At 32.9% G+C, this 105,786-nt stretch overlaps 2 protein-coding genes across 2 annotated transcripts; both read right to left on the bottom strand.

Annotated features, from left to right (window-relative positions):
• Positions 1 to 554: 554 nt before the first annotated feature.
• LOC129806149 (uncharacterized) lies at positions 555 to 86,723 on the bottom strand. Its single transcript, XM_055854529.1, has 4 exons — positions 86,282 to 86,723; positions 44,088 to 44,396; positions 29,869 to 29,956; positions 555 to 882 (listed from the first exon to the last, which is right to left on the bottom strand). The coding sequence occupies exons 1-4, from the start codon at positions 86,379 to 86,381 to the stop codon at positions 687 to 689; spliced, it is 693 nt and encodes a 230-aa protein (XP_055710504.1). The 5' UTR covers positions 86,382 to 86,723; the 3' UTR covers positions 555 to 686.
• Positions 86,724 to 90,360: 3,637 nt separating this feature from the next.
• On the bottom strand, positions 90,361 to 95,601 carry LOC129800889 (uncharacterized). Its single transcript, XM_055845659.1, has 2 exons — positions 92,724 to 95,601; positions 90,361 to 90,767 (listed from the first exon to the last, which is right to left on the bottom strand). Exons 1-2 carry the CDS (start codon positions 95,599 to 95,601, stop codon positions 90,361 to 90,363), a joined length of 3,285 nt encoding a protein of 1,094 aa, XP_055701634.1.
• Positions 95,602 to 105,786: the final 10,185 nt, after the last annotated feature.

Genomic DNA, 105,786 nt, shown 5'->3' with positions numbered 1-105,786 from the left:
TCTTCTTCTCCTTTTAAACATCACTCCAAATTCAATATAGCTCAATCGAATTTGGAGTGCGAAAGAATGAGATAGTCATATGCAGAACGTGTGAGAGAGAAAGGGATTCGTATTTCGACTTCATGAAATTTTCTTGATTGAAAAGGTGTGCCGGAGGCATAAGCAACAAATTTTGACAAGCTGAGATTGAAATTAATCACTTCTTGTAGACCAAATTTTCTGATGAATTGAAATTCAATAAATTGAAAAGGTATACGAGTACTATAAAATTTTTAAAATAATTAAAATTCCCTTACTATTGATTTTTAATACCCTGAAAGTTAACAGTGTTTGCTGGCCGGATAAAATTTCCCTTTTTTTTGATAAATTCAATTATTTCCACATTTTCTAACAAAACATTGTTCATGGGCGCAACTCTAACCGAAATTGAGATTTTTTAATAGGAAAATCTATTGAATATTTTTAGCCATGGTCAAAACATTGTATTATTTTTAAATTGTTTTTTCTAAGTTGGGGGAGCTTTCTATCAGTGTATCATATCAGTCAACATTTCACAAATTCTATAGTGATTCTATTTCAGGATTTTCTTTTTTGCAAATGTGCCACAAAGAAAAATGGAAAACCGTTTACTGCACATCTTGACCGAAGAGAAATCCAAGGACAAATATTGTGTCAGCATTGAAGATTTAGAGGAGCCTCTCGAGATCCTCACTCTCAGCATCACTGGTCCCTGTTTCCGTATCTGAGTATTCATCGCCACGATTCCGCCGACAGCAGGGATAGCGTCGATTTTCATCCTCCATATCGCTCCAATGCTCAAATTCCTCCTTGTGGTGTTCCAGGAGCATGAGAGAGGGAAAAAGGCTGTCACAGCCGCTGCACCTGCGGGAAGATACAATGAAAAGCTCGGTGTCAGTCAAAATAGTGTGGTTAGCCACAATCAATGGAAATGGAAATTGGTAGATAGTGGATGGTGTCACGTCTTTGGTAAGTCACTTGAGATCGGAAAAGACAGCACAGATGGTGCGAGAGGGCACGAAGAGACTTTCCAATCTAATTGTGAGGTATGCTTGTGCAGAAAAGCATCCTAGAGCTAGGAAAGGGTAGATGTACGCTTCGAGTGCCGTGGGCGATATAATTTTGTGGACGTGCTTGGGGATTTCCAGGAGGAGGAGGGGAGCGGGGGTACACCAAGATTGATGGTGAATGAAGTCACATGCACAAACTATCGCTCTCCCCCTGGGAGCAGTGTTGGGGGATGTTGACTCGTTCGGTGTATCTGTCAACATTACGAAACAGATCCATGGGAAAAACAAGTAAATTTAATTAAAGCCCTATCTACCTCAAAATTTGCAACTAGTTTATTTATATAAATCAACGTTCATTTTTCCATCCTTATTTTGGAACGTAACTTTGAGAAAAATCTTTCCCACCGTTGCATTTGGGGTGGATTTTAGAGTGCAATTTTCTACTGAATCTCAAGTGTCACAGACACTCTCCACAAATCCATTTTAAATGTGTAGTGCTACTGACGAATACTCATCCGTATGGCAAACTTATTAACGTAACTCCTCCATTGTACGAAATCAATAAAATGTCGAAATGCATTTTTTCCCTTTCTATCTGAAAATAGCGAGCAAGTATCCCATGCTTTGTGAAATGTTCGAATCTGTGACTTTTGGAATACTCAAAAGCACTTTCGCATCGTTTACCGTTTACCGGTTTAGGGGAATGTAGGCATGGTTCGCACAGAGTGAACCTAATACCCTAGACACACTTACGACTTAAACCAAGAGACGACTTAATGGAAAATTATGGAAATGCAGTTTAACCATTATTTCGGATATAATTACGCTAAGTGGTCTCTCGGCTAATCCTCAAGTCTATCGAGACCCTAATGCCGGCTTCAGACTGGAGGTTTAGCTCAGTTCCCGAAAGTCTCAAAAATCTAAATAACAAGCAATTTTATTGATTTTTCAAAATCTAGTAGAACTTTTGCCCTTAATATTTAATCCTAAACAACAATTTCCTAAAAAAATTACGCCTGATAAGGAATTAGAGGACTTAAGCTAGATGGCTAAGCCTTAGGTCTGAAGCTCGTATAACCTTCAAACGATGCGAGTTTTCTCTTTGTTTGCAAAGAGATGACTTACCAATTCTCATCTCGTCTCATGAGCTTAATAATTATCTATCTTATGGCTAAGAAATGACGAATTAGGTCTTTGCAAATAAAGAGAAAATTTGCGTTGTTTGAAGGTTCACTCTGTGCGAACCCTGCTAACATTCCCCTATAACCGATTCGAACGAATTTATTTCGTAACTTAGGAGTAAAGCCAGAGAATTTCGAGAAAAAAACCTCTTAGTTTATGACTAAATCATTACATGTTCCTAAACGATCAACATTGGTTCAGATTTATCAAGATCTTTCAATTGAGCCCTAATATGCCATATTTGGTACAAAATACGTGCTATAGAACCATTTTATTTTTTGATTTTGAAAAACCATACCGGTATTTCACCGATTTATTATCGATAGGAAATGATCCGATTGCATTTGAAGTTATAGTATACTGTTTAAATAAATCCAAATCTAGACGAAATCTGTTGATAGAAAATTAGTTGAATTAGAAAATAAAATTAAAATATAGGTTTTTTTTTGATAATTCGATTGACAATTTTTGAGCCTAGCCTCCATAGAATAATTAGGCCCAATTTTAAGTCATAAATTAAGGAATTCGTTTCATCTATTTTAGAAGTAAATCCTTTAAAATATGGTTTTCGACTAATACCGGTAAGCAAGTCTCATCTAGAACATAACTTCGTATTTCTTATCTAACAATTAACTTCAATACGACTCTGATATAGTCAGCTCCTAAAAATTTCAAACACCATTAAAAAACTTACAAAATTCCAGGTTAATTATCAAACTTTTAAACTACTTTTGTTAAATACGAATCTGAGACATATTTTAATGAGTGAAATATTAACTAGAACAATTAAGAACTTAAAACAATGCAAAAATAAAAGAATGCAAAAAAAATAAATGTTCGCTCTATTGGAGTCGCACTGTATTTCCATTTAATCCCTTAAGGGCGATTGGGTCACCAGTGACCTAAAAACGAAATTTTTCTTACAGTCATATAAAGTCGTGTTTTGCTCTTAACTAAAAAGTTAAAAAGTATGATTTTTTCACGATCTCCAATTTTTGAGCCTCTCGGCTCCTTAAAGGGTTAAAGAAATTCAGAATATTCATTAATAAGGTTCAAAAATTGTAATTTCAGTTTTGAATTTAAATTTATAAAATAAAATAAAAATAAACATTCCATTTTAGATCGGTAAAATTTCATGAAATCAAAATTCGCAGCCTTTCTTCTTCAAAATCCCACTCTTTTCTTGCCTAAAATTAGATTGAACTAAATTTAATTTGGATTGACGTTCGAAAGAAGAAGAAGAAGAGTACGAAAGAGTAGGAAAGATATATGCAGTGTTTTTCAGAGAGAAAAGGATGTCAATTTTGACTATGAAATTTTGCTGATCTAGAAGGACTGCCGTAGCTTTAAATACTTATATAACGTATAGTATACTTAGGTACTGTAAGTGTCTTATTGCATAAGTCTATTGGAGTAAAATATTTGCAATCGCTTTCTATTGGTTCCAAGATAATATTAATAAGGTATTTATCACTGGATGAATTTTAAAATCCTTTTCAAAATTTTGCATTAAGTTATAAAAGTACAGTAGCGGTTAATTTGAGTAGGTTAATGCAGCTCTTTCTTATGTCTGAATATTATCACTTTTTCTAATTTAAAATAATTCAGAAGATATCTTAAGAAAATTCACAATGTTGGTTTTTTTGACAAAGCTTAAAATATTGAAGGATTAAGATTTCTTAAAAAAAATAGTAATAAAATAGCAAAAAAATAATATTTTGTTGTTTTTTTTTATTGTTTGCTAATAGTAGGGTAAAGTGATATAATTTGGAATTAGTATTACAAGCTGGACAATTCGCTGGTACAAGTTGGACATGGCTTTTTTCTTGATAAATACAGTACAAAATTTGTTTTTAAGCACAAGGAACCAAATTATAAAACTAAAGCACTAAAAATATATAAATAAAAACTAAATACTAAATTTATGAAGACAAAAAGCCCTGTCCAAATTGTACCATTGTCCAATTTGTACCACTTTACCCTAAATATAAAACTTTTTAAAGTGATTTAAATTTTTTTTTCAAAGAGCAGGGAATTGTTCTGAGCTATTCGGAATAATTTCCTACTCTAGCCTGAGCTCTGCTCAAGGCGGAGCTTGGACAAACGTTATTCCTAAACTGTTATATCGTATGATGTGGGTGACTTTGCCCTCCAAGGATGACTTTTGACACTCCACTCTTCATATAAGCTTTTCTTTAATTCTGACACTTAAAAATGCCCTTTACCGGTCGGACATGGTAGATAGGATCGGTGAAGACTATCCTTAAGTGCTTAAATTAAAAAAAAGGTTTACGAACATCCAGCAGGGTGGCAAAGTCACAAAAAAAAGCTTTCTTTTGAATATAAAATAATTAAAATTTTAAATAATTATGACAAAATATTTTCTTTCATTGATTTATAAAAATATGGTAGTAAAATTCTGTAATAAGAACCTCTGTGCTTTAAGTTTTAAAAATATTTATTATGTAATTTAAATTAATTTCTGGTCTTCAAGTTTCAATCTAGGCTAAATTTTCTATCTCGGAAACTACTCACTTTTGCTTGAAATTGTCCCGAGGTAGGGAATTTTCAAACATTCACCCTCTGAGTTAACATAGTTGTTTCCCATCTTAAATCAATCCAATTTAAAGATTTGTTAATATAATATTTTATTAGCCTAAATCTCTCAATTGTGAACACTTAATCCCTGAAACTGCCCTATCCTCCACTATCTTTTACCTTTTGACCTCTAAGAAAGCAATACATGACGAAAAATTGTGAAAACAGCGCTATATTATTTTAAGGTACAGTGACGTGAGGAGAAAAAATACAATACAACTCAAAATGCTCAAAATCGACGGATTTATACGTAATACTCTGCCCGGAATCGACCAATCATACCACAAAGTGCACCACAATGGATGCTGGTATATCAAAAAGCATGAAAAGTTTAGCAGTGAGATGATATATATATATATATAATATCACAGAAATGGGAAATTTCGTTGAAGGAAAAAAAATGCATTTTTCATCATCAAAAGAACGAATGGAAAAGTTGGAATTTTCTCTTTGAGTGACTGTTTGATTCCTTAGAGTGACTTATTCAATGCAATATTACCAGAGAGTTCAGAATCACATTAGAAACGTAATTGATTTTCAGTCAGTTGTAGAAAGTTTTATGTTAACTAAATTTTTTGCAATTTTCCTTTATCCCATACTTACAAGAAGTTCGAGATATTCCTCATTGAAAGTAATTTTCGATTTAGTGAATTCCATAATATGCTATGAATTGTCTAGTAACGGAAGCATCGTATATTCTCCTCACAGTGTAGGATTTACGATCACTTTAAAAATACTCAACAAATTTATTGTAGTGCTGCTAAATAATTTATTACTTTTCTATCCGAAGTTATAGAAGTTATTGAAATATTACGGATTTGGTATTAAGTTTTGGAGAAGAGCAACTTTGGAAACTAAATATATTTATTTTATGAAAAGTAAGAAAGTTTAAATTTATCTCAGTAAATTTTCTTTTCTATTTTAGATATTTAATATTTGAAAATGTTTTGTTAAGTTTTTAGAATTAGATGGGTTTTATATTGAGTGTTGTCATTTAAAAAAAAATGTTTTTTTTGTAGTTCTACTGAACTAGTTAATTTAACTTCGTAACGAAATACTTTTAGTTTAAACTCTCTTTAAGAATTTTGTAACCAAATCAGTTTTAAATTTTCGAATATTCACAAGGGTAAATAGTGAGTGGTGAATGGCGGATTGCAGGAGATTAACTATTTTAATCGGCTGATCGGTGGCCAATGTAAACCGTAAGTCCAACTCTTGTTTAACCCCTTAAATTCCAGTATTTGACATTAGGATAGTATAACTTAAGGAAATTATCCTTAATTTATTATTAGTGACTTAAAAAAAATTCTTCGGCTATCGATAAATAGACTACGCTTCGATGATAAGAAATTTTTGCAAAAAAATAATAATTATTCAATTTTTTGCGGTTATCGGTTTCGTAAAGGAATAATTGGGTTAATAGTAGCTTTAGATCAAGTAAAAATTTAGTTATACCACTCCCATAGAAAAGTTACGAAAAAACTTGTATGCAACAAGCGATAACTGAGGGAGAGAAACTGTGAAATTTTTTGGTTTGTCCAATATAATTGAACAATTTTATCAGTCTAGTCGTTGACACTAACCGAAGTAACTTTTTAGCCGTTACACTTTCTAAACAACCTAATTTGTTTGTTAATTTGGTCACGGTATTCATACTTCCACCCAAACTCCTTATTTTTTATCCAAATTCCTGAATATACTTTGCATCTTGTCTACCATTTAATTTTATTTAAAGATTATTTTAGCATTATCCGGTACAATGATTCTTATACGATCAAAGCTGTACATAAACCTTAATTTATTAGCCTTAATTTATTGAAAATTAATAGTGTTAACTCAATAATAACTAATGCTTGAGCCATATAAAAAACTAAAAAAAAGTATATAGTCTACTTAAACTTGTAGTTTTACCTGAAAGAAAAGCTCGAAAAGTGTATTTCTTAATCGATGTTGTTAAGTTTGTATTAGTGTAAGTATGGATTGGTAGGAAATTCGAAAGGTTTTGGAATCCTGAATAATTCTGAACTGGGTTTTGAATTCAATTCTATATAATTTCGGACGAATTTTGAGAGCTTATTAAGGGACTCCGTGGGTCGAAAAAGACTAAAAAGCAGATTTTTATCTAATATTTTTTCAACATAATAAAAAAATTATTTAATTCAAGCTCTTATGGTGTCTACACACTAAAAGCAATTTTCGTCAAAAATTGCCTTTTTTAAAAAATTCTGACGTCTCTGCCTACAAGGATAGGGGAAGTTTTCTTTAAAAAAGCATGTTTTAAAGAAATTTTTTTCTATTTTGTAGAGGCCTTTACGGCTTTATCACACTTGCACTTTAAAATTTTAATGTGATTCACATTAATTGTCGCTTGTGAGAGTCCAAATATGTTATTTGTGTCTTTGAGTCACTTAATATTTGGGGTTTTTCTGTTTATTGAGGAAGAAGTGGACTTGGCCTGCAAAAATAAGTTTAAATTTACCTAAAGCATAAATATTTTTCACATTAAAAAATTAAAGACTTAAATTAAAAATTAAAATTTTCGCTTTAATGCTATAAATCAATTTATATCAAATTTTGCGGGTCAAGTCTACCTTTTTATCAACAAATAGATCAAATTTTGAATATAAAATGATTCAAACACACAAATTACACATTTGGACTCTCACCAGCGACAATTAATGTGAATCATATTAAAATTTTAATGTGCAAGTGTGATAACACAGTTAGACACATAAAATTACAACATTTAAAAATTTCACATTTTCATTTAAAAATCTTGAAAATTCAGCCTCTTTTGACTTGATTTTCGGAGATCTTTTCGAAAAAAGAACGTACTTATCGGTGGGCAAAATTTTTCGATCTAAAAACTACATATTTTCTGTTAGGAAATAAGATAAACTAGTCCTTGAATGAAAGATTTTTTGAAAGAGAGGAAATTTGAATTTTTGGAAGAATTTTATACAAAAGAATACGGTTTTTGAGATATTTTGCTCCACATTTTGCCTTGGAAAATAATTTGTGATAAAGTAAACATAAAATCCTTCATTTAAGGACTAATCTAACTCATTATAGCTAATAGTTAATATTTGCATTTTTAATATCAAATAACCCTACTCTGAAAATTCTTGTCCATCAAAAAGTAAGTTTTAAAAATATTTTTAAAAATCACATTTCAATGACTGAATCTGGAATTTTTCAAAATGAAAATTTCAGAAAATATATTTTAATAAATGAATTAATTTAGGTATTTTTTTTAAAATTATGTATAAGAAGAAATTTTGAGAAGATATTATATTTTTTAGTCTTCTTGGCTCACGTCGCCACTTAATCGATAAAGATTTTCAAATGGAAAAGAAATTTGTATAGTGCCATTCAATTTGTGGTCATAAATTTATTATATCTTGAAATGGATCGCTTTATACCTTTTAAAAGGAATAATGAGAAATTTCTTTTGGACTATCGTAGAAGAAGTTGACTACCCTTCTGGAATGACTGCCATCTCGCTGTTCGTAAGCTTTTTTTTAATTCTAACATTCTTGCACTTAAGAATGTTCTCTTTAAATGCTAGGAGAAACTGGGGCACCCCTAAGCACGGAGCAGCACCAAACACTAATTTTTATTTCTAAACTACTTGGATTATCTCGACCATTTCTTCAGTGGACAAGCATCCCTATAATGTCTATAAATTTCTATAAGTGTTGTCCTCTGAAGTCGAACATCTGATGTGTTTGGTGCTACCTCATGTTTGGTGGTGCCTCAGTTTCCCCTATAGAATTAAAGGCTATAGCTTACGAATAGCAGAGGAATATTTTACTTTTTTTTTTTACTTTATTTTGTAAGGAAATACATTTAACGAGCCGTTTTTTTAAAGGCAATTTTGTGATCATTCTCAAAAAAGCTGGGGCAAATAGTACCAGGCATGGAGCATTATCACATTTTGATTCACTTTATTACGAGCTTCCGTAAATTAAAAAAAAAAATCTAACTGACATATTTTGTTAGGAAATTTATTCCTCTACACCTTTTTAAAACACCGTTTTCTCTACCTGAACGAGAAAAGCGTTTTTCAAGCTACTTTAGAAAAAAAAGTACTCAAGAGACTGCAAATCGTTTGACCAGTAATGCAAAAAACAAGCGGCGACACATGACATTGACGTGTCTTTTCGCCGTGAAAGATTGTTTCGGTTTTTCTTACTTTTTGATCCATACCTTTTGTTACTTTTTACCCCAAATGGTCGTTTTTAATAAAAAGATTTTTGGAGAAAGGAATCTTTGTAAAATTGTAAAATAAATAGCAGCTTTTTATTCAAAGAATCCAAATCATTTAGGAAATATTCACTAGTGCATCAATTTTGAAAAATAAGTAATTATTAATACCGTCTGCATTGGAGATATTTTAAAAATAAGTCTAAAAATTTCGATATTTTTTTATTTTATAAATTCTTTTTTTCAAATTCTAAGAAGCTTATGACATTGAAGAAGGTCTATGGAGGCTATCCATAGAAAAAATTTTAAGTTGCTATCTTTTTTATCATGGAAGATATTGAATTTTGAAATTTTCGATTTGACACTTTTTGCCCCAGTCACTTTATTTATTTAGAAATTTGAAGTGTGTGATTTTTTTCATATTATTAGCAAAAGGAAAATAAAGCGGATTTATTCTTTTCTTGCAATTTTATTAAATGTTAAATATTTCAATTAGATCCCTCTTTGTACATAATAGGTTTTTTATTAGCATAGTTTAGTTTTTTAATGCAAATTTGTCATTTCCCAACAAAGCTAATCGTGTCTGGTAATTAATTACTGTTGATTTGTGAGTACAAATTCCGAGTTTAATTTTCTTATATCTTTTTTGAAATGGTTAACTTTTGCATATTTCAGTACACTAAGGACAACTAATTACATTACTGTTAATATTAAATTATGTTTATGTTGCAAGTCTTTTGAAAATAGTTAAAGGGTAAAACAATAGAAACTTGTATCTAAATATCCCAAGGACAGGACAACAACTGCTTCTAAAATAGTTTTTGACGATGAATTGAAATGCAAATTGTGTTGTGCATGTGCCCTAAAACCATTTCTCTTGCAAAATATTTTCAATAATAATTTTTTTGCTTCGGAACAACATCGTTTATATTTCATTTAATGTTTTTGCTTCCAGCAATTTTTTCTATAAACCAATCTTTAGAAGATTGAGTCTTTGAAAGTCACTTTGAGTTCTGAAAGTTTAGAGATTAATATATATATATATATATATATATATATATATAGAATGAATTTTCACCAAAACATATTCTGTTTGAGAAACTCGTAGATTTGTTTGAAATGCAAATGGGATTTACTAGAACGTAAACTTTTGTAGTAATCGTAAAGAAGAATCCAGTTGTACTTTAAAATTTCCAAAATCAAAAGAATTTCCATAAAAAATGCCTTCTATGACAAGTGTTATGTTTGGAGCTTTTTTTTATGTTGTTTTGCAAAATTGACATTTCCATCTTTTCACATCCAGTGATTTAATGTTGATGCTATATGAAGGAAACATTTTCTTTGCGAAAAGTAGAACATGGAATACAGTAATTTTTATTGTAAGCAAAGGAAGAAATTTCTCAATTGTTCGCGTGAAAGGAAATAAATTGCTCAATATTTCACATAACTAAAAATATGGAAGATATTTCATCAAGTACATCAGCAAATTTCTCATGGATGTTATTTTTAGATGTAACCCGAAATCCATTGGCATAGAAGAATGTGTGAAAATTATTTTTATCATTTCAATCAGAAATTCCGTGGGTTGGTACTTGGAACATTCTATTTTGAGAGATTTTGCCTAAAAAGTTCAATGCCTGGAGAGTGAATTAATAGGATGTAAATGAAGTTTTCTATCACAGGATGTTTTTCTTTAGACCGTCGTAAAATTAATATATAATATTAAAGAGCAAAAATTTAGTCAATTTCATTAAATTATTGTGCCAAAATGAAGAAAATTAATTAATTCATTTGGCGTAAACAATTTTCTAAGAAGCAATTGTGTTGTTGCTACTTTAGGTCCCTCTTACATTTCCCTAAAGCTCCACTTCGTTCAATGAAATTGTTTAGCGGAAGGAATTCGTGGAAAATTTTAATGTATGACACAGACTTACGACATGGCAATTCATATGTTGAGTCGCTTGTAGTAAATTTCTCCAAAAGAACTTCCCAATTTCTCTTAAGTGCTTTTAATCGAAGCGCTTCCAAAAGTTCATGGAAGTTGTACATTTAGAGTTTCCTCCTCGGTTAGGAGTTCCCTTGTGAAAATTCTTACGGTTTCTATATCCTACCCACTCCCTAGTGCTTCCAATTTTGATAAAATCATAACAATAGTGGGCGAGAATGGCCAGGGGAATAAAGGCATTATTGCATCTCTTTTGCAAATACAAAATAGAATAAAATTCTTGAAGATGCTGAAGAAACTGGGTGAGAAAAATTATGAGTTTTTTTTTTTGCTAGAAATAAACAAACTGTCTTTATTTGTTATCAGATTATGCAAAAGCTCAAAAATGTTTTATTCAACTCTTCCACGTAAACAAGAGGCCATAATATTCTAGAATCTATTTCACACTCTGTACTTTATTCTCCAACTACCAACTAGGGTTAGAGAAAATTGTTTGGTGTGGGTGGAATTTTTGAATATTTCAGAGAAAAATGGAATATTTTAAAATTTATTCCACTCTGTCTTATGTTGGTTGTTTTCCCATATTGTTGAGATGCAATGTGTAAATGGATCTTTTTTTCATTCAAGTGCTTTTTAAATTTTTCAAATATTCTAAAAGTTCAGGAAAATATGATTCCATTCAGCGCAAAAGCACTACTAAATACAACCATGAATTGTGTGGTTTCTGAGTGAAATTCAAAATGAGTAGAGCTTTTGTCTAGATTAACAGAATCCAAAATGCAAAATATGTAATGCACAAAAAAGATTTATAAGCACAAAGTGATGGAAAAGCGTCCCAGTTTTATGGAATACTCCTGACTCGAATGTTATACCAAGCAAGTATTTTTGCATTAATTCTGCTCGGAAAGTCCCACTCTAAACCTTCCCCGGAGACAACTATTCTCAACATATCTTCGGGTTGATTTTTGAAAAATTATGTCAGGCTGTTTATCCGTCTATATAATGTCTGCCCCGGTCGCAGCTAAAATCCCGAAAGCCAAAATCCCAAAAGCCAAAATCCCGAATGTTCAAAATCCTGAAAGGGGTGAAAACATTTGGGGGAAATGTTTAGAATAATTTTCCAAGACACAGAAGATTTCCCTTTGCCTCCAGAAAGCGCGGGTGCAATCGTGGAAGTAACTATGACACTATGACACTTCGGGATTTTGGCTTTCGGGATTTTGACCATGACCCGTTTGACTATCGGTCTGTATGTTATCACCTGTACAGTACAGGTCAATCGGTTAGAGATAACGATTTTGCATAATCAGGGAACCGCTCCCATAAGTAGGTCTCCGTATCGTTAACATGTTTTACTACTCGAACTCAAAAACAGAGCAGTTATATAATCCACTTTTTTTCAACTTGTGACATGGCTAAAGGCTAAACGGTAACAGATATCGACTTTCGGTCTTCGACAACACCCCACATAATGGTGTCTAAACAGTAGAAGCATTTTTCGTCAAAAATTGCCTTTTTAAAAAAAATTTGACATTTCTGTCTACAAGGATAGGGGAAATTTTCTTTAAAAAGGCGTTTTTTTTTAAAGAAATTGCTCCTAGTGTTTAGAGGCCAAAGTAAACATTATCTAGGACAGTCTTTTTCCTTCCCCTACCCCCTCCGAACCCTCCAAAACCAGTGGGTACTGAGAGAAATCCGAAAAAGTTAAAATAACATTCCGGAAATGTTAATTTTACCCTGCAGTATTGATCCAAAATCGGTGTAAATATTACCCTTTTTAGGTGTATTGGGGGTTAAAGTTACCCTTTTTCATGTTAATTTTACCCTTATAAAGGTGTAAAATTAACATTAAAAAATGTTGATATATTTTTGCACCTAAAAAGTGTTAAAGTTATGAGGAAAAAAATTTAATCGCACCCTCTTTTTTTTCTCAGTGGGTGAATAAGTCTGCCACTCACGGTACACTTTGAGTGCGATCAGCGCGATCTTGGAGACTGATCGCGCGATCAGTGTGATCTCATTGACTGATCGCGCGATCTGCCGATCTGCCACTCACGGTACACTCGCTGATCATATTTATTCACCCCTTGTCCAAAACCATGTCTTATTGTTTATTTCGAAAACGGCTCCTACGCCTTCTTTCCTTTTCGAATATATTTTAGAGGTAGTCAAAGCGCATATTTCGTCCTTGCACGCATATATGTTCGAAAACCATTTCGATATCGAATTTTCTCACATCAAAATTTAACCACTTTGGAGAGCCTATTTTTCAACCGATTTGCTTAAATTTTGATTTTTTGAAAGATCTTGAAATTTCGAACTTAACTACGTCGGACTTAATCAGTGATGAATCGGTATAGTATCCGTGGTATCCGTAATTGATCTATCTTTTACAAAAAAAAATTAAAGATATTTTTAATTTGTTCGAAAGCTTGTGACACGGCTAGAGGTCAAATGCTGAGAGATATCAACTCAGTCGATCATAGGACGATTAACATACTCCTCCTTTTCCATCTCAATTTATTTTTCAATTTATTGAAAAAAAGCCAAAAGACAAACGAGCAATAAAAAATTCAAAATGGGCACTAAAAAATTAAAAATGAGATTTAAAAAGTCCAATTATGGTCAATAAAATCTTAAATCTTTACAAAAATTTGTATATTTAATATTTAAAATTGTTCCAGATAGAATGTTAAGTCGATTTATTTTCCCTTTGCCAAAATTTGGAAGATAATATCACTGTTTCAATTTTTTTTGTTACTTCTCAATTTTAATTTTTTACTGTTCATTTATACAATGCCAAAAAAAAAACACAACAAATAGAATACTACTCTCTTACAAATTTTGCTCCATCCCCTCTCATTCTTTTCCTGTCCTTTTTTTTAATCCTTTAAGGACGAGAGGGTCAAAAATCGGAGGTCACAAAAAACACTTTTTCTGACTTTTTAGAGCAAAACACAACTTTACATGACCGTAGGAGAAATTTCATTTTTGGGTCACCGGTGACCCAAACGTCCTTAAAGGGTTAAAGATTGCACGAAAACACGTCGTTCAACTTTTTCATTTTTGGATATATTTTTGATTGTATATCTGTCCAGTCCAGATAAACATTTCGTTTATAAACACTTATAACAGAAAAATTCGCCATTTTGATTTTTTAGAGAGAAAGTTTAATCAATCCAGATGGCTTACTTCCATACCGATTTGGTTATATTTGGATGTTTTTGAAAGGTCTTGAAATTTTCAATCCGGCTGCATTAGTTTAACTGCTAGTGAATCGGTCAAATAACCGTAAATGATTTACCTTTCTCGAATTCACTTTTTTATTTTTCCATATGCTTGCCGCTAATGCTAAATATAATACGCATTTTGTAAGGGCCTTGACAGACCTAAGGATTAGCTGAAAGACGGCTTATTGTAATTATATTCGAAATAGTGGTTAAACTATATATTCATAATTTTCCACTAAGTCGTCTCTTGGCTTAAGTCGTAAGTGTGTCTAGGGCATAACAAATTTTCAATTTTAGAATACTTTTAAAATTTATGAATAAATTTAATTAGTAGTAAACCGGTATATACCCTTAAACCATGAGAGCTTTTGCTCGTAAGTAGGAGGATTCCGCAAAACTGGGACGTTTTGTCGTCTCTTCACACAATTGGTTAAGATTATTCGAGAACCATGCTGGAGTTTAAATAGCCTCATTTGTAGAATAGCACGAGAAATTGGTGAAGTTGTATTGATACAATTCAACTTGCTAAGTATCTTCTAAAACACCTTTAGAAGCTAACGAAAGTAATCCAGAATTGTTTTCGATTGTTTGCGATGGCAAAATTCTTTCTATGGGGTATTTTCAGGAGGATAGTTTATTTTTTGAGACTCACTTGCTAAATATTTTATTTATTTTTAAACAATTCAAGCTAACTAAGAACAATTAGTTTCTCGTATTACTAAAATTACACTGAGAAAAAAACGGGGGTACGATTAACTTTTTTCCGCATAACTTTAACACTTTTTATGTGTAAAAATATATCAACATTTTTTAATGTTAATTTTACACCTTTTTAAGGGTGAAAATAACATGAAAAAGGCTAACTTTAACCCCTAATACACCTAAAAAGCTTAATATTTACACCGATTTCGGATCACTACTACAGGGTAAGATTAACATTTCCGGAATGTTATTTTAACTTTTTCGGATTTCTCTCAGTGTATATATTTTTGGAAGTCACATGTCTGAAACGGCTACACAGCCCTCTTCTAAAAAAAAAATTCCGAGGCTTAATGTTTTTTTTTTAACTTTATTTTCAACTGGTCAGAATGAGTTTAAAATTAAGATATTTAATTTTGGAAAATAATTAATTTATCTTCAATTTAATTGACTTGAGTACCTACTTATGGTAAAAGAAAAATTACTCAAAATAAAGTTCTATAATTTAATTTTGAACATACAAAGGCATCTTAAAACAATTTTTACTCACTTGAAATTCAAAGGCGACGGAAGTTAAATTTCCATGGAAAATTTCCGAGAGACAGATAAGGGAAAGTTTTCCAATTCTCTCTGCAATTTCACAAAGTGTTCTTGTAGCAAACTTTTTCCTTACAATGTTCTCAAATAAGGTGTTAAAAATCAAGCGGAAAAATTCATATGAGAGGGTTTTCTGTTTTGTTCAATAGAAGAGAGTGAGCAATATTAATTAAAATAATTGCATGGCAAAATGGAAGCCAATATGACAAATGTGGCTTGGGGAGGTTTCTGGTGGAAAACACGGGCCACGCCATCCGGCGCTAATGTGGGTATAGATGGGAATTTGTGGCTTTTGTCGCATCACCAGGATGGGATTATTTTGTACTAGACTCCAGGAGAAAGTAATATGAGCTCCCAGGCACAATTGTGGCATACATTAATTTTGCGTTATATATATTGAGTGTCCCTCAACGAGGACCATTATTCATCTTGCTGGTGATTTAATTCGCAAGATTTCTCCCCAAAGATATATCTCTCGAATTAGAATCCCGATGAAACCCTACAAAACGTGTAACAATGAAACGTACGCTCATATGTGAATTCCTTCGATAGTAAGTTGATGATGGTGATGTCGGAGATGGGGCATTTTCTGGGTATTTGCGAATGGGGGACGGAAATAAGGTGAAGAGAAAACGACTTAAACGATGGGCTATCGTGCAAAGCTTTTGGCCATATCCTCCAGAAACTATCTCTATTATTAAACCATTATTTGCCGACAGAAATATCTTAGGTCGAGATGATAATGTCTCCGGACCCCTGCACTACATTCCTATATATGTATATTAGAACCATCTTTCTTTTTATCCCTCTCGAAAGGACTCTGTGCTGATATGGCTCAGGAGAGAAGAGATAATGGTAATTACGACGAGGGGAAAAGCGTCACTAGAATCCTTCGTTTTTTTTCCTAACTCCCACTCAGAATATTGTCCTTCTTAGAGATGAGATAGGCTTTGCAAATTACCACAGAGTATATTCCTCACAAAGGATAATGCTCTGAGAAAAGATCATCGGATGATTTAGACAGCATAATATAAGCCCTAATGAGAATACGCCAGTAAAAGAGGATATGATACTTCAAAGCAATATTTCCTCAGAGAATTTTGAAGTTCATAAGAATTTGATGAGTTACTTTTCAAATCTTATGATTTATTCACATTGACCTTTTTTTTATATCATGCAGTGAATTATTATTCTTTTTTTCCTGCAATACATATCAAATTTTTCTCACGTCGTCCTTTTTAATTGCCAATCAATATACGTGCCACATAAAAAAGAACAAAAATATGATCAGCTGAGAAATATAGCTGGAAGGTTCCAATAAAATTCTAATGGGATTTTCTGCAGAGATATTTCCCGCAATATTGTATCTGCATTGAAAACCTAGGTCGTCTTGCTAGGGGAACTCAAATGAAATATTTTTGATTATTTTTTTTTTAAAAATATTTTTATACAATAAAATCGCAGTTGTATGCAAGCATGACACAAGACACTACAAAGTGACTCCACAAATTAATATAGTGGCAGTGTTAAACTCAAAAATTGCCATAAAGAATATAATCGATTAAGTATAGTTGGTATTTCTTTGGTAGTTGATTAAATTTCACTTGGAACATCGCGTATATCAAGTCATTCAGTGATATTTAAATTTTGGGTATCTGTTCTGTAAAATATGTGAAAAGTTTCACTATCAATCATCCTATCTGTGGTATTTTAAGAGTCTTTTTTATAAAGTATAAGAAAATAGCAGAAATATTTAAATTGCAAAAAAAAAAGAATGATAAAGCATCCCAGCGCGGAATGTATAAAGTCGAAACTTTAGTGTTTGCCCAAATTAATAAAGTAGTTTACCAACAGATTTTAATAGTCTGACTCTATAAATTCTCATAAATTTGAAGCTTTTCATGGTGATTTAATAGTTTAATATTTTGAAAAAAAAATTCAAAGCTAAAAAATTAATTAAATTAATAAAACTACGATTATGGCAAATTGGGCAGTACTTTGGTAAAAATGATTACTAAAATGGGTGGCAAAGTATCGCAAATTTTGCTAAATGCTCGAATTATCTCGACTAGCTGCTATAATGCTTCAAATTTTTTTTTCTCATTATTTTGCATTTACCGATTTACAACTGATTTAAACCTATTTAAACAAATCTATTGAACACATTGAATCACTCAGAAATTTGAGCAAAATTTATAAACAGTACTTTCCGGTTCATAACTCCGGTTCGGAATTCCAGACCGAAATTCCAGAACAGAAATTCCAAGACCTTTCCAACGAGCCTAAATGTGATCTAATTCAGTTGAAAAATGCGCTGTCTAAAGCATTTTTAACTCTTGATCCTGAAAAACTGTTTTTAGGAATGTTTAACTAAGCAACTTCCAAAACATAACCAAAAATGAAAACAAAACGCACGGATGTGTTTTCGAGTAATCGTTAAAACATGAAAACGTTACAGAGAATTGTGTGAGGTTTGAAATTTTCTAGGGTAATTTTGTTAAAGTCGAACAGCGTTGAAAGTCGGACGCACCAAAAATCGAACATTGACAAGCGTCCTTAGCACACAAATATATAAGAAATTGGTGTGCCTTTTTAACCGTCTGATTTTCTAAATTTTACCCCTGATATATCTTTTAAAAGTTTAAAGTTATTTTTAAATAAAATTTAATATATCGTTACATGAACATATATATGGGAAAGCACGGTACCTTCGGATGACTCAAGCTTCGAACAACCAATTTTTTTAATATGTTTTGTAAAGAATTTAACCCATTATAATATTATATTTTAATTTTTGGTAGATTACTTACGACAATTAGCATAGGAAGGTCAAGGACATGTACTCCCTCCGGATGTGTCAAGGGGTGCAATCCTTTCTGGACAGGAAAACACAAACTTCTTTGCCAAAGCTTTCGACGCTTCAACGCGTCTTCCTCAGTAGTGGTCAAATCACAGACAAATCACCAGAGACAAATCACAGATTTGACCACTGAGGAAGACGCGTTGAAGCGTCGAAAGCTTTGCCAAAGAATTTTGTGTTTTCCTGTCCTGAAAGGATTGTACTCCCTGACGCATCCGGAGGGAGGGAGTTCATCTCCTTGACCTTCTTATTATATTTTAATAGTTAGTCAAATGTCTCAAATTTTCTGAAAAGGGTGGGGTAAATCCATTAAGAACATATGTAGGAAAAAATTGAATTGTCCAAAGCTTGAGTCCTCCGAAGGTAGCACACTTTCTCCTATTCGATAACTTAGAAATTTTTACAACACTCACAGAGAAACCAGAAAAGTTAAAATAATATTCCGCAAATGTTAATTTTATCTTACGGTATTGATCCAAAATCGGTGTAAATATTACATTTTTTTAGGCAAATTTTGGGTTAAAGGTACCCTTTTTCATATTAATTTTACCCTCAAAAAGATGTAAAGTTAACATGAAACAATATTGATTTATATTTACACCTAAAAATGTTGTGGTTAAATATGACAAAAATAAGTTAATCAGACTTCTTTTTTTTTCTCAGTGAAGTAATAAAGCTAGATGCTAGGGGTTACATATCTCTGGAAGTGGAACTATTTTAAGTTTCGAATTAGTATGGCAGAGTATGGAAACCGTTAATATTAAAATCTGTATATTAGCTCTTACAGTCAAGTGTGCTAATCCGGGCGCTCCGCTATCTGGATAATTTATGACTAATCCACTTAGAATAATATATTTATTTTTATTTCCGTAATATATAGTCACTACAGTAACATAATATAACTATTCAAGTTTGAGAAAAAGCAAAAATAATATTTTTATCCATTAAATAAGTGAGTGAAATCGAATCATGTCAGTCTTGTGCCAGCTGAATTCTTCACCAAAAATTTTCTAGCAGTGATATTTTCGCTAATGCCAGCTGGTTGATTGAAAACATTTATTATTTTTTCCTTGTGAAAAAAGTATTTTAAATCCAAAGGTTTAATTAAAAGTGAATTAGCGAAAAGGCGACCCAGTTAGTGTATACTGACTTATTCCAGTATTATCATTATTTTATAAAATTTCTTTAATATTTTTGATAATTTTTTTATATTATGTTTCTGAATGAAAGAGTGAATAATTCTATGGATTTAGAAGAAGTAAAAAAGAATTTCATCAGTCCAAAAATAAGCGTTTAAGTAGCACTCTTCGGAAAACGATCTTATTCTATTACTCAAAAAAAAAATCGTATCAAGCTCATATACTTCCTCTACTTTTAGAAAAGGCTATACTTATTAAGGCTGTGAAAAATTGCTTCTTTTATACTTGATTCTTAAATTCTTTATTTTAGATTTGTAAATAATTTCCTTGTCCAATAATTGGAGAAAAATGAAGAAAAATGGACCATCAATAGTGAAATATTATTGTACTCATGACTCAATTTCCTTCCATTTCCTCTGATCAATTATTCAATAACTCATACGTTGAGATGAGAATTTATGGCTGAAAGAGCTTTTAAAAATTATTTATTCAATAGTTCTTCCTCTTTCCACACCCAATTTCATATAAAATACCATGATAAATCTCTTTTTGCCCTCCGATTGAAGATTTTTTTCTCCATATTACGCCTTCATGCCTGCTCCAATTTCCGCATGACTATGAATTTTTCGAAGTGAAATATATTACAATTTATTGTTATATTAAAATACCGAAATAGGTGTATTATTGCACGATTCAAAAGCTATACGTGCCTAATCTCACCGAGAAGCTTTTTAGTGATGCACAATTTCCGTTTGTGGACTCAAATCAATCCCTGACATGCCAATTATTATTAATACAAGAATATGATTGATGAGCTTTGCGTGGTTTAAAATGATCATGCAGGATGTAGCATAAGCAGAATTTAACGCTTCATTTATTTCTTTCGGGATTCATAATATTTTACTGAACGCGAAAATACTAGGTAGAATGTATTAACCGCTTTTCGCCATTTTAGTGCCACTCACCGCCATGCTTCAAATAATCAAAAATTCTGATTGTTGTGAATTTCTCTAACAATTTTACTGATAATATCTTTATACCAATATGATTGATTTTTTAATTAATCCAACGCGATGGCCAGTGTAAATGTGTATATTTTAGCGAAAATGATAGATAGGGGTGTATCTATGAATATCCACCCATTGAATATATATCAATATGATTGTTGTGCTGAGATTATTGCAGATGAATATTATCGTCTGACTATGACATAAATCACAGGGGAATAGCCTTTAATTTAATTAAAGTGCATCACATTGTAAAGTTATTCCCGCCTCTGACTATTGTTTCTCAGTACTTGAGAGTAATTCATTTTACCGTCACTTGTTGTGGTCATAAATGTGAGAATTTGATTTATTAATTTCAAATGTTAACGTCACTATTTCCTCTGGCTTCTTTTCGCATTTTTTGGTGACTGGAAGGGTTTGCAATTTTGCGCTTTGTTAAACCCAGACACAATTGATAGGAAAAAAACATAATATACTTGAAACTTTTGCAAGGTCTCGTGGTGGGGGATTGTGAAAATATACCAAGAATTTATATGGGCGAGTTTAAGTTATATATTTAACAGCAATGACGAAAAAGGCTGTAAATTCTAGTATGTGAATTTCAAAATATGGCACTTGTGAAAATGTAAGTGCATAATGTAATTTTGAATAAAATATATAAATCAAGGATACAAGGTGAAATTTTATTTAAACTTTCAATTGAAAGTGATTTAGAGTAAGTGTGCCAAATTCCGGCCAGCTTGCAATTCCGGCCACCTTTTTTGTTCCTCGAATTTCCATGAATTTTTAGTTTTTGTATACTCTAGAGATTATACAATGCAAAAGAATAGCAAAAAATGTAGCTTCGACAAACGAGATGACGTGGAAAAGGCATTGGAAGAATTCCTGAAGGGCAAGGAACTATGAGAATGAAGGTGGACGAAATAGGGCGCCAATGCTATATATACATTTTTATTCATTTTAAAATGTATTAAGAATAATTTTAAAGTAAATAAAGACGATAAACTTTCTACAAGGTTCTAAGCAACACTCCTTAAGTAGAAGGAATGAAAAAAATCAATTTCTATTAAAGATATTACATTTCAAACTTGAGACTTTGGCGCTTGCATGCAACTATGCCGAAATTTGGCACACTTATCCTATGTGACTTTTTTCTCATCAAGTTTTATTAAGTCGATTATCCAAATTATTATTTATTTTTTATTATTAAGTAAGATTTTTAAGTTTAATCGGCTCTGAATCGGTAATGAAGGAGTTCATAGCTGATAACTAATTTCCTTACGCATTCTAAGATTCTTTATCCAATGTTTTGAGTGATTTATAAATCGGTTCAAATCGGTTGTGGACCGGTAATTAAACAGTTATTAGAAGATAGGTAATTTTTGTCCGAATATCAATTATATTACTTTTAAAACTATTTTTGGAAATCTTTTGAGTGATTTATAATTCAATTTACATTTCATTTTTAAATATTTACATAAAAATAATAAAAAATAGATGTTATTGCAAATTTGCACTATGTACCTCGCAGACCTCGGATCGTCACGAATTTAATCAGGTGTCTCACAGAAAATTGATTTTATAAATTAAATCTGAGTTAATGCAGTGAATTATTATGAGATTTAAAAGGTATTTAAAAAAAAAATTACCAAAAAACAAAATAAAAAAATAAAAATTCATTTTATTTCGAACAACGATACGATATTAACCTGACCATACGAGGAACACTGAGGATCGCTGGTGCTCTTCCCTTACTTGCTCACTATTTTTAGAGAGAAAGGGAAAAAATGCATTTTGATATTTTATTGATTTCGTTTTGATCCTCAACAATGAGTGATAATCGCAATATAGAAGAGTGTTCACAGTAGATACACATGGAGCAGGGAGGGGCCCCATAGCCTGGAGAGTACCCACAACCCGACGTATACCCACAGCCGGGAGGGTACTAACAGCTTGATGGGTACTAACAGCTTGGAGAGTACCAACAGTCTGGAGGGTACTCACAACCTAGAGGATATATGCCACTGGGACACCCACAACAATCGTGGTATACCAAGCAAGGATGACACCTACAAAGATATCATCAGCCGGGGCACCAGTCGCATTGCGTGCCTCATTAGTGGTGAAATGAAATAAGTTATGATGGGCAGAGCACAGGTCTAGGTAACTATGTTGTTGGTCAGTTTACAGTCGCGCCTCTTCCTGGTTAGCCTACAGTCGCCCCTGCTCCTGGCCAGCCAGCAGCGGCCCCTGCTCTTGGCCAACCTGCAGACACTCCTACTCCTGATCGGTCTACAGCCGCCCATTCTCCTGGCCAGCCTGAAGCCCCCCTGGCCACCCAGTATTCGTTCCTGCTCGTGGCAAGCTTGTGACTGTACTCGTACACTGTACACACACCCAGCCGCTTTCAAAAAGGCTCCATCATACGCTGAGCTTGCACCAAGTTTCCAAGAGTCTTCAATTGAGGCTAAATTAAACACTAGAGATGACAAATAGGGAAAGTGTGCCAAATTTCGGTCACTTTGAGTGTAATTTCGGCCATGCAAATAAATTAATTAAAATTATATATGTAATCTTCGAATAGTCAATGAATTCATTTTGTTTTTAAATATTCATTCATTTTACTATGTATTAACACAAATATCGTTAAATTTTAGGTATAATTTGAATTTAAATTGCGTTGTAAAAACTCAGTGTGGAAAGAGTCTTACAAAAAATGTGACACCCTACCGTATATTAATTGACGTGTATTAGTGAAATTCTTGCCTTTTTAAAGGGTTGGCGAAGCGTCTCAGACTTTGCGAGGTGCTCGAACTCGTGACTTATGGCCTGTATATACTAGAGAAATTTATGTCCATATCGAAGAATTTTTCCTACACAAGCGTAGGAATTTGCTTCAATATGGACATAATTTTTTCTAGTGTATAGAGGCCATTAGACGCTACCTCAAAAGTATTTTCGAAAATTTACCATTTATTGGTTAACAATCGGTTTGCGAATTCCCAAACTTAATAATAGCAATAAGCTTTGGGTCATTGATTTTCTCAAGAGCCCTCCTAAAATGATTTTATTGCTAGTTCTATTGACAATTTATGTTATGGGCGTGACTTATTTTTAAGAGATAGTGTTCTCTGAGTTCAGCCCAGAATTTGTTTATGAAATTCGCTTGTCCATGAGATGCCTATTCTTCTTTTATTTTAAATTTAATTTTAATTATAAATAATTTTTGTAGACAATACTACTGACTGATAATGTAAAGATATTTTAACATCTGGATTTGTCATGATGACTAAAATATTCCTTTGAAGATCAAATACATTAAATATAATATTTAAAAGTTTTAGTAAATATATAATTGCTCTTTCTTTGAGTTCGAGCAGTAAAATAAGAAATTCTTCTAAAATTTACTTGCGCCGTTATATATTCATAAGTGCGATATGAGGGATTAGCTCAATGTTTTTTGAAGCATTGCGTGTGTTTTTCTCACTTTTGGGGAGGTATATTTCATGCAAAAGTCTCGTTTCAATGCTATCCCCTGTACAATTTTTTTAGGAGGTGGTACACACGAACATGAGGACGCCAAAGCTGTATGAACCTAAAAATAGGGATGGATATGCCATTTCATGGATCTATAAATGTCAGTAAGGTGAATTGAATTTATTCATGTAGAAAATTGACTTCAATATTGTCTCAATCAAAAGTTTTGGTATTCTCGGAGACATGTGGCAAGAAATAAAATTGTCAACCGTACAAATTTAAATCTTCTTATTTCGCATTGATGCTTAAATGTCTTATCTCAAACAAAAAAAAATAGCACAGAATTTGAAATGCCTGTAATTATCATGAGAGCAAATCCATGACACACAAGAAGAGATCTAATTATGGAAGACTTTGCATGTCTCGTCTAAAATTTGTGTTTGCGCAATAAATTATGATTTCTGACGATGGGTTGAAATGGTAGCATAAAGTTATATGACATAAAAGTGAGCTCCAGGTGAGAAATGGAAGAGATATGAGATGTACACCTAAAGTTCCCATCTAGATTCTAATAATATTTTCATTTCTGTTTTTCCACGTCTTTGCCATGTCTTACAGTAAAATAAGACGTAGCCTCGACGGTCGTTAGTCCTCTAACAAGAACATTGGGATACGCGAGGAAAATGTGCTTTGCATAAAAAAGGGTATAACAATTTCTACCACTATGAATATTGATTTTTTTTCTTACAGACTATATACATAGGTAATGGAGTACAACAGTGTGGCATCTAATGGGATTTTTGTCCTAGGATTTTTGGCCTTTTTGCAAACACACCCCAATTTTGTGTATAGCCCCAAAAGCTGCCACATCATGTCAGGCACAGAGAGGGTTGAAGTAGTCCCAACTGGAAATTTCATCTCTCACGAGTGAAATTTCTTACAGTTGATTGTAAAATAAAATCAACGTTTAATGGTATCTTGTCTCAGGCATTTACACACTCAGGGTGACATCAGAGTTGAAAGCACTCTCCTAAAGCGACAGTCTTAACATGAAAAGATAGTTCTGGCAAAAAGACAACTTCTGCAAAAGCATCTTTTCAGCTTTAATGCTAACATGTTCTTTACAATTGTTTGTTTTAATACAATATTTAACTATCTTTCTCCAAGTTATACACCAACTATACAATTATAACTTTAATGGAGTATAATGTAATTTGGAACAACTCCTAAGGTTTCAAGGATTTTTGGGGTTTGTCTGCATTAAATGCTCAAATTTACACTAAAATAGAAAGATTAATTAAACCAAGGAACTTTCACTGATACACATAATAGAGTAAAAGTTGTGTAATTATACTTTTAAGGCTTTTCTTTCATTGCCTAAAAATTTTATAACTGACGCATTAAAATTGAATTGCTTAATTCTATCTAAAAATGAAAAAGTTCTCTCGAGTGTTGTATTTTACAATTAGTAGACAAACATCATGTTATAGACATTAATTATGCTTAGATCAATTATTGTCGTAACAGTCACATAAATCAGCAATGTTTGAATAAATTGTGGGTTTCCCTAATAGGACTTAGAATTTCTCATTTAAAGGATGCGTGTAAATTACGACAATCGCTGATCCAAGTGACGATGTATAACCTAAACCAGCTAATAAACTTAACCTCCCTAATAGACTACACTTTAAAATTTAAAACAATTTACATAAATTGTCACTAATAAGTGTTTAAAACCATATTTGTTAAATTTAATTTATAAAAGTAAAATTATAAGTTTTACAGTGCTATCACACTAGAATTTTTCACGTTTTAATTTTAAATTCAATTGAGCCAATTGAGCATTATAAGATTTCTAGAATTTACTTGAAAATTCTCACAGCCAGAATACATTTTGCAAGAAATATGGTCAATTTTAAATAATGCCGCGAGATTTTTGATTGTGAGTTACTCTGGAAAATGTGTGATAGTACTTAAAATGTCTTATAAGTCACTTATCTGTTATGAAGAAGGATCACAAAAGCCAGAAAAAAGATTTGTAGGCAAAGGGCTATTACAGCGACTCTGATATAGGGTAAAGTGGTACAAGTTGGACAGTGGTATAAGTTGGACAATGGTACAATTTGGACAGGGCTTTTCGTCTTGATAAATTTAGAACTTCATTTTTATTTGTATATTTTTAATGCTTTAGTTTTATAATTTGGTTTCTTGTGCTTAGAAACAAATTTTGTACTGTATTTATCAAGAAAAAACCATGTCCAACTTGTACCGGCGAATTGTCCAACTTGTAACACTAATTCCAAATTATACACTTTACCCTAGTCTTATTGAAAATCTGTATGAAGTCGTCCCAACTCCCAATTGAGATTTCTTAGCACAACAATTTCCTTCGAATGGCCTTGGAGGAACTTAATAAATTACTTCGGATACTTAAGCTTCACTTCATGCAAGTTTATCACTAAAACACTGTACTTATCTAATTTTTTGGCCACAAATAATATTAATTACGAGTAAAAAAATTTAATAAGATTAATTTTCTTCAAAAGGCTACTTATTTAACTGCAATAAAATTGAAATTATTGAGCAATTTTAACACTTTAATTTGCTGAATTCATATTTATTTGAGCAACCACATTTATGCTATTTTAACATATTTAAACAGGATTTTCTGGATCAAGTATTAGTTTTTATTAATAAATAAGTGAAGATCTATTAATTCAATTGGTTTTTAGTTCAAAATAATGCATGGGAACAATTTATCGGAAAATTAAATTGTATTTACAAATTGAAAAAATGCTAGTGTGATAGCACGGTTATAATTTGTTTACTGATGAGAAGCCAAAATTGACCAACAAAAATTATAGTTAAAATAAAATAAAATTATCATAAATATCGTTGCTTATGTCGCTAGCACACCTTTTTGATCAAGAAAATTTCATGAAATCGAAATTCACACCCTTTTCTTTCTCAAATTTGTTTACATAGGTCTGTTCTACTCTTTCACACTCTTCTTCTTCTTCTTTGGAACATCACACCAAATTTAATCTAGTTTTATCTAATTTTGAGTGGGAATAATGAGATGGACATATGGAAAACGTTTTGAGAGAGAAAAAGACGTGAATTTTTACGAAATTTTCCTGATCGTAAAATTTGTGCCGGAGCCATTAGGTTTCAAACAGATTTAACCCTTTAAGGACGATTGGGACACCGGTGACCCAAAAATTAAATTTTTCCTACGGTCATCTAAAATTGTGTATTGCTCTAAGAAGTCAGAAAATGTGATTTTTTCTGACCCCTGATTTTTGACCCTCTCGTCCTTAAAGGGTTAAAATGATCTTCAAGATATTTAGTCTAAAAATTTTTGGTCGTAAAGGATCAGCTCTAACTGTCATACTGATAGTTTAGGATCAGTATCAGAGGTTATTTGCATAATTTGCATAAAATATTTGCTAATTAAAATTTCACACACTTGCTCATTAATAAAATTTTAATGGAATTCGCATTAACTGTCACTAATGGAGTGTTCAAATATGGGTATTGCACCATTAATTCATTTAATTATTTAGAATTTATTTATTTTCGCACTATTCGCTTTTCTTTTATGAAAGATAAACTTGACGGCATTTAGTAAAGCAGCCCAGCTTCAGTTCTAGTAAAATCAAAAATATTAATGAATGACTTGAAAAAGGTTACACTGAGAAAAAAAAGAGGGTGCGATTAACATTTTTTCCACATAACATTAACACTTTTTAGGAGTAAAAATATATCAACATTTTTTAATGTTAATTTTACACCTTTTTAAGGGTAAAATGGGTAAAATTAACATGAAAAAAGGATAACTTTAACCCCTAATACACCTAAAAAGGGTATTATTTACACCGATTTCGGATCAATACTGCAGGGTAAAATTAACATTTCCGAAGTTATATTAACTTTTTCGGATTTCTCTCAGTGAGAATCGAATAGAACTGTATTAAAACTGTATTTTGGTTAAAAATTAATTATTTAGAGAAACTAGTTCATATGTTGAACTTGATTTTTTATTTAATGTATATAATATCTGACGTGATTCTAAGAGATTTATTGGAATTAATGGCTAAAAGTACAATGACCTTTTTCAGAAAATTGATTCAGAAGAAAGTATTTAGAAAAAGTTTAACCTTGTATCCTGAATCTACTTTTAGAGGAAACAGGGGCATAACCGAATGGGGTAGCACCGAATACTGATTTTTATTTCTAAACTACTTGGATTATAACGTGTTAGGTGGCAGCACCTAACCAATTCGGGTTTATCCCAGATTTTGCCAAATACCCTTCCGATGTAGCTTCATTTCCTTTCTTCTTGGATTGTTCCACATGTTAGCCTCGTGCATTATCTCGGTTTTAGTTTTAAGTTAATTAAACTAAAATGAATTAGTATCAGTATAACTCTAACTTCTAATTATCGTGTGGTATCACTCGGGCGACTCGGGCCATTTGGCAAGAAGGCCAGGATAAGACATTATACTAAACACTCCTATTCCTCATCAGGTAAGAATCACAACATTACGATTTCTTTCAGTGGACAAGTATCTCTATAGTATCTATAAATTCAAACAGATCCCGTCCTCTGCAGTCGAATATCTAATTTAAAAATTGCAGTATTCGGTGCTACCCCATGTTCGATGGTCCCCTAGTTTCCTCTATATGTATTGTCTGTGGAATAATTTTAATCAATTGGAAAATTGAGATCCCATAAACGGTTTATAAGTAATGAATTGAAGTCTTCTAAATTATGGTTCAAGAAACAGTTTAAATTATTCCTAAAATATGTCCGAAAGTGAAATATTATTATTTGGAAATACTTGCGAAATAAGCATTAAAACGTAGTCGATTAAAATCAAAACTCACTAAATAAGTCGAATCTTGACATTAAATTGTATGAGAAATAAATCTCCTAGAGTTTTTAACCTTTATTACTTAGAACAATTCGAAATGACGATTCTTCTATCAGAGGTTTATGAAGGTGAATTATCCACCTGGACTATCCTTGAAATATATTTACATCTAAAAAGAATTTGCTTGTGCAATTTTGGAAAATAAATAAGAAAATGATGGTTTTAATGGAAAAGAAATAAAGAGACTAGGGAAAAGTGAAAATAGGTCTAGAGATAATACCGCTTCATATACTGATAGTAAATCAATCACCTGCTCATAAAAGTTAAAGAAAAAAATGCAATATTCAAAAGTTGAAAGCATTCGGAAACTGATCAGGATCACCCTCTCCTAATGCTCTGCCTATGAGTCTGATATATATGAACTGTATTTTACTGTTTTTTTCAAATGCTGATTAAAAAAATATTTGTTTAGCTTCTGAGTACGTTTATTTAATGTTACCTATGTATTCAATTATTATAAAGTTTACGAAGTCTCCAAATTTTACGTGAATACTCTGCTTAGATTGTCCGGCAAAAATTAAAGCTCCCGTGTTAACGATCATAGTGTCGGTTTGTAGTGATACACCGAATATTACTTAGCTCTGAAACCGTTTAGAATAAGTAAGTTCATATAAAATTATTGGAGATTAGAAATTCGGAAATTTCTCTTTAATACAGTTTAGTAAAATCATTTGCAGAACTCTAATTACCACCCCAATGAAATTTATGATAGGCTCGTTACGAAGTGCTTACCCCCATTGAAACTGCTCCACACTTCCCTATGTGGATGTGTCTTTTCATATTCGGAATATTATGTAAACTAATTGTTTATTGCTTTAACATCAGCTCTTCTGTCCAGGCATATCTTAAATCTATGGGAATTTTATGTCTGGATATTGAGTGACTTTCGTGGAACACTATAAATTTTCTAGACAACCAAAAATGCCTAGAATGGGGGAAAGGGAAAAATGCAAGTCAGCTTACCCAAAGTGTCTCTTTTTCTGCTGATGATTGGCAAGTTGTCTGTGACAGTGGAAAGCTCTGTCGCATACATTGCAAGTCAGAGATTCATCTGTAATGCATGAAAATATAAATTTTAGATTTTAAATTTACAATTGAGCAAAAAGAAAAGGAATAATATATTATTAATGCCATACAGAACAATTTAATGTAACTTTTGAAACTTTCAATGTGCGATAGAGAAAAGTCCCATAAATCTTAGTATTATATACCCCATTCTTACCATTTTTATACACATCAACTGAAACATTGGCTATGTGCTTTCGTCACAGACATTTACCGCATTTTTTTGTTCTTTCCCCACATACCAAAAAAGAACCTTCATCGTTACGGAAAATTTTCGCGATTTGGAGAAGGAGAAAAATTCAAAATCCCATTTATGGCAGAATTTATTTGTATAATAAAAATTTCCTTCGAGTCATAGACTGTGCGGTGTAGCAAATGAAAATGCTTCCCCACCATACACAAAATACAAAATCGTAAAATTCTCATGGGAAAGTACAGTGACAGTGAGATACTCAGATGTAGGCTCATATTCAGGGAGATGTTCCTGTGCTGAAGGAGCAGATGGATCATGAAAAAGTGATCCAAAAGTACTTTCGGCAGGCGAGACATATTTTATCAAAAAGTGTTCGCTTTTATCTCACAAAATTGTTTCACTCTCAGTTACATTATATTGTCAAAGAAGCATTATGATTAGAAATCTTGGGGAAATATATGTGAGTATTCCTTATTTGACATGAAACACGGCAGCATGTCTTGTAAGATTAAACACTGGATTTTTTACATAGAGGACATTAGGGTTGTTTTAGACAAGAATGTTGTCGGAATACTGCACTTCTTAGGAAAAACAATTGTATTAATCCATTCAATGTACCAGAAATACTAGGGATAGTATGTTCATATTTTGGAATTAGTTCCTTACAATAAATAAGTTTTTGTTTTTTGAAGAAAAGGGGTGGCAAAGCGTCCCAGGCTTTGCGAAATGCTCGAACTCGCGACTTAAATGCTATAGCTCAAAAGTACTTTCGCATCATTTACCGTTTACCGGTACTCAACCGATTTGAATCGATTCATAAATCACTCAATAGATTCCACAAAATAGTTTAAAGAGTAATAGAAATTACATTAGAACAAAAATTACTTATCGGTAAAAAAACCGGTTCATTACCGGTTCACAAACGATTTGAACCGACTTATAAATCACTCAAAATACTTCCCAAAATACAACTCAGGAGTAATTTAATTGAATTTCGTATAAAAATTATTTATCGGTTATGAACCGGTTCATTCCGATTCAAAACCGATTGGAACCGATTCAGTTTTGTCGGAAATTCCAAGACCTTTCCAACGAGCCCACACATGACCCCATTCACTTGATAAATGTGCTTTCTAGTGTTTTTTCAATCTTTGACCTTGAAAAACCGTTATTAGGAATGGTTTAACGGTATTTTCGTCTAAAGACGAAATGTCGGTCTGGGTAATCTCTGAAACATATCCAAAAATGAAAAATAAATCGCAGGACGCGTTTACGAGCAAACCCAAAAAAAAATAGTATTGTAGGGGAAGGGGAGGGATGGGGGGAAAATGAGGGGCATGTTAACGATCCTTGCATTGACTTATAGGGGGGTCCCCCTTAGGTCCCAAGTCGCTGTCTCTAACCGTTTGGCCTCTAGAGATGATGACAGCCGAACGAACAGACGGACAGACGGACAAACAGCGTGACGCCAAAAACCTCGAAACTTCAGATTTCCAAAATTCTACCAAAATACGACTCCTTGGGGGGTAAGGAGTCGAAATATATATATAACTCAAAATCGAGGGATTATATTTACTGCTCTCTCCGTGGAGTTCGAGCAGTAAAAGTATCTATCATTGGGGCTGGGGAGACGCTGTAAAACGCGTGTATTAATGGTCACTGAATTTAAATTCTTTACATTAATTCAATACAAACTTCATTGTTTAAGATAGAGTAAATATAGGATGATAGAAAAGAATATGAAGACCAATTCTAATAAATTCAGCCGAATGTCATATTTTCCGTCTCCTCTTTGGAGTAAAAATTTTGCATGACTTTCATGACGTAAGAAAGAACAACAAAATTTATTTCCATCTCTGTCGGGCTATTTTTCTCAAGTGATTGAAGGACTAAAGTACTTAAAAATCCATCCCTGACAACAATTCGGATATTAATCACCCAGAAATAATTCAATGAAAAGCACTCAATTTGTGTATTATGTGTAATGCTATAGTAAGGAATAGGTTATAAACAGGTTTAAAGTAAGCTCCGCCAACATATAATTTTAGGCTACGCCTCCTTCAAAATTTATATGAAACTAGACAATTTTCATTAAATGTATATTATTGAATTCGGGAATGCCGTAGTACTTTGATTGCCAACTCAGAATTCGTAATAGGTGTTAGAAAAAAATAGATGACACCCACAATATTATTTTCAATGTAAAATATTTTAAAATACAATTAAAAAAATAAAATGATAAAATGAGTGATGCCAGGCAATGCATAAGTTAGAAAATATATGTTAGACAAGTGAAGCATGTATCGACTATGAAGGTTGGATCGTCATCCCAAAATAAAACGATGTTTTAAAATTATTTAATGTTGATTGCTGATTTTTTTTTCAAAATGTCTCGCATTCGTTACTAATAGAACACATATTGCAAAAGATAATTCGTTAAAAGCAACGAATAATTTTCAAAAGATCATTTTGTTTTGGGGTGACGATTAAACCTTCACGATCGATGCTTGTTTCACTTACTTAATTTTCAGAAATCATTTTGGAAGAGTCGTATTTGTTTCTCGTATTTGATACCGGTTTAATTTGGGCGTGATTTATTTTTTATTCGATGGAATCCTTAATGTGCCACCAGAAGACTTCATGGTGGATTTTTACTTGACTGATTTTCTAAAAACTCTAATTCAACATTTTTGCTTTGAAAAATGTGAATATTAATTGACCACAACTCCTAGAAGGGCGTGGCCTGTATTACCACACGATTTTACATTTAATAATGTCAATGCATAAAAAAAGGTACTCGATATCAGTTAAATTTTTACATTTACAGAATTTTAGATTCTTTTTACAAAATAATTGTAAAAAAAACTAAAAGTATTTGAAATACCCCTGCTCTCCCTTATATGTGTTTTATAGTTCTACCGTTCTTTCTATTAATCTTACGAGCTTTCGAATGATATAAATATGTCCATAATTCTACCGAAGAAGGCTTACCAAATATATTTTATATATAGTATCCTTTCCCATTTATATATCCTCAGTAAATATTCCCCAAATGGAGCATGAAAATTGACTCGCAAGATAAACTTCTAAAGAGAGAGACAACAAAACTACATACATAAAACTTCAAAGTGGTACAAGATAAACTCAACATTGCCGAATCACAGGGCCTTCCGTTACAGCTAAATTTCCGACATACACGAAACAGCAATATCCACTTTATTTCTAACTATCCAACCGATATTAGGGTGAGTGCAAGAGTTGGTAAAAGCTTGTGATCTTGTGATTTTGAATGACAAAATCAGAAAATCACAAAACAAGCACAATAAACTTTGATATTTAAACACTAAAATGAAACAATTTTCACAAAGCTTTAAGCAGCGGTTTATTCACTATAAATTTCTTCATTGTGTATTTAGGCATTTTCTGTGCAAACATTTGGTCAATCTCAATATTTGACTTTGCTTATATATGTAGTGTTTGTGTCCCTAATCCATACATTTAATCCTATGTGCTTATTGTATTTATTATTTTGCGGATTGGCAATATCGAAATAATATTCTTTATAAAAGGGATACAATAGACCAAGCATAATTTTTGGTATGAAACCAACCACGCAATTCCATGGAAATGGAGTTAAAATTGGAGGATTATTATGAACAAGAATTACCATGTGGCCGCAATGAAAGCTCACAAATTGTCTGATTTAACATGCTCAATTTTATAATGGACTGCAAAGTGGATGAAATAAAATGGACAGTCTGTTCGAGAGGAAATATACACATTTTTACTGCTGTTTTAGCAGACTTTTTAAATTCTTTTTAAATAGGTATTATTCTTTCTTTATATATACTTATACATACATCACATTTGGGGAGATTATAAGAAAAGTACTTTGTTCTTCATCTCCAATTTCAAGTACTTTGAACATCTTTAGGCTAGCAATTTTAAATTAAATATTTTGAAAATAATGAATATTTAGATTGAAAAGGTACATTAAATTAAATATTGAAGGAAAAATCCATAATGTAATTCGATTTATTTGTAGTGTTCAACTTTACCCTCAAAGTGTCCAAAATTACAATCTATTTGAAATTGAAAGCAGTTCCCCGAATTAAACAAAAGAAATGATAGTCTTCTTATCTCTAAAATACTTTGTTGCGTCTATTTAAGGTGGGTCTGAATTACAAGGTTAAAAGACGATTTTTTATACTGCTTAAATTGAAAAAAATAAACTATTTAAGACCATACCAAAGAAATCAGAAGTCATTGAAGTATTTTCGAGAAAAAAGAGAAAAAAGCAGATTTACGAGAGTTGAGGCAAGCATCGAAAACTTTGAAGCACGTTTTCTCCACTCTAATTTTTACGATTTTGTCCTACTGATGGGAATGATAGATAAAACACTTATTGGCATTAAACATGGACCAATTGAAATGACTAAACGCCCATTCTCTTCAGAAAACAAAACTCTTTTTCAGTTGAACCTAAATTGTTTTTGAAAAATATAATTAAATTGATTACAGCACTCAAAAAAATATCCTAAAATTGTTCGTAAATGTCAGTGAATTCCTAGTGGAAACTTACGAAATGCTCGTAAACTGTGTAACCCTATAAAAACTTCGAAAAAAATTGTACTTTTTTACAAATAATGTACGTAACATGATCACTTAACCAGGATTTTTTGTTCTTTTACAAAAACTTGTTCGTAAATGTTCGTAAACACACAAAAAAGTTTGTAAAATTTTGTTATTTGTGGCGTAAATTTTTGCCAAATTACCAAAAATGTACGAACAAATGTTTTCAAGCTTTGTAAAAGAACAAAAAGAGCATTTCGTAAGTCCTCCGAGTTCACAGACATTTATGAGCAATTTTCCGAAATATATATATTTTTTCTATGCATGTCAATATACTTTTTTTCCCAAAAAATGCATTTATCAAAACCCTTAACCCTCTAACGGTGTTTTATTTAATATGCGAAAAAAAGTTCTAAAACAATGTTTTCTAGGATAATTATGATCCAATAAAGTCGAAAAAGCCATCAATTCTTCATTATCTTTTTTAGTTTAGGCACTAGGTGAGAAAATATAAAAATTTTTTGAAACTCTTTTTGCTTCTAAAATTCACATTTTGAGTTTTTTTTTTCAATTTTTTAAAATAAAATATACAAAGTAGAATGACATATCTTTCAGTAAAAAATAAATTTATTTTAGTCAGATAACTTTAAATCGGTATTTTTATGGAATTTGGAAATGAGTTTTTTTTTGCACAAATATTTTTTGTTGCTTTTTCTCTTACCTGTCACACAAAACTTGGGATAGCAACAAAACGAAAAGTCAAAATGAGTTCAAACTTTCAAGAGATGTTTATAAGACTATTACCGAGGACACTATAGCACTTTTAAATAAATAAAACCTTTATTGCCGCTGTAAATGTGATTTTTGTGAAGACCGCCTGGACGCGGTCTTACCCGTCAGAGGGGTAAAGAATTTCAGGCTTCATGATTTTCTCTGGTTTTTATTGGTTTGTTTAAGGGGTTACGTGGTTCTCGTTTTTTGACAAAATAAAAAAAATAACTCAAGCTTTTATGCATAGAAAATGTTGTGCTTTTCTATGCTTTTTATCTAAAGTTTGTGATATATTTTTTATTTCAAAATTTTAAAAATTCAGCCATTATGCCCAGCGCACAATAACTTTTGCTTGTAAACATGTTTTCAAAATTTCCCATGAGAATGAGCGAGATGACTAGATCTAGATCTCACTCACTCTCATTGAAATGTCAAAAACATGTTTACCAAACAAAAGTTATTGTGCATTGGGCATTAGTACCTGATTTTTGTGGACGGTTGTTTAAAAAAAACAAAACATACTTTACAGTGGACAAGATTTCTCAGAGTATATTCGTCTGTCATCAAAAACTAAATATTTCTGTTTAGCTGATGATCGTTAGAATTTCTTTTTATCTTGATCACAACTTATTCTAATAAGACAAAACGTGGTGGAAAATACGCCGAAAATTGTATTTTTTTTGTGTAAAATTCTGCCAAAAATCCAAATTTCATTTTAAATAAGAATATATCGTTCAAGTACTAGTTTAACATACCAGCTAACAGAAAATATTTAATGTTTCGACGTCAGATGAATATACTCTGAGAGAAATCTTGTCCACGGGAAAGTATGTATTTTCCAAAAAGGTTTTCGAAAATTAGGTCCCTATGGCTGAATTTTTAAGATTTTTAAATGAAAATTTCAGAAAATATAGTTTAAAATGTTGCAAGGAAAAGTGCCCAAGCTTTGCACAATTACTTTGCATAATTACTAATTTTTTCTTATGTTTCTGAATGTGACTCCGCAATACCGCAAATATTTTAAAAACAGAACACTTTCTCCTAGTTTTTAAAATATGGGTGCGATGAGTCACATTTATAGAAAAATTTAGTCTTTATGAAGCTTAGACCGTGCAAAGCTTTGGCACTTTCCTTTATACTATAAATGGGAACTGACGAACGTTGGGGAAACAAGGGACAGCTTAGAAAAAATTTTTTTCCCTTCTTTCCCCGACGACGTTCACCGGATCCCATTAATTGTATTTTATGAGCTTAAAATAAATTAAAATAAATAAAAATAAAAATAAAAATTTATTAAATTAAAAGTATACATCTTTGGTAAAACTTTCTTGAACTTTGTTTATTTAAATCTTTATATGAATATAAATAAACTGAATCAAACAGTAATTTTGTTTTGTAAATATGTTTTTGAAACTTCAATGAGAGTGAATGAGATGTAGATCTAGTCATCCCGCTTTCTCTCATAGGAAATTTTGAAAACATGTTTACAAACAAAAGTTATTGTGCGTTGGTCATAAGTAAACTAATGTTTTAAAATCAATGCACGCTGATGAAATGATTCTATTTATGAATGCTTAATTCTAGATATTAGAAATTATACTAATTAATTCAGTACCCTACAAATTCTATATGGTAACTAATATCGCTTAATTTATTAAAATTGTGTGTTAAACTCCCATTTGAGTGAAATTTTATCTAATAAATTAATTTTTGTTTCCGATAAATTAGGCACAATTTTCAGGAAGCCCAAGTTTAGTCACAATAATCGCTAATGAGAAATTTCCCGAGGAATTTGAGGAAAAACAATACGGGGGTGTGATTTTTAATCAATAACCTTTGGAGATTGAACAGATTTATCGTGCGATTTTGGGACTTTTTTTTCGCCCAAAACTGTCCATCAATCATCGAGCATGAGATTCAGTGGAAATGGAAGCTTTCACTTGATACCTCCCTTGGTAAATTTCATTTTTATTTTATCACTATATGCATAGAGGTTAGTAGTGGTGATTAAATACTTAACGTGATACTAGATGCAGAATAGAAAGGATATTGTTTACTTTGACAGCAACACTGAATGACTATATCCACAGAATTTTCAATTGGTTTCAATAATGTCATTAAGGTTGTTGAATAATTCAGCAAAATCTAAATATATGCAAGTGTTGCACATAACACAGAGGTTGGGGTTGTTTGCCTTTCCACACATAATTTATGTACTATACTACCACAATGCGAATATATTATGGGATAGAATTTCCAGATTATTTGCCTGGGGGAAAAGTGATCTAAACTGAAAATGTAATTAAACACGTAATATACGTGAACAAGGACAATAAATCACAATTTCACCTGAAGTGTGATTGTGTCTTTGTCTCGAGCATAGTAAAATGCTCCGGCTCTGGACAAACATCACACATCATTTGGATTTGATTAAATTCCCAGGCAAGTTCTCAGATTAATTTACCTAAAAGGTCAATAGATTGTGGGAGTGAATATTTAGAGGTACATTGTATTGGATATATTGAGAGAAAAATTAACAAACAAAACATCAAAGGTACAAAGTAATTTTACATTAATTGAATGTTTCTGCAACAATAAACATTTATTACCGAAGTAATTTGATATGTAAATTCTATGCCTTATCTATATTACGGCTTTATTAGACGTGCTTTATTACAAATTTCAACATTATCCTACTCGATTAGATTATGTTGACTTCTAAATTGAAAATTGCCTGTGCTTAAGTGGGTGTTATTGAAAGCTTTGATATATTATCTTACTTTAAAGCTAAATTTATACACAATTGATAGACTTTGGAAAGCAATTTTAATCATTTTGATTAAATATTGCATAAAAGCACTCAATTATGACGTATTTGTACACTTATGATTACGTTGATTCCATTTCATTATATTATTATAAACAGTATAATTAATTATTTTCTTTATTCCTTGAATTATGACATAATAGCAGTTTTTAATTTAATTTTAACAATAAAATAGAGAAAAATAATTACTTGATATCATTTTTTTTGCTAATTACGACTATGATTTTTTGAATGGAAATTCATGAAAAATTCCTATAAGTATATTAATTTCACTATTATTATTTATCTAATTAACATAATTATCTTTCGTATCTGAAAGAGTGTATTATTCTCAGAGAGTTTAGTTATTGCAATAATCAAATAATTATGTTTAATGGTAGTTTTCTTTGTTAAATTAAGTTTAGATAAAAATGTGCGAGGTTAGAATAAAAATCACAAAAATAAAAAATGAATAACCTGGGGTGCCTGGAGTGGAATGATAGTACCTTTTTGATACTATCGAATCGACAGTATCGATAAATCTATATCTGTTAAATTAAATGAATTGCGATTTTTTATGCAATGTTGGGCCATTTATTGCATTCTTAATAGAACGTAACTTATGATAAATATTTGTATTTAAGGTAAAGGTAGTAGGTATCGGCCAGTTAAGAAAAATGCTCCATATTTTGCTTAAAATATAAGTTCTAGACCAATTTTTGTCATTTTTGTATATGCCAATTGGACGTTTAGTATTCCATTTACCTATTTCTGTACATTTTATTTCATAATATTTAGAGAAATTAGTAAAAAATAGGCAAAACTTGCAACCATGTACAGTGTATATTGCATCGGCCATATGAATTCAGACGTAGAAGACATCGGCCGGGACTGAACCAGGTATCGGCCTCAAATTAAAACCCTTTTAAAATAATACAGATTTGAATACTTTTTATTAATTTTATTATTTACTTCATTTTTTTAGTGCCTTGAAACTACCAAAAGTAAATTCAAATTTTTCGTCTTTTCTTTGCCTTCAATTCGTCACCTTTCTGAAATTTTCTTTTTAGATTTTTTTCTTCCTTTTCTTTCTTCTTTTTTTTTAAAAGCAGCTCCTTCTCAATTCTCTTTTTTTCTCTTTCGTCTTTTTTTTTTGCTGTTTTTCCTGTTCTGCATTTTCTTTCTCCAACTCTTTGTCTCTGAAGTATGCTTTCCACTTTTCTGAGGTAACAGCAATAGGCAGCCTTTCTTTTTTCTTTCTGGTCGTATTTGTGTCCAGTATTGGCTTGGGCCAAAATAGAATGTTCTGAAAGAGATTTTGAGCTTGAGTTGAGGATTCCTTCTCTAGCACTCTATTCGCGTCAGATTCCGTGGAAAGCTCGGGATCCAAAAATTCTTTGACTTGTGTTGGCTCTAGCAAATCTTGCGCGGGTTCTGAGAAAGTTTCCACAGACTCTGCCGGGAAGTTTATTGGCTCTAAGATTTCTGCAGTCTCTACGAACACGGGTGACTCCTCATTGTCTAGTAGAATGAATTCTTCAGACTTGTTAATCTCGTCTTCGGTTACGTTTATGGGCTCTCTAACAGATTCCAGCTCGTATTTAATTTTTTGCCACGCCGAGAATAGGGCGCTGTATTTGGGAGATCCATCCCAAATGTGAAACTCAGCCTGCTGAAATTGCTGCACAACCTCGTCAGGTATGAAGTTCTTCATTACCTTCAAAATAGGACATACAACTTCAGGGTACTTAGAAGAGGAATCATCGACTGAGCGTGTCACTGTTCTAGGTTCTGCAACAATTTTTCCTGTATCTATTGCTTGCGGATTGAAAGGATAGAGACCGCAACGTCGAAAAGCATTTCTTAAAATTTCCTTGTTCCTTAGAGATCTTATGGCTTTGTCTAAAGTAGGGATGAAGTGTGGACGGTTAAATCTCTCTCTAGGATGTGCCAATTGCCACCTCCCACACTCTTTGGACCATGCCGCCTTTAACGGGAAAAAATACCCAACATCAAGGGGCTGGATGACATGGGTAGCATTTGGAAAAAGCACAATAATCTAAAAAAGAATCTATTAGAATTATTTTAGATAATTTAAAGAAATTAATTGAACATACCTCAATACCGTGATTAGAACAGAACTCACTTAGTGGTAATGTCAGGTGAGATTTGTGCCCGTCTACGTACAATACCACTGGAAGTTGAACTTTGTTCTTAATCAGCCATGGATAAAATGTATTTACGATGTACTCGTAAAAACATTCTCCCGTCATCCATCCCTTATTCGAACTGCCAATTGCCCAACCATCAGGAGCAGCTTTGGCCAAAAGTCCAGGCACTCTTTTATATGAGAAAATCACTAGAGGAGGTGGCATGTCTCCGTCAGCGGATGCCATAAATAGGCAAGTAATATTCTCATGATCATTTGCATAAGAAACTCCATGGACTGACTTGGCTCCTTTCTTTGCCAACACTTTTGCTCCCTTTGGAGACATTGCAAATCCCGACTCATCACAATTAAAGATGCGGTTTGGCGCAATTTCCGTGAGCCCCTTGCTCGTAAGGTATTCACGAACCTCCAGAAACCACGAATCCAAGTTTTCCTTTGTTATTTTTGCCCGCCTTTCGGTTAAATTCTGGACCACTCGGAGAGAAACTTCTGGATTTCTTCTTAAAAACCCTTTAAACCAGAACCTTCCAGGGCGACTGTTAGTGAAGGGAGCCTTCATCTTTTCATTTTTCAACATAATCCTGATCGTATCCTGGAGCTCGGATTTAACGACAGGAAATCCGGATTCGGCTCGTTTCACAATCCATTCCACAAGTTGAGATTCTTTTTCTTGACCCAGTACAGGTTTGCCAATGAATTTTTCTTCTGCTTGTTTTCCTGAGAGTTTGTCATTCAGGGTCGACTTGGGCACGCCGTACTTTGCGGATGCTTTTCGAGAGGACTCACCAGCCTTCACGGCATCCAGCGCATTTTTCAGAGCTTCCTCTGAATATCCAAGTTTCTTAGGCATCCTTGTAGTTGTTTAACATCAATAAAACACAATATTCACACTGGGAAAGTTCTTTTTTGACATTGAAAACATAACCTATACTGACTCCGGGAATGACATCGAAATTCGATGAGCATGCTGGGTCGAAAAATCGCCACGGAGACAAGTGGCCGATGAGATCTACACTTGGAAGAAAATGTACTTGTTCTCAATTAATAATTTATTTGTAATTATACGTGGGGACTTAATTAAAAAGCATTCTGATACTAAAAGCAGAATAATTGAGCTATATTTTTTTTAATCAGACAAATTTGTAAATCATTTTAATGAAATATAATGCCCTATTTTGTGTCAGTGAAATTCTTGTTATAAGATCATAAGAATTTGAGAAATGGCTGCATTTTGATTAAGACTCTGATACAGTGACTCAATTAATGGGTTAAGTAATTATATTTTCTTAAAAAAATCGACGAAAAAATCAATTCAGAAGATTACCCATGAACAAACGCGATATACTAGACATCAGATAATTGGTAAAATATAGCGAATAATTTTTAAATATTCATTTTATTTTGGTGGCCGATCTCTTCTACAAACTGGCCGATACAAAATACATGGCCGATGTTTGCTACTCTTACCTTAGCTACAAAAAGTACAGCTATCGTTTAAAATTTTCAGATTCGACCGACAGTCGATACTATCGAAGAGAAGTTATCATGTGATCCCTGTTTTTATTCCCAAGATTATGTATCACGCAGTTAAAAGTTACTAAAAATATTTTTTTATGTGTTCTAAACATTTTTGAGATTGTATTGCTTTGTATATCTTTTTCAAAATTAATTAATTCTGGAATATTAGTAACTTATTAAAAGGAATTTAGCCAAGCATTTAGCTTTTTAGTAAAGAATGAAATCGGTTCAGTAGAATAGAGCTATGCTCACCTAAGTGAAAAGGCACTACAAGGAGGGTTTTTGCAGTTTGATCAACAATTTTTCGAATAAAAAAAGATAGATCTTTCTTTTACGTGCTTTCTGTCTGAAAAAATTACAATATACCACTCAAATGACTCAAAACATGTTCTGTTGATCAAACTGCAAAACTGTTTTTTTTTCAGCACTTTACTGTATTCAAGAGCTTCTACATTATCGGCTCTTCTTTGTGCTGGTTCCTGTCACGACTGCTTTTCCAAGTTTTCGTCGTGTTTCTAAGATCACCAAATAGTCGTGACAGGAACCAATACAAAGAAAAGTCAATTATATAATAGAAACATTTGAAAACAGTAAAGTGCTAAAAAAAACATATTCATTTTTAGTATTTCAATAGAAAGTACCAAAATGGAGGTATTCTCATGCAAAACGAACATTTTTACTTAGCATTTCACTGTTCTCAAGTGTTTTTTTTTACATAATCGACTTTTTTTGTATTGGTTCCTGTCACGAATTTTTGGCGGTGAAGTGGGGAAAACAGTCGAGACAGGTACCAACGTAAAGAAAAGTCGATAAAGCAGAAGTACTTGAGAACAGTGAAGTGATAAAAAACATGTTCATTTTCTATTGGAATAGCATCACTTTCTCTTTTTTTCAAAAATTTTTGGTTTGCAAAGTCTGTCCCTTTAATAATTCTAATTTACTTAATATTGTTAAATTACTAAAAGATATTAACATCCATTGATCAAAAATAAATATTCTGGCACTAAATTTATTGACTAGATGTATGGCCAACCTAAAATTAGCATTTTGGAAAAAATCAGGCACAGTACTCCCAGTTCTAACAGTATGAAATCCAAATACCATTTTTTCTTGTCAGTTTGAAAATACAATCCAACAAACTTTTTATTAATTTTTTTGTAGAAAAAAAAGTATGATTTTGTTTTTAATATGAAGAAGTGCAAGAACTGCCAAAAGTGTATATGTTGCATTATTTAAAATAATTTTCCAGAAAAATAGAGTAGTATGGGTTGGAACCGTCGATGAAACAACAGTTTTGGCATTTTTATAACATCAAGTAGGGGAAAGTGCCCATGCTTGATACCATTGGAAGCTTCGTAATGACTAAATTTTTCCTATGTTTCTGGACAAACGTGACTCCGCAATATATTTTAAAAACTGACCACTTTCCTATACTTTTAAAAAATGGTTGCGATGAGTCACATATATATTGTTGAAACATAGAAAATTTAGTCATTACGTAGCTTCCAATGGTATCAAACATGGCCCCTTTCCCCTATCCTCTCTACCGAACCTGAGGTAATATAAACAAAGAAAATCTTTGATCTTTGGTTCACTTTGAAATATTGGTTCTTCATAAATTTCTACCAATCATGTAATACTTGAAGCTTAGCATATGTGGTTATACCTCTCAAACGGTAATTCAAAAGCTTAGCAAGATTAATGCAATCACTTTAGATTGAATGTTGGTGTGGTATATTTTATTTTGTGCTCCAATTTATACACACATATCCACGCAGTAATCACCTTGTACCTCTCTTACCCCATCGATTACCCTTCTATACCCGCCCCGTATATTGTACAAGAGATGGGCAAACACATCGGGATTGTGTCTATTCGACTGTGAATAATGGGAAAATGGACGGACAGGCGACATGGGAAATTCGGGTGGGTATTGAGAAAATTAAGACTTCACCAGGGAAAAACTTATTTGGCCTGTTATGTCTGACTGGCCAAAGTGATGGGGGTGATTGCATGAAAGGAGGCAGAAAAAGAGCGGGAAAAATACTCTTATACACGCCTCATCTATTCCACTTGTTTTTCCTTACCGTAGTCCTCATCGTCGGACATGGCCATTGCTTGAAGACGGGCAATAGTGCTGTCATCGTACCTCCGATTTCTCAGTATTTGATTCCTCATGGTCTGCTCCAATTCCAACTCTGAGTCCGATTCTTCAATATTGCCATCGGTATCCCTCATACCAGGGGGGCCCTTTGTGCTGTCGCATGGACAATTATCAAAATCAATTAATGATGTCTCAGTGGCTGCAGGCATGTCCCGTCGCATGGAGTTGTTGTCATCCGAGTCCACACTCAATCGACCATAAGCCTTTCGTGGGGGCCTCGGGTTATTTTTATCTGCAATAGGGAAAATGTTATTAATAATTCTGGTATTCCCTTATATGATAGTCTTGGATAATGTTACTGTTGATTAAATTGCACTTTGCTCACAGAAAAGTTTTTCATTGAGCAATACAATCAATGAAGAATGTTTGATATAATATTAATTATGGTAATTAATCGTTATATTTACATAGAACAAAAACTTGCATCATTAAAACTGCAATATGAAAATATCAATTATTTATTGGAAATTGGTAGACAAGTGAATTTTAATGCTCATATTATTTTATATTTGGGATATCATTTTTCATTGCTCGAACCCCGCAGTAAAAGTAATGATACATTATAAATTCTTTAATTTTTTGACCCGCCAAATTACCACCTTTCATCTCCAATTTGTTGATAAATTGATAAATACTTCTTGGATCATACGATTCGCAAAAAATTATGCACTCTGCCTGTTTGTCTGTCTATCAGAACATACAAGCTGAACGGTTAGAGTTAGCCGGTTGGAGTCTTTGGGAACCCCCAATTAATTGACATTAGCATAATTAATATGGCCATTATTGCCTCCATCTTCTTCACCGGTCATGCGACAATTGTTCTGTTTTTGGATACCTTTGAAATTTTGTATAAGTGGATGAAAAAATGCCCTTGAATCATTCCTAATAACGGTTTTAAAGGTCAAACTTTAAAGAATCTAGAGATCGTTTTTCTTGAGAGATTGGGAACACTTTGGGATCAACAGAAAGACTTTATACAGACTTCGAACCTAAGGGCCTTGACAGACTTAAGGATTAGCCGAGAGACGACTTAGCGTAATTATATTCGAAATAATGATTAAACCACATTTCTATCATTTTCCACTAAGCCGTCTCTCGGCTTAAGTCCTAAGTGTGTAAAGGGCCTAATGCCCTAGACACACTTACGACTTAAGCCGAGAGACGACTTAGTGAAACATGATGGAAATAAAGTTTAACTATTGTTTCCAATATAATTACGCTAAGCCGCCTCTCGGCTAATCCTTAGGTGTGTCAAGGCGGTCAAGGCCTTAAGACTTAGTCATCTGGCTTAACTCCTCTAATTCCTTATCAGGCACGATTTTTTAGAAAATTGTTATTTAGGATTGAATTATAAGGGCAAAGGCTTCACTAGATTTTGAAAAATCAACAAAATTGCTTGTTAATTAAATTTTTGAGACGTTCGGGAATTGGGATAAACCTCCAGTCTGAAGCCAATATTAGATTGAGAACTCTGACAGGCCTGAACCAGTTCCAATCTTTTATTATTCGGTATGCATATGAACTGGTAGGTTATAAACCGATCACAAATCTTAGTTAAAAAATAAATTAGTAATATATTATTTATGCGTTGTTCTCAGTAAGAACAAATCAAAGAAAAGCTTTCAATAAAGTTCCAACTCACGAGTATGAAGTCTAACTGCATAAGTTGACTATTAAAAATAATTTTGCTAATCCACACACTTAGGGTAAGTGTGCCTAATTCCGGCCAGCTTGCAATTTCGGCCACATTTTTTGTTCTTCGAATTTCTATGAACTTTTAGATTTTACGTACTCTAAAGATGATACAATGCAAAAGAATAACAAAAAATGTAGCTTCGACAAACGAGATGACGTGAAAAAGTCATTGAAAGATTCCCGAAGGGCAAGGAACTATGAGAATGAAGGTGGCCGAAATAGGGTACCAAAGCTATGTCTATATTTTTATTCATTTTAAAATGTATTAAGAATGATTTTAGAGTAAATAAAGACGGTAAACTCTTTACAAGGTTCCATGCAACACTCTTTCAGAAGAAAGAATAAAAAAAATCAATTTGTATTTAAAATATTACATTTCAAACTTGAGACTTTGACGCTTGCATGCAACTATGCCGAAATTTGGCACACTTACCCTAATATGAAAGTCTCGAATTTGAGCATTCTGCAAAGTTATGACGCTTGACCATAAGTTTTTGTGATTATATCAAATAATTGGATTTTACAAAATTATGAAATTTGAATGCGAATTTTCATTTATAAAAAGTTGATAAAAAAGTGATGAATGTGTATTTTGCAATGTTTTATTACGGTTCACAATATCAACATCAAGTTAATTTGCAGAATTCAGACGAACTATACTTTGTTTAAATAAGCCCGTTTAGCTTTTTGGGCTAAACAAATAAGTTTTTGCTATAGAGGGTTTAAAGTTATGGTTCACTTTAATTATCTTGTAAAAATAAAGGTTTCATTTGAAAAGCAAAATAAAGTTAGGTTTGTTTAGCTATATAGCAATATGGTCCAACCAAATTTCTACCCCTTTATGTGAAGTACGAGAGGATGGAAAATTTCAAGTAGCATTGCTTTTCTTTACCTGAATTAATATAAAGCTTGTGTATATTGTTATTATAAGAATTAAATAAAATACTACAAAAGTTGTAAGTAGTGTTTATTGATAATTTAAAATTGTACTTTTACCTAGTAATAAAGTGAGAATACAAGGCTCAGGACGACCTTTATTCTTTTCGATACTTTATTTCTGTTCACTATAGAAAAAAAAACAATGAACAAAGTTCGTAGGGTGCTGTAGTTAATCTGATAATTTCTTATTTTTAATAAAATTTCACTTTAGAAAGCTCACAACAAATTCTGCAATATTTTATTTTGATAAATTTTCAACACTTTTATTTTCAATTTAATCTTCCAATTCTATCGCTTTCAATACTAAAGTTTAGGTAAAGAAGGACTGAAGGTTGTCGGAAAATTTAAGAAATGGGATAATCTTTGGGGTGTTTTTTTATTGTCAGTCTTGTTCTAACCATTTAACCTCTGGTTATTGGGGTGACTTTCACTTGTTCCTTTTTTCTTGTGTTGTCTGAAAATTCGATTCGACAATTTGGTGAAAAATTGTCACAGAAGCCTTCACTGAATGAAGTCTTCCGGCATTTGAAGCAGTTTGCAAAAATTCCTTTTAGAGAGGATTTCTTTATCAATTGGTGGGGTGTTTGTGTGTTCTGAGAGTGAAAAGGCGAAAAGAAGATGATTTTGCTGGCCACTGAGGACCTCTAATATTTTTTTCTGACCTGCGATGACCTTCTTGCCATTCTGGTTGCCATGTGATGTCTGATTAGGTTCAAATATATCGACGATATTGAAAAAGGATTAGGGAGAAGAGTTCGGTCGTATTTTGGCCATTTCTCTGGCACATAAAGATAGTATCGAATTTAAACACTCTTCCCACCATATAGCAAATCACATTGACAAACGTATGGGGAATTTATGTGCTTCAAATTCTCTTGGGGAAGCCTTTAGGACACAGACGAATAGTCCCTCAAGGGTAAATTCTTGAATCTTGCTACTTGAATCACTGATTGCCTAAATCAAAAGTTTCTTTGGCGGAAAATCAATTTATGAAGTACACCTTGGGAGGAAGAGCGACTGTTTTCTGGTGAGTTGAAGATTGGAGGTGGATTGTTGAGTGCTATGTACTCGTCGTTTTTATCATTAATTATTCAGTATAGCAAATATAAATCTCGGTTTTCCAATTAACTTTTTTTTTGCCCTAGTGATGTTAAACCATCACACACACATTCATTTTTTATTGTTTCACTCTCGATAATAAATCTTCTGGTCATACGGAAGCAAAAAATGCGGAAAATCCGGTGCTTAAAAAGCACTATGAACTAAGGTAGAACCCTTTAGTAGAACGCTCAATTTCTCCTCTCATTTCACTCAAAAGAGCATAAAAAAGAATCAGTAACCTTTAGTTTTCGGGTATGTACTACAGGAGTAATATGAAAAATTCTTTACGAGAGTGAATTAGGCAACTATAAAATAAATTTCACAAAATATTTACTTAACTTTGAGATAGATTTTTTAGGCTAAAAAAACATTTTTTTTTCATTTGACGTTTTTCACTATTCATTTCAAAATATTCGTCTATTCATTTTCAAACCTCTTATCATTGGAGTCACGGAGGACTTAAAACATTCAGGATAATCTTCTATGCCTTTCAATTCTCCGGCACTTCAGAAAGGTGCTCATTGCTCATACTCAACTCGAAAAAGACGTTCTAAGGAAAGATTTTGAATCTGTTTTAGCTGTCTCATCGTAAGGCTGCTCCGAGTTTAGCATCCTTCATAATGAATTGCTCAAAAATTTCCCACGAACATCATTGGAATTAAAAAGGGATTGTTAAGTGAAAAACACTTCCTGGAATATTCTGTAAAATTCATGAGTACGTACTCTTCCGCGAAAGTAGATTTCGTATTAATTGAATAAAGCTGTTAAACAGTCAAACAGTTGACTAAAAGAACTAAGATAGTCACGCAATAATATATAATTTTTTTCACAAATTATACTCATAATTTATCTCAAAAAACCTAAATAAAATAGAATTTTTTATAAAATTATTGTATCTGATAGGATATAAATCAAAATTGCTCTAAAAGATCTGAAAATTTGCGATTTTAAATATATCATTGCAACCGTATGCAAGATAAATAAAAACTGTATTATGGTAATATTCCAATTGCTTCTGTATTATTGACTTCTCTTTATGTCGATTCTTGTCTCGACTGTTTTCCCTAGTCTTCGCCAGTCAAGACAGCAATTAATACAATGAAAAGTCGATTATGTAGAAGAGCTTGAAAACAGTAAAGAGTTAAAACAAATATTCATTTTTCATTAGAATAGCTCCATTAGGTCAGAGAGGGGTGATGTTGGTAAACGAAGGCTTAAGTTATGCAAGATTGATTTTTTGTGAAATTTTCCTATAACGTTGATATCTCGCAGAGTATTTTGTATCTAAAAAAAATGGATTGACAAATGGATTGAATGCATTTTCAAGTAAACTTAATTCCTAACTAACTTTAACGGATTTAAGCATTTAAATATAGCCCAGTTCACGAAGTTTTAGAAATCGTATGAAAAAATACAAGGATTATTGCATTCTATAAATTTAAATAAATCGCTCCTTGGAAATTACAAGGGGCCAACTAATTTTCGGCCATTTTTCAGGAGACAGAATGAAGTATTCAACTTTTTTGAGTTAGTCCCCTGTTTCACAAAAATTTGAACGATGAATATATTTTGTGCCCCTTTACTTCAAACAAAATTATGCAAGTAATTAACAAGATTAAAATTTTGACAAACTTTTCTAATAACGAAATTTAATTACTTATATCATCTGAAAATTTATTAAATTGTCTTTCTAAGTGCATTAGAACCTCAAAATCGCAAAAAAGTGAGTTGACCCCTTGTAATTTCCAAGGAGCAAATTAACTTAAATAAACTATCAAGAAATTGAGGATATATTACTTGTTTGTAATATTGTACTTGTTCCAATTTTTGAAATTAAGGTTTTATCCTCCATTATGGGAGCAAGGCATTGATTTGTTTTTCCTTAAAGTTTGCGTATACAAATAACAAATGGTTAAGATTTTAGTGAATTCTTTCTTGTTTTATTTTTACTACTTTGAAGAACTAGCACTATTTATAAGTCTATTTATGATTTTTGTGTGAATATAGGCACGACTTATTATAATTTTCAGACCACTTTGGCCTGAATTGTATTGCTAATCCTAAAAAATTTACCAGTAAAATTTGTCTGTAAAGGATCTCCTAAACTGTAAAACACCGAGCCTGATTTTAGGATTATGCGTTAGAGGGTCTTTGAATTAATTTTCTTTTTGATCCTTTATCGCCAAATTTTAGAGGCTATAAGTCTTGAAGATCAGCCTGAAGTTATTCGAGACTTCAGGGATGGAGACGTACGACACGTAAGTCTCATGTATATCCCATTATCAGTCTGAAGACCGTGTATAAAGGTATCTGAATCGCTTCCAATGAGCTTGACTGAACTTAATGCTACAGGGCATAGGACTGAGATTGACAACCTTATCCCTGAAAGGGAGACTGGGGCAGAATTAGCCAGGGGTAGAATTAGAGGGTGGGAGCGTTTAGTCAGAAGGAATATTAGGAAACCACTTTATTAAGTTGTAACGGTTCCGTTATTTTGAAATTCACCAGGTGATAATCCCCACTAGAATGGGATCAAGTAGAGATCGTTCATAGGGAGAGCGAGACATTCTTGGTCAACCCACGGAAAATGGAGTATGGAGCTCCGTGTTGTGGGCTTTAGGGCCCAAATAGGCTCAGGCTGATCCTCGAGAATATTTAGCCTGTAAAACTCAGCAATAAAGCATAAGGTAACGCAAATTTATAAAAACGAAACTCTAATTGATATTCCTAAGTCCTCAGTGTATGACAGTTTAGGATAAATCTTTACTGACAAATTTTACAGGCTAAATATTCTCGAGGTTCAGCTGAGTCTATTTGGACCCTTATACGGGCTTCAGACCTAAAGCTCAGCTATCTGGCTTAACTCTTCTAATTCCTGGTCAAGCATGATTTTTTAGGAAATTGTTGTTTAGGATTGAATATTAAGAGCAAATGATTCATTACATTTCGAAAAATCAATAAAATTGCTTGTTATTAAAATGTTTGAGACCTTCGGAACTGGGCTAAACCTCCAGTTAATAGACTCAAGCTGATCTTCGAGAATATTTAGCTTGTAATTTTGGACACTAAAGGATTGTAGATAAAGAAAATTTATGCAAAGGATTTCTAATCGATATACCTAAGCTCTCAGTGTATGACTATTTGGTAAAAATCTTTACTGTAAAATTTTGCAGGCTAAACATTCTCTATAGGATCAGCCTGAGTCTATTTGATGTCTATGCGTTATCCTTGGGCCCTTGGGATACAATTTGAAGTAAACATCGCCCTCCCCATCCATTGAAATATTTATTAGTTTGGTTCAAAAATTTTTTTCACAAATTTTACGCATAAAAAAATTCATTTGCTATCTAATTTCTGCACCGGTCTCCCCTATATAAAGAAAAAAATAATGAATGACTCAAAATCTCACTTGGAAAACGTTCTAGTCTCCATATAGATTTTTGTGCCAACAATATTTTACTAATCACTTAATCGTTTAATTACAATACTGCCCTCCCAGTAAATGATCTCTGAGAGTTTCAGTGGCAAAAAACTCAAACAAGCGAAAATATGCAACATCAGTGGGTTTTTCCACAAATTGCACATGCGGGATTAATGCAACACACTAATAACCCTAATTTCTTATAGTCCCTAATCGATTGTGCAGTGCACCCTCCCAGTAAGGGAATTTCAAATTTCATGAACTATATCGGTTGTGCTGCACCTTTTTCCATTATTATTCAGTCAGATGTAAACAATGTTGATGGTACAGAGCTTTTACATCACGAACCCGGTAGTTTAGTATATTAATTATTTTGTATGTGATGAAAGCCACGAAATATTGAATTTATTTGCATAAGCTATACTGTTGTAGAACAATACATGAGAGATTACATGTCATGTTGAAAATTCAATCGAGAGGGTTGGATGTCTATTAAAAATTCTATGCATTTTTATGCGAGAGAAAAGTGCTTCCATGAGCTCAAATTTTCTTTCTAAATGTATGCATTACATGTTTCAAAGTGACCGATCTATTATTATGCTGTGTATGTCACCCTATGTCAATTTGTACTATTCATATCTACGAAGGATAAATAATTTCCCTTCAGCATGTTCGTTATCTCGCAATTTTTTTTTGCCATCTTGCCTTTCACGCTAAATTAGATTATATAATTATGAAAGTTTCTTGACAGAAAGATGAGGCATATTTGACGAAAGAAGAGCCCCAGGGGGGATGTATGGGACAGGGAGTGTGAGATGAAACTTTTGGGCAAAACAGCCACCGCGACAAAAGTGAATTTTGTGGTGTGAAAGCTTACGAGAGAAAGCTTATTTGTATATATCTCTTCATTTTGCTCGTTGGGACCCAAATAGCTCTATTTATACAGAATTATCGCGCAATATGGAGGTTAGAAAAGGGGTTTATTTAATTTGTCACACAGCCATGAGTAGAGAGGAATTTTTGGGAAAATATGAAAAAGCTTCACTTCACTTGGGAGATAAGAAATCAGTCCTTCTTGGTACACTCGGTAATTAAGTCAACAAAGATTTACTGAAAGACATCATCACCAATCGAGCTTCAGCATTTACTTTGACGTCAGAACCTTCAATATGTACATCACGGTTGTTTGATTGGTGATTCAATTTAAAGTCAAATTTTCATACAAGGGGGTGGCACAATGGGAAAGACTTCGCGGAATGCTTAAACTCGACAGTTTGATTTTATCATCATCATCAACATTTTCAACCGCTTATCCCTTATTAGGGTCGTTGGCCCACGACATTAAGGTTAAGAGCCTACGCCTGTCGATCCTCCGCCACGTCAAGAAGACGTTCGGGTTCGATTCCAAAGTGCGCTTTAAGGCAAGATCCTGAATACAGCCACCTTGTCCTCTAGGTCTGCTCCGAGGTCGACGTCTCCATACCATCCATGACCTTACCATCGAAGTTGTAAACTCTCAACTCGAAGAAGTAACTCCTCGACTCTTAACTCCTTATGAAGTGAGGAAGGTAGCTACCTTTCGCATTCGATCTCTACGAGTGATTTCCTTAATCACCCGAAGGTATCGTCATTCGTAAAGAACAGTCCGAGATACTTGAAAGTAAGAAACTTGAAAAAATCGATATAAACATTCTCAAAATCGAGAAAGTAATTAAAGACTTCAAGACTCTGACTTTCACTTTTAAGCCTCTAAAAATTAATACAAGATTTAGGATCAAGCAGAAGACCAATAATAAAAATGATGTGAACACAATATTTCATAGGGATAAGGGTTAGAGTTTCAGACCTTCTGAAATTAAATTCAGTAAAATCAAGTGATTATTTTGATCACATTTAATATCGAAAAGTTTCGGACCTAAATGGGATTTAAACCCACACAGAAAAAATATTGTGTAAAATTGTTCGTAAATGTTTGTGAAATCCTATGGCAGACTTACGAAATGCTCGTGAATCGTATAACCCACAAACAAGTTCGTAAAATTTTGTACTTTTTTCACAAACATTGTTCGTAAAATGATCATTCGACGAATATATTATGTACTTTTACAAACATTTGTTCGTAAACACACAAAAAAAATGTTCGTAAAATTTTGTCATTTGTTCGTATTTAGTTCGTGTACGAACAAATGTTTGTAAAAGTACAAAAAATGTTCGTCAAATGATCATTTTACGAACAATGTTTGTGAAAAAAGTACAAAATTTTACGAACTTGTTTGTGGGTTAAATGATTCACGAGCATTTCGTAAGTCTGCCATAGGATTTCACAAATATTTACAAACAATTTTACAAAATATTTTTTTCTGTGCAGGGCACTCGCATCGTGGAGCGAATGTTGTACCATTTGATCTATTGGTAATAATTATTTATTTTATTTATTTTTCGAATACTGCTTTTGAGCTACAGCTTTTGAAAGCAAAATTTTGACAAATATAGGTGTGCAAGGAATTCAATATTTGTGTGATAGATGGCCACCTCCGTCTTAGCGTTATGCTTTATAATAAATAAGCACAATTATAACAAAAACACTAATCGTGTTACATACATTTTATTTAGGCACCTTCTCCTATATGTGTTTCCATAAGTTTTCTGCGAGATTTCCATAATAATTCCATCTATTTGCACTGTAGAAACTTTTAAGTTACTTTTTTTTAATGACACTGTACAAATAAGCAGTGAAAAAATAAATTTAACCACAAAAAAATCTAATTTGATTTGTACTCGATTTAAAACTTTAAAAGCATTGGAGTTTCAAGAAAGTATTTGCCAAAAGTATACTGTTAAACTTAATCTTTCTGATGTTGAACTTAAGTTTTCTAACACGAAATAGCTAATTGAGTGATTGCAATGAGTAAAAATTTCGTTGATTTTTCAATTACATTTTCTTGAGATTTTCTTTTATTCCGCAGATGTCAAATTTTATTATAAGAATAATGTTGCCGGAACCTATTCGCAGAATTTTACAGACTTAAATTTATCATCAGGAAATTCAATTTCAATTTTGATTTGAGAGAAGGAGATTAACAAGTTTAGTATTTTGGGCAAATGAGAAAAGCGCAGTATAAGTATTACTAATAATTGAATATTGTAGTATTTAATATTCTTTTATTTTACATAATAGTCGAAACCTATCGTTGAAAATTAGATAATCAAAGAAAGCACGCTAAAAATTCATAATCGCAATATCTTTCTAGAATGATATTGATAAATCGAAAAGAGTGTATAAAAGTCAAAATCAGTAGATTACATTTACGCACTTACCGAATTTTCTTTGAGTTCGAGCAAAACAATCAACTTTATTAAATAACATTTCTTGTCATAATTCTACGCAAAATTATATCAGCTCCCTTTGGTGTACTTGAAGATTAAAGATCTTTTAAAGCGGTACACCAGAGTATTGTCTCTGAAATAAAAAATTGTCTTGATTGTTATCAGTTAACAACAGTCATTTTTCCTAGCAGAATTAGCAGAATACGTCGAGCAAGACGTTCCTTTAGGATGAAATTTTAATACGCTTGATGAAATCAAGAATAGGTTGTTGGAAGAGCATATTATGGTTGAATTTATACACCTACTATTCTGTGTACGAGCGAAAGGTCATGGGTTGTAAGAGTAGAGGGTGTGTGCCCATTAAGGAAAAGCACAATTACTAAATATAAAGTGGACCGAAAATGAGGGGTTGAGTAAGCTGGAAAAGAAAAATAGTTTTTCTCTTTTCGCATACCAAATGAAAAGTAAAGCCAAGGTGCAGTGGCATAAGAAATTTTTAAGAGGTTCAAGTGAATGTTGAAAGAGTATTTCTTATCGAATGGCAAAGTGGGTATTAAGAACCTTTTAAAAGATTAAGATTAATTTATAATTAGTTTCTGCTTCCAGAATTGATGGTATCTGAGATTTTAAATTCTTTGTTAAAGTGCTAATCTAAATCTTTTACCACGTTAATTCCTTCTTACACTTCATTCAGTAATCTTTAAGAGTAAGTTGAAACGTGAATTTGTGAAAAACTTATCAGATGGAGAGCTTTTAAAGGAAATGAAGTCTTAAAGGAAGCCAAAATGGTGTTCTATTGAATAAGTTTTCCTGATAAACTTTCCACTTTCCAGAAACCTTTGATGCTGTTCTAATAATAGATCTTATTACTGACTCCTATCATTTTATGTTGTTATGAGAAAAATCTGCATTGTAAAAATGTTCAGAATATAATGGCAAGACATTAAAATGCTGAACATGTATGAAATTTCCTTTAAATTCCCGAGAAAATAAACTTTTCCTAGAGTGAAATCTTGTGGAAGATATAATATGAATAGCAATGTTTTCAAGAAAATTAATTGGGAAGAAACTTTATATATCATGCTGCAGTGAACATTTAACTTGAACAACTGTTTGAATTTTTTCTACTTTCTGAGAAACCGCCTAAAGTCACAGTGATTAGGTTTCTTATGCTACTCGTACACATTTTAAATTAGTAAAATTAAATCTTTTAAAATTTTACTCCTTACTGTTTTGCTTAAATTTTAGATTTCTCTTTTCTTTTTCTATTAAATTGAATTTGAAATTAAAATCTGTAAAAATCTGCATATATCTTCTAGCAATCCTAATCGATTAATTGTGCTTTGACAGCTGTCAAACAAAAACGATCACAAGGAAATTAATTACGATGAAGAAAAGAGGAAAATTTTATCTAATTTGTTAATCCTAAATCACTAATTAAGTCCTTTTGTACAGGAAAAGTAAGCTTCAATCAGATGTGAAACCTAAAATTGAATGGGAGAATTTGACATCTTGAAATTGACATTTACACAATGGTGACAAATGAAATTCACTAATTTAAAATGTAAATTTACTACATTAAAGAGATGAGACTGGTATTATTCAATTTACATTGATTTTATTTATAACCGATAATTAATTCATTAGGAAAACAACAAACATTAGGATTAAACATTTCTATGTGCTCATGCATCAATTGATTAGATAACATATTTGCCATTATATGTAATAAATGACAGATTTACCAAAAATAGCAGAATTAATTGCTCAAAGATTTCTCATCCTACTTCACGATCCCCTTTTCTCCCAAGGGTCCAATATATTATTATATTTATTTTTCTATCACACGTACCTATCCAAACATATTTGTGAATAAGATTAATCCATCTTTAATACCTCTCACGATTGCCATCGTATATCAGAAAATGTTGCCTGAAAACATTATGATAATGGTGGCAACGTTTGAGGATTATTGATTATTGAGTTATTGTAAGGTATTCCTCCATTTATTGCTCTTCGCCAAGAGCGTGGGGTGACTGAGAAAGTTGGGTTAAAAGGTGAACGAGACATATTCCAATGGAATATCAATTGAAATCAATAATGATTCCCCACAGCAGGTTAGAAATAACTCAATTGGAAAATATTTATTGGGAGCTTATATGCGGGGAGATGAAACCTAATGCCATTGTGCAATTGCTTCATTGCAGATGGGATGCGAATTGAGTCATAAAAACTGCATACAAAGCACGTAACATCAGCTTAATATACGATAAAAGCGGGAAATGCTGAACAACTGAGGATATAATTTTACATAATTCCGGGAAAGAGGCAAGAATTAAATTTCTCACGTTTTGCATAAAGAATTTTTAGCTCATGCCACAAATTTGATTTCTCATGATGCTGAATTAAGATTTAAATATTTTTTTTCCTTCTAATTTTATGAATTTTTTGTGTCTTTCCATTTATCTATATTGATGGTTCAATGAGCTGTAAAAATCTGACAAATTGCCTGATTGATTGATCGTTAGGAATTTTGAAAATGTTTAAAGATTTACTTAAAGAGAAAGGAAAGGGTAAGGCACTTAGGACAGAGGTTCACATTAAGCGTCAAATCCTTACCAGTTACTATTAAACCCTCACAGTTCTTCCCAAACACTTTAAATACATTTTTATTGCGATTTGTGATATAAATTATACCTTCCTATAAAATATTAATAGTTTTCTTGATTGCGGTTGAAAAGGTAGCAAAGGTTTCTTTGACAATAATCTTTCGCCATTATTTTTGATAGAGCTTTACTACTGATATTAACAGGTTTTGTAAACTAACTAAAATTTATCCAAAAAGTAGCAGAAATAATATTGTTAGAATATGCATTAACAATAACCGATAAATTGCCGATTTTATTATCAGTAGGAACTGACACAGTCATATGGGAATTTTAATACCTTTCGAAAAATTCTATCTTCACCAAATTATCTCGGAAATAAATCTAGTTGAGTATAGTTTAATTTAGACCTCAAAAAAGTAAAAATGGCTATTTTTGGTAATACCCAAGTAGCATTTCTGAAATAATTACTTCAATGACTGAAATTGGATCCATAACGAGTTCTTCTACTGTTGTCGAAGCACTCAATTGTGGACTGTGGTAAAGGAAAATGTATTATAGAAGATTTCGGTTCGACAGAATGTAGCAGGATATAGACGGAGACACTGAAACTTTCTTGATTTTCACAATTTTATTCTCTACGACTATGTTTCGAGGATGGATGTCCTCTTCATCAGTAATCGAATATGGCAAGGAAAATCACGTACAGGTGGGAGTTGTTACACTGCACTTGGACTTTGATCACAACTTGATCTGTGATGTTCACCATTCGACCATTCGACATTCTGTGTCAGTCAGTCGAATGGTGAACATCACGGATCAAGTTGTGAACAAAGTCCAAGTCCAGTGTAACAACTCCCACCTGTACGTGATTTTCCCTGCCATATTCGATTCCTGATGAAGAGGACATCCATCCTCGAAACGTAGTCGTAGAGAATAAAATTGTGAAAATCAAGAAAGGTTCAGTGTCTCCGTCTATTTTCTTCTGAATATGTATTAATTTATTACTACTCGATTCACAGAGAGAGCAGTAAAATCCTGTGCATCTCTCCATCTGATCCGGCCGGCTGTGGCCATCTCTATAGCCCAAACGGTAAGCGACAGCGCTTTGAGACCTTCAGAGGACATCCCATAAGTCGACCCAAGGATCGTTAATATGCTATTCATTTTCCCCCAACCCACCCGTTCTCTTCCTCACCAAAACCATGTTTTTTTTTCAATTTAAGGCTGGACATTTCGCCTTTATACGAAAATCCCGTCATGTAAAAAGTCAAAGGTTAAAAAGGCTCAAGAGAGCGTATTTCTCAAACGAATGGGATTATGTATGGGCTCGTTGGAAAGGCCTTGGAATTTCTGACAAGACTGAACCGGTTCCAAACGGTATTAAAGTGCTAATGTAAGCCTTTTACCACGTCAATTTCGTCTTACGCTTTATTCATTAATGAACCGATTCATAACCGATAAGTAATTTTTATCAGAAAATCAATCGTATTACTCTTAAGGCATGTTGAGCAATGTTTTGAGTGATTTACAAATCAGTTCAAATGGGATGTGAGCCGGTAATGATTATGAACAAAGATGAATTGCGCAGAGCTTAAAAGACAAAATATTCTGCTTCGTTTCATTTGTGTGTTATAACAATTGCCATGTTTAATACTAACCCGTTTTTTCCAATGGATATTACAATTGAATAATAAAAATTGCAAAAACCTTTTCGAATCTAATTTACGTCAATTTTTAAAATAGGAGAACAACTTTAATATGAAAAAGACATTACAGGGGTCTCAGAGTGTTATATGACCCTTCCACCTAAGGTTTAGTTCAGTTTGCCCGATGGTCTTGAATTTGTGACAAATAAGCATTTACAAGAGTTTTTGGAAAATCCGATAGATAAATTTTCTCTATGTAAAAATTTATCAAAAAAAAATATAGTTAAGAAATTAGAACAGTTAGGCCCTATGGCTAAATAGGGTTTTACCAAACGTTTTATAAAACACATGTTCACATCTTAAAATTTGTTTTAGGTTTTTTTTAAAGAACATAAATAATGTGTCTTGATATAAATTTATATTTTTAAAGAAATAAATTTTAAGATGCTTTTACTGAAATACCACAAAATACTCTTAAATTGTGAAAAAGGGGTCCTATGATGTATAATTGGTAAGAGAGTAACGTTCAAATCTTACTACAAAGAAGTAAAAAGAAGTGTACCAAATTTCGGCCAGCTTGCAACTCCGGCCACTTTTTTTGTTTCTCGAATTTGCATGAATTTTTAGTTTTTGCTTACTATCTAACTAGTGATTGTAATCCAAAAAAAAAACAACAAAAAATGTAGCTTGAACAAACGAGATGATGCGAAAAAGACATTGGAATAATTCCGGAACAGAAAGGAATTATGAGAATGAAGATGGCCGAAATAGTCTACCAAAGCTACACATTTTGATTCATTTTAAAACATGTTAAGAAATTTCGAGAAAATAATGACCATAAACTGTCTCCAAGGCTCCAAGAAACACTCCTTAAGGGGAAGCAACAAAAAAAATCAAATTGTATTAAAAATATTACATTTCAAATTAAAAATTTTGGCGCTTGCATGCAACTATGTCGAAATTTGGCACACTTACCCTATACTTTGTTAACTGAATAAAAAAAAATTATTAAGGAAATAATGCACAAAAAAATTATAGACCGGTACATTAAAAAAATAATAGTAAAATATATTTTCATAACGAAAATTGTAGTTTATTAGTCAAATTGTTCATGAAATTGTCTTTTGAATTCCAAGAAAATTTGAAAGCTCTGCTGCGTGGGATTATCTTAAATTTATATCCCAAATTTGATCGCACATTCTAACAATGAATCCAATTTTCACACTATTTTCCAGCACCAATTGTGCTTGAAAATAAATTTACTGTGGATTGTCATTAAAATTGATGTGAAATTGTAAAGCAGACATTTGAATAGGAGCCCGAAGGGTCATCCTCGAAACTGTGGATAATTCCACAGCAGTACAGCTTTATATATATATATATTTATGTATATTATCTTGACTGCAAGACCATTTCCTTATGCTTCGTTGTTTCATTTATGACTTTCTGCCACAATAATACGACACCAGCAGTCAGAAATATATATGCAAATTTTCCAGTAATGTTATAATATTTGATATCATCTCACACCACCCCGCTGTTACCCTTCAAATATTCTATCTCTTGGTGTATTTATGTACAAAATTTATCTGCTAAATACTCCAGTAAATAGACATAAATTTACATACGTGTTTTTGGAAAAGCAATGACTGGAGTGTATGATTTGAGAAAATTATTTCCTTTTCAGTTATATTAAATTAATGAGAATCTTATGAGAATCTCATGCAGTAATTTCTCCCCATCCGATTCTACAGTGTAAAATGATTATATATTTAAATTTAAATTATTTAGACCGTCTCTGGGTAATTTCACTTTGGGATTTAATTATTAAGATACACATTCAAATACTTCGTTTTGTTTGCAAGACGATTTCCAAATGCTGAAAGTGTGAATCCATAAAAAAAGCAAACTCAAAATTTGAAATGGAACAGGAAAAGAAATCCAATTGAATATTAAGTTCTTCGGTAACTTTTGCACAACTCGTAGAAAATTTCTTATGTCTTCCAAAGGATATGCAGAGAGAGAGAGGGGAATTCGATAGAAGAATTGTTGGAAAAAGGTACAAATATAATTGAAATGATGGAAAATGAAATTTTAAAAGGTATACCTTACCTTTTCGCATTTATCTTGCACTTTACGTGAATAAAATATTTTATAAAGAGAAATGACTTTATTTTGTCTTTCAGGAGAAATGGGACTGATAAAGGGTAGAAGGTGGCTAAAAAGGGCATCAGGTAGCATAAGACATATTCAATAAGAAAATTCACTGAGGCTTGTTATTCCATACAACATGTGAATCCAATAAAATTCCTGAAAAGATAGAATACAGAAGTATTTTGGAAATTCTACACCTGTTAAGGACAAAAATGCCACATTCCATTGAGTTGTTTGAATAAAATACACGTCAAATGTGACATCAGAGATAGACATCAGGAAATATTCAATACAACACCATGGGTATTTCTTTCCTTTGGCAAACAATAACTTGAATCTTGTTTCTGCCGATAAAACAATTTTATGTTGATTTGAAAGCACTTTACGTAAAATTTCAAGTGACTCGGAAAAACAGAAATTTTCCTTCCTGGCCCTCCTCAAACTAAAAACACTTATGTCTTTTCCATGTTTTTCCCTTCATATACAAACATATGGACAATAAAAAAGGATTAAGAGCGGTATAACATCTCAAGAGTAACAATGTGCCTCTAAAACATATTTAGACATGGGGTTCAATGCCCAGTAAAATGGGGTCTCTGACCAAAAAAAAGCAAAGACTTGACAATTTTCACTCTAATTTTGCTTTCGTTGGAAAATTTTGCGTGTTTAGGCCAAATCCTTCTGTGACAGGCATTTTCATCCTGAACCTTTCAGAGAATACTCTCTCTCTCCTGCAATGGCACTTCGGTGACAATTTGCCACATTTGGTGCCCTCTTGTACCCTAATGACGTCTCGTCATCCCATTTTCCCAAACCAAACGGAGTTGTTAAACTACAAGGGGATTATTTTCAGACTATGTTTGTTAGACCACCGTCACCATTTTCCATCGTATATTTGAATTAAGACACTTCTGTGCGGAATTTTGAGTAGAAAAATGTGAATGGGAAAATGTGTTAAGGCATTTTAGGGAATTACATTCAGCAAAATCTTTTCTTTTCTCCTGCGCCTTTTTTTTTCTTGAGACAGTTTGGGCATATATTGGGGCCATATAGAAAGAAGACGAACCAAAAGCAAAAGGAGTGATTTTCTTCATTTTCCTTCTTGGTATTCTATTTGGTTTTTCCAATCGTCTGTTATTTTTTTGCCTCACATTCGTTTTTATGTGAAGACTGTATGTGCCCATTGATATGATACACAAAGTCGAAATACCTAAGCTCTGTGAAGAAAGATCTCTCAAACTCAATCTATCTTATTTTGTAAATTCTATACTATATTTTGTAAATTCACTTGTGGACTTGGGATTTTCTTCTAAGAATTGCAGAGTATAAAAAAGATAAACCCATGTACTATTTTGTTTTGCTCACAGTATCTGGAAGATTTTAAGTTAAAAGAGGTGAAATAGGAAATGTGGATCGTTTCAAAGACTAGAAAGGTTATGGAGTACACAGGATTATTGATTTTATCTAAAGGTATTTTATATGGATTGACGTCATTGAAATTTAAACTGAAAGCAAAATGTTCCCCTTTCCCCCATATTGAACTAAAATTCTACCAGTCCAGTGGATTTTTGTGATAGCATTTTAGCTGAGATTCTTTACATTTTTTTTTGCATTCAGATAAAATACTCTATGATATAAAAGACATGGAAATATTTTCACCCATGCCATATCTTTTCTTCTGGTAATTATGGATATAAACGAATAAAACATAGAAAAGAATAAAAGATAAAGAAAAACATCCAGTCAAGAAAAAACTGTTTCAAACACACTTTTATTGTTTATTTCTAATTTTTTTTTAAACATCCATGTTTAAAATTAAACTATTAATCTGTAGGAATATAATTCCATAATATGAACATTTTATCTCAAGTATTTCTGGTACATTGACTGAATGGGTTAAAAGCTATTTTTTTTAATCGAACAATTTTAATAAATATTTAATATTTATACTGACCAAAATATAATTCACGGCTCATTTTTTTCGTTTTTGTTGGTCATTATTTTCTTGCTATAAAATGTTTATTTTGTTTAAACTAATTTAGCACATAAAAAAAACATAATTTAATTTTTTTTGAAAATTTCCTTTTATTAACCGTTTCCAAAATTTTGTTTTGGTCTTGACTTTCGAGGATACTTTCGAAAAAGTATTCTTCCGTAGGCAAAATAACACTTAAAATTTTATTAGGCTCGAAAAGGAAAAAAATAATTTTTAAAAGGTGATAATAGCTAAATGATGAACCTGACCCAAGTAGCACGTTATGACTAGAGGCACGACACGAGGTCATGAAGACGTAATTTACCCATCTTTTATGCTACGTCAGCAGAATGACCAAAATTTTACTAAATTGTCAATAATTTCAATTAAATGCAAATTTAGTGTTGGAGTGCTGACACTACGAAAGTCTAACCATTGAAATTATTGAAATTATAATGCCAATCTAAATGCTCAAAGCAAAAAATTTAAAATTTGCATTTAAACACGATATGAGTTAATATTTTAGACCAAAAATTTTCTCTTTAACCCTTTCAGGATGAGAGGATTAAAAATTAGGGATAGAAAAAATTCTCACTCTTTAGAGCAAAACATGACTTTAAAATGGCATTAGGAGTTTTTTTTTGTGTCACCGGCGACCCAATCGTGCTTAAAGAGTCAAGTTTAAGCACATCTTATTATTAGTTTTAACTTTATATCTACTTACTTAAGATATTAACATCCTCGTTCTCAAAGGCTCTACTGAACTGAATTTTGACAAGATTGACTGATGTGTTTGACATATTAAGCACATCTTTCCTCAATATTATTAACATTCTTCTTTAAATTGTTAGTCTTGGAAGAGATTCTCGGTCAGAAAGTCTGACATCGTATTTGCTTACGTGTTTTCTAGAAAAATGTACGTCCATATTTGACAGTATTTCCTACACAAGCATTGGCAATTTGCTTCAATCGCAGCGAACAGACTGGGCTTTTCTACATGGTCATTGCTTTTTACGCCTTCATTGCTTTTTTACACATGAAAAAAATAATCAGAAAATTGGGCCACCAAACCAATTTTTGCACCAATTTGATGTTTTTTACGCCTTATGAAACAATATTCTTTAAAAAGAAAATGATGTATTAGTAAAATTTTCCGATTATAAGTACCTTGAGAAAAGAGCAAAGAGCAATTGACCGGTCAATTGCTTTTTACTCTTGAGTCGAGGTGTTTAGATTTGGCAAATTTTATTAATAAATCATTTTCTTTTTAAAGAATATTGTCTCAAAGAACGGAAAAAACATCAAATTGGTGCAAAAATTGGTTTTGTGCCGCAATTTTTTTGAATATTTTTTCCACGTGTAAAAAAGCAATGAAGGCGTAAAAAAGCAATGACCATGTAGAAAAGCCCAGTCTGTTCGCTGTGAATATGAGAATAAATTTATCTAGTGTATAAAGCAGAGGTGTGCAAGAACCGTTTAAAACCGAATAAACCTCAAAATAAGTTTATTCAGGTAGCATTTTGACCATCGACGTACATGTTTCATTTGACGTTTTTTCGGTTTCAAACGGTTCTTGCATGCCTCTGGTATAAACACACACCTCTCTTTACACATTGAGAGCAGTTTCTTCAAAAATTGCTTTTTGAAAGAAATTGTCTGCACCACTATCGACAAAGTAGAAATGTCAAAATTCTGTCAAAAATACAATTTTTGACGAATATTACTCGTAATGTGTAGAGTCCTTAAGGGATCAAATAGATCTCTAAATATTGATATGAAGGTTAACCCTTTAAGGTCGACTAGGTCAAAATCGGGGGTTAGAAGAAAATTATTTTTTCTAACTTGTTAGAGCAAAGCATAATTTTAGAATATCGTAGAAAAAAATTCATTTTTGGGTCATCGGTGACCCAATCGTCCTTAAATGGTTCAACAAAGCATTTATTAAATGCCTAATTTACAAATCTTCGATGATATCGTATTGGCAGAGAATCTTTACAGTCAAAGCCTTTTTTTGTTATTATAAATAATTAAATCATAGAAAATTGACCTTTTGATAATGTCTGTATTCTTGTCAAATATTCAACCAGTTTAACACATATCATTCTTACCATTTACTTCCCTTCTAGTAAATGGGATAATACATTTGAAGAAGATAAAATGAAAATCGTGACAGAGAGAGTATCACAACGGGACGCATCTTATCACGTTTCGTAATGCGAAGTATTTTCACATTTCAAATTATTGATTTGATTGTGAAAAAAATCAGCCAAAGTCATTCTGTGGAATTGCTAGCAGCAATTCAGAGATTTTTACCTCTCCACTGAAAAAGCAGGTGGAGCAGATGGAAGATGCCATTCTACAATTCACAGAAACGTACAATTTCATGAGACTTTTAGTATTTTGCAAAGAATTTACCACCGAATTTACCATTTCCAACTGAAAAAAAAAAAGAAATTTCATAGTGAAAGGTTTTGTGAAGCTATGAGAAATGGTGGCAGTTTCCTCATGTTCAATGCAAAATTTAATGATTATTTTTATGATATAAAAAGTTTACGTTGTGATTTTTGACATGAGATTTCGTCTGGGTTGGAAATAACAGGGAAAGTTTTATTCTTACAATGTGTTCCTTTTGCGTCATGTAAAAATCATAAAGTCATTATTCATTCATTTTCATTCAACGTAAAGCTCTTTTGGGGTGGAGAAAATTTGGGTGACAGGAAAAATTTATGTATAGTGCGGTATAGAGAGTAGCATGAAAAAATTAAAGAGAGAATGGAAATTTCCAGGAAATTTACATTGTAAATCTCAAAGTTTCAGGTCATTCATTGTTGCGTCAAAACATTCCAAACAGTGGAAATCCGCAAAATCCCCAAGAGTATATTTTGTTCTCCCTATAAGACATCCCCCAACAAATACATGATTGCAACAGCCATAACAATATAAATTGGCGTTGTGGGGCGTTGGGGGGCTTTCCTATCGGCAGGAGCTTCTATTGGGAAGGCATTCATCGATCTTCATGAATTTTTTCCTCTTTCAGTCCTTTCGATATACTAACACGTGGCAATTTATGTAGCATTGGGGGAATGTTCTGATGCGTGGTTTCGTGACGAAGAGAGAACAAAACAAGGTCTGGGGTTGGTTGTCTGATTTTGCTCCACAAACACAAATGGAAGGCTGCAGGAGGAAAAAAATTAAATGCAAATTCAATTTGAATTTTTAAAGACACTTCGTCAAAAAAATAACGACATTTTTCAATGCCACGCTATTCAGCCCACTCATCTAATGAATATACTTTTTGGGCAAATTACTGTAGAAGAGCCTATAGAAATACCAAAATAGAATTCATCTTTCTCATCCTAATTGTCCCATTAAAGAGAATATCATCTGGCTCGTTTTAAGTAAATTAACACATACTTTTAATTCATCTTCTGCTTTTTTTTTTCAAGAGACTTTGATGTCGCGCTGAAAGATATTCTGACGCAGTGATATATTTCGTAAATTAATCAAGATAATCCTCAAAGAAGATTTTATCGATTGGCTAAAACTTTTTATATAATTCATATCATCTGGAGTTTTCTTAGCAACCGCAAAATTGATAATACATTGATTTGGAAATATTGATAAAATTGTGAAAGACATTTAGAAAAGAGAAAAGAATACTCAAATGAATAATGAAGTGTGACGCAAAAGTTCTTTTTTTTTGCAAATAAAAGGAACAATGTAAAATCCACAAATTAATTAAGTTTAAGGAGATTGAAAAGTCTTTGGACTAAGTCGGTAATTCTAACAAACTACCATACCTTAGTAACATATTGTGGCGAACTTGACTCATAAATGGCTAGGGGTAGTGAATTATGCACGACAGATCCCTCGTACCTCCACAATACTCCCTTGTGCCTCCTAAAGCCCGAACTACCCCTTTTGGGGCGAAAATTACAGTACATAAGTTTAAGTGTCATTTTTACACTTAAGGTTTATACTCCGGGAGAGCCACGCGTATGTGTTTGAGTGACCAGGGAGCTAATCTGTGTGGCCGTTACACGCTATAAGAAGTTTTGTCAAAATTTCTTCAATAATGCCAAAAATTGACATAAATTTCCTCGAGTGTAGAGGTCTCTAGAAATCTTACCTAGGTTCTACGGTCTTAAAATTAAAAAATCTATTCACGTAACTCATACAATATAAGTAAAAATTAAATTAACTGAATATCATAATTTTATTGAAGATAATATATTTAAGCTAATTGGCATCCAGTAGTTCCATAATGCATTGTCGAGTTTAACTTTAGAAAATGCTTTAATCCTTTAAGGATGAGTGGGTCAAAAAATGGGAGTCAGATAAAGTTTGTTTTTATTTAACTTTTAAGAGCAAAACACAATTTTAGAAGGCCGTAGGGAAACAATTTTTTTTTAAATACCGATCTTCTAGTCATCCTCAAAGGGTTAAGTATTGTAGGATACCACAAACTAAGTCTGTACATTATTTGAAATGATTTGAGATGACATTAGTTTCAAAACAACGATTCATTTATTTTTAATTAAGGTTTCATTCACAAGTAAAAGTTATAAGGTAACTGTACCAAATTTCAGCATAGTTGCATGCAAGCGCCAAAGTCTCAAATTTGAAATGTAATATTTTTAATACAAATTGATTTTGTTGTTACTTTTTTATAAGGAGTGCTGCTTGGAATCTTGTAGACAGTTTATCGTCGTTACTTAATCTAAAATCATCCTTAATGTATTTTAAAATGAATAAAAATGTAGACATAGCATTGGTGACCTATTCCGGCCACCTTCATTCTCATAGTTCTTTGCCCTTCCGGAATTCTTCCAATGCCTTTTTCAGATCATCTTGCTCGTTGAAGCGATATTTTTTTGTTATTTTTTGTATTGTATAATCTCTAGAGTATGCAAAAACTAAAAATTCATGAACATTTCAGGAACAAAACATGTGGCCTTCATTGAAAGCTTGGTCGGAATTTGGTACACTTACCCTTGTAATTTTTAGCTCACAAATTACGGGTAAGCGCACTAACTTCGGACGACTCAACTTTCGAACATCTATTTTTTTCAAAATTAGTTTTAATTACTTTGACCCATTATAATATTATATTTTATTAACTAGTCCAATGCTTCGAATGTCCTGAAAAGAGCCGTGGATCAGTTTCATTAAAAACATATAAGAAAAATGAATTTTCCAAAACTTGACTCATCCAAAGGTAGCGCGCTTTCCCCCATAGTATTTTTTGTACTTTTTTTTAATACTTAAAATTAAACAATTTTGACATTTAAATATAAAAGCGTAAATAAGAAACATTTCTATTAAAGCAATTTAGTTACCTAGATGGCCTAAGTTGTCTGAAATTTTTTTTTAAGTAGGGGAGACTGGGGCAAAAAGTCACAAATCGAAAATTTCAAAATTCAATATCTTACAAGATAAATAATATAGCGGCTTAAAATTTTTTCCATAGATAGATTCCATAGACCTTCTTTGATGTTGTATGTTTCTTAGAATTCGAACAAGGAATTTAGAAAAAAAAAATCAAAATTTTTAACCCTATTTTTGAAATATTTTCCTTGAAGAATATATCAATTATTACCTACTTATTATTGAAAATTTATGCACTGATGATTATTTCCTAAATGATTTGGATTCTTTGAATACGAAGCCGCTATCTATTTTAGATTTTTACAAAGATTCTTCGCTCAAGAAATCTTTTTATTAAGAACGACCACTTGGGGTAAAAAGTAACAAAAGGTTTGGAGCAAAAAGTAAGAAAAACCGAAACAATTTATGATATATCACGGCAAAAAAATGTCAATGCCATGTGTCGCCGCTTGTTGTTTGCATTGGTCAAACGATTTGCAGTCTTTTGTATGTTTTTTTTTTTTTAAATAGCTTGAAAAGCGTTTTTCTCGCTCAGATATAGAAAATGGTGTTTTACAAAGGTGTAGAAGAATAAATTTCCTATGAAAATATGTAATCTCGGTATTTTTTTTTTAATTACGGAATCCCGTAACAAAGCGAATCAAGATGTGATAATATCCCATGCCTAATACTATTTGCCCCAGCATTTTTGAGAATGGTCACAAAATTACCTTTTAGTAAACGGCTCGATAAATGTATTTCCTTACAAAATATAGGAAAATTACTTTCACAAAGTTGTAGAGTGGTAAATTTCTTATAAAACCGCGCTAATTAGTTTGTAAAAACATAAAATATCTGTTTTGTGACTTTTTGATCCAGTCTCCCCTATAAATAATATTCTTAAAATCGAAAAAAAATCGTTTTCGATATAATTTTGTATAAGCAATATTAGTGTTTTCAAAGATGTAACGTAAATGTGAATCATGAATTTCTGAAAAAAATAAAGTAAAATTCACCATGTTTTGCTATTTGGGTAGTGACATCCCATTCTTCATTTTTGATACGAAACATACTGCTCATGACGTGGGCTTGCTATTGCTTCTAAAAAGCAACCCCAAAGCTATTATTTTCAACCACAGGGCTCCGTAGTATCTGTCAATAAGGGCATTTTTATCCACCGTATGCTCAACAAAAGCTCAGGAGGATGCCAGAGACCTCCCATAAATCAGTCATAGGGGAAGCATTTTGTTCTACTCCAGGATGAAAGTGTTTCTTGCAAGTATGATAGTCCCCATTTCCTGAAATGTCCCAAATTTATTAAAGCGCGCTTGCCTTTACTTTTGTCAGATATCATCGCTATAATAGGCCTTTCCAGGATTCATATCATACTATATACGACACATTATAAAGAAATATTTCTCCACATAAGTGACACGTACACAGTAAACACATGGTCTCATATTTTCTACTTTTACCAGCATCATTTAACATACAAATATCGTCATGCAACCAGTGATGACATGACTATCAGAGCCTTCCAGGGTAATTGATTATTCATGGTGTATGACTAATTGGAAACGATTTTACTTACTGGTTCCAAAACATCATTTGAACTAACATAATTAAATTTTCCGGAGTAGAATTTCCACAGCAAATCGTTACGTGACTTATTTAATGAATTCTGAGCTTTTTCCACAGTCGCTTTATCTAATACATAAATTTTCTATGTACGTAAACACTTAAATAATCCACTGATACGGATTCAAATGGTCGACACAGCTTATGGATATGAACTTTACATGATTATTAGGGTGGATTTAACACTTATCACCACATTAACACTTGGTTTCTACAGAATTGAGACATTCTAGGAAAAGTATAATGTTTTATAACACTTTAATAACTTGATGTTAAATAATTTTATTGCAGAATCAGTCTTTAAAGGCTTATTAATGGATTTATCGCTCAACGATTTGCGTGCAAATTATGTAGTAATTATTTGACTATTCCCTTTAAATCAATAAAATGTCTTATTTGAAATGTACATATTACTGAATAAAGGTTTGTAATTATCTAAAAAAATATATTTTAAAAATTATATGTCTACATCATAATATTCGTTAATTCATCATTACACAATTTTCTTTCCCTGAATTGATAAATGGGTCTGGAAACGGGATGTCTAAGTAAAAACAAATTTAAAAATTTTATTAATAAATAATGATTTTTCTTTAGTTAATGAGCAAATTATACTGAAAAAACAGCAGTATAACATTAATCTATATTCGCTAAGAAAAGTGCCAGCCCAAAACTAAGCGTTTTTACTTTATGATCATAAGTTTTTTCTATATCAACCCCTTGATACACTGGCATTTATATTCGATGACAAGTGAAACATTAAGACTTCCGTTTGGACACTTTCACCCTATCATTTATACCAACATCGGAGAATTTATATTGGTGGTTTTGTTCATGGTGAAAAGGTCATCACTAAACCTACATAATAAATTATATTGAGAACATTAATTTTTTTGCCTTTTTCGACATTCGTGTAAATATTTGTCAGAACCAGGAGAACCCATAAAAATTCATAGTGGACACTAATTTGTGGGATTCAATTATATCATTTATTCTGTGTGATCATTATCAGCTGAGTTACATTGTATCGATAACCAAAATGTATATAAACTAAAAGCGAAAGACAAAAAAGGAAAGTTTTCGTAGGGTTAGATGTTGAAGCTTGAGATAACACAACCACTTCTACATAAATATGATTTTTCCATTTTAAGAATAAAACTCCGACGGGTTTGGGATTTATTTGAAAATGATGGCACCAAGAAAAGGGTATCAGAGAAATAACAAAAAAAAAGGTTGAGAAATATGAATATCATAAAGTTTGGTGAATTTTGATTTGTTCGGGAGGCAATTTTGAAACATTTATAATCTTCCATCGTATTGATGGCATGGAATAGAAGGAGATTTTCGAGATAAATGATAGTAATATCATTACAAGAGAATTAGTGTGATGTAAATTGATCGGAAGACTTTGTAATACAACGAATAAGTCATAAATCCATTTATGTCAGCAGTCACTGGGATTTAATTAAAATAGTAATGATATAGGTTGCGTCATAGCTCAACCCTCATCTTCTATACGTTTATTCAAGGTATCAACACACAACATAATTCATTGTTTTTGTTTGGGATGTGATCTTAAGATATTAATGATTAATTTCTTAATAATTTTTTTCGCTATAAATTCCATAGGGCAGAATCACATTGACAATAAAATGCTCGCCGTAGCCTCACCGTATTTCGTTAATTTATGCATTTCCATTACAATTATCACGCAAATTCTCGATTAGGGGAAAGTGAGGTACCTTTGAAATTGGGGTACCTCTAAAATTGGGATTTTTCTCCTATGTTTAAGTGGAACTGAGCCATATCGTAATGTAATTTAGCTTCTCAAACTCTTTGTGCACCTAAATTGTATCACTATGAGGCTCAATTTTATTTAAAAATAGGTGAAAAATCCCAATTTCAAATGTGCCCCACTTCCCCCTACCGTATTACCTTATCTCATATTCGGTGGCACTAGGTGAAAAATAAAACGAAAATTCGATAATCGGTGAGCAAAAAAAAAACTGAAAGAGAAATTAATCGTACAGTTTTTCTTGCTCACCGTTTATTGCATTTTTGTTTTATTTCTTCAGTTTTCTTATATTATTTTCACTTAGTGCCACCGAGTATGAGATATGGTAATACGGTAATCAAGAATTTGCGTAGGAATTGTAAAGAAAATGCGTAAATTGACGAAATACGATGAGCATTTTACTGTCAATGTGATTCTGCCCTTAGAGTAACTTACTTTAAGTCAACTTGGTTTACGATATTTTCTGCTCTTTAATTTTTCGCCAATAGAGAAACCTTGGAGAATGAGCATAATCCTTAGTTTGTGTCACATAAATTGTATATTGTACAAACACCTTGATTCAAAGACATCTTTAGCTAAACCTTTGTCACCTTTCTCCACCTCTATCTTGTCAACATTTACGTCTTTCACGTGATTAAGTAAATCACCTTTGTTGAAACAATATTCGATTTGTTGCCCATAAGGCAAAACATGAAAGGGATGTATTCTGTACAAAAAAAAAGTCACAATAATTTGTTGAATAAGCTGCTGATGGGATAAATTGATTCAAATACAAGAAATTGGTGATTTAATAAATTTATTAGGTGAGATTGTGAAAAGAAGCAATATTCAAATTATATGTAAATTCGTTAAATTTTGATTAGGAAGAAGATATTCTCTCAAAAATGAAGAGTAAAGTATATTAAAATTGTTATTTTATTGGTTTTATGAAATAGAATTCAAATTTACATACTTTAATTGGCTCGGTGCCATCTTTTGCTCCAGCAAAATTCATAAGACATTAAATTTATGGCGATATAACTTTGTTTTCTAGACAAGATTTTGCTTATATTTTGGGATTTTAGAAATTTAGGGGGAAATAGGGCACCTTTGAAATGGAGCAGCTTTGAAATTGGGCCTTTTTCTCCTATTTTACTGGTCGAACTCAAAGAGAGAGCACTCATATAATAGACTTTTTTTCAACTTGTGACACGGTTAGAGGCCAAACGGTCAGAGATATCAACTTCCGGTCTTCGACGACCCCCCATAAGTTTACATTATATTGAACAGTCTTTTTTATATTTCCCACAACCCCCCTCCTACCCCTCCAAAATCATGCGTTTTTTTGTTTTTTTTTGTCTAAAAGGGTCCCTACGATTTTTTTGTTTTTGGAAATGTTTTAGAGGTAGTCACTGCGAATATTTCGTCCTTGTACAGTACACCTATGTTAGAAAACCATTTCGATATTGAATTTTCGAACATCAAAGTTTAACCACTCTGGAGGGCCTATTTATCAACCGATTTGCTTAAATTTGGATTTTTTTGAAAGATCTTGAAATTTCCAACCAGACTGTATCGGATTTAATCGGTCATGAATCGATATTAACCGTAATTGATGTATCTTTCTGAAAAAATTTAAAAAAAAATATATATATATTTTTTCGAAAGCTTGTAACACGGCTAGATGCCAAATGATAAGAGATATCAACTTCCGATCTTCGACGATCCCCTCATAAGTCTATATTGTCTAGAACAGTATTTTTCTTTTCCCTCCAAAACCATGTGTTTTTTGGTTTATTTCGGAAACGGGTCCAACGATTTTTTTTCGTTTTCGAATATGTTTTAGAGGTAGTCAAGGCGAATATTTCGTCCTTGGACATCTACAGTAGGTGTCATAAGTTTGTTACGTCTTGTATGTTGAAGAAACTAGGTGGGAAAAAAGATAGAAAAAATTGTTTTTTTAAAAATTTTCTTTTTGCAAATTGGTTGCCTGTAATCCGTAGATCTTATTAATGTATTTTATAAATAATAATTAATCTTATTTCATATGAAAAATAATTGTTTGCCAAAAGTTGATTATTTTTAATTCCTCAAAAGTTTGTTACGTCAATTGGAAAAGTACCTCAAAAAGATGAAATAATTAACTAATTTCTTTTAATCCGGTTATATTTTGAAGTTATATCATTTAATAAGCAAATAGTAACATTTGCACATTTTTAAAATTTTCAATGGTCAATATATGCATATAAATAAAATGATAAATAATAAGAAATAAAATGTTTTTTTGTTAATTTAAAATTTAGGTTAAAATCTAATGTTACAAGAAGTTAAAAGAAGAGATATTGTCCAGAAATACTGCCGCAATGAATCTGCGTCGTCTGCGTCAGAAATTTTCTGTATTGGATGGAAAATCCCTGCAGGATGTACATAAAATCGACAAAATTTATAGTGATTAAATATAAGTACATGTGCAAAACGCTACTGGCCAGACCCAGGATTTTGATTCTGAAAGTTGATAACTGCATTATAAGTATCTCTGATAGTGACCCCATGATATCTTTTCCAAAAATTCAAAGTAACTTGGTTACCGAAGGGATACAGGACACTTTTGTTACAAAAATTAAGCTGAAATTGAAAAAATGGCGAGAATGGTTGAGTGACTCCCGGGATTTCATGGGTAAGAAGGACTAATTTGGTTAAAATGTTGCAAATTAACTTTTTAACGCGTTTTGAGTAGAAATACAACATTTCAACCAAATTAGTCTTTCCTACCCATGAAATCCCGGGAGTCACTCAACCATTCTTGCCATTTTTTCAATTTCAGCTTAATTTTTGTAACAAAAGTGTCCTGTAACCCTTCGGTAACCAAGTTACTTTGAATTTTTGGAAAAGATATCATGGGGTCACTATCAGAGATACTTATAATGCAGTTATCAACCTTCAGAATCAAAATCCTGGGTCTGGCCAGTAGCGTTTTGCACATGTACTTATGTTTAATCACTATAAATTTTGTCGATTTTATGTACATCCTGCAGGGATTTTCCATCCAATACAGAAAATTTCTGACGCAGACGACGCAGATTCATTGCGGCAGTATTTCTGGACAATATCTCTTCTTTTAACTTCTTGTAACATTAGATTTTAACCTAAATTTTAAATTAACAAAAAAACATTTTATTTCTTATTATTTATCATTTTATTTATATGCATATATTGACCATTGAAAATTTTAAAAATGTGCAAATGTTACTATTTGCTTATTAAATGATATAACTTCAAAATATAACCGGATTAAAAGAAATTAGTTAATTATTTCATCTTTTTGAGGTACTTTTCCAATTGACGTAACAAACTTTTGAGGAATTAAAAATAATCAACTTTTGGCAAACAATTATTTTTCATATGAAATAAGATTAATTATTATTTATAAAATACATTAATAAGATCTACGGATTACAGGCAACCAATTTGCAAAAAGAAAATTTTTAAAAAACAATTTTTTCTATCTTTTTTCCCACCTAGTTTCTTCAACATACAAGACGTAACAAACTTATGACATCTACTGTATGTTCGAAAACCATTTCGGTATCGAATTTTCGAACATCAAAATTTAACTACTTTGGAAGGCCTATTTTTCATCCGATTTGCTTAAATTTAATTTTTTTTTTGAGAGATCTTGAAATTTCCAACCCGACAACATCGGGCTTAATTAGTAGTGAATCTGTAATATATCCGTAAATTGGTACTTTTCCAGGATTTATTTTTTGTTTGTTTTAGAACCCACTTTTCTAAGGGATTTTTTTATTTTGGATTTTTTTTTTAATTTAGCAATCAATGTGATCTGTAATTAAGCGGTATCTACTCATAAAGCTTGCGAAAGGATAATACACGAATAGCTCTTTCTTGTGAGTTCGAGTACTCCGCAAAGCTGGGACCCTTTGCCATCTCATTTTTAAATGGAATTTATAATGTTGTATTTTAGCTTTCCAACCAAATGGTTTGTGGAGTTAAATTACATCAATTTGAAAAAAAATCAATTTGTAAGCTGCCTCAATAACAGGTGCCCCACTTCTCCCTACGTGAAGTACATAGTACACTAAGTCATATTAAAATATAATAATCCCCTATATGAGATGTAGTTAACATCATGCTATTAAATGAAAGTTCTCATGTTGTTTCCATATGTATTCAAATTTATTTGAAAAAGCTCTTACGAGCCTTTATGCAACCGCAATGCAAATTCATTAATCATTTTAATATGTGTTGCAGTTTTCCTCAGCTTTAGAATAATATCGCCGGAAATATAATATGGATCTATTATTCTTCCCTCTCATAGAAGGTTACTGTTTGTGAATTTGCAACCCCTGGTAAGCTTAAAATATTTGTATACAGCGTATAAACCGTTAATGAAGTCTTTCGTCATGCATAAAAGGTGAAAGAGGATTACATACAATGTAAGCCAATTAAATTATATACAATAAATTCTAAATCTACATTGGTGACAGTAACGGGGGAATTCTATAGCTCTGGGGAGTCAGAATACGTCAAAATAAATTGTTGTCTGTGAACACGAATGATGCTTTTGTTACTGCCGCCCATTGTTAAAGGTATTTTTCTTTTTGCCAAATTAAGTTTCACAAAAGCACAAGTGAGCCTGAAGAAAAATTTAACGATAAAGTAAAAGCGGAATATTCTAGAGAATGGTTCAAAGTTTTTCAGATCTTTTCATAAATGAATAAATACTCATAGGCGTGAAAATAATGGTGAAGATTAGACGCTATGTTTATAAGCATATGATATGAGTTGACTCTCAAACCCGCAGTAAATTTGGAGACACAAAAAAGAGGCAAACTGCTTGGCATTATACTCATTGAGATTTAACTTTTACTTGTTTTCTTCTTTTTCCTGTCGCAGTAACAAATTTAAACTTCAGTAGATGCAGGATTAAGATTGTCTTTTCTATTGCAAAATGCATTGCATCAAAAGGGATATATTTTATGAATGAAAAGGACTGACAAGAACTCACGTAAGAGATTTACTAACCAACATGTGGATTTAAGTTTCAAATTTTGTTGGAAATTGTCTAGGAATAACATTATTTGAATGTAGAGTTTCATTTATGACATAGTTTTAATTCACATACAAGAAAATACTAACAATTTATCTACATGAAGCAAGTAATCCTACTCTGCCTTCAGACAGTTAAGACATATTTTTAAGAAGTCACTTCAACGAAAAAGAGATTAAATTTTGCATAATAATATAAGAATAGGATCAAAATGCAAATTTGACCTTTTCTCTTACTCTTTTAGAACAAACTTTTAAGAAAAAAGTATAATATTTTCTGCTTTATATTCAAGTCATGACAAAACAGAAGAAAAGTGTCAGAAATTGAACAATTTTTCCTATCCCATCTCTTAGGGTGTTCTGTATTTTCGACTGAAATTATCTTACAAATGTTGTAATATGGAATTAAGAATGAATTTTCCATTTTTTGTGGTCACATTAAAACACTCACGACCTAGACCAAATTATAGATGTTAATTTTTCTTATTTTTCACAAATAATTACCATTTTCGTAATTGAGAAAAGCAAATCTTAAAGAATCTCTGAATACAAAGGAATGAGAAAGTATTCGGGACGATCAAAAGTGGTTTTGCTTAGTGTTTTATTTACATACGCTGTGATATTTGTAAAAAGAAATAAAATCAAATAAAATATTAATAGTTAATTATTAGCACAAAAATTAAAATTTTAGCATTAAAATTGCTACAGAATTTATAATTTAGCTGTTTCAGCTTTTCATTCCGGTTTAGGGGCCAAATAGTTAGAGATATCGACTTTAGAATTTCGACAACCCTATCCCGATCATTTTGTGGAGTTTTGTGCCGAAAAAGAAAACAACATTTGCTGGAATGTTTACCATTTTCCCTTATCTTTAGAGAAATTAGATTAACTATCTTTTTTTAATTCTTTCAAAATTTTAATTTAAAATTAGAAATAATGTAACATAGAAAGAGGATGTCGAAACGGAACTTTTGTTCTGTACCCTTGAAACATCTCAAGGATCTCGTGGAACAATGGATGAGAACGTTAGCTCTTAGGCAGAAAGATCTCTGGATTTGTGAGTTCAAGACATGCCCGGTGCAAGGAACTGAATGTTTGGAAAAGTCTAAAGACTTTAGCTGTGAATAAACGGAGTTAGCAGATACGTGTAACACGGGTACGGAGGGTTTCCATCTTCGATCATGTATCTCCAAATTTCCCAAATTTCCATGATATATCTTTGCGTTTCAGACGATTTGTGAGAAATGACGTCGCTCTTATTGCCCATCTCTCTGAAAGTCCGTTCGCTCGTCTGTCCAGCCGTTACCACGACTAGAGGCCAAACGGATAGAGATACACTGAGAAAAAAATGGAGATGCGATTAACTTTTTTTTCTCATAACTTTAACACTTTTTAGGTGTAAAAATATATCAACATTTTTTAATGTTAATTTTACACCTTTTTGAGGGTAAAATTAACATGAAAAAGGGTAACATTAACTCCTAATACACCTAAAAAGGGTAATATTTACACCGATTTTTGATCAATACTGCAGGGTAAAACTAACATTTCCGGAATGTTATTTTAACTTTTTCGGATTAGTGTAGAGACTTGGAAGCTTCGGAGGACCCCTCCATAAGTCGATCTTGCAACCAGTAACATGCTCCTCATTTTCGCCCCACGCGTCCCCTTCCCCTTCAAAATCATGCTTTTTTTTATTGCTCGACAACGCGTCATCCGATTTTTTTACATTTTGGTTATGGTTTAGAGGTTACCTAGGCGAACATTTAGTCGTCCATTTACCGAAAATCTCGTTGAATCATTCCCAATCGGCAAAAAATTACTCTGACTCATAAAAACTGAGTTTTGGTCTACAAGAAATTGCTGAAAAATTACCCTTAATTGTAAACTTAAAAATTAGTTGTATTCGCGTCGAATTTTAGTCAGAGCATTACTCAAAATTTAATTTGTATAACATTAGTTATTTTACGGTTTTAAAATTTACTCTACCATGGAATAATATAAGCGACTTCAAAGGATGGTATTTTTCTGCACGAAAACTGAGGCGCCAAAAACAGTGAACTTGCCGTCTTTCTCTATCACATATGTACGAAATCGACGTACGTACTCTGAATGAAGAAGTCAAATGCACTTCACAATTTTGTATTATACAATCACCTTAGACACTGTTTTCTCAATAGATCTTCATATTATTTATTGTTTTTGCTACTTTTTATGGAATTTTGGTCAATTTTTCCCTAATTCCACATTTAGTTTGGCGAAGATTTGTGCCGTCGGACTATTACTGAATGAACTTTCCGACTTGTTGAGAAATTTCCAGCTTAATTTGAACAACACACAAAAATCTTTCGAATGTTTCATTAAATCCTCTCGTTCAGTAATAACCTTCCCGATTTGAAAGCTCTCTCCAGTTGAGGTTTTTCCTTTACCGATTCGAAGGTATATCAGAGAGAACTTACCTAAAAACCCGTTGGAAGTTCGAACGTTTAAACCGACAAGTTACACAAAATTGAGCAAGTTTATCAAAAGGACATTTCTTTGAATGAAATTGCAATTAAGACTTCTACCATCCTGAAATTCCACAAAACTACACAAAGATTCACTTTTTGCAGCAAACGTTTGCACACTGTTGCTGACATTGTTGACGATTGAAGTGTCAAGAATATCGAAATTCGAAATGGCATAACAATCAGCGCTAAAGCGGCGAGTATATGAACTTGAACTTTACACTGAGAGTGAAATCCGAAAACGTCAAAATAACATTCCGGAAATGTTAATTTTAACCTGCAGTATTGATCCTAAATCGGTGTAAATATTACCCTTTTTAGGTGTATTATGGGTTGAAGTTACCCTTTTTTCATGTTGACTTTACCCTCAAAAGGTGTAAAATTAACATTAAAAAATGTTGATATATTTTTACACCCGAAAAGTGTTAAAGTTATGACGAAAAAAAGTTAATCGTAGCCTCTTTTTTCTCAGTGTAGGCTTCCGGTAGATTTTCGAATAGCTTTGGCTTGGCTTTGGAGTGGCTTTGTCTCTTCGAAAGATTATTACTGAACGGAACCAATAGGTCTTTTAGACACAATATTTTTACCACACAATACTCCTGAGACAGAAGCAAACACCTGAATAACAAAATTGAATTTTCCAAAAAAAATTGTCCGGCTATTAATCAAGCAAAACACTGCTTAATTTTTGCTTAATTTTTGTCTGCACTGTCTTTTTCTAAATCACAACACACTTCTCTACCTGAGAAGCTTTTCCTCCCAATGCACACTATAATATTATTATTGAGAAAACGCGTGAAAATATCAACTTACTTTGCGATTTCACAGCACTGAATAATTATACAGTAGACTCTCTCTCAATTGGGCATATGGGGCAAAATGTCATCCAAATTATCGAGAGATTTGGGCGCCAAAGTCATTGTAAATTGCACAAAAAGCGCTCAATTATAAAGAATCACGATAAAATAAGAGGAACTACAGCAACTTTGAGCAAATTTTCTTCATAATAAACGTGAAAATTGTCGACAAAATTTTTCTCCCGATTGAAAAACTGCTGATTGAACGAGAGTCTACTGTATTTGCCATTTACAAGTGAAATTTCCCGTCATACACACTCAGTGAGGGAAGATTTTTATAGGAACACTGGAAATCGCTGGAAATGTCCATTTTGGCGCGTCATATTTTAGTCGTGGGCGAGTAATCTCAGAGTTATTACGACGCCAAATGACTTTCGCAATAACCGATATATATTTCCTCACTTTCCATCATTCGACGCTCTAACGACCGTCATAGAACCCGTTTTTGGAATCCAGAATTCATGCATCCAACAGTAATCTTACTCAAAATTGCTGTTTGGGTAACGACTTTTCAAGGTGAAAGGTTCAAAAGGCTCTAGAGAGCTTATTTCTCAATCGAATTTTTGGCACGTTGGAAAAGTCTTGGAATTCTTGATAAGCCTGAACCGATAACAATCTGTTATAAACCGGTTCATAACCGATAACTAATTTATATCCGTATATATGTTACTACTAATCTATTTTGGATGATGATTTAGTAATTTATAAATCGGTTCAAATCGATTGTGAACCAGGGAACATAAAAAATTGCCTAGTGGGAAAATTCTGCGAAATCTTTGAATTCGTGAAGGTGAACACTATTCCTGATATCATGAATTGAACTAATAAAGAACTTTAATTGCGAATGTACATTGGAGGTATAGGGCCTTGACACACTTACGACTTAAGCCAAGAGACGACTTAGTGGAAAATGATGGTAATGAAGTTTAAGCATTATGTCAAGTATAATTACACTAAGCCGTCTCTCGGCTAATCCTCAGGTCTGTCAAGGCCCTTAGCGTAATTATATTAAAAATAATGGTTAAACTGCATTTCCATCATTTTCCACTAAGTCGTAAGTCGTAAGTGTGTCTAGGGCAATAGCATCAAAGTCACGAGTTCCGAGTATTTCGCAAAGCCTGGGATACATTACTACCCCTTTTTCCTTTTCACTGAAAAATTACCCTATACGAAAAAGATGGAATGCAGGCTCCCCTTTTTAACGCCCTTGATTTTTCTTAAAGAGAATAATGTAATAAATGTAATACAAGCAATGATTGCCCCATCGCAGCAATACAATATCAAAACCACTCAAATTCTCCTCTGCGGACTTTTTTAATGGTCTCTCAGAAAAGCCAAGGTATAACGAGTGAAACCGACACCTTGGAATTTTTACGCTCCCCCTGTGCTTTTCATGCACTCTGCGGGGAATTTCTTTTCAGTCTATCATTACGGATTTTATGTGCCAGCAAGAAAATCCATTTTTCCATTCATGCACACTGCATGTGGTTTTCTTAACGAAAGAAAATAATCTATACATTCGACAAATTACGTTCCTTTTGAAAACATCGAAAATAGTGATCCTTTTCATATACATAATATGTAGTAAAGATATGCCTCATAAACCTTTGTCGGTAAAATAATTACATCTTAATTATTCACAAGGTGAAAGGAAAATAGAATATTCTCAGTTTTGAAAATGTTTGTGATTTTTCTCTTGTGCAGAGGAAAAGTCTGTCGTAAAACTCATTATACTCAGTATGCATTCGTTCGGTGGAAAACCTAATTAGTGTCTCGAGAAATTTTACAAGTTTATGGTAAGAGCTCTACTTAAGTAGTATAATACAGCATCTTCTGTAATACTTCTGCAATTTATTATTGCACTTTTCACAATAATAGCATAATTGAGCTTAATGCTCACTCATTATTTTGATATATTGCGCCAGCCAACATAATGAATTTTTTACTCTTGACCGCTATGAAAATTTTCCCCTTGAGTTTTCAGCAGAAATTATATAGTACTTCAAAGTGAATTTAAATATGCTTTAAGCACAAAGTACATGATATCTCGCGGATTTGTTTTTTGTGTGATATGATTTAATAGAGATTTTGTTTAAATTGCTGGTAGTATTTTTTGTTTATAAAGAGTGCTTCCATAAGAAGATTTAAAGCCCTTTGAATACTCAATGAATTATGTGTGATTCAACAAGTTTAAAAAATGCAAGTTTCAATACATAGATTTTACATATTCACTAGATTCAATATTATTAACTTTCAAATTTAACATTAAATTGAATTAAAGTTCAATTTAAATTTTACATGAAAATGCTTTTAATAAAAATAATACTTTTTAAGTTGAAATTCGAATCTTCTATTTTAGTTTGACTGTAATTTAGCTAATTAATTACTTTTAATAGTTGCAAATTAGTAAATGAAATTAATATAAAAACGTCTGTGAGTAGCACATAAATATTCAGTGAAATTTAATGGTCTAATTTAAACGTCAACCTGAATTCTTCAAATTCTTTTAATTTTTCAGAAAGAGATCATGAAGCTCTTTACGTTCGTTTGGGAAGAGCTTCTACATAAAACAATTATGGCCAAGAATTACGACAATTAACGTCTTATATCTTGTACCAAATTCAGTTTGCATAAGTGGATTGCCAACCATAATAACTTTGAAAAAATGAAGATTCTTTTATGTAACACAATTGAAAAATAAAGTATGTATAAGATACCAAAGTTTTATCTTTGTCGTATGTAAGCATCATGTATTATGCACATGCACAATATTGAATAAAAGTTCATAATGATGTATTTGATGATATCATTTAATGTTTTTTTCTTCAAAATGCACTTTATTTTCAGTAGATATAGCAATATTAATGAAATGAAATGTTGCAGAATTGTAATATTAGTAGAATGCTTACAGAATTTGTAATTTATTACAAATAATAATTTATTACAAATAATAATCATATTTCTTAAAATTTCTATTTATACAACAATTTTCAAAGTTTTTCTTTTAGAAATATTGGTCAATATTTTATATTGTAACGCAATGCACTACAATATGAATTGTTGCATCTATCATAAAAATGGAAACATTCGCAGTTTTGCCTCTAACGACATAGTAAATTACCGTGAAGATGTTTTAAGGAAAGATCTCTTTCTTGATACCTAAAAGTTAAAATAAAATATTTAAATATAAAATAAAGTCTATTATTTAGTTAATTTTCATTTTAGTATTCGATTTACGTAATTTTCTGGTTGTAGAAATATTTTATAACTTTTGATTACAAACACAGATTTCTTGAGATAATAATTTTAGTAACATGATGGAAGTGATGATATATTATATCAATAATGAATGTAACATATATTGTTGTAATTTGGTTGCAACATATGGATAATATTTTTTTAATCTTTAGAATATTTCTTTTTAAAAAAAGAAATATTCTAAATTACAATCAATATAGCAGTAAAAAAATATACTATAATCAAATCATTTTTAAAATAAGATGTCAAATTATTCACAGATATTTCACAGATCATTTTTATTTTTTTGAACGATCAACTGAGAAAAGTTCTGTCTAGTTTAATTTTTTTTTTAATTTTTAATTTTTTTGTATTTGAAGTAATGCTTGTGAACATTATTTTTTTTCAAATATCGTAATGACTCTTATTTATTAATTTAGTAATTTTTCAAAGTCAATGAATAAAGCACCTCAAAAACGTGTTTTACAAGTTAATTGTAGTTAAATTTGAAAATTTCAAACTCCTAATCGGTGATAAAACCGTAAGACTGGATAATTGAATTTCGTGGTGGGGAAAGTGCGGGGAAAGTGGCCTGTCTTTGAATGAGGCAGCCTTTGAATGTTTCAATTTTTCTCTTATTTCTCAAAGCTAAAATTCTACTTTTTTAATCGAAGTTAATAAAAAATAGTTAATAGTATTAACTATAGTTCACAAAATAGAATTTTTGCTTTGAGAAATAAGAGAAAATTTGAAACATTCAAAGGCTGCCGCATTCAAAGGCAGCCTTCACTAACCACATTTAGTACACTAACCACTTTTCCCTAATTGCTTTATTTTCATAATGTTTATAAAATTTTAAAATGGTTTGTAACACATCTATCATACTTTTTTGATCAGAAAATCTGATATTATGTGGTTAAGGTGTTTCAAATGGAGCAATAGCTTAAGTAGAATCTGTGGTAAAATGTTGGAAGTCGACAATTCTAAATTTGGATATTTTTCGGGACAAAAGAGACCACCGAGGCTTAAGATTATTACTAGAGATTAGCTACATAAACATTTATAAACGTCTAATAAACTTTAAAAAATGCAAGCGAAAAATATGGATAACAAGAAATAATAAAATTCTTAGCCGTATTTTTAAAAATATTTTGCTCTTAAGAGAAATTATATTTATTAATTTATTTTCTAAAATTTATACAATAGTCAGTTGTTCTAGAACAATTTTGATCCGTTGTAAATGAATAAATTCATATTAGTACGCATTTATATTAAATCAGAACATAATAAAAGTTCGTTTCTCCTGAATTGGTTGATTAAATTAAAAATTTGAAAGAAATAGGAAAAAGTGCCCATCCTTTGCTTGGTCCCAACTACAACGGTTGACTACATTTTTCCTATTTCTGAATAAATGTAACTCCGCAATATATTTTAAAAACAGGACACTTTCCCCTAATGTTTAAAATATGGGTGCGATGAGTCACATTTATTGAAAATCATAGGACGTATTTAATCATTATGAAATTTGAGAATAAGCAAAGCATGGGGACTTTCCCCTAAAATAAAATGAAAAATAAATATTTGAAAACAATAATAAAACAAAAAGGGAAAAATATAAAAAAGCATTAGTTCTTTGATATTGGTTAAAGAAGTTTTTGATTTATTTAGGTTGTCGTAGAAAAATAAAATGCCGGTTTTATCACATTTTGTACCAGGTTCCTTTACACACTTCATTGGTTCATAACAGGATGGCCTAGGTGTAACGGTTATATAATATAAAAAAAGTCACCCCATACAAACTATTAAATATAAAAAATAAATAAAATGTGTGTTAACGGTGTTAAGTTAACACAATATTTGATATACTTTCCTCTAAATATAAACAGTGAAAATATAATTTGGTCAGCAAAAAAAATCAAATTTGCATAATACTCAATTTGGGACTAAATTTTCATGCAAGTTTTAGAAAAGCGAAAATAAAGAGTTTTATATTTTACCTGAAATGTAAATAATACTAAATATTATAAATATGTAAATAATATTTGCAAAGATTTATATTTTTAATGGCTAATGTTTAATATTTCACTAACCACATTTAATTTTTGCTGAATAAGTATGTTGTTTACGATTTTTTTCACTGAAAAGCTACCAAGAATTAATTAATTCATTAATATATTTTGATATATTTTAAATTGAGCACTTTTTTGTGTTAATTATAATGAGCTTATTGAAAATGATGTTGTGAATGCTATAGATATAGATACTTTAGTCTCTATTACATTCTGATTAATTATTTATAGCTGTCAATCCGTTTTCCTGAAAGGAGTTTATATATTTTTCACGGTCTTCGCACTGATAGTGAATACACATGATTAAATTATGAACAAATTGATTGAGGGTGGTGTAAGTCAATAGGAAGACACTTAATCAAATTTATTTCTTGGTAGAATGTCTCGAAAGATCTTCAATTGTTACTCTAACACCTTAATTAAGAACGTTATTTGATTGTAGCGCGTCTGAAAATGGCATTTAAAGACGCAAACATCTAGAATTCTCGTCTCACATTGAATTAATTAATCAACAATACATTTTCATTAGGGGCAAACCACGGCATGTATCGACAGTAAAATCAATTCCGTCTGTAAATGACGAGAGAGGGTGGTTTATGCGGTGTTACGTGGTGAAATGTAATGGGATGGTTGGTAGGTTTGACAGAAATGAACTTTCAACCCTCAAACAACACTTCAACCTAGAATCACTCTCCAATGTTATTTAATCAATTCCATTTAAAAGTAAATTTTACCTGAATTGTGGCTGTTGATTGTGTTTGCTTTTGACGAATAATTGTTATTAATTGAGTTGAAAAAATTTGCAGCACCCGTCCTTCTCAAGATCCAGAACATTTTCAAAGTTCACAGATTTCGCGGTTATTTTTCGTTGATGCAATTTCCAACAAAAAAAAAATTAATATTCAATCAAATTCGATAAATTGGCACCTAATTGTACACAATAACAACAGAAAATCAATTGAATTCCTTTTTAAACTGCCCCAACGGCACCCATTCTTCGGTAAAAGGAAGAACGGAAAAATTTACACGGCGCGCGGAAAGGTAAATTCTTCTCAGAGGCAATTTCCTCTTTGGTGTTTCTTCACACGGAAAGCTCGTTGGAAATGTAAGCGCTTTGAGAGCTTTGCTGTGCAACGAGGCTGCCTGCTCGTCAGGCGGTTCGGCTGAAACTGAACTGAGCATCGAAAGTAACTCAACGTGGGGGAATCACAGAAGCGGTATACGCTACTATAGAGTAGAATCGCCGCGCAGTCCGCAACCAGTCACACGTATTTATTCACCTCACTCCAACTTTGTCTCTCATTCAGCTCCCCCAGAAAAGGCCCAACGCAATGTATATTTGTGATTTAGCGGTGAAGGGGGAACTTTTCAAGTTTTCACGCATTTCAGGGAAAGAAAGGGGTTGTCTCTACCCAGAAAAATTGCCATACATTGTTACATATTCATCTTCGTCATTTCCCTTATGCTAACTTTATCCTGTTGCTCCTTCACCACAAAATTCCAACCCCTTTTTATCTCTTATTTCGTGCTATTCTTTTAATCTTATACAAGAGCTCAGATTATAATTAGCTGTAATTCAATCTTGATGACACTCAAAGGGTGCAGTTTCATATTGCAGAAATTTTATGAACTGAGAACTGTACAGCATTACCCTTTGATTGCATAGAATTGCAGCAAAACTTTAAATACACGAGAGTTTTACATATTATAGTCTTCCGGGTGACGAAATCTGCAAGTCTTGATTTTGACCTTCTTATTCTACGGATCTTCAAGATAAGGTGCTGGTTCGGTTTTCTATGTATCCAACTTTGTTAGTCTTTTCTTTTCGTTATTCTTTTGGATAGGGGAGGATGGAGCAGTTAACGCATAACTTTATTGATGTAGCATGTAGCTTTAATTTTACGCTGTCGAAATTACTGATATTTTGAGGCAAACATCGGGCCATTTTCGAACACCTCATACAGTGACAGACTAATTAAATATTAATTATTTATAATGGCCCCTGAAGAACATATCGACTCTGCAGCTCGGATCGTTCGGTTTGCAGGACGGATCTCTTCCCTGACATAAAATATATTTTTTTAAAATTACTAATAATATTGTGCAAAATATGTTGCATTTATTCATATTCAATTTACAGAATCAATTTTATCCTCGAATTTTTGAGAAAATATAACTATGGGGACTTGGGGCAGCTTTGAAATTGGAATTTTCCACCTATTTTAAAATTAAATTGAACCTTATCATAATATAATTTAGCTGCACTAACAGAGTTTAACTGGTATTTTTCCTTTTTTGAAAATGTTGTTAAAATTTGAATATATTTTTAAAAAAATAAGGGCAAAAATGGAAGCTTGCCTTTTCAGAGAATATAGTACTCAATGTTACTGATCAACAGTAAAAAAATGAAAATTTTTGAGAATGGGGTTTTTGAGAAAAAATAATTTTTAAATTTTTTCAAAAAAAAAAATTAAAAGACGGTTACAAAAAAACTTGACCAGATAATACGATTTGCGATTTTCTCGGTCGTCTTGAGATGGATTGGCCGGCCCATATGAAAAAATTCAAAAATTAGTTTAGAATCAGGAAAATGTATGTGAGATCTTGAAAATTTATTTTAGAATTTCATTAATATTTGTTTAAAAAGGTACAAGAAAATATGTTTTCGTGGTAGTGATTTAGAATTTTTTCTTTTTTTTAAATGATAAATCGCTAATATTCATTTAATATTTAAAGGATTCTAAAATTCTTAAAATAATTTTGAAATTCTATTTAGAAATTTAGAATCCTTAAAATACAATAATACATAATAATACAATAATACAATAATACATCACATGCAATATTTTAGGGAGAATAGGGTGGGGAGCAGGGACAGGTTATTCGTTCCATTCCCCAAATCGCAATTGTTCAAGAGGTCTCTAAACTACCTTCTACCTCTAGTAATTAATAATACCACAAAATTGATCTGTCCATTTGTTGGTGGGAGGGTTAAAGCCTGGGTTTTCTCGGTTGATCTTGGATTGATTGAGCAGATGCTCACATCCGTCTATGTGTAAACTACGGGAAGGTTGGCTCATTCACCTTGGTTTACCCCTTGATATTCTCTGCTTGCTGACACTCTCTCGCCTATCGTCCTGGACATTTCTTGGTGTGCCTTATGTACGGGGTCTGTTACCTTGGACAGTTTTGTTATGTCCCAGTGCGATGAGCATGGTCATGTTCCTAAGCTGAGGTGGTTTCTTCCCCGGCTTCACTGGGTTCTTTCCCCTAATTGTGAAGTTTGGGCATGTGATTCCCTTTTCGGGGGTGACTTGGCTCCGGGGTACTACTGATGGGGTGTCTGGGGGGTGGATTTGGGTGGGTGTCATGTTTGCTGAGGGGTCTTTGGAGGTTTTTCGCCTTTGGGCTTGGTCTCACTTTCCCGTATCTTAATCTAAGCTTAGTCCTCTGTATGTTACTTATTATTAGCTATTGTGCTTTTCGTGCACTTTACGTGGGTGGGTGCTGTTTCGCGAATGTATTTTGTGAGCTTCTGATTTAATCCACACCTCATATTTGTTTCCTTTGATATTCTGTTTATCGTATAACTTATTTATTTATTTATTACTTACTATATTTATATTTAAAATACTTTTTTGTTATTTCTTTAAACTTTATTTATTATATTAAATGCCATACGGCTGTACCAGCCTGGCTATTGTCTCTTGCTTGACATTTCCCATTCCAAAAGATACCATTTATGTATGAAATTATTGTAAAAACGACTTATACAACCTGTGAAGGAGTTTTCCATCGTTTTCACTCTGGAGGTTGGTCACCAACGCTAAGACGTCGATGGACGCATGGGAGGTGGGAAATGTGAAATGCAAGATGAAAATAAATACAATACAATACAATACAATATTCAAGAAGATTTCGATTTTTGAACTGAAATAGTGAAGAAATATTAATACATATACATTTACAATTTCTAAACGTTCTGAAATTTCGAAATATATCTATTATATAAATATATTGTTATTTTATGGATTTTTCTTTTATTTTGTTAGTTGAGTTTCTTTTGAATTAAAGAACAGTTTCTACGCTTTCTAATCGACCGACGGTTCAATATATAAAACGAATAAGTCGCGGATGGCCAATGTCAATGAGGACACAAAGGAGGATGCAAATTACCTGTAAAAGGCAGATGGTTAAGCCCGATGTCCACTTTAAACTATCCAGGCCTCAGAAAACCTCTTAAAATATGATATGTACCTGTAAAAGGCAGATGGTTAAGCCCGATGTCCACTTTAAACTATCCAGGCCTCAGAAAACCTCTTAAAATATGATATGTACCTGTAATTGTATTCAGGTGTTAAAAAGGGAACTTCAGAGCCGTAAATCCGGCTAGAAGCGATCGCGAAACAACAATCTCTGGAGACCTCCGGAAGGCAGAGTGAGGTTATGATGAAGCGGCAACGTGATTCTCAGGAACAAAGACGAAGAAAATTGCCCTTAAGATGCACCTTTTTTGTGATTCACAGTTTTCTCAACACAATGAGACACCCGTTTTTTCATGCAAACTATTTTTTAATTTTTGAAAAGCAAAGATTTATTTTATAACACTGATCGCACTAAATTTATCATGAAGTCACTGACGGGAAAAGAGGAAGCCACTCTCTTTTTCCCCTCTTTTATACCCCTTTGGCAGTCGATTGTCCCGCCCGGTGCCACACACGCACACAAAGAGAAGACGTCAAAAAACATCGCCACCCGACTGACCTGGTGGCGGTAACATCCTCCCCCCACAATTGATGTCCGTAGGACTCAATTAGGACGAAGGTGATAATCCTTCCTCAGGCAATTTGGAGAGTTTGTGAATGGAACGCTTATAAACGCCTCTCGGAGTTTGCACAGTGACCACTCTGACTCTTCCGTCCTGTCCCGGATGAGTTTCAATAATCCTTCCAAGTGGCCATGAAAGGGGCGGGGCGTTGTCTTCGTATATTGTGACGATATCTCCTATCTTGAGATTAGGAGATTCAGCAAACCACTTATTCCTCTTTTGAAGTGCTGTGAGATAGTCACGTTTCCACATCTTTGCAAAAGATTCAACTATTTTCTGACAATGTTGCCAGGAGTCCAAGCGACCAGATGCTAGATGAAGGTGACAAGGTGAAGGCAAATCCATCAAAGGGCGGCCAACAAGGAAATGGCCAGGTGTGAGAGCCTGAGGATCTGAAGGATCATTGGAAATCTCAGTAATTGGGCGACTGTTTAGTGTGCCCTCAATTTGTGCGGTGATTGTGCACAGATCCTCAAATGATAGTTTCTCATTTGCCACCACTCTACGAAAGTGGTACTTAAATGACTTAATAGCAGCCTCCCAAAGGCCTCCACAATGGGGTGATCTAGGGGGCTGGAAATGCCATTTTACTTGCAATTGAGATGTGGCATTAACTATCTCTCTTTGTGAAGTTTCCAGATTTAATAATTCTTGAATTTCGCGGTTGGCCCCTACAAAGTTAGTGGCATTGTCCGAGTACACATCTGAAGGAATGGATCTACGTGCCACAAACCGTCTAAAACAAGCCATGAAAGCACTGGTTGAGAGATCGCTGACAACCTCACAATGCACCGCACGAGTAGCAAGACAAATAAATACACATATATATGTCTTTGTAAGTGTCTGAGATCTACGTTGACCTCGGCGAATCAGAACAGGTCCCGCGAAGTCAATTCCAGTAGCTTTAAAGGGTATTGGCGCACTTATGCGGTGAACTGGCAAGTCTCCCATCCTTTGAGACAGTAGATTAGGGCTCACTCTCCAACATCGAAAACACCTTCGAACGATATCACGACTTATACTACGGCCGGATAAGATCCAAAATCTCTGTCTCAACGAAGACAGGAGAAGTTGGGGACCCGCGTGGTGCAGTCTTAAATGTTCAGATTTAGCGATGAGATGGGCGAGCTTTCCCTTTGGAACCAATATTGGATGACGTGTTGAATATGCCTCGTGTGATTGATCAATTCGCCCACCGACCCTAAGAATACAGTCGTCGTCGAAGAAGGGACAAAGTTGACGAATGTGTGTGAATTTTTTCTTCGATATCAGAATGCCCTCCCGTACAGCTTTGCATATTTCACCCATCTGGTTCTCTTGCTCCCACTTCAATATAGTCATTTCGGCATGAAGGATTTCTGAGGGGGCGATGGGACCAGAAAGGGAGTGGACCTTATTGGAACGGGAAAAGAAACGGCGAGATATTGCCACCAAGCGCGTTACTTCGTCGAAATCTGACGAATTATCAATACATTGCGCGATAAATGAGCCTTTATGCGGATAACTTTCAGCTGTGATGCCACAATAAGTATCATCCTTTAAATTTGAATACATAGGCACGAATGGCGCGGGCCAATCGGATTTTGTTTGATTTAAAAAAGGTGGGCCACACCACCATTGATCGAGACTTCCGAGAGTTTGGGGTTTAGTCCCTCGAGACAAAATGTCCGCAGGATTTAGATCACCAGGCACATGGCGCCAAGCAGATTGTATCGTTCTCTCTTGAATCTCAGAGATCCTATGGGATACAAAGGTATCAAATCTTTCTGTAGTGGCATTTATTTGACTAAGAACGATTTGGGAATCTGTCCAGCAATGATAAGAAGAAACGGAGAATATTGACAGCATTTTATGCAACAGACGTACGCCAAGAACTGCTCCACATAATTCAAGTCTCGGAATTGTAAGAGTCTTAATAGGGGCTATTCGTGATTTGGCAATTAAAAGTCGCGAGAATCTTTCACCCTTTGGATTTTGTGTCACGTAATAAATAACTGCTCCGTAAGCATAACTGCTACTATCAGTGAAGAGATGTAGTTCCGAAATGGAGATTGTGTCGAAAGTAGAAATCCACCGAGGAACGGATATAGATTTTACTGTAGACAAGTCGGAAAAGAAGTCTTGAAATTCTATTTCGATGCTTAGAGGTAGAGCTTGATCCCACTCTAAATTTAATTTCCACAGCGTTTGAATCAATATTTTTCCGTGAACAATGACAGGGCCTATGAGTCCTAAGGGATCAAATAAAGAAGCAATCATAGAGAAGGATGTCCTTTTGGTATAGTGTGGTGGATTGATTGGGACGAAGTCATATGTGAAAGAATCAGAAGCAACACTCCATTTCATACCAAGAGCCTTAGTATGAAGATCGGGGAGAGGAACTGAGTTGAATGACTGGTTTAGCGAGTTAGAGTCAGGAGTTAGTTCAGTGCAATTGGAATTCCATTTTGCCAGGGTAAGACCGGCAGTTTTCATGACCTTAATTAATTCATCCTGGGTGGAATAGGCTTCAGCAAGCGACGAGAATGACGCCAGACAATCGTCCACGTAAAAACTCTCGAGAATGGTTTTGGCTGCATAAGGATACTTGTCGCCTTCCTCCAATGCCAGCTGGTTCAGAGAACGAGTCGCCAAAAATGGCGAGGAAGCGACTCCGAAGCACACTCCCTTTAAACGAAAATGTTGTAACTCTTCGTCAGAGTTGAAGCGCCAAATGATTCTTTGATAATTATGATGAGGTTCGTGAAGCAGAAATTGGGGATACATTTTTGACACGTCACATGAAAAGGCAAATTTCCCCATACGGAAACGGAGCAAGATGCTAATTAAGTCTGGTTGCACTATTGGACCGACTTTCAATGTGTCATTAAGACTGAGGCCGGAAGATGATTTTGAACTTGCATTATATACAACGCGGAGTTTCGTTGAAATAGAGGATTCCTTTACAACACCATGGTGCGGAAGATAATGTGATTTATTATGCAACTCATGTACAGGCACGGATTCGAGAAACCCCAATTCCAAGTATTCAGAAATATTGTCAGAATATTGCTTCTTGAGTAAGGGATCCTTATCAAGTTTGCGCTCAAGACGCAAGAATTGAGAAATTGCATTGGTTTTGTTGTCCGCAAGTCGATGGAGATTATTCCGAAAGGGGAGATGGACAACAAAACGCCCGTCTATATTCCGTGTGGTGGAAATACGATATAGGTCTTCGACTTCCTGCTGCTCGGTGGATAAGGGTACTTGGTTAGGAATTGTTTCCATCTCCCAGAATTTCCGCAATGTCTTATCGATGGAGGATAGCGTTGTAATATTACATATTGAATAATCTTCAGTAACAGCAGACGATGCTGTTTTGTGTTCTCCCATGAGAATCCATCCAAAGGATGAGGACTTTAGTTTCGGGAAATCCGGTCCCAAATGATAGGACTTATCCTTCTCAATTTTTGCGAAAACTCCGGCACCTATTAATAAATCGATAGGTTGTTGGACGTGCCACGAGGGATCAGCAAGTGGTAAGTTAGTTGGAAGTGGTATCTCCTTAGGACTGACAATCCAATTAGGGAGATTTCCAGTAATTTTGGGAACAATCTTGCAGCACATTTCGTGAAAATCTCCACCAAAACGAGGTGCAATGCAAATTTGGGTCTTGTAATTTCCGATAGTGCGTCGATCCGTCACTCCACCGATCTCAAATTTTGAGGAAAATTTAGGTAATTTCAATTTTTGGCTTAAGGAGGCGGTAATAAGATTTGATTGGGAGCAATTATCTACCACTGCTCTGCATAGGTGTTCCTCTCCATTTGAATCAAGAATTTTAACTATTACTGTACCCAAAAATATTTTGGGATTTTCATGTGGTGAAATTGATGTGAGGGTAACAGTATCTGATGAAGAATTGTTTTCGGATTTGGATGCATCTTGTGCCGAATCAGAGGTGGAAGACGATTCAGTCGAAATGTGACTTTGAGTGACTTGTGTTAGGTTGGTAGCTGACGTGGAATTTGAATTCTGTGAGGTGACAAAGGAATTCCCTGGTTGTGATACAAGGGCAAATGAGTCGTGTAATAGAGAATTGTGCTTTGAGTTGCACTTAAAACAGCCTCGTGCTGGGCAATCCTTGGTAAGATGTGTTTGAGTAATGCAATTTCTGCAAAGACCATTATCCCGAACTATAGTTAGTCTATCAAATGGAGAGAGTTGCTTAAATTTATCGCATTGGTAAAGCTTGTGAGTGTTCAATTGGCAACAGACACAGGTTCCTGAACCACCTGAGGCGATCAAAAGAGACGTTTTGGTTTGTGGAGGGTTTGATTTGGGATTATTTGGTTTAGAATTCGAGGTAGATTGGGTGCAAGTTTCAAGTTCTCTAATCCTATCAATGAGAAATTCAGTAAAGTCATCGAAGCTTGGAATTTTTCCTTTGCACTGTCGTGCCCATAATCTCCGTGACTCCGGATCCAACTTATCTTTGAGAATGAAGATGACCCAATGCTCACCACCCGTGAGCGAAAATGATTTTAAAGATCTCAGCACTGAGTTCATAGTGGCATGCATATGGCTCAGAGATTCATGGGACTCAGTGAGAATTGATGGAATTGATAGGAGTCGTTGAATGTTAGCATTGACAATGCTGTATGAATCCCCATAGCGCTTGAGGAGTGATTGCCAAGTTGGGTCATAATTATCTTCAGAAATTATGATGTTTTCAACATTTTTAATGGCTTCTCCCGATAGGGAAGATACTAAATAATGCATCTTTTGTACCTTGGTCAATTTAGGTTCATTGTGAACAAGACTTGTGAACAAATCTTTAAAGGTAGTCCAAGAGCATATGTCTCCCGAGAATATGGGAATGGAAATTGATTGCAGGCGAGGAGCTGATACATTAGAGGGCGAATGTTGACTGAGATTTTGGACAAGAGACGAGAGCTGTGAAATTATTTCATTGGTTGCTAGAGCTTGATTAAGCTGATTGGAGACTTGAATATTTGTAGAAGTTTGCGACTCGAGAAATTTAGAGAAAAGAAGCCGTAGATCAGAGTCAATTGATGGAGGAATGGATGACATGGTTGATGCTTGTTTCACGGAGTCATCAACCAACCCTTGCTCCACCGACTCGATTAATTGCTCAAGTTTGCTTTTAGTTTGCTTGGCCTTATTAAATTCCGCTTGCCACTCAATAGGATTGAAAAACTCCAATTCAGAAGGGTTTGCTTGCATTTGTTCAAGAGATGTAATAATTGAATCCACTGTGGCCAAATTGTCGTTCAAGGTTTCCAAACAAACGGTAGAATTTAATTGCTCTAACGGTGTAGAATTTGCATGATCAAAAATAACACAAAGAGTGGCTCTTAACGAATCGAAATCTTTAAAGGATTTTACGGGCATTGTGAATCACGTAGGAAATATCGCGAATATATTAAATGTTTCAATGCAATTTATATGATATAAATGTACAAGATCTCGCAAGGAAATGTTGGATGGGAATGCCGATTATATTTTATGGTTGCGCAATAGCAGAGGGATCAATTAGAAAGGCTGTACTTACGATTTTGCAATGTAATGTTTGATGTCTGAGGTCAGCAAGCAGCAGTTATAAGAGGCCTTCTAGTAATGTTCAGGAGGGCAGAGATGATTAGATTGCACTTTCCCTTCGTGAAATGAATGCAGAACGTCCTGGTTCCCTGGACAAAATCTTCCACGTTGGGTCTCGAAGGACCATATGTCAATGAGGACACAAAGGAGGATGCAAATTACCTGTAAAAGGCAGATGGTTAAGCCCGATGTCCACTTTAAACTATCCAGGCCTCAGAAAACCTCTTAAAATATGATATGTACCTGTAAAAGGCAGATGGTTAAGCCCGATGTCCACTTTAAACTATCCAGGCCTCAGAAAACCTCTTAAAATATGATATGTACCTGTAATTGTATTCAGGTGTTAAAAAGGGAACTTCAGAGCCGTAAATCCGGCTAGAAGCGATCATATGTCAATGAGGACACAAAGGAGGATGCAAATTACCTGTAAAAGGCAGATGGTTAAGCCCGATGTCCACTTTAAACTATCCAGGCCTCAGAAAACCTCTTAAAATATGATATGTACCTGTAAAAGGCAGATGGTTAAGCCCGATGTCCACTTTAAACTATCCAGGCCTCAGAAAACCTCTTAAAATATGATATGTACCTGTAATTGTATTCAGGTGTTAAAAAGGGAACTTCAGAGCCGTAAATCCGGCTAGAAGCGATCGCGAAACAACAATCTCTGGAGACCTCCGGAAGGCAGAGTGAGGTTATGATGAAGCGGCAACGTGATTCTCAGGAACAAAGACGAAGAAAATTGCCCTTAAGATGCACCTTTTTTGTGATTCACAGTTTTCTCAACACAATGAGACACCCGTTTTTTCATGCAAACTATTTTTTAATTTTTGAAAAGCAAAGATTTATTTTATAACACTGATCGCACTAAATTTATCATGAAGTCACTGACGGGAAAAGAGGAAGCCACTCTCTTTTTCCCCTCTTTTATACCCCTTTGGCAGTCGATTGTCCCGCCCGGTGCCACACACGCACACAAAGAGAAGACGTCAAAAAACATCGCCACCCGACTGACCTGGTGGCGGTAACAGCCAACTTTAAAGGAGAGCGATTACAAGCTGAAATTTTATATGCTTAGTATAGAATTTTTAAGATTTGAAACCTCTATAACTTTGATAATAATTAATTTTCCGGTACGATATTCACAAGGAAGGTAGCGGTATCAAGGAGTACCCGGAAAGCTAAAAAACAAATTTTGCAAAAAATCGACTTATTCGACTTATATTCTGACAATTCGAAATAAGAAAAAAAGCTTATTTTTATATTCGGATTCTAATTACTAGGCAAACGAAACTACCTCATGTGTTTGTAGTAAAGTGGTAAACTATCCCTCATGTACTTTTAAAACTCAAATGAAAATTGTCATCATCGAATTCATTCAGAGTTAGGTTCTTGATCATAAAATTAAAACCAATAAAAAGCCAGTTTACTTATGTTCATACCGATCTACAATAACTTTCTATTATTTGAACACAAAGAGATGGGAAGAGGAATAAAATACTCCCCCTATTGTACTATGAGGGGTCACCGAAGGCTGGAAGTTGATATCTCTTACCGTTTGGCATGTATAGACCGGTGATAAATTAAAATTAAAATCAATTGCAGCACAAGAGAAACATTGTAAAATTTAGATTTTTGATGAACATAGGCCCGTGTTCTTAGTTGAATAATATAAAAGGTTTTAGCGTTTTCCTTTCAAAGAGATCGGTTAAAATGTGGCAAAATTAAAACAGTCCGTACAAAAAATTATTAACTGGATGATATAATGGTATATAATTGTTAATATGTCGTGGATTAATCTTGTCAAGTGACACGAATATAATCTGTAATAACAAAGAGCCTTGTGATTACTGTTTCTGGAACTTGTCTGGTAAATTCTAAACCCCTTCGAAGTATATTATCATTTTTAGAAATGAAAATATTCAAAACTGAGTAAAATTAAAAACTCAAAAAAATCATAATAGATTTTAATTTTGTATTGGTTTTGCATCTTGGAGAAGTTCCTCTGAATTCCAATGACATATAATCAAGTACCTCTATAGGAGCTCTTATCTTCAAATCTGACTTATAGAACGCTGCACATTTTCTTGTTTACTCTCTGAGCTTTCTCTTCCAAACAATGAATCTTCAGTAGTTTGGATTCTGCTCATATCCTATTCAGTCATCACTTTTCACCACGTGTCGCCATATCTCTGTCATATTTCCGCACGTACCACTCATCGTAGAACTATCTCGCCAGGCATATCTCTATTAATAAACCAGGATCTGTAATATAGTATCATGTAAATGCATTGAGCGAATGAAATGCCTAAATCCACGAGGGTGTTTATGGCAAAATTTTAGCTCGGTTCATTTAATGTAAATTTCGTGGAAGGATTTAAAATCACTGAATTTCACACAATTGTCCTTAGCAACATAGTCTCTTATCCAAACACTCTCATCTTTGCTCTACCATCGACAGGATATTTTCGAGACACGTGACAAATGAATTAATACTTCTCTTTCACAAGGATTACTGTAAATATTTTAGAGTATTCAGTGAAAATTGGACGTACCCCTAATGATTTATTAATGCTTAAAGTCTTCAATGTGAAATTTTGTTTCGACAATATTAATTTTACGTTAAAATTACTGAACAGAAAAAGTCATGTGCCTGTCACAAATTCACTTATGACAAAAATCATTGAACTGTAGAATTGAAAACATATCATCAATAATATTAAGTATAAAAAAATGTTTGTTGAGATTTATCGTTCATGAGAGATATTTTGATGTATGCTAATTAGTAAATTTAATATATTGCATCTAAAGGAATGTATATTGAAAACAAAAATTTCTGGTCCAATTAAAATCGAACCAGAAAAATTGTATTCACTGCGTAGACAATTTAATTAAACTTTTTTCTCTATATATTTTCAAAATACAATTTTGCTTTATTTAAACCCCAATTGTAGTGTAACATAGGCGTAGGTATAAAAAAAAACAAAAAAATGTTATAAACCGACTAATGATATTTATTTTTCAGTTTTCAATCAACTTTATTTTCTAGATATAGGGGAGACCGGGGAGGTTTGGGACAGGGGTAGTGTGGGACAAGGCGATTTTTTCATTAATTTTTGAAATAAATGGGATTTAATCATTACTCAATCGTAAACAATATTAAGATGTATCTTGACTAAATGAATGGATATCCTCAGTTTTATTGTTATAATTCTATGAACACTTTCTTAAAAATTGATAAAAATTGTATTTTTTGATTTCTCAGTTTTGCTCTTTGTATTTTAAATCAGCGATATATAATCAAAACTTTTTTATCTTATTAAGTAGCAGTATAATCTCGGAACATATTTTTATAAAAGTTTCTATGATTATACGCTCTTGATTTTTACTTAAAGATTTTAAATACCAAAACTACCCGCGGGGATGTTTGGGACACCTGAAAGGGGATGAATGGGACGTTGGTTTTCGACAAGATTGTAGGTGGAGTGCAATTTTTTATTGTCAAAATGAAGAGTAATGCCCAGTTTCTACTGGAAATCTCCCTCTTGTGCAAACTTTACCAGTTGAGCAGTTGTATACATGGACAATTAAACCATCAATGTCTTGTGATCAATAATTTATTCTCCAAAGGATATTCGACCTTTGCTCAATCCCGTTAGAAACTATTTTCTTGAAAATTTTTCGAGCAATATCCTCTATAAATCTCACAAATTCTCCAGAAAGGCAAGACGAGAGCTTTTTCAGAGAAATAAGGAAAGAAACAGGTGACATGCAGTTGTCGTAAAATCAAACAGGAATCCGTCAATGAGTTCAAAACTAAAAGTTGCAAAAAAATCCACTCATGTGAGGAATTTGATGATCATGATTGCAATATTTAGAATAAAAAAAGCAAAGAAAAGTAGATAGAAAATAAGAAGAAAGTACTTTAAATAATTGATTGACAATAAATGACTCTACTGTACAAATAAAATTGATATTAATTTCTAAGTATGAAAAAAAAAAGATTAAACATTTTTATTTCGATTGGAAATATTTTAAATCTAGTGCTTAAAATTAATTAACGTGCTCCAATAATGCAAATTATGCGAGAAAAAACGTGTCCCAAACATCCCCTTTTGCGTCCCATACTGCCCCAAATCGGGGAGGTTTGGGACAAAGCGTCAAGTTAAATGTTTTATCTTCTCCAAGAAAACTAATTTGTTTTCCAAGTTCTATCGAGTACTTTTTATAAAGTCAATACCCATAAGTATCCTATGGACCGTATTAAATTGTAATACACTATCGTGATTTTTTGGAATAGTGTCTCAAAGTCAAAACATGAAAAAGTGTCCCAAACCTCCCCGGTCTCCCCTACTTGTAATATTACAATTGATTTGTGTAGAAATAGAATCCACGTGAGAGGAGGCAGTAAAAGGAGAGCTCGGCAGATTGCCAATCTTTTAGCCGGACATACCTAAACAAACATTTGAACAGGATGAGTATCCAATGCAATATATAATGTGAAGAGGTTGCAGTGAAACGGAGAGCACGGTCATGCACCTTGTCTGTGATTTTCCAGATTGTGCAGCATAAGACAAGGACAAGGACTCTTGAGTAAGGAAATTCTGTTTAATGAAATTTGCAAGAAGACCAGGTTGACTTGTAACTTTTTTGCAATGACACGTAACCTGCAGTTAATGAGGATGGTAGAAAATCCATAATTGTCTCAAATGAAGACCGCAGTGCAACAGTAGTCTTAAGAGTCCTCCTTAATGGAAACTCACGCTTTACTATAAGATTATAATAATAATATTCAGTAAGTATTCTTGTATATTATTTTCTGATATTCAATACAAAAGTGTATCAAAACTATAATTTTTGAGTATTAACACTTCATGAGTTTTTTTTTATTGTCATTCCGGTGTTGAAAGTCAATCTTTTTATAGGGTGGAAAAACATATTTTTGATCAGTGAATTACCAAACTTGATTTAAGTAAAAAAAACTCAATAAGGTCAATAAAAAAATATATCATAGCTTCCATATTTTCCATTAATCACTACCAATTTTCGTTTTTACCGACTACCAAGATAATGCCCAATCTGCTATATTGTCTCGCTGCACTATTTTCATAGTTATGATTAAAGAACCTTCAGACAAATCCAAGATAATATTAGTGATTGCAATTGAATTTGGCTGAGAGCACCCAGTTAGAATTCAATAAAAACGTTGTAGGGGAATGTGGGCATGGTTCGCACAGAGTGAACCTTCAAACGATGCGAATTTTCTTTTTGTTTGCAAAGAGCTAGGTCATCACATCTTACTCATGCGATAGTTGATTATTAACCTTACAAGACGAGATGAGAAATGGTAAACCATAGCTCTTTGCAAACAAAGAGAAAATTCGCATCGTTTGAAGGTTCACTCTGTGCGAACCATGCCCAGATTCCCTTAGCTGTAGTGTATTTCACGTATTTCATTATTTATTTTACAGTATTATTTTAAACGAGCTATTCATAAAGCACTTGTCTTTTCTCTCGTTTTATAGCTACTGTGCAATCACACAAACCTTTCAATGAGAAGAAAATACAAAGATATTAAAATCCCCACGTTCCAGATCACTTGCACAAGCTGTGCCTTTTCCAACGAACCTTTTAAATAGAAAAAAATGATAGCAAAAATCAGCGCCCACCCTCAAGCTCAAATGGATTGATTGTGATTCCCTGTACGCACCTTGAAATAGTAGAAAAAATATAAAAATCAGGGTAATCTGCCCGTCCACTAAATATCCGTGGTCGAACGGACAAAATTTTTCCAGTGTCGCAAGTCAGCTCTGGATTTTCACCAGGAAAAATTTGCTGCGCACAGCTACCACGAGGTTGCACGTGGTGGGGCAAATTTCGATGAAGAAAAATCACAAATTCCGCCACCAATATTTTATTAACAATAGTTTTTCACGTCTACCACCTCACTGACAATTTCACTAAGTTTAAACTAATTTTTTTTACAATCTTTACTACTTTGATTTTTCACTATAAATTTCTTTTGCTCTCTGGCCACTGAATACTTCAAGACTAAATGATGAAAAAAGAAGTTAGATGGGAAAAGTGATGAGGAAGTGGGAATTGGAAAACGGGATCTTTTTGGGAGTGATAAAAAACTTGCTCTTCTGGAGTGGTCAGATAATTCGCTGGCAAGCTATTTGGCGCGCGTCGCACGCAACTCATTTGCAACTCCCGCCAAAACTTAAAGGTTTAAACAGCTACTTTACTTTTAAAGTCTTATAAATTTTTGACTACTTTTCCGGAGCTTTTTCACTTAAAAATATAAAAATTATTAATTAATGCAACACTAGGTACAATTGAATCGCACATGTCCAAACTCCCCTCGGGTTGTTGAAAACAAAAATGTTTAGAAGGAATAATTTAAGGAAATCAGTGTAATATAAGCCATATAAGCACATTTTCAGTTTAAGCGAAATACTCTTTATTTTAGTTGTTTGGATTATTGTGCAGCGTTTTGAAATTTCAAAATTTCAAAATTTAGCGTTTTGAAGTAAAGTAGGGTGAAAGGAACACCTATTGACACTTTAAGAAGTCGTTTCAGGGCCTATTGATACCTAACTCTGTACCATACGAAATTTGAACACTTATCCTTATCAAAAAACGCAGATTAATGGAAAAACGTTATATTATTTTGATTTTATTAGATACATTAAATAAATACCCAAATTTTCAGAAATGTGCCAATAGGAGTCCCTGTCGGAGAGGTGTTTCTTTGACCCTAAGTGAAATTTGTATCGACACTGAAGAACGGATTTAATGAAAATTATTCGCTACTTTTTGCAAATTCTATTATTAATTTTATTTTGGGATGACGATATGATCTTCAGTGTCGATTCATGCTTTACTTACTCTGAATAATATGTCTTGTTATACGAACAAATGGATTTTGTTGAAATTTTGTCAAAAGGATGTTATTTACAAATTTGACAACTTTTTCTTGCATTTTATATGGAACAACACCCTTTTGACAAACTTTTAACAAGATCCAGTTGGCCGCCGATTTGACAAAACTTTTCCATGTTCTGTATGGATGGAGATCCTTTTTACAAACTTGTCTTATTAATTGTGGAGCTCAGAGACAAAATTGAATATATCCTATGGATAAAGTACAGGATATGCTCAATTTTGCCTCTGGGCTCCACAATTTGACAAAACATTTTCTTCAGAGTACCTTAAATCATTTGCAAATTTCTGGTAAATTTTAAATGATTTACATATAAATAACACTGAGAAAAAAAGAGGGTTTGATTAACTTTTTTTCCTCAGAACTTTAACACTTTTTAGGTGTAGAAATATATTAACATTTTTTAATGTTAATTTTACACCTTTTTAAAGGTAAAATTAACATAAAAAAGTGTAACTTTAACCCCTAATACACCTAAAAAGGGTAATATTTACACAGATTTTGGATCGATACTGCAGGGTAAAATTAACATTTCCGAAATGTTATTAACTTTTCCGGATTTCTCTTAAGTGAAGTAAATAATAAAATAAAATAAATAAGGATGCTCATTCATTTTGCCACTTAATTTGTAAACATTTGATTTAAATATAATATTTGACACCACTGGTAAAAATTAAAGGATCAAATTGAATCATTATTTGATCCTTTTAAAAAGGATGGATCATATTTGATACTTTGAAAGGATCACGAGTGTCTCTTGAAATTTTGTATGTACATTTATATTACGACAGAATGTTTTATCGCAAACTTATTACTCATATCATATTTCTCTCACCTGAGCAAACACCAAAAATGACCTTTTCTTTGATTTTATTCTTTTAATCCGGAGTTAAATGAGTGTCAAAACGGGGATACTTTCAAAGGATCCCTGTCCGACTTTAAGTGATTCCGATTTTGAATAGGATGGAGTCATCACTTATGGACGTTATATGCTTATGAACAACGTTCACAAATCTTAAGTTCTTATACGTAAAATAGATTTCGAAAAATCATAAAATTATTAGTTTTTGATGTGATTATCAATTTTGTGATTTTTGGAAATCTGTTTTAGGTAAGGACATAAGATTTTTGTACGCTGTCCACAAATGTATAACGTCGATAAGTGATGACTCCACCCTACTATTCGACGTTTAGTAAATTATATTAATTGATTAAAAAAAAGTAAATTGTATGTTCTTTAAAAGTCAAATTTATCTTTTTTCAACCCAAAATTTTGTTTCAAGTCACAGTCAATTAAAATTTAATTAATATCAATAAAAAGCCTATCAACAATCTTCTTGTAGAGAAAACTAGTTGAAAAATATTACATAAAGCTTATAAAATATTTGAATTAATATCATGTTATAGGAATCCTTATAATGTTTTGTGAACAGTAAATGAAATAATTGAGAATCTCGCCAAACATTTTATTGAAAGGTGATGTGAAAAGTATTATTGATTGCCAATACAAAAATCCACATGTAGTGTTTGTATAGTCAAAGGAAATTGACAAACAAAAATACCAGAAAATATTTCACAACACCGAAAGTTAAATTAAGTTTGTATTGGACAAAGTCAAATATAAGTTGGTTTGCTGAATAGTTCATTTCTGGGATATTCTGCACTTTGCTGGAGATGTATAACCTCACGTTCTCTACGGCCATAGAAAATGTTTCCATATAATTTTACACTGGACTTGGTAGTTTGATAAAAGCTCAATTACTAATTCATTTTGTTCATTTGTGCTTCTATTAAAAAGATAGGATGTTTTGTAAAGGAAAGTCGCCGAGGGGACTTTGTATGAATGGCTGTAATTAAATATTGACTATTGATGTGATTCCGAAATATCAGTGTAATTAATAGGGGAAGTGTCTGAAGTGGATGATAACATTTCCTGGGAAACATATGGGCTTCTCCGGAAAAATATGGGTTGTTGGGTATTACGCAAAAATAATATATATTTGAGATATATTTGATGATTTGCCGCTGGGGTTATGGGGACCATTCATCCTCCCAGATCATGCCCCACTTTCGGTGATACAATGAATTTTAGGTCTCACACAAGCTTTAAGGTATATATTTTGTGCTTTAAAGCACTGTGAGAAATACGAGTAGGGTTGATAAATGTCTGGTATTTTATTGATAAAATCAATTTTTATTAAAATGGAAATATTTTCACACCAGATTATTATAACCACATGCTCAATGGAAAATTAAATCCAAAATATTTTTGCTACCTCTTGTTGTGATATATGAATTATGAATTTATGCAATTGATTTGGGAGCCCATATAGCGGTGGAATTCCATGAATTGAGGTGAGTTTATGTTTGTTTGCCTTTGGAGAGTCTAGTTTTGTGGTGAGCCATTGTGTCTGCCAATGACTTGGAACTCTCACATGGCTGGTCTTCTTTATTGCTCGAACTCTTCACAGGAATAGAGAGCAAGATATATAATTGATCAATATTGAATTCTAAAAGTAGTAAAGTTTAAAAAAAAATATCGTCGATGTATCGATTACAATTCTCACAGATCAAATGGTTAGAAATAGATAGGGGGAGGTGGGGCTACTTTGAGCTGTGGGGCTAGATTGTTATACGACTTTTTCGTCTATTTCCCAATGAAGCTGGTTCTTACAATTATTTTATTTAAATCCACAATTATTTTGTCTATCCAAATTATATCACATTAAAACTCAGTTTCTATTATAAATATGCCAAAAAATCGTATAACAATGTAGCCCCACGGCTCAAAGTAGCCCCACTTCCCCCTACTTGGAATTTTATTTTTAATTAAAACTCTGTCGTCAAGCCAAAAGTGTTAAGAGAAC

This window comes from Phlebotomus papatasi, chromosome 1 (genome assembly GCF_024763615.1).
Source record: "Phlebotomus papatasi isolate M1 chromosome 1, Ppap_2.1, whole genome shotgun sequence".
Lineage (NCBI taxonomy): Eukaryota > Metazoa > Arthropoda > Insecta > Diptera > Psychodidae > Phlebotomus > Phlebotomus papatasi.
The sequence above is the reverse complement of the archived record's forward strand: the minus strand, read 5'-3'. Positions and strand labels throughout refer to the sequence as shown.

Bases quoted from the DNA above. Each gene is read 5' to 3' on its own strand.
- LOC129800889 (XM_055845659.1), bottom strand. From the start codon at position 95,601: ATGCAAGCAAACCCTTCTGAATTGGAGTTTTTCAATCCTATTGAGTGG. The intron at 90,768-92,723 runs GTATGAAATGGA...ATGATCCTTCAG, and splicing joins TCTTCATACTAAGGCTCTTG to ATCCTCAGGCTCTCACACCT.
- LOC129806149 (XM_055854529.1), bottom strand. From the start codon at position 86,381: ATGTTCTGGATCTTGAGAAGGACGGGTGCTGCAAATTTTTTCAACTCA. The intron at 29,957-44,087 runs GTAAGGAAAAAC...CATGCATTACAG, and splicing joins GTCCGACGATGAGGACTACG to ATGAATCTCTGACTTGCAAT. The intron at 883-29,868 runs GTAAGCTGACTT...ATCTTCCCGCAG, and splicing joins CAGAAAAAGAGACACTTTGG to GTGCAGCGGCTGTGACAGCC.